The sequence below is a fragment of the Wolffia australiana genome, chromosome 17 (genome assembly GCF_029677425.1).
Source record: "Wolffia australiana isolate 7733 chromosome 17, ASM2967742v1".
NCBI lineage: Eukaryota > Viridiplantae > Streptophyta > Magnoliopsida > Alismatales > Araceae > Wolffia > Wolffia australiana.
Genome location: NC_135851.1, coordinates 11,875,947 through 12,020,125, shown reverse-complemented (window position 1 = coordinate 12,020,125; position 144,179 = coordinate 11,875,947). Strand labels below are relative to the sequence as shown.

The 144,179-nt window shown below is 42.2% G+C and overlaps 8 protein-coding genes, 1 long non-coding RNA gene, 3 other non-coding genes and 1 pseudogene across 17 annotated transcripts; 4 read left to right on the top strand and 9 right to left on the bottom strand.

Moving 5' to 3' along the window:
* Positions 1-31,600: 31,600 nt before the first annotated feature.
* On the bottom strand, positions 31,601-31,671 carry TRNAG-CCC (transfer RNA glycine (anticodon CCC)). Its single transcript has one exon. It is a non-coding gene; the product is annotated as a tRNA-Gly (tRNA).
* Positions 31,672-31,774: 103 nt separating this feature from the next.
* LOC144714574 (uncharacterized) lies at positions 31,775-51,464 on the top strand. Of its 4 annotated transcripts, none has more exons than XM_078589349.1 (10): positions 31,775-32,056; positions 32,579-32,810; positions 32,900-33,115; positions 33,205-36,826; positions 36,904-37,175; positions 37,309-37,508; positions 37,614-37,911; positions 46,145-46,267; positions 46,359-46,398; positions 51,220-51,464. In XM_078589349.1, the coding sequence occupies exons 2-7, from the start codon at positions 32,604-32,606 to the stop codon at positions 37,681-37,683; spliced, it is 4,587 nt and encodes a 1,528-aa protein (XP_078445475.1). In that variant the 5' UTR covers positions 31,775-32,056; positions 32,579-32,603; the 3' UTR covers positions 37,684-37,911; positions 46,145-46,267; positions 46,359-46,398; positions 51,220-51,464. The 4 variants fall into 4 exon arrangements, with proteins under 4 accessions (XP_078445475.1, XP_078445474.1, XP_078445473.1 ...); XM_078589348.1 differs by having other exon boundaries at positions 48,476-51,464; XM_078589347.1 differs by having other exon boundaries at positions 48,467-51,464.
* LOC144714716 (small nucleolar RNA snoR26) lies at positions 50,320-50,408 on the top strand. Its single transcript, XR_013584448.1, has one exon. It is a non-coding gene; the product is annotated as a small nucleolar RNA snoR26 (small nucleolar RNA).
* On the top strand, positions 50,779-50,867 carry LOC144714715 (small nucleolar RNA snoR26). Its single transcript, XR_013584447.1, has one exon. It is a non-coding gene; the product is annotated as a small nucleolar RNA snoR26 (small nucleolar RNA).
* Positions 51,465-57,598: 6,134 nt separating the features above from the next.
* LOC144714583 (uncharacterized) lies at positions 57,599-60,869 on the bottom strand (annotated as a pseudogene). The gene is made up of 3 exons (XR_013584393.1): positions 60,730-60,869; positions 59,325-59,379; positions 57,599-58,280 (listed from the first exon to the last, which is right to left on the bottom strand). The product of XR_013584393.1 is annotated as an uncharacterized LOC144714583 (transcript).
* Positions 60,870-60,879: 10 nt separating this feature from the next.
* LOC144714581 (uncharacterized) lies at positions 60,880-61,603 on the bottom strand. The gene has a single exon (XM_078589356.1). The coding sequence runs from the start codon at positions 61,368-61,370 to the stop codon at positions 61,023-61,025; it is 348 nt and encodes a 115-aa protein (XP_078445482.1). The 5' UTR covers positions 61,371-61,603; the 3' UTR covers positions 60,880-61,022.
* Positions 61,604-61,758: 155 nt separating this feature from the next.
* PHS2 (alpha-glucan phosphorylase 2) lies at positions 61,759-67,761 on the bottom strand. The gene is made up of 15 exons (XM_078589353.1): positions 67,425-67,761; positions 67,054-67,233; positions 65,964-66,140; positions 65,772-65,857; positions 65,163-65,352; positions 64,788-64,880; positions 64,377-64,561; positions 64,131-64,248; positions 63,930-64,061; positions 63,605-63,823; positions 63,280-63,483; positions 63,054-63,212; positions 62,718-62,981; positions 62,158-62,348; positions 61,759-62,052 (listed from the first exon to the last, which is right to left on the bottom strand). Exons 1-15 carry the CDS (start codon positions 67,590-67,592, stop codon positions 61,917-61,919), a joined length of 2,502 nt encoding a protein of 833 aa, XP_078445479.1. The 5' UTR covers positions 67,593-67,761; the 3' UTR covers positions 61,759-61,916.
* A 152-nt stretch (positions 67,762-67,913) lies between these two features.
* LOC144714580 (coronatine-insensitive protein homolog 2-like) lies at positions 67,914-70,823 on the bottom strand. The gene is made up of 3 exons (XM_078589355.1): positions 70,068-70,823; positions 69,303-69,780; positions 67,914-68,813 (listed from the first exon to the last, which is right to left on the bottom strand). Exons 1-3 carry the CDS (start codon positions 70,550-70,552, stop codon positions 67,986-67,988), a joined length of 1,791 nt encoding a protein of 596 aa, XP_078445481.1. The 5' UTR covers positions 70,553-70,823; the 3' UTR covers positions 67,914-67,985.
* Positions 70,804-78,379, bottom strand: LOC144714576 (calmodulin-binding transcription activator 2-like). Of its 2 annotated transcripts, XM_078589352.1 has the most exons (12): positions 78,225-78,379; positions 76,982-77,101; positions 76,616-76,731; positions 75,765-75,853; positions 74,594-74,639; positions 73,730-74,144; positions 73,399-73,550; positions 72,518-72,883; positions 71,880-72,424; positions 71,406-71,814; positions 71,016-71,330; positions 70,804-70,920 (listed from the first exon to the last, which is right to left on the bottom strand). In XM_078589352.1, the coding sequence occupies exons 1-12, from the start codon at positions 78,235-78,237 to the stop codon at positions 70,897-70,899; spliced, it is 2,610 nt and encodes an 869-aa protein (XP_078445478.1). In that variant the 5' UTR covers positions 78,238-78,379; the 3' UTR covers positions 70,804-70,896. The 2 variants fall into 2 exon arrangements, with proteins under 2 accessions (XP_078445478.1, XP_078445477.1); XM_078589351.1 differs by having other exon boundaries at positions 71,016-71,814.
* LOC144714584 (uncharacterized) lies at positions 71,941-73,079 on the top strand. Its single transcript, XR_013584394.1, has 2 exons — positions 71,941-72,081; positions 72,181-73,079. It is a non-coding gene; the product is annotated as an uncharacterized LOC144714584 (long non-coding RNA).
* A 95-nt stretch (positions 78,380-78,474) lies between the features above and the next one.
* Positions 78,475-92,256, bottom strand: LOC144714579 (RNA helicase family protein). The gene is made up of 13 exons (XM_078589354.1): positions 92,105-92,256; positions 91,914-92,029; positions 91,775-91,821; positions 91,357-91,437; positions 87,827-88,043; positions 81,120-81,525; positions 80,741-80,944; positions 80,389-80,549; positions 79,797-79,982; positions 79,419-79,650; positions 79,114-79,319; positions 78,893-79,027; positions 78,475-78,822 (listed from the first exon to the last, which is right to left on the bottom strand). Exons 1-13 carry the CDS (start codon positions 92,117-92,119, stop codon positions 78,627-78,629), a joined length of 2,202 nt encoding a protein of 733 aa, XP_078445480.1. The 5' UTR covers positions 92,120-92,256; the 3' UTR covers positions 78,475-78,626.
* Positions 92,257-107,666: 15,410 nt separating this feature from the next.
* On the bottom strand, positions 107,667-108,346 carry LOC144714151 (17.3 kDa class I heat shock protein-like). The gene has a single exon (XM_078588846.1). The coding sequence runs from the start codon at positions 108,273-108,275 to the stop codon at positions 107,814-107,816; it is 462 nt and encodes a 153-aa protein (XP_078444972.1). The 5' UTR covers positions 108,276-108,346; the 3' UTR covers positions 107,667-107,813.
* Positions 108,347-108,429: 83 nt separating this feature from the next.
* LOC144714150 (mitochondrial uncoupling protein 1-like) lies at positions 108,430-114,188 on the bottom strand. Its single transcript, XM_078588845.1, has 9 exons — positions 113,865-114,188; positions 113,071-113,286; positions 112,887-112,965; positions 112,634-112,767; positions 112,450-112,548; positions 112,201-112,305; positions 108,976-109,050; positions 108,757-108,843; positions 108,430-108,685 (listed from the first exon to the last, which is right to left on the bottom strand). Exons 1-9 carry the CDS (start codon positions 113,949-113,951, stop codon positions 108,650-108,652), a joined length of 918 nt encoding a protein of 305 aa, XP_078444971.1. The 5' UTR covers positions 113,952-114,188; the 3' UTR covers positions 108,430-108,649.
* Between the last annotated feature and the right edge of the window lie 29,991 nt (positions 114,189-144,179).

Sequence of the window (144,179 nt, the reverse complement as noted above, 5' to 3'; positions counted from 1 at the left end):
TCGATATCCACATCGAATTACATTCTTAAGTTAATTCCGTGTATTTTGGATTCGAAAATTTGAATCCAAAATACACGAAAAACGGAAAGAGAGCTGTAGACGGTGGACGGTGGATGGCGGCATCGGCGGACGGCGGAATCGGCGGGCGCGGGTACGTTCGGTCATGTTCGTCTGGGTCATCAGTTTAATTTTTTTATTTTGCCTCTACGCTCTCATTCTATGCCGCTTAGTTCTTCTAAATTTTCTTTTTTTTTTGTTCCTATATCATTCGTTGATTCTCAGTAGTCAGTTCTATAGTTAAATTGACTATAGCATTGCATCCCAATGCTATAGATAAATTAAAAGATGTTCTTTTTTAGAGTTCATAAATAATGTTCTTTGTTTCTTGCATATGGAAATTATAGATGTTCTGAATAACAGAACATCGGTAATAGCCTCCAATGCTGAATTCAGTTGATTGCGAGTAAATGTACATCGGTAAAAGCCTCCAATGCTCAATGATCACTCTTTTTCATTTTTTACCTCTAATTCTCCCTCTCTCCTCTCATTCTCTCTTACTCTCTAATTCTCCCTCTCTCCTCTCATTCTCTCTTACTCTCTAATTCTCCCTCTCTCCTCTCATTCTCTCTTACTCTCTGATTATTTTTCACTTTTTTACCTCTAATTCTACCTCTCTCCTCTCATTCTCTCTTACTGTCTAATTCTCCCTCGCTCCCTCCTCTCTCCTCTCATTCTCTCTTAGTCTCTAATTCTCCCTCGCTCCTCTCCTCTCTCCTCTCACTCTCTCCCACTCTCTAATACTCCATCTCTCTCTCATTCTCTCTTACTCTCTATTTCTCCCTCTCTCCTTTCTCATTCTCTCTCACGCTCTGTAACTTTTTAACTTATATTTCTAACTCTCCCTCTCTCCTCTCCTCTCATTCATTCTCACCCTCTGATTCTATTGTATATTTTTACCTCTAGTTCTCCCTATCTCCTCTCACTCTCTCCCACTCTCTAATACTCCATCTCTCTCTCATTCTCTCTTACTCTCTATTTCTCCCTCTCTCCTTTCTCATTCTCTCTCACGCTCTGTAACTTTTTAACTTATATTTCTAACTCTCCCTCTCTCCTCTCCTCTCATTCATTCTCACCCTCTGATTCTATTGTATATTTTTACCTCTAGTTCTCCCTATCTCCTCTCACTCTCTCCCACTCTCTAATTCTCCATCTCTCTCTCATTCTCTCTTACTCTCTATTTCTCCCTCTCTCCTTTCTCATTCTCTCTCACGCTCTGTAACTTTTTAACTTATATTTCTAACTCTCCCTCTCTCCTCTCCTCTCATTCATTCTCACCCTCTGATTCTATTGTATATTTTTACCTCTAGTTCTCCCTATCTCCTCTCACTCTCTCCCACTCTCTAATACTCCATCTCTCTCTCATTCTCTCTTACTCTCTATTTCTCCCTCTCTCCTTTCTCATTCTCTCTCACGCTCTGTAACTTTTTAACTTATATTTCTAACTCTCCCTCTCTCCTCTCCTCTCATTCATTCTCACCCCCTGATTCTATTGTATATTTTTACCTCTAGTTCTCCCTATCTCCTCTCACTCTCTCCCACTCTCTAATACTCCATCTCTCTCATTCTCTCTTACTCTCTATTTCTCCTCTCTCCTTTCTCATTCTCTCTCACGCTCTGTAACTTTTTAACTTATATTTCTAACTCTCCCTCTCTCCTCTCCTCTCATTCATTCTCACCCTCTGATTCTATTGTATATTTTTACCTCTAGTTCTCCCTATCTCCTCTCATTCTCTCCCACTCTCTAATTCTCCGTCTCTCTCTCATTCACTCTTACTCTCTATTTCTCCCTCTCTCCTTTCTCATTCTCTCTCACGCTCTGTAACTTTTTAACTTATATTTCTAACTCTCCCTCTCTCCTCTCCTCTCATTCATTCTCACCCTCTGATTCTATTGTATATTTTTACCTCTAGTTTTCCCTCTCTCCTCTCATTCTCTCCCACTCTCTAATTCTCCGTCTCTCTCTCATTCACTCTTACTCTCTATTTCTCCCTCTCTCCTTTCTCATTCTCTCTCACGCTCTGTAACTTTTTAACTTATATTTCTTCTGAACTCCCTCTACTCTCTTCTCATTCATTCTCTCCCTCTGATTCTATTGTATATTTTTACCTCTAGTTCTCCCTATCTCCTCTCACTCTCTCCCACTCTCTAATTCTCCATCTCTCTCTCATTCTCTCTTACTCTCTATTTCTCCCTCTCTCCTTTCTCATTCTCTCTCACGCTCTGTAACTTTTTAACTTATATTTCTAACTCTCCCTCTCTCCTCTCCTCTCATTCATTCTCACCCTCTGATTCTTTTGTATATTTTTACCTCTAGTTCTCCCTCTCTCCTCTCTTCTCATTCATTCTCACCCTCTGATTCTTTTGTATATTTTTACCTCTAGTTCTCCTTCTCTCCTCTCATCCTCTCCCACTCTCTATTTCTCTCTCTCCTTTCATTCTCTCTCACGCTTTGTAAATTTTTAACTTATATTTCTAACTCTCCCTCTCCTCTCTCACCCTCTCTTACTCTATAATTCTCCCTCCCCACTCCCCTCTCTTCTTTCATTCTCTCTTACTCTCTTACTCTCCCTCTCTCTTCTCCCCTCTTCTCACACTCTCTCTTCTTTTTTACTTTTTTTACCTCTAATTCTCCCTCTCTCCTCTCATTCTCTCCCACTCTCTAATTCTCCCCTCTTCTCTCATTCTCTCTTACTCTCTAACTCTCCCTCTCTCCTCTCCTCTCATTCATTCTCACACTCTGAATCGTGTTTACTTTTTTACCTCTAATTCTCCTCTTCTCTCGTTCTCCCTTACTCGCTAACTCTCCCTCTCTCCTCTCCTCTCTACTCTCTCTCTCTCTCTCTCCTCTCCTCTCTTCATTCTCACCCACTCTCTCTTCTTTTTTATGTTTTTACCTCTCATTCTCACTCTCCCCTCTCATTCTCTCCCACTCTCTAATTCTCCCCTTTTCTCTCATTCTCTCTTACTCTCTAAATCTCTCTCTTTCCTCCCCTCTCATTCATCCTCACCCACTCTCGAATTCTCTTACTTGCTTTATTGCGTTTGTTTAATTGTATACCTGTTTGTTTATTGCGTTTATTGCATAGTTCAGCATCATGCATTGTCATATTAAACAATAATTGCTTACCGAATTATGCCTTCAGAACCATGAATCCACCCAGAGGCAGTGCCCCAACCCAAGACAGATCTGGGTCAGGAACTATAGGTCCTGAACGTACGAACATGGGAACTTTTCGTGCCGTACGGAGTCACCCTCGTTTGAACCGTTCAATCATCATTGACTACTTCGAACACATTGGTGATGGATACTATGCATGCTTATTGTGCCGGGAGATGAACTTGCACAATAAGAGAAAAACAATAAAGTGGCAGGCTAACAAAAGCACCAACTTATTTTGGCGACATTTCAAAGCTTGCCATCCTGCTCGGCACGCGGAGCTTAAGGGCGAGGTGTTGGAAGACCCTGATTAGCCGCACATATCTAACAAAATACAAAGCAATCAACAAGGAGAGCCAAGCCAACGAGGGCCGATGACAGGACATACGCCAAAGGAAATGAAGAATGTCATTGCACGGTTTATATGCATGACTGATTCACCGTGGAGCATTGTTCAGAATGTCGCGTTCAAGGAGATGTGGCATTATGCAACACTTCTCGACTTGGATCCTCCCAATGCGAAGGTCATTAAGCAGTTGACCATCCAAATGCATGGTCACATGAAACAAGATGTGAAGAAGCTATGGGAAAATGTGGACCGAGTGTTTGTCACCGTAGATGCGTGGACTACTAAGAATGGTACTGAACTACTAGGCATCACCGCCCATTGGGCGGACGATAAATGGGTGTACCGAGAGCGGGCACTTGCCATCCGAGCAATCGTCGGCAAACACGATGGGGACAACATGGCGTCCATCGTTCTCCAGGCCTCAGAAGAATTCTGTCTGCGGCCAAAGGTCAGCATTCAGTGTCAAGCTTATCTCACTAATTAAACTTGTGACTTTACCTGTGGCCGGTATTTATGCAGGTGTACGCCGTGACTACTGACAATGCCACGATAAATAAGAGGATGTTGGCATTGATGGCGAGAAATATAAAGATCATTAACCCGATGATTAGCGCTAGAAGGCACGTCCCATGTGTTGCACACATTCTGAACATTGTCGTGCAAGCGGCAATAAAAAGCTTCGGCATTCCTTCAGTCCAAGCTATAGAGCTCGAAGAAGGCGACGTGACCAGGACAGTAGTCCCCTACGACAGCAACAGGACAATGAACATGGAGATATGTTCTCAGCATCTGACGACAATGACGGAGCACACTAGCCATTATGTTTGGGTGATGCAATTGCCAAGGTACGGACACCAATGCGTAGTATTCGAAGCTCTACGCAGCAGAGATAACATTATGCATGTGAAGATGACCCCAAAGTTGAGGACTCTAACATGGTCATCTTAGACTGTTCGACCCGATGGAGCAGCACTTACGCTATGTTAGCCACCGCCGTGAAGAAGCGTGATGTAATTGATGAAGTGTCGAAGGCTTTTGGCCGGAAGGGGAAGGCGACAAAGATGTCGAAGGACAAGTGGGAGTTGGTGAAAGAGTTCTATTGCATCCTTGGACTTTTCGCCGCATCGACCGATCATGTTTGCAAGATAGTGACGTCGGCGATATATAATGTATTATATCTCACAGACGACCTCAAAAAATACATGGAGGAAGTGGTTCAGCAAATCGAAGATGGCAATTTCTCCACATGCATACGACGATTGCGTGAAGGAGATCGTTTCAACATGGCGTAAGCATGTAAGGCGATGCATTGCAAGCTTGCACAGTATGCAGAGATCTTTTGGGCAAATGAGGCAATCACCGCCGCGACATTGATGGATACATTCCACAAAGGGTTAATGCTCCGTCCGTGCATCCGAGAAGCAACCATCGCTTACGTACGGTCCTTGTTACCATGTGAATCGCCGAGGTGTGGACCGAGAGGGGACGCTGAAGAGGGGCACTCAAGAGGTAAAGAGTTGGACTCTTGGCTACATAACATTATGCAGAAAGTCCAACTGGCACGTGCATCAACGAGGTTGGCGTGGAACGAGTTCAACTAATACCTAACGGAGTTTGTGCCTAATAAGGGAGTGTTCACTCCACTATCTTGGTGGGCCACCACAGGGACGAAGCGTTTCCCCTTACTTGCAGCTGTTACAAGGGAGCTACTGTCCATATGCGCGACAAGCGCTCTTGTCGAGCGCATGTTCTCGGTGGGCAATGCTATTGTCACGTACAAGAGGTCACGTCTATCGCTGGTAAGCATCGAAACACTCATCACTGTGAAGTGTTGGTTCCATGCGGACAACAAACGATGGTACACTGACGTTGAGCTGGATTCGATGGCGATGATGGACAAGATGGGGTAGTCGCATGTGCTCGAGGTACACATCAAGTACATGAACTACATTTTTTCATTTCTTACGTAACCATCGTTATTTATTTCTTATCTTTCGCTATGCAGGTGATGACCAAGTAAGCACAAATCTCTGACAGAGCCGTGGTGAAATTCCTAGGGAAAGGGCGTGTTTTTTATGGTTAGAAATTACAGAAGGCCTCCTCTGTAAATTTAGACTTAACCATTTATATAAAATTATATTTTTATTTATTGAATTTTGCAACATTCTCCTGAAAAATAGTTGAATTTCCCAAAATTAATAATTCACACTTAACGAAACAAGTAAAGTACTTAGTTCAAATCTGCACTTCATTTAATAATATAAATATTGGTTCCACAAACCATGTTGAAACACCAAAAAGTGGGGGATAATTTATTATATACTTTTGCAACATTTTCCTAATTTTTTTTGAATTTTCAAAAATTAATAATTCACACTTTACCAAAACAGTTACAGTACTTACTCGTATTTCTTCTTGCATGCTTCGGATTGATCATGACCACTAACGAGGACGAAAGGATCCCTCATCATACGACGCACAAAGAAGAACAGATGATGGGGTAGTAGGGGTGCATAAAAAATAAGGGAGGTTCATGGATGTGACTTGATCGCATCCATTGGATCCATTACATAGATTTGGTAGAAATTAAGGCAGAAAAAATTTTTGAATATACCTTCATAGATCACCCTCCCAGAGGCATTTCATATGTTGACATTGTATGCATTTGATTTTCTCTTATTTTTTAATTTTATTCATATTTTATATTATTATAAAGATTCAAATTAAAAATTAAATATAAAATTTATATGAAATATAATATATTAATATAATCTATGAATTATACATCAATAATATATATACTTATTTCTTAACTAGCGTCATTCTTCTACATTATCTTCTAGCTCTCTCTATCTGATTTCTTATACTCTTCCAAAAATTCAAATCTCACTCTGTCTCTGTCTCTGTCTCTGTCTCTCTCTCTCTCTCTCTCTCTCTCTCTATCTGGGTGTCTCTCTCTATATGTGTCTCTCTCTATTGCTCTCATTCTCTCTCTCTTATTCTGAAGCTCTTATCCTATATCTATAATCTACATCAACCAAATAATCTTTACAAAATTAGATGATCTCTTCCCTAATCTATCTAACTGTTATCTTGTTTCTTCTCTGTCCTTCCTTTTATCTTATACTAAAGATAAATACACCTTTTTCACTATTTTCTAAATCTTTGTATCCATCATTACTATATTTCTCTATCCTATCCTATATATAATCTTAATATCACTCGAAATAAATAACCAGTATAGTTAAATATCATGCTAAGCTTAGTATCCATACTCTTGTATCTTAATTGTAAATCTAAAATAACCCTTCCACTAATATCTTACACTCTCCCCTTATTATTGAACGATCAGATTTATTATCCCTCTCACTAACTATTTCTAGTATCTATAAAAAATTTAATTCTATTATGCACTTTTCTTTTCGTAAAATTCCATAATATTAATTTCGTTCAAACATTAATTGTGGCCCACAAGTATGTTGCAATTCGACATAATAATTTCAACATTTGACAATAATACGTCACAAGTATGTTGCAATTTCAACTATCAAATTTTTTCAAGACGTAGCATCTGTGGGCGCGCGCAGTGGGATTTACATATATGAGAGCTGAGGCAAATTTAAACCTCAAAAGAATTAATAAATTTCCCATATGGGATAGCGATGGAATGAGAGAAAATATACGGATATCAGTTACTGATATCTGGATATCAAAAACTGACATCCAGATATCGAAAACAAATATCTGGCATCCGGTATCTGTCGCGTCCCTCTAACTATAGTATCCAGCACTGATATACATCTACCCCTCAGAGACAGATATCGTCCGATATCCGATATCCAATATCCAGCGCCATCCCATTTTTTCCCGGATATCGGATATTGGTTGTTCGATTCGGGATGACAGACAGATATCGGTAGGGCGACCACTACACATTTGATATCTCTTCTCTTTTTCTTTCGCTGATAATATTCCATAAGATTCTTATCAGTTACTCGATTTAATTCATTATTTTTTCTGACTCCAGTCTGTCTTATCCGTCCCTTATTTCCTTTCCAAATTTCAAAGATTAATTCAAATCTTACACCTAAACTTCTCAGTTTTTGTTTTGATTTCCGACCTGGTTTTGTACATTTTTTGTGATTCTATTTTCCAATCCACTTTCTTGATCTTTATTTTTTCTATGTCCAGATATTTTCTTACCTGTATTTGACAATCTTCTAATTTCATATTCTACTATTTGACCAGCGCAAGATCTGATTGCCATTCTGAATCTCTAGTATGCAATTTAATCATTTGATCTATATTCTAAAAACCATTGATCTGCATGTTAATGTGTGATTTCAAAATATCAATTTCAAATTGAATATTTGATCTTCGCTCCATAAAATTCCTCTGTAATTTGACTAATTGATCTACGCTCCACAAATTTGCTTTGCGATTAATCTGATTGATCTGCATCTAAATTTTCTCCATAATTCAAGCATGAATTCTAGAATTAGACAATATCTGTATTCTGAACATTGTCTCCGAAAGAGTTTTTTTATCTTGATTCTAAAGGTTGACTCTACAATTCAAAAATCTGAACAGTCATCAAACCATCTGTCATGCAATCTCGATTTTTGATTTATTTAATCAGTTCCCAATCTACATCTTAAGTATTTATGACCTTTAATTATAATCTAATATGTAATATTGATAATTCTAATTTCAATGTCACAGTATCTGAACTTCTAGTGAGGCAATCTATAGTTACTACTATAACTGATTGAGCATTTTCCAATTTCTATAATTCACCATCTAAATTTCACTTATCTGAAAGGTGATTCACTAATCATTTGATTAAAATGATATTTATTTTTATATAATGATGTTTTATATAACGTTTGATTTTTTAATTCTGTTTGCATGTGTGTAAAAGAGAGAATGATTGTATTCCATTACTGATAAGGGAGGATTACATGCCTTTATATAGGCTAATGAGGGTAGGATTATAGGATCAATCCTATGTGGGACAAAAGAAGAAAGAGAGAGAGGGATAGTGGATCAAGTCTAATGGGCCTTGTTTAACACTCCCCCGCAAGCTGGAGAATATAGATCAGTCATGCCCAACTTAGTGCTAATTTCATCATAGGCTATTCCCGGTAGGCACTTGGTGAAGACGTCCGCAAGCTGCTGAGATGATGCAACAAATGGAGTCAAAATGATCCCTGCCATTACTTTGTCACGAATGTAATGGCAGTCCCCTTCAATATGCTTGGTCCGCTCATGGAACACTTCATTTTTTGCGATAAAGATAGTGACTTGATTGTCATAGTGCATAGGCATATGTGTTGGAGACTCTACACTAAGCTCTATAACAAAAGCTAAAGACATACCATCTCTCGAGTTGTGGAAGTCATGGCACAACATTCAGGTTTCGCACTAGAGCATGCAACCACCTTGTGCTTCTGAGAGCGCCATGTGACCAGATTACCGCAAACATACGTACAATAAATAGTAGTGGATTTGTGATTCCCTGGGTCACCGGCATATGACGCATCTAAATTGGCTTCAACTCGAAGATGATGGTGGTGTCGATAAAGAAGTCCTCTCCCAGGCCTGCATTTGATATATGCAAGTACCCATAAAGCTCATGCCCAATGAACTTTACATGGCTCCCGCATGAACTGACTAAGGACACTAAACACATATGCAATGTCAGTGTGTATCACTATGAGACAGATGAGTTTCCCCACCAATCATCGATACTAGTCAGCATGAGCCAGGTTAAGACATGTGTGTTCTGTTCTCTTTGTGCAGTTTTGTGCGAATTGTGCGTTCTGTTCAGTTATATGAACAGAACAAAAACAAATTTGCACAGAACATCGCACAGACCCGTGTTGTGCAAAATTTTTAGACATTTTTAAAAAACTCCACTCCATTTTTTCCCTCTCCATAGTCCCTCTCCATTGTCTCTCTAATTGTGTTACCCAACAAGATGCCATCTGGAACAAATTCAGAGCTGCCAATCTATCGGGGCCAGACCTTGTCGTTCAAGAATCTCATTCCTCTTGGAGCAGTGCTTGCATTCAAAGAAGCCTCTATTAGCAGACAATCCCGACAGAGGAGCCACCTTCAACACATTATGCTTCTTCCCATCGATCAACCTGCTTCAAAAACAAGAATCACCCATGGGTCGTCAGAGATGTGGTTGTAGCGTTCGGCTAGAGCTCTGTAAGCCCACTAGAAGTCTTCCACAAACTTGATGAGTTCTGGGCGCAAAGGAGTCACCGTCTTCCTCGATCAGCTTCGACACGCTCTCCACCTTCACCTCCACGTCTTCCGCGAAACAGGATGAATGAGAAAAGAATCAAATGAGAAGAAATCAAAGAAAGAATATATAAGTTCGTGAGTTTTACGTTAATGTGAAGAGCCTGATGAGAGTCATGAATAATGGAGATAAACGATGTGAGAAATTTGGAAATAATCGGTAAAATGTTTTCTTGATAATGCAATGACTCTGCAGATAACCGCGACCAACAATGAAGAACTGAGCGAGAAATTAATATAGAATTGAGCAAGAAGAATCATGCACGAAAGCGAAGAATCAGACAAGAAATGTTGTAACATCTTGGAACTGTTTATGGTATCTACAACGATGAAATAACCCAAGAGGAAATCATGAGAAATCATCGACAACAACAAACAAAATGTGAAAAAAAATAGTAAGCTATGTGATTTCTGCAATTAATCAGCGACCCAGGATGAACTTATGTATGATAATAAATAACCAAACAAGAACTTAATTAAAAAGTGATTAATTTTAGTGATTTCTACGATCAGATGTGGACTCTTAAGAGAATCATGCAGTACAACGATGAACTGAAGCATAGATTTTCAGCAACGTACAACGAAGAACAAAAAAAATGGTCCAAGAGAACCCAATAACACTAAAAAAAAAAAAAAACTTGGATCGGATAGACTACGAACCTGTCAGAATGGTGTTCAGCAGGAGAACTCCTTGTAAACCCAATTCTAATTAGCGAAAAACCCAAAAAGGGGAAAAACTTGGGTGTAGGACTTTTGGAACTCTAGCTGGAGCACCTCCACCCATGTCTCTTCTACTAGAAGACTGCTCAGGCTGAAGGGGGACTTGTCGACGCGCTCGGTGCAGAGCCGGAGATTGCACTTTGATTTGGCTAGCAGCTTGTTGCGCTTCTAATTGTGCAAAATTTGTTTGGATTGTTTGAATCTGTGCAAATTTTATGATACGTGCAAATTTTGTGCAAATTGTGCAAATTTTGTTTAGATTGTGCGAATTGTTCAAACATATGTTCTAATTTTTGCATTAAAAGAGAACAGAACAACAAATAGGGCCCTATGCAATTCCTTTGAGCGAATTTTTTGTTTGTTTTAAATGAACATAACAGAACAACCAAGTCTAGCCAAGAGTGGCGATGAAGTATCCAAAAATGATGGACGAGCCTCCATAGGAGATGATGTCGGCTTGCATCCCAGAAGCCCCATTTACAGGAGTATATCTAGGGCATACTTTCTTTGGCAGAGAGAGAGAAGATTTTTCACCTTGATAAGCAAACTCAATGTTGAGGAAGTCCCAAGGAGTCCCCAAGTCACGAAGACTAAGATGTTGCATGAGATAGGCCTTGGTGACCTGAATACCCTCGTTGTTGTTGTCGATAATAAGCATATCATCCACATAGACAACGAGTATGATAATACTTGCATTAGTGCTCTTGGTGAGCACTGTAGGATCGGTCGGACACGTGGTGAAGCCAAAATTCTTGAGAAGTCTGCCAAATTTGCAAATCACGTGTGAGGACTCTACTTAAGGCCATAGATAGCCTTTTTTCAGATGACATACCTTGGATGACTCCCCAGAGCAACATACCCCGGACGTTTCTCCATGGAGACTTGCTCCTCCAAATCACCATAAAGAAACACAGTAGATAGATCAAGCTGCTGCATACTTCATGCCTGATTAATCACCAAAGAGAGAATCACTCGGATGGAATTGAGACAAACTACATAAGAGAAAGTCTTCGTGTAGTCAATCCCATATACTTGGGTGAAGCCACGAGCAACCAACCAAGCTTTCTGTATGGCAATTGACCCATTGGGGTTGTGTTTGAATGTGAACATCCATTTGCACATTACGATATTGGCATCCCAAGGATGAGAGACTAATGTCCATGTCCCTCGTGAGACAAGTGCATTTACTTCAAAATCCATGGCGGCTTTCCATGTAGGTACATGTGCTGCCTCATCATACGTCCTGGGTAATGACTCAGAGGTCACGGCCAAGGCAAAGGTGTGGAAGGAAGGAGAGAGGCGATCATAGGAGACAAAGTTAGAGATAGAATGTTGAGTGCACATACATGTACCTTTGCGTAGGGCAATGGGAAAATGAAGATCATCTGTGGAAAGCGGTGAAGAGGCGGGTATCGAGGCATCATCAGGGATCGGCAGATATGCATCTAGCATCATTGAAGGTGAGGAGGCTGGAGAGGCAGGCGTCGAGGCACCGTCGGAGATTGACATATTTGCATTTGGCACCGGTGAAGGAGGTTGAGCCGTGGAGGATCTAGTCGGATCTGATGAATCAGATCCTGGACAAATGAGAAGAGGAGGGGAATCCATAACATCGAGCAGAGGAGAGAAGAAGGGAGACTCCTTGTGGAATGTAACGTCGATTGAGATGACATAAGTCGGGGTATGTGGAAAAATAAACACAATACTCTTTTTTCATCCGAGAGTAGCCAATGAAGACTCCTTTTTGAGCACGAGGGGCTAGTTTAGAAAGACATGGGGAGCGATCTTGGATGAAGGTACTTCAGCCAAACACTTGTGGAGGTAAGGAAAAATGAGTGGCATTCGGATGAAGGCGATGAAGTAGAATGTCGTCGTTGAGGGCCGTGGAGGGGAGGCAATTTTGGAGGTATGTGACGGTGAGAATAGCGTCCGACCAGAGATATTGAGGGACATGCATTTTGATAAGAAGTGTGCGAGCGATGTCAAGTAGGGAGTGGTATTTTCGTTCGAAGATGACATTTTGTTATGAGGTGTGAGGACATGACATTTGGTGAATTATACCACGATCGCTAAAGAAGGTTTGAAGTGAGGTTTGAACTAATTCCAAGGCATTATCGCTATGAAAGACTTTTGGATTAGTGGAGTAGTGAGTTTGTACCTCATTGAAGAACTGAATGATTGTAGATGAAATTTCAGTTCGATCGTGGACAAGATACATCTAGCTAACTCTGGTATGATCATTAATGAAGACAATGTAGTATTGATGGCCAACAATAGAAGGAATGTGTGAAGGACCCCAGACATCGCAATGGACTAGGTCAAATGGAGAAGACGTGGGCGGTCCATCATGGCGTGGATCAGGGGAACGACCATGTTTCCCTAATTGACATGACTTGCATAGTAAAGGAGTGAGAGAAGAAAATACTTTCTTTAATTTTTCAGAAGATGAATGTCTCAAGCGTTGATGCCACAAAAAAGAAGATAATTTTGAAGTCGAAGAAGATAAAAATGCCCGAGGGTTAGACGAGTTTGTAGATCCCTCGCCAATTCTCTTGGCCCAAGCCAATCCTCCGCCTAGTATGCAGATCATGGAAGGTGCAATAAGTAGGAAAAATTGTTACGGAGCACTATAGGGTATGGGTGATGGTGTGACTTAGAGGAGATTGGCTAGAAATCTGAGAACATCGAGGATTTGGGTGAGAGATAGGTGTGATGAGGTAGTGGTGTTGCCAAGGCCTTTGATTGGACATGTACAACCATCAACAATGGTGACGAAAGGAGACATGTAGGTAGGTTTGTATGATGAGAGGATGTAGGATGTGTCGGTCATGTGTTTCGAGGCTTCTGAGTCAATAATCCATGACGTAGATGACAAAGCAAGAAATGTGTGTGTACCTGACGTGGATGGGCCTGATGTGAGTGTCACCTGAAGGGCCGGTAATGGGACACTCAATGGTGAGGGTGGAATTTGATTAGTTGAAGTTTCCACCGTTGGCTGGGCAGATTGCGGTTTCCAAAATTTCTTTGAACATTTCTTAGAAGGGTGATTTTCTTTACCGCAATAAGAACATGGGGGAAAGAAATTTCGTCCCTTCCCGTGAGGTGGCTGACAACTTTCAGTCCTCAGAACAAACAATGTCGATACTGCCATTGCTAACGGAGTAGGAGAGCCCGCTATGAGACGTCTGACACTCCTACGGTCACTTGAAGTGCAGCGGAGAAGATCTAAATGATATCAGGAACATGATCTCTAGAGAGAAGAGGGCCCCTTATCTGCTACGAGATAGTTGGATGTAGTCCTACAAGATAGGCGCTAGCTACCAACTCCTGGTGATAACGCTCCAACCTTTGCAAGTCTATCGTTAGTGGCTGGTAGATGTTCATTTCTTGAATTTTCTCATGCATTCTCCCAAAGTGAGCTTAAAGCGTAGAGTCTCCTTGCTTACATGAGAGGAGTGCTTCGAAGATCTCCACTATGCGACCAATGTTGCTTTGGTCGGCGTACATGTTTTCCAATGTCATATAGGGTCGCTTGGTCGAATACAAACTAGGGGCTTGACGATTGGCTGCTCAATGCTCTTGAGTATCCACGTTAACATGGCCGAATCAAGCTGGTTCTAATCCACGTATGCCAGTGATGTCGTGCTAGGAGGTTCCTCCATCAGATTACTCAGGTTGTGGGATGTCAAGAAATGCTAAAATCCCGATGCCCACGACTTGTAAGTGTGGTGATTGAAGATATACGTCGGGCGAGTGAGTTGCGTCGTGATAGAATGTGACGGAGCAGCTTGTCCCAATGGAGAAAGAACCCGTGTCAATGGGTTTGAATCATTTAGATGATCCATACCTCAAGACTTGGTGAAAGATCACGGTTTGGAGATGATTGTCGGCTGAGGAAGATTGCCACATGTGACAGCGATGGAGCTGGAAGAAGGCCGAGAAAACACTGGGAGAACCGGCTGACTTGGAGCAGAGTGGTGGCAGAGCAAGATGTGGAAACATCGTTGAGACAGAGTTTGGCAAGACGGCAACAAGGCGCGCACTTGCGGGAGTGATGCAAGCGGCTGCGGGCGACCGCTGGGGCGTCCGGGAGGTTGTGGCGGGGCCGCGGCGATGCCCGCGGCGGGTCCACGACCGCGGTTGAAGTTGCGATGAGGCCGCGACTAGGCCACAGGAGATGCGGTGGGCAGCTGAGGTGCGGCCGCAGGGCGACCCTACGATCGACGAGGAGGACGGTGAGGAGACACAGTCACATGATTGGGCTGGCGAGGAGAGGCCAGCGAGAAGGTCAATCGTTGAGGAGGACGGGCGACGGCGGGTAGACAGTCGGTACCTGAGAGAGATGTCGGCACTTGAAGAGAGGAGGAGCCGACACCGGATTTCACTGGAAAAATTTTCATTTCAGGATCAATCAAAACTTGGATACCATGTGTGAAAGAGAGAACGATTGTATTCCATTACTGATAAGGGAGGATTACATGCCTTTATATAGGCCAAATGGTAGGATTATAGGATTAATCCCATGTGGGACAAAAGAAGAAAGAGAGAGAGAGGGATAGTGAATGAGGCCTGATGGGCCTTGTTTAACAGTATGAAAGTGATATTAATTGACCATTGATAAGTCAATGATTGACATATCAAATTGAGTCTACCCACAAGGGAATTATGAGAGAGGGGGTCATTCTATTGTATGTAAATAAATAATATGTTTACATTTGGATCCCTATTTCGCGACATTATATTTAGGATTAGTAACGGGAAACCAGCTATAATATGAGAGGGCCATTGTGTGGCAGAGTAAATTTAAAATTCAACAATTGCCTAGAAATTTTCTAGTGATTGAAAATAGTCAAATAAACCCTTCGTAGTTAGATTATGAGATATCGGAGTCCTCAATTCAGGGTAAAAAACTCACTATCTCAAAAGGAGGTGCCAGGTGAGAAATTAATTCAAGGAATATAAATCTCATTGCAAAAGACAAATTCATTCACTCCTTTGTCGTGAACAACAATGCGAACAAGCAATACAAGTTTGAAAAAGGGAGAGAACTAATGCGAATGGTTTGTTTGCTTGTTTGAATCACGAGGATTTTTTTTACAAATTCTACTGATACATAGGAAACCTTCAAGAAATTTACAGGTCTGAAGGAATAATTGGTTGGACTCACTTTTTAATAAGTTTTACCATTTAAAAATTCTTTTTTTTTTAAGAAAAGAGAGAATATCGCTTATGAACAGTGATCAACCAAGTATATATGTGAAATATACAACAAACTAAATTGTCATGTTTCCATCCTGAAATTCCTCAAAATCAAGTATGCAATAAATCTGTCCACATCATGTTAGATTGTAATTGTCAATACAGCCATTTCCTTAAAACACAACCTCATTTTCCCATGACACCGCGAGGATCCTACACCGTTCCATACATCCCCTGCACCCACCTCCTCAGTTCGAATCCCAAGTGTTGTAGAAAGCCACATACATCCCCCATGAGCATGTTTTAACTCTAGATTGCCTAGGTGAATGACTAATAAAAAAAAGGTGAGAACATTCTTCCACTGCCAATGTAACTAGGAACATGCATTTCTGAAGGACTCATATCATTGCTTGCCTCCATAAGACCAGCCATCTAATAGTGCCCTCTTAATGGAACCTTCAGCATCCATTGAAATCTATAGGTAAGGATGATTTACTCCAGCATGATTCCACCCTCTCAGATCTTCTTGTATGTATCCATAATGAAAAAAGATTTGCCTCTCCCACTTATAACCCGCAAATATAATATGGATTGATGCATGCTCAATAGTTCATCTGCCTTCTCGTTTGAAACAAATTCCTCCAATATTTGGTTCCATGTGTCATCCTCTTATTTTATATGTTGGGAATAATAGGCATGGGAACTCATCGAGTAATATACTCAGGCTGAACAATCATCCATCTAATGTTAGAATAATCAATTTTCCCCTAATTGGCTCCAAATAACCCTTCAACTGGGGGGAAATATATGTCTCATGTCATGTCATATAGGACGTGCACCTCTAATTCAGTCTATGTGTCACACATAGTTCATCTCTATACCATAACTATCTCTCAAGGCTTTCGTGTTCATGTCGCCCTTTGCCTCCATAATCATGTCCCCCAATTTGACAATAATGACATATTCATGGTTTGCATGTCAAGCACCTGCAACCTTAATTGAAGTATATGTGATATAATGTTCATTAATATAATGGAGCATCAAATTGAAGCTACATTTGAAAATCAAAAACACAAAAAAAAATTAAAAACATCGCCTTTGCACGGATCACGTTGATAATTTTTTGGATCAAGTTATTCAAATGTTTGGACTCTAGTATCTACATGATGTTCGAGGCCCTAGATCTCCTTGTTTTCCCACAAACTAGGCTGTTGTTCTGATTTCCTCACCATCTAGTCTCCATGGGAAGCATCACTTAATGAAGATGAAGTGAAGAAAGAGGGGGCACCCAAACTGAAAGCATCTCACGTGGATTATAAATAACACATTGTATCAATGATTATGTAATGATTGGCTTTCAAGAAAAATATTTCTCCAATAGGTGGGCCCGCGATCACACAATTCCCATATCATTTTTGAGTCACACATAAAAAGGTGAGACATTAGTTTCCTAGTGCTCTATCCATCATTAGTGCCCCACAAATTCCTTACTCCCCACTATCATTTTTAGTATTTAGGTTGCTCTCCTCCTTCCATTTGTCGTGGCGTGAAAAAAAATAGCATTGGTATCACCCTCTTTCAACCACATTTTAGGTGATATTTATCTCAATTCAATCTAAATTTTTTAATCCTCCGTTTCCATTCCTCGATAATCTTTTTGTTCCTTCAAATCCACTTTTGATGAGCTTCTTGTGTCTTCTAGATCATTTTACTATTTCAGATATATCAAGGAATTGGTCAATAATCCAATTCTCTCCTCTTAAATGTGGTTTTTACTCAAAGCTTTGTTAGTTTTATAGCAAGGGTGGTCATGGCTGCACCATGTCTGGATTTCCATGACCCCTTCTCCACTTCTACCTTGAACCAAGATTTTCCAGATTTAAGTATGTTTCTCATCCCTATCCCTCTTATGTCAATTGGTTAATTAGGGAGTGTTTTGATAAAAGTCTTGGTTGTGAGCTCACATCTTCCATGTGGAGTAACTCCTCTAGATACATCAAGCACAAAAACATGTGCAAGTGAGACTTCCTGTTGGGCCTCTTATGCTCCTCCATGTGACATCTTTAGGTCCTATTCACATTCCAATAAGATTTTCTGTCCCTAGAAATCATACCTCTTTAGGAATGATCATTCATCACCTTCATGCTTCAGCTTTATCGCATCCACAAATTGCCCTATCTACACACCCTCTTTAGGAAACATCATCTCTTTCCCAGTGTCCATTAAACTCTTTAAGCATCCCCTACATTTACTAGCAAGAAGCAATGAAAAATCTGTTGGGTTCTACAGGCTTTGATATGGATGAAGAAATGAAACAATCCCCATTGGGAGACATAAATAGAAACGAAATGAAATCAACAAAAATAAGAAACAAATAACCTCGCCACAGATTACATATGTGATTCCTTTGATCCTCAAATGATTCATGTAGAGCTGTTCATGTGTGCAGTCTCTAGAAGTCTACACGCGGTCCTCGGCGTGTCGAATCTTTTTCTTCTCTTTGATGAGCTATGTTTTAGCTTCATCATCGTCATTACAACATCCTAATCGCATCGCGAGTGGAGCAAAGGTATAGGGGGAGGGAGAAAGAGTAGAAGGCCCCTGAAAATTTTTGGCCTGGTTACATTTTTTTCATGGCCTTCCCCTAGTTATACTAAAGGGGTAATTTTAATAAAACCCCCAAAACTTAATTATATCTTCGGACGTCCAGAAGACCATTTATGTGTGACTCTCTAGGCCCATGTATCATTTCAGTTAACAACTCCAGTTGCTGAATAATCTGTATTGGCCTTCCAAATTAATTAACTATATCATAAGACAGTTTAAATAATGTTGGATCGATTTAACCCAATTGATAGGTTGAGTCGTCAATGAGTGAAGTGCCAAGCTACACCTCCTGCACTAGAAGATACAACAGAGTGCGTATCGACTCACTCATGGAACATGTTCGTCATTGGTCACCATGTACGTATTTTCCTTCATCCACTTGATGCTCCAATGATGACTTTGGGTATGGTCAATTGTCAAATCCAAATGGGTCATCCGAGTTAGTACTGATGCATTTGGAAATCATCAGAGAACTCTTTTGTGATATTACACTGCCTTAGCCAAGGACTTCATCGCATGGTCTTCCTTGAGCTATCATCTCTTGTACCGAGGGTGGACGATCCCATCTTGATCGCTCAATTGTCTTCATGAACTTCTTGATGTACCCGAACTAAGACCGTTTAGAATCCCATGATTAGAGACTCGTTGGCCATTGTCAAAGTACAAATGTCCATCCACAAGATGTCTTTGGTGTTTCAAGTTTAAGGACCACTTTCACAACCGTGACGTGAGTCAACTTGATTGATAGTTTGGTATAATACCATTCAGAGATTCATACAGATCAATTCAGTGAACTCTTTCCATTTAATAGCACCCACTAACTATCCTTAGTGTCTCCACACTAATGGCTACAGGAATGACCATAGTCAACATACGAGTGAAGCTAAATAGTGTTGTTCTATCTAGATACTTTAGTGTCCTTCTCGCATATCCTTCAAATATAAAATTTTAGAACACATACTTAAAGAATAGTGATATTCTTATTAAAATCTAATTATAATTTTCTAAGTACCATCATGTATTCATTACTTCATTATAAGTATCCCACGTGCACTGTGATGAATATATTCTATTAATAAACATCGAAGGAGATATGGAATGTGTGGTTGGCTTGTCGACCAAATATATTTCCAACAAAATCCTCATCCTATCATAGCACACTCCCTTGCCCCACATAATTAAAGAACAGTGATCTCTGTATTACAATCTCAACGTAATTCACTTATTACGATAATTAATTCATGACTTCTTACATTGTTGCGCCTACCTACGCCATGGTGCCTACCTGCGCCACCGTGCTTATTTGTGCCACCGCGCCTACTAGCCCCATTACGTCTACCCGCGCCGCACACACTACTAGTGTTCTCTATAGTTGCTTCGAGGGGAGTGATCATCGGACGACCGGCCGCCGCCAGTTATTCGTCGCAAAGTACATGCCTTTGCAGGAAGAACAACCACCGCCATTGCTGATGCCTACCTCCGTCCGCCAATAGCTAGCTTTACAGCCGTCGTCGTCATTGTAGCGACGCCTGTCATCATCGTCGCTGAAGCAAATTCCTTGTCTAATGAAAAAGGATATGTAAACTTTTAGGCAAAACTCAAATTGCAACAAGAGGTGGAATATTGAGAGATTTGCCTCAATGGGCCCTCAATAGTAAACCCATAGACTAACCAATTGAGAAAAACGAGAAGAAGCTGATTTAAAATGTCTATAGTTCCAAACCAGCTAGCTCAGGTGAAAACAAAACTTTCTTTGTTAAGGATTTTCGTGCCACTTCTGATGAATAAAAATTCTGATGCCCAAATAAAGTCTCTCCAAGCCCTAATAATGTTAAAGTTCCTACACGTACTTTTGTTGAAAGTACATTGATACCCCAGAATATAATTACCTTGAATGTTTATACGTGAGATGGGTGCTACTTAAGTGAAAAGGTGATGGATTTGTTTCAGAGGATGGCTCATAAAATTGACAAAAGAAGTGAAATTTTTTTTTTGACCAAAGTATGATGTCGAAGAACACATGGAGAAGAAGATGAGCTAAGCCTTTAGTTATCATTATCAGATAACAATTTTTGAACCAATAAAATTTAGACTCCTTTTGTTTGGATGGTCATGATGTTAAAAGCTTCTTTGGTAAGGCATGTCATTTTTGAAATACAGACATCAAAGTCATATGCCATGTCCTTTTTCATGGTGACAGATCCATGATGGATGACGTGACAATGACAGATGATTTTTTTAGCACGATGTACCCATGTCGACCAGAGCGACATTTCTTATAGAAAAATCATCACCTAAAGTCTGGAATACTTCGCTCGGCTATCCTCAATGTCGTGTATTGCAAACAGTAGTTACCAGATTTGGTTTACCTGCTACTCAGCTTAATCGTCAAACATTATGTGAAACTTGCGATATTTCAAAATCTCATTAGCTGTCTTTTTCTCTTTTTTATTTCTTGGCAAAAATATGGTGTTGGGTACGACCAACCCAAGGGTTGTGCTTGTAGGCTAATCCACACCTGAGGGGATTTTATTTATGTGAGGTTTTTATTTATGTAAGGTTGCGTGTTTAGAAGAATTTATTGGCGTCTCATGAAGATAAATATCCCAATTGCATCCAAACTCACTCGCGTATGCCCATGAAACAAAAGAAAAATATACAATCATTATATCGTCAACTGTAATAGTGGAGACCTCAGGCGCCAGGAGCCCGCTCATGTCCCCCAGAGTTCACGATGCATGAGAAGGTATTATATTCGCGCTCATTAGGTATTATCTTATAGCTCCATGAAGGTACAATGTCTAAGCAAAATGTAGTACACTCCCAACTCATGGGGCTGTCGGTAGTACGACATGTGCAAAGAGCTGGGGGTGAATATTGGTAAGACACATTAGACATCGTTTGAGATCCCACCATATACTCTGAGTACGCCGCTAGGAGCATGAGCTTGCATGGAGCATATCAACTAACAACTGTGAGTATGATTTCATGATGATACCAAGAAGGTGATGCTCATAGAGAGACAAGCCATCATGTATCGCCATAGCTTGAATTCCATAGAAATATAAGAAAACAAAAATGATTTTTGTGTGATCTCGAAGGAGACCACCTCCAAAAGCTAGGCAAGGATTCCCATTTACCGCACCATTTATGTTGAGCTTGAGATAACCCATGGACGACGGGTGCCAATAGACAATTTAACATCCACATGGTGCAATCTTGTTGCCACATGGTGCAATCTTGTTTGTCTCACATTAAGAAGAAGATTTGAGGGCTTTTGACCGTCAGATCACAGCCCATCAATGCGCAGAGTGATCTGAGCCGTTGAATGAAGCCCTCTAAATTTGGATTATCCAAATCGATTGTTCTGGTGTTTTCTGTGTGCAGTGCCAAGATAAAAATGCACAGAAATGTGTAAGTCATTCGATCATGATCACTGGTGAACATGTGTCACGCTACTGTTTGTCACTAAAAAAGTAAGTGCAATGTTCACATGGACCACACTTACATGGATTTGTTCCATGCGATCTAACATCCATGATTTGTGCCACACTTCATAATGCCACGTATGTGCGATGTGGCCCTACATCGAAAAGCAAAACATAATCCCACTCATACGTGTGGGAGAAATATTTGGTTATATAATAAATTTGAATTAAGATCTTTGAAAATCATGTGTACACTCATGCAGCCTTTAACCTCTCACTCAGCCACATGTGTGCAACACATGCTTGCGCCCTACACGCCACCTGTGCGCCCTGTGTACTGCTTGCGTGACACGTGTCTGGATGCTACCAAGTGAGCTTGCAACATTACCCTAGTGGTTAATGGTCCAATTTTTGCCTTTTAATTCTAATATATATATAATTGTCAAAAAAAATCCTAAAATTATAATATGAATATATTTAAGCATACTAGTCATTTTAAAATGATTTTTTTGCCAAACTAATTATTATCAATTCTATTTTACACTCAAATCATAATTAAGCTAAAAATTCTCAATTTAGTGGAATTATGTGATATTTTTTAAAATTACATGAAAACACGACCAAATGCAATATAAATCGATGAATAATGTTTTAAAAAACATGTATTATCATGAATTAGCATGCCTAAAGTACATGTTATCAATATGTAATACAATAAGATTGTTTTATGATTGATTCTATGAGTATCTTCTCATTAACATGGTGTAAAAGCTTGCAAAGCTCTTGAGACCCTAAATCGCCAACCTATAAAGATCAGACCCTGTGAGGATCATCATTAGAAGACTTGGCTCAGACAGAATTCAATATGTCCTAAATCGTCGCTTAAAAGCACCATCATCACCTCATGTGTTGCTCTCCAGGTGGCGCCCTAAAATTGCTTCCCCAATTGCTGGTATCGCCTGCCGTTATCACTCGTCGTTGCCAACCAATCACCATCGTAAAGTGCCACCAACAATCACTGTCATCGCCTGAAGCATTGCCTACTAGGCATGGACCTAATATCACAACCACCGAAGTTGATAACTTGATCGACAAGCAGGGCTAGTCACTAAAATGAGTCAGACCCATCATCCTTCATAAAAAAATAGGGCATATCGGTTTTCTTTGCGTGTGCGGGGCGCGTGGTGGGGAGACATCCCCCTAGGAGACTAAGGCATGTGGCACACAGAGAGCGCCAAGATGGCACAGTGGGCGCGCAACGCTCCTACGGGTAGTGCTGGGCGCGCAACGGCCAGCTCGGGGGCGTCGAATGCGGCGGCGTCGCGCAGACTGCGCGCTAGCGTGTAGACATGGGTGCTGGTGGCATGTGTGATCGTCAAGGCAGGGGTGGCGTGTGTGATCGCCACGCCGGCGGGGGCGCGGCGCCCGGCCCGACGCATGTGTGTAGCGGCTGAGTGGGCGCGTGCATGCAGAGCGGCAGCCCATAGTGCCCAGAGGCCCCTAACTAGGCGAATGTGAACGTCGAATGCGCACGTGTTAGGCCCCTAACTAGGCGGTATTCCCTGCCCAGAGGCCTGCGTGCTTATTGGGAGGGCGTGTCCGTTGTATTTGGGCTCACAACATTTTTAAGGACTGAGTCGTAATGGGTAGCGACATTACCATATATTATCTACTATAATCATCTTAATTCTCATATTAATTATCACATTCTCACCGCATTTTCTCGTCACTCGACTTTGTGATTTATATGTATATCATCTCATTACACTCATCACTATATCAAGAATATTAAATCCTTAATCACCATTTTCTGTGGAGTCGATCCATACTCATCACAAGCTAAACTTACTTAAAAGAGTGCAGGTTTATATTTTTATTAATTTATCTCGAAAATACCAATGACTAATTAAAACCCTAAAATTTGAGATTATCAACTGCCACTAAACATCATTCATGACATAAATGTTATTAAAAAATTGTACAAAAATTAGATACTAAATATATTTTTTCATAAATAAAAGTCTTCTTCTGTATAGATGAAATATAGATGAAATAACAATATAAGATGATATTTTCCATAATAAATAATAATTTTGAGATATGAGAAGGGTAGATATGTTGAGATAGGTAGAAAGATAAAGTTATAATACCATGTCGGGGACAACATATAGAGAATATGATAACTTATGTATGAAAATAAAACTACAAAATGAAATCTTTTAAAAAATACTAAATTGACAATGATAATGATAGTTATGCTGAGATAGGTTGAAGGAAATATGAATATGAGTTTTCAAAAATGAAAATATGGATCAAAAGTTTTGAATTGAGTTTTTTTTATATGGTAAATGATCATAAAATATATAGCCAGATAGTTTTTAAAGAGGAAATATGTTATTAATGAAGACATTAATAGAACGACAGTGAGGAATCACTACAAGTCAATAGCGTTATGAGTTAGTCAATCTAATAATTCTTGCCTTCTAAGGCCTTGATATAGATATAAACTAAGAACAGTTCACAACATAATAGTTAAAACACTATCTTAGTGGCGTCAACAAAAAACATAAATCAAATTAGTGGCACTAAACACATCCATGATTTATTAGATTCTCGAGTGGGACACATTGAGTTGCTCATAAATAAAGCCTCTGGAAGTATCCAAATGATCCTCGGCAAATCAAATGTCCTCCACCTTGATGAGTTATGTTCAAACTTTACCATCGTGATTGCATCGTGAATGAAGAGGAGCTACGGAAAGAAGGGAGAAGGACATTTGATAAACCATAAATTGTACAAAAATACCATAGGAAAGGTCCATTAAAAATTCTGTTGATAAACCATAAATTAGGGTTAAATATTTTGTTTAAGCTTCAGGTTTATACAATATTATTTATAATCTTCTTATGAATATAGAGTGAGAAAGGGTCGAATCCATCAGGAGCAAGTATCGAATAAATAAATTTTACTTTTGATTTCTATTTTTTTACAATTTTATATTGATTTTATGAAAAAATCTGATTTAATGAAATAAAACTAGTGAAAATAAATTTAAAATAATTATATGAATGTCATAAAATATTTATAAAATTATGTGGAGAGGAGCCAATGAAAGAGATTTTGTGATGTTTACAACAAAGATGATGGCATATATGCGCCTACGAATGGTGGAGAGGGGATGAGTGATGATAATTTTACCTACACCAGTGTGACATAGATGGAGGTGGATACGTGCTGATGAGTAGCAAAGTTGAAGGTGGTGTGCATGAAGGTGGAAACTTACGCAATCGCCAATGATAACCTAGAAAAAGAACAAAGACACAAGTTGGAAAAAGAAGATCTCACTGACATCACCGTCACGAGCCAACCAGCCAAATGGTGCTTTTTCTTCATGTGTCTTGATCAACATCTATCCTTCAATCCTTCGCTCTTTGAGTACAAGATGGGATCCAAACAAGATTTGAATGATCAAATCACTCTGGTAATTGTAATTAGGAACACAATCAAAGGGTGTTATTTTTACAATGACGAGGGTTTTATTTATACATTCAAATATAGTGTAAGTATAGAGGAGGGAAATGAGGAACTTCCCTCAAAAGTTCATTCCGAAACTTCTTTTGGATAATTAGATATCTTCGTTTCAATTTGGAGCAATTTGAGCCATCAGAATTTCTATCACCTCCAATTTTCTCTCCTCCAAATTGCATGGCAGATTTCTTGAAGAGAATTATATTTTTTTTACTTATAAAATATTTTATTTTTGAATTTAGATTCATAAAAATCCATTAAAATTCTTGAAAATCTAAAAACCCCATTAAAATATTTAATTAAGTATAAATATTTTTTTGAATCGCAAAATTATTTTTTCATTTCATTAATGTCACAAAACTATGTTAAAATACAATACAAATAAGAAATTCATTATAAAGGTGAAAGAAATCATTTTAGGCCTTAACAACATGCATTTATGATCATTCCAATGAAACTAAGCGCACAAAATGCATGATATTATTTCACTCCTTGGAGAACTCTTCTTAGATATTTGACTGCCTTGGCGACGGACTTTATGTCATCATTTTCCTTGAGTTGCCTCCTCTTATACCGAAAGTGGACAATCCTATCTTGACCACTCAATCATCTTTGTGATCTTCTTGATGCACCAAAAATAATATTATTTAGAATTTGGTTGTACTTTGACTATGACCAACGAATCTCTAATCATGGGATCCTAAACGGTCTTAGTTTGTTTAAATCAAGAAGTTCACGAAGACGATTGAGTGGTCAATATGGGATTGTCTACCCTCGGTATAAGAGCTGACAACTCAAGGAAGATGATGCGATGAATTCCTTGGCCAAGGCAGTGAAATATCAAAGAAGTATTCTCCGATGATTTTCGAATGCACTAGTACTAGGATGACCAATTTGGGTTTAACAATTGACCATACCCTAAGTCATCCAAGGAGTGTCAAGTGGATGAGGGATTATAGGTACACAGTAACTGATGATGGACATGTTCCATGAAGTGAGTCGATACACACTCCTTTGTATCTTCTAGAACACGAGGTGTAGCTTGGCACGCCACGTGTTGGAGACTCGACCTATAGATTGAGTTAAATTGATCTGACATTAATTAATCTATATGATGATATAGTTAATTAATTTGGAAGGCCAGTAAAGGTTATTAGGCCACTAGAGTCCTTAACTAGAATGATATATTGGCCTAGAGGGTCACATGCAAATGGTCTTTTGGACATCGGAAGATATACTTAAGTTTTTGGGGTTTTATAAAAAATGCCCAATTAATATAAATAGGGACATGCCCTGAACTAAATTCACCCATGCCAAAATTGTTCAGCGCCTTTGCCCTTCTTCTTCCCTCTCCAACACCCCTCTTAATGCCTGATACGATCGGAACAACGTAACGACGACGGTGGAGGTAGAACGGGGCTCGTCAAGGAGGAGATTCGACGTGCCGAGGATCGCGTGTATACATCTAGAGGCTGCACATGTGAGCATATCGACTCGTCTCACTCTAGGATCAAAGAAATCATGAATGCGATCCGTGAAAAGGTACATCGTTTCACGTTTTTGTTGATGCCATTTGATTCCGTTCAAGTCTTCCGCTGCATGTCGTTTTGATTTGTTCATCTAGATCTAGGCCTCTAGAACCCAACACTCTCTCCCTCTCTCAGTCACCGCCTCTCACTCTCCTCTCTTCCTCTCTCTCTCACTCTCTCATAGTATCCCTATGACTTTCCTTCTCTCATTCTCTCCCCCTCTAGCTCTATTCACTCTCTCCCTCTCTCCTTTTCACACTCTTTCACTCTCTCGTTCTCTTCCTCCCTTAGTCTCCCACTCTCTCCTTCACTCATTCTTATACTCTTTCACTTTCTCCCCGTATCACTTTTTTACTCTCTCATTCTCTTCCTCTCTCAGTGTCCCACTCTCTCCTTCACTCATTCTTATACTCTTTCACTCTCTCCCTGTATCACTCTTTTACTCTCTCGTTCTCTTCCTCTCTCAGTCTTCCACTCTCTCCTTCACTCATTCTTATACTCTTTCACTCTCTCCATGTATCGCTCTTTTACTCTCCTCCTTTCTCAATCTCATTCTCTCCCTATCGCTTTCCTCTCTCCTTTCCCTCTCTCATTATCTTCCCCTCTGGTTATTTTGCTCTCTCATTATATCCCTCTCACTATCACTCTCTTACTCTCCCCCTCTTTCATTCTCACACTTTTTCGCTCTCCCCTTATATCCCTCTCGCTTGAGACTCTCTTATCTCCTCTTTCATTCTCACACTTTTTCACTCTCTCCTTATATCCCTATCACCCTTTCTACATCTCTCATTATTGAATGTTACTTAGGACCCTAGGTGACATTCAAATGAAGTCTAATGAGATGCGGTGAGTTGATCAGGTGGAGCAAAGGAGAACTATGTAATAGAAAGGTAGAACACTTTTAATCGAATACCTGTAAAAATGACCGCCATGTTTTCAAATTTGACTTCAAAATTTTTTCTGAAATTCATTTAAATTATTTCTTAACATTGACATTGACTTTCACATTAATTAGTCAACCTGATGGGACTAAGACTGAAATTGAACCCAGCTTCAGGTCTAGGTTTAGGTTATTGCTAACCATAACCAAGACTGAGTCAAAGAGTAGTCTAAACTTCAGGTCTAAGTTTATTTTTTTGCTAAAACCAGACTCAGACCAGACTGTATCAGTGCTTATGTGTGAATCCCATCGATTGTAAATAGATACTTTAAACCAAAAATTATTCAACGGGCAATATGGAGAGATATAAGTTACATAATGTTACAAAAATAGTGGCTAAAGGATAAGGAATTGAGTATAAAGAAACCTTCTCTCCAATTTCTTCAATAAACTCTTTCAGAATAATAATGGAACAAATTGTACATTATGATACTGAGCTTCATCAAAATTGATGTGAAGATGTTTTTCTTAATGGAAACATCAACTAACAAATGTATATGATGCGAGCCAAAAGCTATATATCAAGAGACTCAAAGAAAATGGTTTACGAATTAAATGAAATCCATATATGGGTGCAAGCAAGCTTCCTATTAATTATATCAAAAGTTTCATAAATTCATGATCTCACATGGTTTTGAGATGAATAATGTTGATGAATACGTGCACCATGAGTTCAATATGAGTAAATATATATTTTGTATTTTGAATGTAGATGAGATTTTGTTCTACTACAATGATATAACACTGTCGTATGAAACCAAATATTTTGAGATTTTTTCGAAATAAGCCTTTTTTGTGACAATTGAATGATATTATGAGTACGGTCACAATGTATATGCATAATTAATACAAAGGAGGTTTCACCAGAATCCTTCATCTCAAAATTCATTTATCATAAAGATTTGGTTTCATACAGCAGTGTTATATCATTGCAGTCGAGCAAAATCTCATCTACATTCAAAATCAAAAATATATATTCACTCATACTGAACTCATGGTGCACGCATTCATCAACATTATTCATCTAAAAACCATGTGAGATCATGACTTTATGAAATTTTTGATATAATTAATAGGAAGCTTGCTTGCACCTATATATGGATTTCATTTAATTCGTAAACCATTTTCTTTGAGTCTCCTGATACATAGCTTTTGGCTCGCATCATATACAATGATATAAAAAGTATCATGCACTACTCACAAAAAATTAAGGACTACATGCTCACACACAATAAGTCATATAACTCGAAAATCATTCGGTATTGTGATTCTGACTTTGCTTGATGCCAATATACCAAAATATCATAGAGGAGTGTAAATAATAACTAATATTATCTTCCACCATGGTGGCATAATACATCGCAATGTTAAGGACTTTCGCCAATTTTAAGGATATAGAGACCAAATACCTAGCTGTTAAGGAAAGACTTCAGAATGGACAGATATTTACAAATCATATTGGGACAAACTCCATGGATGTGAATCCACTTACCAAACGCTTACTACTGGAGTGTTTTAGAGCATGCTGGTCGCATGGATGTTCTCCCTTGAGAAGAACTATGAATTATAGTTTTAATTTTCATTTGATGCTCATGATGTTGGGCATGTAAATATCTATGCATACATAAATGTGGTATTATGTTTATCCAATTTGAATGTTGATCTCCATAAAGTTGGATCAGTTGGAAATGTTCACTTTTACTCACATTTTGTCGACAGTGCCAAATTCAAGTATTTTGTTGACATGTTAGCAATCTGACTCATGGATCAACGAGAAAAATGGAGAAAAATTAGCTACTTAAACTAATCTACGAGTTGGTACTTGGAGGGTATTTTTCTCGCTCTTTTCTATATATATACATACTAATGTATCTATAATAGACTCTGACATCCATGTAAAAATAATATATGAAATAAAAAAATTTGAGATCTGTCAAGTTTGTCAATGCTAGTCATTGATTAAAGTTGAAAAGAAAAGCATAAGCATAAGCAATCACATTAGTGGAATTTAAGAATCTATGATTAGCACCTTTCACTTACATTATTATCTTCTTCTCGACACCTCTCCGTCTACATCCATCCATGTTTAATCCATATTGCCCATCATTATAATCCGCTATGCCCCCTTATTACTCTTATATAAATATTAATGTACATATTAATTATTGACTATATCTCCGCGATGATCATCTTCACATATCATCATATTCGTTATCTTAAAAATATCTGTTCTCATTCCCTAAAATCACCACTCAAAATTCATTGATTGGGCAACCCTCATTTTTCATTTGGAGATGACCGCACTCATCATTATATAGTCGTAGTATTTAGAGTAAATAACCTATAAATTGTATTGATTAACTCAAATATAAACCCTAATTTTTAATTCATCATACAACTTAATTATTAGTCGATAATGTGATAAGTCAACAAGGTCTGTGTGCCACATGCACTCATGGTTGTTGCGCATCTTCGGGTGAGAATGTTTTAAATGTCTATAAAAGGCCTGCATGCTTCCATCCATTGTACACTTGATTATATCTCACGTGCCGCGTGGGAATTTGTTTTGGCTAATTAAAAATGAACAGATGTGGCTATTTACCAACTCAAGAAACATGCAAACATGTAATTACTTAATGTTCCTACTGTTTGTCTCTTTTTTATGACGACCATATGAGTCCCCTCTATCAAAATAATTAATGTATCAAACTATTTATTTTTGCCACCAATACTAGAGTTGGGAAACACTTACTTTACAAAATTCAAGTATTTTGTCAAAACAAATTCCCACGCTACGTACGTTACATTTTTGTGAAATTTCTATGCTACACATCCAAAATTGATCGAAGTCATTTGTCAGATGAATATAGTGAAAGCTGTTACAATCATACATTTGATTGATGATGGATGAGGTTGTGGTAGCATTGTAATAACAATTTTTGTGTTAATAACATTATGATGTTAAGGTTTCCAGATGATGAGGCATGTGTTGCGCAAGTGGGGGATTGTTAGATCTTATGCGGGCTACCACATATCTTACTCTACATTTGAGGTTATTAGTAGCTAAAATGATGTGTTTTATAAGGATTGGGATTTAGGCATTACTCACAATACTATAACATATAAATATAGACACAAGTGTAAACACTGGGTCAGTTGCAGAATATTGATGGGTAATTTTGTAATATGGCATATCCATATGGGTCTAAAAACAGTAGTCGTGGTCCCTGGATAAAGTAGTATGCGAAACCCTTGGTCCCCATCTCCACTGCTGTGATTCAGAAAATCCGTTTTCATCCATCTTGCAAAATATTATATTAGGAGGATCAATTTGCCAAAAGCGACAGAATGAACCGCCAACCATAGACGGCAGTGATTTTTTTGCCGCACTAAAATTTATTTTATGTTGTAGTATTGTGGCGTAACCCATTTGGAGGCCAAAATCAACTCAATAGTCACGAAAGAGTTGCAAAACGTAGAAAAAAAAGCGTTCTGCTGAATTAATACATTTTATACATTACCCGCTAAATATAAGTCAAGATATTAAATAATTTCCATGAAATCTAAGAATTTAAATACCTTTACATGTAGTAATATTTTTGCGTGATCATGGCCTCCCTCAACCAGGGATTCGTTTGATGAATCAAAACTGAGAAAACTGATTCTAATATTTTCGACGTCTGAAGGGATACTAACTGAAAGAAGTTAGCAGGACAGTCTTTCTTTAAATGTGGAATCGACAAAGACTTGCGTATATTTGCAAAAAGAAACTGCGCATCCAGGGAATCGAACCCTGGTCAGTACCGTGGGAGGGTACTATGATACCACTACACCAGATGCGCTTCCATAACGATTAACTAATTTTAACCAATTTAAAATTAATTATATTTCCTAGGGTACACCGCCTCCAAGTCCGAATAAAAACCAGTCGACGAAGGAACTCTCACTGAGATCTCTAAATTATTGGTGGAAGTTCTAGCTGTAACCTCCTGCCGTAAAGATCTTGTTCGTTCGTTGATTTGCGTTTTCTCCTTTGTTCTTGGTTCTGCTCAACTCTTGCTCATGCTTAATCTTTCTATGCACTGGGATGAGGGCTTCTTGATCAATGCTAGGTTTGTAAAGGACGCGCTTCGTTGATGAACTCTCGGCATGCGTGATTAGGTCTTCTGGTGACCTATGCTAAGCTCCATCCAGTACTGTCATCGTTCAGCAACCTACCTTAAACAGGTAACTCTCTGATTTCTGAAAAAAAAAACATTTTAGTGGTCTTGGGGTATGCGCCACCGGCTCTCTTGCGAAACAATCTTCCATAGAGCTGTAGTACTCTCTTTTTTTGGTCGTCGTTTGCTGGGAACATGCTCTCGATCTTAGGCTGAGTTGACGACACGAAGTATTTACTGTTGTTTCGCCCCAATGCTTGCTTCCCGTATGACCTTACACTCCTTCAAATTTTGCGGAATAGTTTCAGATAATTTTCCTGGTGACTAAGCGTAGTCTACTGTGAAACTACTCCCGCAACTAGTGCCGTCTGTCTGACGCAACTAATTCACGTTTAACCGACTAAAGCTTTCGTTCGAAGATCCGACTTCTTTGTATAAGAAATTACCTCTTTCGTCTCTCCGGCGCATGCTCATTTTTCATCGTTGAATCCATGTTTGATCCATATATCTATTTTTCATTCGTGTGATTTCTTCATTTGTGCAGTCTTCCCTTTTAATATGCTCATTTACTTTCCTTTTTCAATCCTAGGCCGTATAGCCATTTCTGCAGCTTCATGGGTTTCGATAATGAGTGCATTCTGAACATTCAATCGCTGCCTGGAGAATATTTTTGCCCCGTGTGCCGCACACTTGTCTATCCAAACGAAGCATTGCAGGCGGCGTGTACTCATCTCTATTGTAAACCATGCTTGGCTTACATCGTTGCAACAACATCAGCTTGCCCGTACGACGGGTATTTGGTTTCAGAGGCAGATGCAAAGGTCTGGCTTATCCGTTTCAGATTTAATTTTCAATGTTTCGCTCTAGATGCAAAGATCTTTTTATTTACATTTCTATTCAACCTATCCAGCCACTCCTCGAATCTGGCAAGCAGACCGCGGAGGCAATTGAAAAAATCGAAGTCCACTGTCTCTATCATCGTAGCGGGTGCCAATGGCAAGGGACTTTATCGGAGTGTGTCACTCATTGCTCGAGTTGTACTTTTGGAAACTCCCCAGTTGTGTGCAACAGATGCGGTGCACAAATTGTCCATCGCCAGGTGCAGGAGCATGCACAGACTTGTCCAGTGAGTACACGCCGTCTCGCTTATACCCCAAATGCTAATTTATATCTTTTAAGTTGAAGTATACTCAAAACATATGCGGCCTGCTGCAGGGAGTGCAGCCTCAGGCGCAGCAACTGGATGATGTGCAGTCACAGAGCTCAGCTTTACAGACCCAGAGTGCTGCTCCGTCTGTGGCTCCTGCTTCTCAGCAATTATCTTCTCAACTTGGAGCGAGTCTTGCTGCTGCTGTTACTTCTGGTGCTCCATCCACAGCAAGCTTGGCTAGCACCGTGTCTTCTACTACAGGGCCTCCAAAGGATTCTTCTGCCACATCCATTACTACTGCTACTCCACAATCGCAAGTCCCAGTTCAAGCTCTCACACAGGAGCAGTGGAGCCAGCAGTACCAACAATATTATCAGCAGTATCCAGGATATGACGCTTACCAGCAGCAACATCAACAACAGTATGGTTATTATCAGCAACAAGCTCCACAGCAATATGCGCAACCATATGTGCAGTCCCATTCAGTCCAGGGTCATCAACACCCTCAGACGTACGTTCATCAACATTCCCAGGTAACGCTACAACTGCCTCAACAACAAAGCCAACCTCAGCATACCCAAGTGCATGGACAAGCCCATCCTGTGCAGGGTCCGCAGCAGGCTCAGATAAACGTTCAATATCATTCTCATCTTCAGCCTCAGCCTCAAGCCCAGGTCCAAATGCAATCCCACTGTCACACTGCTTCAGTAGGTCCTCCGGGTCAACCGCAGGGTCAAGTGCCTGGACAAACAGTACGTCCACAGACTCAGCAGCATCAGATGGCCCAAACAATGCAGGCACAGCTTCTTGGTCAGCCACCTGGCCAGCAACATGGCCAAGTTCCTCAGCCTCATGGGTTTCCCATGCCTCATCCACAGCCTAGTCAGCTTCAAAATCAGCCTTGGCCGCAACAGCCACAACATTTGGCTAGACACAATCATCCTGGCCAGCCCCAACAACAGCCGCCCCATGCTCAATATATATCGCATCCAAATTCCAATTTCCAGATACAGTCACAGCCTCCAGGTCAGAATCTTCAACTACCCGCCCAGTCCCAAGCATATCCGCGACCTCATTCCACTATGCAGCCTCCCTTCCACACACAACAACAGGGCCAGCTCCATTCTCAGCCAGTTCGCCCGTCACATTTGATTAGCCAAAATCTTCCACAACCCCAGCAGCAAGCTCTTTCACAGACTCAGGCGCAGCAGCTTACTTCTCCCGCGAACGCTGTTACTGGTTATCATTCCTTCCCTCAGCCGCATCTTCAAACTCAAATGCTTGGTGCTTCTGTGCACCAGCGTGGAGCGCCAATTTATCCCCAGCATCATGGTACGCCGCAACAGCAGACTCAGCTCCAGTTTCCATCGTCTAATCATTTTGCAGTTCAGCAGCCTCCACAGACACAAATGCGGCCTTCTCTATCCCAATATCCGGTTCATGGTCCCCAGAACCTATCAGCCCCCTTGGTACAAGGATCGCATCAGCATTCTCCTCACGGACAGCAATTCCATCACTCTCACCTGCCACCGCAACAGGTCCAGAACCATGTTCAGCATCCAAAACTAGACCAGGCGCCACAGCATCCTGTCATTTCTGTTCAACAACCGCAGACTTCTTCACATCACAATCAGATAAAACAGCCGGGGTTTCCTTCAACTCAACCTTCCACTCAAGCCCGGCAGAACCTATCGCATGACCAGATGTCCTTGCCACAAGTTCCACTCCCTCCATCGCAGGCAGCAAGTCAACCATCAGTCCCGTCTGCACTGTCTAACCATATAACGTCACAAGATCCAGCAAAACCATTACCTAATGGTATGACTGCTCAGCCACATAATTCTTCAGAATCTGAAGGTCAAGACTCTCAGTTCCCCTCATCACCTGTGTGTAACCTCAACGTTGCTTCGGGGGATTTGAATGTTTCTAATGCAGAAACTAATTCTGATGAGATGAAAGGAAATATATCTGATGGGAAAATTGACTCCGAAATAGCCATAAGTGTTGGCATTGAAAAGGGCGCTGGAACTACACCAACTGATGGAGTTAAAGATTCTGTTGAGGGTGGGGCACGTGTGTTCTCCAACATCTCTGCAGATGAAGTTTCATGTGAGCACAATGGTGGGGGTGATGCTGTGGGAGAAACTGTGAGTACTTCAGACGATGTGAGAGGTCTAAAGGATTCAGAGAAAGTCGAAAGCTGCGATATCAGTGGCAGAATTCCATCTCAGACTGTTGCTGATGTTGTGCCAGGGCAGCTTACAGCCCAAGAATCTAGTAGCACGGATGGACGTCTTACTGTGCAGGCCCTGGCTGAGGAACCAGTCGTTGAGCCATCTCTAGACCAGAGAACTCCAGTAGCTCCAAATCAAGTAGCTTCATCTGGCCGTCTCGGGGACGTGCTCCCTCCAACTCTGAAGCAACCGAGCTCTCAGTTTGTTGCGGTTCCTCGTCATCTTCCCGTGCATAATCTGGAAAGACTTGTCGAGAGAACTCCTGGTTCATCGCATGTGCGTAACACTCCATCCCAGAAGCCCCCAGAGGCTGACAGTGTGCTGCGTGAGCAGGTGGCTCCAATGGTCCCTAACTCTGAAGGAAGATTCAATACAATAATGCCCTTGGCTTCAAAGTCTCATCCTCCTGAGATGCAGATGGCAAATAATCTGCCCAGTGGATTGCCTGGTCCCAATGGGTCATTTGCACGGGGACCGCCTTCATTAGTGTCTCCCATCTATTCTCAATTACGAAGTCATGAGCCCATCCCACCGTCCCATGGTGTTCCTGGTATTCCGAGATCCACCCATCAAGAACATTTTGGCATATCTACTTCTAGACCGCCCACTGTGCCTTATGTTACCGCTAGTTCGCTTGATGGCAGGGGTCCAGTGCAATCTCTGAGTTCGAATCAGCCCAGTCCTTATAATTCAGGGTTGCCTTTTCTTCCTCGCCCAATGGCTTTAGAGGTGTTTCCTCCTGGAAATATGTCAGCTGGACATTCAGAAATGATGACCAATGGTTTCCCCGGGAGAGCAGATTCTTCTGTACCGCATACTTTTGGAGCTGAAAGATTTACAGTGGAAGATCAGCAGAAGATTCCACCTGAGGGATCCAGACCATCCGCAGGACCCCACTTTGGGCCTTATGTGGATCCAGTAAGAAGAGTAATCGATAGAAAAAGGTTTGAGGAAGATCTAAAACAATTCCCTCGGCCGTCTGAATTGGACTCTGAAAGGCCAGCAAAGTTTGGAAACTACGCAACATCTTATGTGAATAATCTTGATTGGAATTCATATCCTATGGGTCCTGACAGTGCATCTCAAGGAATGGGTGGATTTCGCCCAGATGGAATCCCAGGAGGCAAAGGAAGCAGTCCATCAATGCCAATTCAGATGACTGGTACCCACCGTCCCGTGGGTAGCGATGGCTTATCTTTGCGCCCAATTGACAGCATCAACCAACAAAGACTATTTGATCTCAATGATGAGCATTTGAGAAGGAAGACTGATACTGTTTTTCCTGAATTTCGACGACCTGGCCCAGAAATTGGTAGTCATCATGTGGACAGTAAACAACTTTCAAGAAGTCCGAGAGGCGAATTTTCTGGCCCCCCAACAAATAGGTTTGGCGGTGTGGCTTGTGGGTTTGGTGGCCCTGCCATTTCTGAGGGTTTTAGTTTGCAGAGATCAGGTGAGCTCTCTAGCTAGGTTGTCTAATTTTTTGTGCTAGAAATTTGTCATCATTCTTTCTTATTGTTTTCCCCCCAGATTTGTTGCCTGGCCACCTACGTCGAGGTAGTGGGGAAGATATGAGGCTAGGTCATGGCATTGTTCCTGGTTTAAGGGAGATGGACACCGTTAATCGTGATGTGATGCCTAGTTATATACACAACGGTGATTCATTTGGACCTGGTGGCTTTCGTAAACATCCCCCCAGGGTTGGACTACCTGGCCTGGAAAATATGTATTCAAGGGATTTTTCTCGGATGGGTGATCCCCTGCCGGTTGATTTCTCGAATGAACCTCGGATGTTGGATTCCGTGAGTGCCATTTTTTGATTGTGTATAGATTTTTTGCAAGTCAATATCATATGTATTGGAATTATTTTTTCTTTCTTTTGTGACTCTAGTATTGACCACGGGAAATCACCTTCGCCTCTTTTTTGGTGTACAGGGCTCCTTGCAAAGTGGCCAGGATACTCTAAATAATCTTAGAAAGAGACAAGAAGGTTGCACGGGTTGGTGTCTCATTTGCAATGTTTATTGTGAGACAGATGAAGGTCGGAATTTCCATTATCAGACTATGGAACACCAGAAGAGAGTAATGGAAGTCGTAACCACCATCAAACAGAACAATGTCAAGAAACGGAAACTGTAAGTTCTTTTCTGGGTAGATAACATAACATCATCTTTCTTCCCTTATCTCACCTAATACATCTGGAGATGTAGTTTCATGCATGGTCTTTCCTCTCTCTCCAGGTCTTCTGAAGAGCGAAGCGAATCAAAATTTCGGAAAGCTGGACTTGATCAACGTCCTTTTAGAAGCTAGCTATCTTTTGATCTATGCAGATAGCGACATTTTCTTTGCTATTTCTTTCTCGTTAGATATCTTTTGTATCAAGAATAGACTCTGATTTTCTCACAAATTAATTGGGCTGCTTGATCCCTCAGCTTCCTTTTTCAGGCAAACGGTACAGTTTTCTGGTTCCAGTGCGTTGGGGTAACGGTTGTGGCATACTAAAGTTAGTGGATAATTATAAATGTTCTGCTGTTAAAGGTGTTGTTCCTTTCTCATTTAATTGGCAGCTATAACTCTGTAATTGAGTTTTGCAAGTTAAAATTTTCGTGAGATCTTTGTCCTCTTGATGCTTAAAATTCCATACCTTTTTTTTTCCTCCTGTCCTATCAATCGAAGGAGTTGGAATTGGACTTCCATTCTGTTATCTCCGTGACTACTGTTAAATAGAGTGGCATATGACAGCGTTTTATGGGTTTGTGTTAGGTTTTACCTTAGTTTGGTCTTCCTTTATGCGTAGGGTGGCTTTTAAGACAACGCTTTTTGGATTCCCATGACAATCGTTTTGTCTACTTTTCTGAGTAGAGTGGCCATGGCAATCCAGTATGAGAACTTCTCTCTTGTCTTCTGTGTCTGGTTCTTCCCGAAGAAATTTTAGTTTTTAAAGCTCTTGGGTACCCTGTTTTGTTGTCGAGTACTCTACACACCTAAATTCAGCGTTTGGATTCTAGGCATCGCTTTGTCATTCGTTCGTTTAACAACTTCGGAGAATGTTTTTCGTGGTAGGTTTTAAGAATCGATGCGCCATAAGTCGCCAGTTGTCACCATTGAGTAGTTCTCTCCTTACAAATCACAATTAGTCTCTAAGATTGGAACTCCCTATGAAGCAGTATATCATTGTCTTCATAAGGATAGTAGTGATTAACGTGTAGTAGTAAATAGGGAATATAAAAGAGATCTATTCCTGTTAAGGACATTGCTTCTCCTGGAAACCTTAATGTGGAGATGAACGAAATGACACTCTTGCTTTCTCACATATAGGAAAAGGTTACCCTACAGTGTTATGTAGGGTTACCATGTGGGCCATTCTTATTGAATGGTCCTTACTGTGCCTTCGAAGAAGACCTTTACACGTGAGACTCATTAGAGCACACTCACAAATGGAGTAAAATAAAAGATATGGAAATAAGAGACAAAACACTCTTTTGATTACTCCGAATCACTTCATGTATGCATATTGGCTTCGATTTGTCACCAAATTCGTATACCTCATAGAACAAGCTATTGTGGATAAATCTCCAACTTCTTGACAATCTTGGAAGAGTCCTAAGGACGGCTGAGCACAATTCGGGAAAAGCTTTATAAATGGGCCATAAGTTCTGCCATTTCAGTTAGGTCATCCATTTATTGTTAAGACTCAAAACTCGTATTTATCCAAAGTTCTCCTACCGGTTCTCATTTGATACTTATTTTATTTTGACAGAATAGCATTAGAGTATTTATCACCTAGCAGCTCTGTTATTCAATCATTTCCTTCGATCTACAGAAAACATCTATTGTATAATTGAATCTAGGTGATGTTAATCTGTTGGTTGGGGCTATCCCTTGATGTTGTAGCCAAATCTTCACAGTTGGAAGTGTCAGGGTGTCTGCGTGGTGCCAAGATGTCTTCAGCGGCGGCTTCTATTGGTGCATGTCAAGAGAGGAAGAGGGAAGATAATGACATAACCCCAATGGAGTACATGTGTGGGTATATATATACCCTAGGAGAGAGAGAATGATAAGAGGGCTAATGGGCTTATAGAATAGGGCCCATTAGTCCATAAGGCGTAATATCTCACTAACACCCCCCCGCAAGCGAAGTGTGGATGTCATCCATGCCGAGCTTGGACACTGCTCGTTGTAGGAGAGGGCGAGATAGTCCTTTGGTGAGGACATCGGCAGCTTGATCAGCGGATGGAACAAACTCCAAGTCAAAGATGCCCTCGTCCACGCGCTCCTTGAAGAAGTAGCGGTGGAGTTCCATATGCTTGATCCGTCCCTGTTGGCCGGGGTTCTTTGCCAAAGCGATTGCCGACTTGTTGTCGCGGTAGAAGTGGATCGGGCCTGAATACTCCACACGAAGGTCATGGAGGATCCCGTATATCCACTGGCCTTCAGAGGCCCCATCGGCAAGTGCCCGGTATTCCGCTTCAGCACTGGAGCGGGACACTTTGTCCTGCTTGCTGCTCTTCCAACTGACAAGACTGCCGAAGACAAAAGTGCAGTACCCCGTGGTGGAATGACAGTCCACAACTGAGCCGGCAAAGTCCGCATCAGTGTACACCTTCACGGTCCGCTCCATACTCCGAGGAAAGAACAACCCCATCCCGGGGCAGCCCTTTAGGTACGCAAGTACCCGGTTGGCCGCCTGACGATGGATCTCCCGCGGAGAGTGCATGAACTGACTGAGGAGGTTGACGGCGAAACTGATGTCGGGGCGGGTGCAGTACCCCGTGGTGGAACGACAGTCCACAACTGAGCCGGCAAAGTCCGCATCAGTGTACACCTTCATGGTCCGCTCCATACTCCGAGGAAAGAACAAACCCTTCCCGGGGCAGCCCTTTAGGTACTCAAGTACACGGTTGGCCGCCTGACGACGGATCTCCCGCGGAGAGTGCATGAACTGACTGAAGAGGTTGACGGCGAAACTGATGTCGGGGTATGTGTAGGTCAAGTACAGGAGTTTCCCTACCACCTGCTGGTACTGATATGCGTTCACCGGTGCTGAGTCCTCCCCCTTACCCAACTTGACGTTAGGGTCGATGGGAGTACTAACCGGCGTACACTCGGTCATGCCTGTCAAGGCCAGTAGGTCGACGGCATACTTCTGCTGTGACACAAAGATCCCCTAGGGGGAGTAGGCCACCTCAAGGCCGAGGAAGTAGCGAAGAGGCCCGAGGGCCTTGATCTCGAACTCCTTGGCCAACGCAGAGCTGAGGCGGCCGGCCTCTGCAGAATCGGACCCCGTGATGAGGATGTTGTCGACGTACACGGCCAAGATGGAGACACCCGCAGGACTGTGACGGAAGAATAGGGAGGCATCCCCATTGCTCTGAGTGTAACCCTCGGTCTTCATGATTGAAGAGAACCGACCGAACCACATCTGGGCGACTGTTTCAGTCCATAGAGAGACTTCCGCAGCCGGCAGATGGTGCCCGGAAGGCCAAGGGTATACCTGGGAGGTGGCTGCATGTACACCTCCTCCGTCAAGTCACCGTGGAGAAATGCATTCTTCACATCAAACTGTCGTATCTGCCAGTCAGAGTGAGCCGCAAGCGCCATACGACTGAGTAAACCCCCGAGCCACAAGTCGAGACTTGAGGCACTCGAGAGTACCATTGGCATGATGCTTCTTGGCATGAATCCACTTGCAATCCACCCCATCTTGCCAGGAGGAAGTGGAACGTCTTCCCAAGTGTGGTTCTTGAGCAAGGACTGCATCTCCTCATCCATCGCCACTTTCCAATGAGGAGAAGCAAGAGCATCGGATAGGCGACGAGGAAGTGGATGCGACTCGATGTGAGAAAGAAAGGACCGGTAGGAAGGGCTTAGCCGGTCAAAAAAGAGTTAGTGAGATAAGGGGTAGAGAGGGGTGCGAGTGCACTGACGAACCCCTTTTCGAAGGGCGATGGGCCATCCCAACTGAGCGTCATCATCAGTAGGCGAGGGAGACGCATCGTCCGACGGAGGAGCGGAAGCAAAGGGGGGAGAAGAGGCTAGCTCCCCGGGGTTAGAGAGAGGCTCCCCGGGGGAAGGAGGTGCACTAGGAGAAGGATACGGTGCACCGAGAGTAGGAGGTAGCTCCCTGGGGTGAGAGAAGGACTCCCCGGGGGAAGGGGGTGCACTAGGAGGAGAATACGGTGCACCGGGAGATGAGGCGGTAGGGGGCAAGGGAGAAGTGGACGTGGCGGGAGACAGCGACGGTGGAGGAATGGGTCCCACAAATGGAAAGGGTTCCAAGGAAGGAGTCGAAGAAGCCTCATCCAGCGGAAGGCGTGACGAGGTAGAGTCACCAAAATAAGACTCATGCTCGGCAAAGGTGACGTTTGCCAAGATGAAAAACCGCCGAGACGGAGGGTGGTAACAACGGTAACCTTTCTGGAGAGAAGCTTACCCGACGAAGACGCACCGAAGAGCTCTAGCATGGAGCTTCGTGCAAGAGGGAGTCGTGTCGTGGACGTATGCCGTGCACCCAAAGATGCGAGGGAGTAGTCCAGTCCGCAGCAAGAGATGGGGGAAAGCCGTGGTGAGACAAGCCAGTGGGCTGACAAACCCGAGGGGCTGGGAGGGGAGACCGTTTACGAGATGGGTACTCGTTAAGACCGCCTCACCCCAATATGCCCACGGAACAGAATAGTTCAGCAGAAGGGTACGGGCGGTCGACGTGACATACCCGATCCGATGTTCTGCCATACCGTTCTGTTCAGGGGTGGCCACACAGGAGGACTCGTGGAGAATCCCATGGTCAGCAAAGTACGTAGCCAGCTCGGTGTTGACGAAGTCCCACGCGTTATCGGAGCAGAACCGCTGAATACCCCGGCCAAACTGAGTACAAACCATGGTGCAGAAGTGACGGACCGTCGGAGCAACCTCAGATTTGGCGGTCAACAAGTAAACCCATGTGTAGTGGGTGGCCTCGTCAACAAAGATCTGAAAGTATCGGTGGCCCTTGAAGCTGGCCAGTGGGGCGGGTCCCCAAAGCTGCGGGGAGGAGACATAAGGATAGCTCGCAGGGCGGGGACATGAAGAACATTGCTGACCACTCCGAGGCCGTCTACAAAAACTGCCCCAATTCCAGCAACACGCAACCGTCCATCACCGGCTGTAAGAACTGTACGGTCCCCACTATGCCTTTCGTAGGATACAAACCGGTCATTGAACGGGGTCATGTGTTCGGTTGCCCCCGAATCAAGAACCCGGCTCGTATCCGATACGAGAGGCGAGTGGGGAGCCGTGTGACCACAATACCACTGTTCAGACGGAGAGAGAGAGAACGCACCAAATCCACCAAAGTGTGCCGTGGACTGAGTCGGAGTCTGCATGGTAGCCACTTGGTCACGGAGACGGGCCAAGTCAGCTTGGAGCTGCTCGATAGTCGCCGGGCTGGTAGAGGGGGAAGAGGAGGAAGCGACCATAGCTTTCCCGTCAGTAGTCTCCTTTTTCCGGTTGTCGTACTGACGCTTCTTACACCACTTGCGAAGATGTCCAGGCTTGCTGCAGTAGGAGAAAATCAGCACGGAGGGGGCCACCTCCGCGGTGGGAGCAGGAGCGGGCGAGGGAGGCCGGGCGAGGAGGGCAGTCGAGTCACGAGCTGCCTCCGGGGAGAGAGTGCCAAGAACATGGAAATGGCTCTCCTCTTCCTGGAGCTCCTTCACCAAGTCGTCAATGGACGGAAGGCCGTCCTTGCGATGTAGGGCACGGCGCCGAGTGTCGTCATATTCCTTGTTGAGACCATAAAGAAACCCCAAGAAGCGGAGGCGAAGAGTGTTCTGGAATGACTTGCACGTCGGATCATCCGTCGGCAAGTAGTAGTCCACCTCGTCCCACAGCTTCTTGTGTTCCAGCGCATAGTCCGAGATGGACAGTGCGCCCTGGCGAAGGTTGCTGGCTTTGGCCACTAGCATAAAGAGGCGCCAGTTGTCCCCTTCGCGGCTGCAAAAGGTGTTGGCCTGGTCCCAAAAGCCCTTCACGGTGGAGCAGCGAGGGAACCGGTCACGGAACGAGGGTGCCAGGGAGGTCGTGTAGAGCCAACCAAGGACGAAGTGTTCCTCGGCTTCCACGCCGCATAGTGCGGATGGGTCAGTGGAAGAGGGGCTTGGGTACAATGCTCGAACAATTGGCGAGCCTTGAGAGTGGTCTCGACAAAGTGACGCCACTGTAGCAAATTCGGGCCCTGGAGACATGTCGAGTCGGGAACCGCCGGCAGGGAATGAGTAACCTTGTGTGACAAGGGTTCTCGTTGAAAATCTGCATCGGTGAAGCCGCTGGCTGTGATGGCCGGTTGATGAGTCTGACCCGTGGAGTAAAGTTCCTCCGACATCGGAACCGTGGCAGTAACTGAGACTGCTGTTGTAACTGGGGCTGCAGCTCGTGCTGCGGCTGCAAGTTGCGGCTGCGGCTGCGGCTGCAAGTTGCGGCTGCGGCTGCAAGCTGCGGCTGCGGATGCGGCTAGGGTTGCGGCTGCGGCTGCTGGCTGCTGGCTGCTGGCTGCAGCTGCGGCTGCGGCTGCGGCTGCTAGCTGCAGCTGCGGCGGCGGCTGCGGCTGTGCGCGGCGGCGGCTGTGGCTGCGGCTGTGCGCGGCTACGGCTGGCGCGCGACTGCGGCTGCGGCTGTGCGCGGCTGCGCTGGCTGCTGGCTGCTGGCTGCAGCTGCGGCTGCGGCTGCCAGCTGCAGCTGCGGCGGCTGCGCTGGCGCGGCTGTGGCTGCGGCTGTGCGCGCTACGGCTGGCGCGCGCGCGCTGCGGCTGCGCTGCGCGGCTGCTGGCTGCTGGCTGCTGGCTGCAGCTGCGGCTGCGGCTGCAGCTGCAGCTGCGGCGGCGGCTGCGGCGCTGCGGCGGCTGCGGCTGCGGCTGGGGCTGGTTCTCCGGAAGCTCCGCGGGCTGGCTACAGCTCGCGCTGTGGCTGATCCGTCGATCACGCACCGGGTTTGCTAAAAAGCGAGAGGGTGATGTCAAACCCTAGATTGAAGAGCTCTGCAGCTCTGATACCATGTCAAGAGAGGAAGAGGGAAGATAATGACATAACCCCAATGGAGTACATGTGTGGGTATATATATACCCTAGGAGAGAGAGAATGATAAGAGGGCTAATGGGCTTATAGAATAGGGCCCATTAGTCCATAAGGCGTAATATCTCACTAACAGTGCAAACAAAAATTGTTTCTGGGAAGAAACAAAGTCGTAAATGTTTTCGTAGCATTGATTGAAATACGGAAATATGCTGGGATCCAAGCTGAATGAAGGTTCGATATGAGCCCAGTTCAGTTCTTAAATTCATCTCGGCGAAACATAAAATTCATGGGCAGGGTATAATGAGAAAAGTATGAGAAAACACAGCGGAAAAAATAACCATTTGAGGCATTTTCAAGCTGGTGCATGAATAATTCCGTGCCCAGCTCGCGCCGCTGACCAAGAATTGGTGTACCTGAAAGTCCTTCGGGGAGAACGCCTGCAGACTGATATGAAGAACGTTTTTAGTATATACTGTCCAATTCAACATATTTTTGTCATCAGCTCTTCCTATATCAGTTGCTTTCTGCCCTTGCTGCCAGTCGGACAGAGGAGGAAGAAACATCAGTGTTCTATGCCATTGAGGTCCCCTCATTCAATATGAGGTCACTTGGGTTTTGGCATAGGTGGACCTGTTAAGGCTCACAAAGGCTTAAGTCGGATCTTATTTGGGTAAAGATAGTATGTTAAGCATTAGAACTCCGATTAGAACTCCGAAGTTAAGCATGCTTGGGCAAGAGCAGTACCAGGATGGGTGACCGCCTGGGAAGTCCTTGTTGGTGATCACAGCATGGGCATGTGATCACAGTTCAAAAAAAAATAATGAACAAAATATAGAAACAAGAAAAATGTAGATATATAGAAGGAAAAACATAGATGCTTGCTGATGCCCCCTCATCAAGCTGGTAGAAAGACGTTCTTCATGTGTAGCTTGCTGGTCAGTTAATGATTTCCTTTGAAGAGATCAGTGATCCTCCCTATATAATTGATACGCATAAAGACTGATATGCACCCTTGACCCCAGGAGTCCTCACCCTCCGTCCATCTCCCTCTTAACCAAATAGAGACTAAAGTCTCCTCATGATGTACTATGCCAACCAGCGATACCTCTCGGCCTTGTTGAGGTGCAGTCATACTGCCCCAGGTGCAGTAAACATTCATCTATGCTCTTTCCCCCCGGATACCCCATCTCGTGGAATCTTAGAAGGCCGTATCTGAGAAGATGCTGGTCAGCTAATGAAATGCATTTCTGGGATTTCAGAGCCATTTGGACAAGGTGATAACTCTGAGCAACATCTTATCGTTTTAAATGAACTCGATGCCTGCTCCACACCTCATTGTCCAATTTATGAAATTAGAATCAGCCAATAATCCTGGAGGACGGCGTCCAGCAACAGCACCAGATAAGTGCTTTCGCGCTTGTTCATCTGACCATCTCCCACGATGGGAGGTTCATCAGTTAAATGATGGTTCAAACTGTCACCGCCATGAATTAGCTACAGTCCCAGGATTAGTAAAAAACATAATTAGGAAAATAGACGAACTAAGAAATCATTCTAGTTGCAAAAGTTGTGGGCAAGCACTCATTGCGGTAGTTTCCTTTTTCTTATCATATTTTTATATAAGCTCCATTTTTTATGGGCGTGTTATAGAATGGTCTACCGTTGGAGAATCTTATTGGTCCCTCTCTTGTAGATGGTCAAATTTTAGAATTTATCATTTTCAGGCTACATGTGAAGATCCATGAGGCGTGGAAGTTGCTTTGTGAGGCAATTCGCTAATTGACAAGATAACTACCAGTTTCCGTAGGGTTTTTCTGGCATATGGATTACGTAATTACTCTAAAATTGTGAGTAACTTCCTCCATTGGGTTGCTGACCATGCCAGTGTGCGGTTTTGTTCATTCTTACATATTATATTTATTTGTCTCTTCTATACAGATTGAAAATTCAAACTGGGACTACGATTGGGCATTGCTTGGTAACGAAGGCGTTTATCACCATTTTTCCAGCATTTTTTTCTTGATTTCTCTTGATTAGGCTTAGTTTAACATCGGTAGATATAGTACCAGTATAAGTTTAGATAGACGTGCTTTTTTTTAGAATGAAGGCTTAGGGAAGACACCAAGAACTCTTTTTGGTTGGGGGTTTGGGAATCATATTCACACATCCTGGTGTTCTGAGGCTGTGTGGAGATCAATGTTAAAACCTTTTCCCCGTTTGGCGTTTTGGTAGGCGACTGCACACATCAAGACTGCTGTGCTGCGTTTAGGTTCTTAACAAGAATAAGTTTGGTGTATATAAATGCGACTAGATCTTCTTTGCGTTTTGGTGCTTAGTAGATGCCGCCTTTATTAAATTCGCTGATGTTTTGTTATGTATATTAGTTATTAATTTTTGGTTCTTGTGTCTGGCGTCCTTTGTCGCCATATCTCGTACAGCAGGGGGTGCAGGAAAACTAGGCAGTCTTATTCAGTAGAATATTTGCTGGTTGAACTTAGGTCGGGGAGTTTTTTTGCAGAAAGATCTGCAAGTTATTCTGGAAAACTCGCAAAAAAGGGAGTTATGAACTTGACCAACGCTTGAGCAACTTCAGGGAAAAAAGTAACTTGGACCTTTAATTTAGATGTATATGACACATTTTGAAGAACTCTGAAGTTATAAGTTTAAAGATTGTTTGTCGGGTGATCGACGTCAATCATCTTTCAAAAAAATAAATTTAAAGATTCTTAGAACAAACTGTTGTCAATGGAGACAGGTGTTTCCTGATAACTTCTACAGAAATCCTAGACGGGAAAGAAACTCGGGTTTGAACTACACGAGCCTTTCACTACACGAGCCTGGTATTAAATACCAGGTCATGAGATACACATATTGGGCTAATAATTAGGCCCATTAGTCTAAAACGGAAATAGGTAACAAATACGAAACATGAGAAATAGGAAATGATGAAAATAGGAGGAGATCAGAAACGAAGAAGTTCGGCTGACACAAACCAGTGAATCCACATTTACTATTTTTCTCCTAATGTAGGCATTTAGCTTCCATCATTGCGTATGATGTAAGATACAAATATGGGTACCCTGGGAGTCATATGATCTGTGGGACTAGCATCATTTGATATTTTCCATCTCTAATTTGAGTTCTCAGTCTCAATTTTCTTATCGAACTGAGGTAATTCCTCTACTGCTGTATTGGAATCAGTTATCTCCTCGGGATTCACTGCAACATACAGAACCCCATATTGTAGTTATCTGCTTGGAATTTCCTCGGTATACATCCATCTGCCTCTTTAACTTGGGAGTCATCCTTGCTAGTGCGGCCCTGTTTCTAGCCTTACTGACATATGGCAGTTGCCACAGTAGATATTTGTTCTGATGGAACGCCTGTGGACTAAGAATCCTCCTTACTGATGAGTGCAGTAGCCTTCCCCCCTGCATGTGTCATCCTGTGATCATGATCTTGAGGTCGCCCTCTATTTCGCTTTCGTTTTCAGCCAGGAAGTTCCCATCTGGTGTTTAATTGGTGCAAGTTAAATTCCAGCAACCATTGAGTTATTGGTCAGGCAGTTCCTTCTGTAGCCCCAACAAGAGAAACACCTACAGTTGTAGCCGTCTTGTCCTGTGAAAAGAATAAATCCTGCCGGTACAATTTGGAGAATCTGATAATGGATGGATTGGCCGGGTCTTGAAAGCGCAACCTCCAGAAAGTTCAGTTCTAGCAAGTTTTTATGATTGACTACATCATTCTCTCAAAGAAAAATGATGGACTACCTCATTTACACTTTTCTTTTTTATAAGAAGTCAAGTGCAATTCTGCAATTAAAAGTCAATCTGCTTCTACGGCTCAATTAAGCTTATCCTCTCTTTCTCCTACACAATTTGAGTAGCTTCACTCAGGTGGACAACCTTTCCCTATGGGGAATCTGACTTCTGACTTGTTTGTACTTATAATTTCTCTCATACAACTTTTTTCTACGTGCCTTTCAAGCCATACATATGGTCCTCGGAGCCAATAGTTTGGACTGCGAATAATATTCTCCTTTGTAGCATTTGTAGGTACTTGGTGATGGGACCTGATGTAACCTGCATTCACTTTGTTGAGATTTAATGAACTTCAACAAATTTCTTGCAAGTGGAGCAAAAAACTACTCTCTCAATAGTACCCTGGAGTCTTGTGTTAACGAAGGCATATTCTGAGTGCCACATTTAAAAAACCCTTTTGAGACGCGCTCTTTTGAAATGGTTCCTATTTTAGCGCAATTAACTGGTGGCAGTGGGTTAATAACGATAGTTCGTCCGATATGGTTATATATCCATTAAAGATAGCACGGACTTAAAGACAGAGAGGACGTCTCCCTGGATCCATTCTCGAGCTTGTACCTCCATCTGCAGCTCAAAGGAGACAGACCACCTAATACGTGGTTGATGAGTTAAAAGATCTCTCAGACACCCTGAGAAGTGTTAGTTTGGAGTATGTGGGTGCAGCAGTGCAAATGATTGTCCCCTCCTTACGAGGCTTGGGATGAAAAATTATATGTAAAAAGGAATGTTGATAGAATGAGAGGTTTTAACTTGGAGTAGGCCTACCTGTCGAGTTGGTGTTGAGTCTGAAAACTTGTTATTGACGTCCTCTCCACCCTGGCTACGGCTCCCAGATTGAAAAAGCGTGTAAGAGTCTTTTATCATTGCTGGTTCCCTCAATGCTGATCTTATTCTTAAATGTGGACGATTATTTGATGGCTTGGACGTAGTTTCTCTTTCTGACTTCAGCAGGGCCAATACTATTTCATGCAGATTTTTATTCATCAACTTCCTAATTTTTTGAGAAAGTGGAAACTCAGAATATTCGTTGGTTGTATCGTTTTGTTTGCACCATGTTTGGTCGAATGTCTCTTTTGTTAAAGGTGATTTGTTCCCATGTTTTCAGAATTCATTTCTCGTCAAGAATAAAAAAGCTAACTTGTGAGTGTTTGTATAATGAGACGCTCCTTAGATATGAATCAGTTGACGTTGGTTTCTTGCACATTTCCTCCATAAATCCCTTTTGAGGAATATATATATAGATTATTTTCATTTTTATTTAATATGTTTGTTTGCCCTCTACGTAATATTCCACTATTTGTTGTGACGATGTGTCTGACTGATATGGGCATTTATAGGGTTAAATTAGTTGCGTTAGCCCATTATGGGCATTGGTTTATTTCACCCTTTCACATTTTCTTTAGATAAGGCTGCCTCCCTCTTGGAGGGCAAAGAAGAATGAAGTTGAAGTCACTTGTCTCTCCTCTTGATATTTGAGTTCTTGAGATCATCACTACACTCACCGCATCTTCAAGTGTCTTGTCCTTGGTCAATCCCTGCCACCTCCTTTCAACCCTTCAAATCATTCTTGTTCTCCTCTCTGACCCCAATAACATCTACTATTCTCCTTCTATTCCTTCCTCTGATAAAAATTTTCTTCTAGGTCTTTAGACAATCTGCTGTAATACATCGTATGGGTTCTTTCCTCTTTGGGAGAAGAAAGGAGCTTAATTTCATTGAACTTCAACCAGTTTTGTTTTGCCTTCTCGTTTTATACTAACTTTTGGTATCAGGGTTTTGGTACTGCCCTTGACAGTCCCTTTCATTAGAACCGAAAAACTCTGTTCTGGCCAAAGTCTTCCTCATTGATGATGTCCTCTTTGTTAACCTTGCACTTTGAGTTGCCAAATTCCAAAAGAGTGGGGAAAAGGCTACTGAGATATAACATGGGCATTTCTGGTTCAGTGTCCTGTACCTGCATTCTACAGATGCATTTTCTTATGATAAGATGCTGGTCTTGCAATATACGTGATAATCATGGAGTGGCTTTCCTTCTTTTTTCGCGAGACAGAAACATTTGTGGAACTTGTTCCATGTAGAAAGCATCAATGATGTGACCCTGAACGTTATCCTTGCACTATGATTGCGCATGAAGATAAACCATGGGGAAAGATGATCTGAGATGGTCCTAGGATGGTTCAAGAACTCCACTCTTTTTATTCATGTCATTTTTGCCCGGAAGCAGTGCCATGGATTGCCAAGAGTTCTCTAAATGTGGCAGCGACTTCTAGTACTGCCCTGGGGACGTCACTTTGCAATTAAGCGTGTAGTTCAAACTATTTTCTTCGGCCAAAAAAAACTTATTTAGATTACTGCTGAGGAAAGCCCAAAACAAATTGTCCTTGGGCATTTCTGGTACAGTATCCTGTGGCTGCATTCAACAAATGCATTTCCTTCTGATAAGATGCTAGTCTTGAAATATACGTGATAATAATCATGGAGCGGCTTTCCTTCGTTTTCCGCGAGATTTAAACATTTGTGGAACTTGTTCCATGTAGAAGGCATCGATGATGTGACCCTGAACGTTATCCTTGCACTATGATTGCACATGAAGATAAACAATGGGGAAAGATGGTCTGAGGTGCCCTTAGGATGGTTCAAGAAATCCACTTGTTTCCGATCGTTTTCTGTCTTTTTTATATATGTCATTTTTGCCCCGAAGCAGCCAAGAGGTCTTATAATGCAGCAGCAGCTTCTAGTACTTACTGCCTTGCGGACGTCGCTTTGCAATTAAGCATGTTGTTCAAACTATTTTTCTTTATACAAATACTATTTTAGATTATCTCTGAGGAAAGCCCAAAATAAAATTGTCCTTGGAAGAAAATAAGGAAAAATCTGGGGCGCATCAAATCTCAGTGCTTGAATGTGTCAGATATGTTTTTTCCTTATTTTCTTTCGCACTGAACATGAGTGGTTCAGCCGCACGAAATCTTTTGCAGATTGCTACAGTGATGATGAAGAATGTTTGCCTAGGAACGGCGATAACAGAGCCGGCTGCCTCTGGTGTGATGTCGATAAAAACACATCGTGGGAGAGGTGAAAGCTAGGTTTACAGTTATGGGTAGAGTTTACTGAAATCGTTTAACATTCTTTCCTCGACGGTGTATGAAGCAGGAATATGATCCTGTGGTTCGCTGATTTTATGGAACCCTTTGATCGTCATCATTCAACTTATTCTTTTCTTTGTTTTCATGTCGCCACTTTGTCCTCTTCCTTCTGGTTGTTTATCTCTGGATCCCTAGCAAGTATTAGAAATGATCCGTAGCAAAATATCTTGTCTGGGGCTGCCAGTCCCTAGTTTTTTGACTTTGCATTTGGACAGAAAAGATCAGGATTCATGATCTCCACGCATAGCCTGCTTTAGCGTTTACAGAGCAGTTAAACTTTATTAGGTTCTATAAGTCCTACATCTATTTGGTATATCTACTAATAGGGAAGGAAAACAGATTAGTGAAAGATTGAGGTGGACAATAGATTTATTTCAACGCTGTCCCTCTAGTTGTATGTAAATGATCGTTATTGCTAGCTTGACCAGCTTCTGATTAGAGTGTTGGCCTGATAATGAAAGTGAGGTTTAGTTTGAACTGAATGGATGACGGGAGGGAGGGATGGGAGCCCTCTCTCGCCCTATGGTATGAAGAGGAATACGAAAGTAAACCCAGCCCAATGGTTGCCTTTATATGTGTTGTCACTGAACGATCAGAGTTTAGGAGGGGTGAACTATGTGAGCTGAAGGTTAAGAAGTAAAGTGAGTAGTTTGATTTATTTCATTAAATTGGAAACCTCAAAACCCTCTTGGATAATAGTTCTGAAAATCACCTCTTTATCCACATTGCGCCTGGATCTTCAAAAGTCTGACTGCAAAAGTCGCTGGAAGCGGCGTAAGTATTAGCTTGCATGTAAATAACTCTATCTAGCTGATGGAAAGCACTTCAGTGGTTGGTACCCCACTGGCTTGGAGGATTTACAACTGCTCTTCACCGAGCTCCAAATTTCCGCCATGCCATGATGGCGCTGTTGCCCTCACTAGATTGTTGAGCGATTATTAAAATTTCCAATCCTGTTCAAACCTTTGAACCACAATCGACATCCAACCCTTAGTGAAGATCTATGCTATCTATTAATTTTATTTCTCATCATAATTTGAATGTGCTCTCATGCCAACTTTCACCCGATAGTTAGAAATGACATCTGATTAGTTATCTCTATATCTTTGTTCTCTTTAGTTCTGATACTTTTTAATCCTGTTAGATGCCTTTGAGTCTCAGCGGTTCTCTTTTGCTGAAATGCTTTAAATGCACGCCAAATACTGGATCGTTCTAGTACTAGCCGACGCTCTAAATTCAGACCCAATGCTGCGTTATGCAAGTACTCTGACAGATATCACTGTGTTAAACATTTATACATGAAATTACGCTGAATCATAGTGATATCTGAAAAGAGTATTTGTATACTTTTGTGAACTGTTGTATTTCCTCAAGATCTTTGCATGTACTAGCGCCATATGGCAAAGTTTGACTAGTGTATCAATTCCAATAATGAATGTAATATTAGTTCCTGTATGATTTTTATTTCATCTTGCAAATCAGCTTCATGTAAGACTGTTAAATATGACTATCTCCCAATCTTGAAATTTATATCCAACAAAGTGGTTTGCTGGGAGTTTTTGTCTCAACATGTAAGTCCATCATTTACTTGTGTCGACTGTCGAGGGACAAATATACCATCTGTTGAAAAGGATGCGCCACTGTCGAAGAAGTTTTTTTTTAACGATTGAATAATGAACTATTTCAACAGGCTTTTCCATCAATTATATACTAAAGATCATAAACTAAAAATCACTTGTTGACACTGAATTAGTTGTGTGATTCTTGCTTCTAAAATTGTCAATTGATATCTAGTTCCTTTATCTCATCCTTTTTTGGTTTACATCCTGTCTCTCGCTATTATCTTCCCTAATGAAGTCTATATCAGAATCTGAACCCAAAACACTGGGCCAAATAGTGAAGGCATTTTGTGATTTTCACTATGTACATGGGAAGGTCTATGGAAGTAGACCCATTGTCAGCATACTGTAAGAATCTCAGAAGTCAACAACATAATATCACAAAACAGTTAGATCTTCAAGTGAACCTTTCCAACGATTCTTGAAGTGATTTTTGAGAGCATATAATGGCATTTTCAGTAAATAAACCACATGTTTCTTATTTTTTGACTTCACATCTTTGGAGTCATTTATTCGTACTCTTTCCATCTTCATGCAGTTATATATTCTTAACATCTAATTTGATAACCTCCGCATTGAATTTGGCTTTTGAGAGAATCAAGATCCCTGCAGTGATCTGCTTTGTTACTACAACTGTGTGAAAAAATGTTACTACGTCAGCTTTGGCCTTTAGACTTGCATTGTAGCTTTTTGGTGTATTTGCTGCACTATTTAGTGTGTGTACCCATTGACACTTAATCATATTCCGAGAGTTGAAGGGGTGTCCAAGTTCCATTCTCTTTTGGGGCCTTCACACTATGAAAAGTGATATTTTCAATCTTTAAGTGGAAAAAATTATGGTTAGAGTTGTACATGTGCAATGAGGTGGGAACAATAAGAAATCTATTAATGCTTAAGATGTGACATGGCTAGTAGATTCCGCAGAAGTACACAATAGAACCAAGTGAGAGTGCAACATGTCAACTTCAAATGTTGGACAGTACACAACAGAACCCATCTTTATTAAAGAGAATCATGAAAGAGCAATTAAGGTCCCACTAACAATTATTTTATATAATTACTTGTTTTATGTATAACAAATTCATATTGACATACTTGTTATTGATAGTATAACTAATCAAGAGTCATTTTCCTATGAATAATTGTCACGCATCTTGGTTGAGATATGCTGATTAGAACATGTTACTCTGTTATTGAAGGTAAAACTATAAGAACCACATCTTTTATCGCCATTATCTCAACATGTTTACTTAGTAATTAATAAACACAAGTATGTGCCTCAAACATCATCCACTAGCTAATTTTATCTATTTCATACATCTTATTTATGCTAATCTATGTTAATTGGATACACATCTAGTGAGCATTTCAAACACGTGCATACTCAGCTCTCACAACGTGCGGAAAGATTAGGGAGGTGGTCTTCTTACTTAGTAAGAACAAAGCCCCATGGTCTCATGGCTTTTCAGTTGAGTTCTAGTTGGGATATCAAAGTAGGTGGTCTTATCTCTTAGTATAGTCTATCAAAGAGATTCATACATAAAGTTTTTTCTAGAAACTAGAAACTCAGTTTGGCATCCCTTATCCCAAAAGTGGATTGTCAAATTTCTTTTAGAGACTTTTGACCCAGTAGTTTAGTAATGTATGGTACAAGGTTATATCTAAAATCATTAGACATTGACTCATGACCTTCTTTGGTAGACTCATCTCTTCTTTGTATTTTTTTAACAGTCTATAGATCCATGACAACATCATGCTACTTCACGAGTTATACTAATCACTAGACACTCATATTTTTGGTTTGGACGTCATCATTAAACTATATGGGGAAAAGAGTTCAATATATTCAAACAAAATGTCCCTACTAGAGTGTTGTGACGCTTGAGTTTCACAGATGTATTCATTGATCTCGTTGATGCTCGCATTAAAGAGAATTTTTCTTTTGGTGAATGGCAACTCGACATGTCGTCTCATATTTTACCCACCCTTTAGTTGATCACTTACACGAGCGATCACCTAACGCCTAATCGAACCATACTTTTTTAAAAATGAGTTACGCTATCATCTCACATTCTCAATTTTCAGATGACGTGACCCTTTTGCTATGGTTAAAAAAATCTATTGATTGGAAGATAGCCAAGTGTTATACTTGTGTACTAGAGGGCATTGCGCTAACTTGTCAACATTTCGAAGAGTAGCTTTATGGTAGGACCATCTACATCGTAAGATGCTTCCATGTTATCTAACATAACACTTGATAGTCACGAGGATGCGTACCTTTCAATTTTTTCGGTCCTACAGGGCATCATTATTTTGATACCTTATGGGCCAAGCTGAGAAAAAACTAAAATGATGGCAACTTCAATTTGTATCATCTAGAAGGTGCATTCAACTCATACGTCACGTCTTCATGAGCATCCCATTTCATACCCTTATGGTACACTCTGCATTTTTCATTGGTTCTCGATCCATTGATGGCCTATGTGCGCACTTCCATCCATAGGGTCCCTAAAAGGAGGCCAGCAACATTAATAACTCTCTTGGTAGAAAGTATGTCAACCGATGGACGATGGGGGCCTAGGAATCAAGATGTCCAAGACATGCTTGAAAAGAAGTTCATGTGGTGTATGCATACCACAAGCTCTCTGATCGAGTTCACTATATCAGCCAAGTACGTCAAGTGGGCTCACCGTGAGTCTGATATCAAAGGTCTAAAAATGATGGAGTGCTTGATGATGCCACTGTCTAAAGATATCTATAATGCGCCACTAGCACATCAACCATGGAATAATTAGTGCTTCGTAGGATACTTGGCTTGCTGACATAGCCTTCGCTAGATACCCTATATTTTACCCAATCGAGTCGAGTTGGTCATTGCCCAATTGGTGAACGGGACATGCAACTCTTATGGGAGCAACATGGATTTCTGTTTGACTTTTTACTAATGATTATGGCCATTGATATAGAGACCTCCCCTGATTGTCATTTTTAGACAACCACGCTTGATGGGAGTTTTTCTTGTTTTCCTCATCGAATTACATTAGAGATAGATTCCTTATGCATGCTTGGTGTTCACACATTTGGTACCATGTGATTATCAACTCGTATCGTTCTTGTTTTAGAAATTTATACACCGTGATCTACCTACTGTTAATCAGGTGACTCGTATTGGTCACTCTAATAGTCCTCAGATTGAGATTGTGAAACACCTCTAATAGTGATGTCGATACGAGATTTTGGCGCCAATTTACTTACCATTGGAGTCTGATATTCCGTTCTGATATTACACTAACATCGTATGTTTTGACAAGATTGTTGTGACGGTAACTCGGTCTAAGCTTAGCTCTTATCTACACATTTCCATAACATATTTTACTTTGAGAGATATTGAAAGGTGCTCCATATCTCTCATAGTAAGCATGTCATGAGCACACATGATCTCATGAGCCGCGTCTATATGTGGCCACAACGTAGCAATCGCATCATACCATGTATTGCATGACTCTCACTACCTACGTGCGATGCACTCTACTTCTGTGGCATCATAGGCCCTTTGATCATAGCGACATTTAACAACCTAAATTGCATAAAAACTTAACAATTACGAGCAATCAAGAAGCAGAAGTGCACGAAGTTGAAAATGCCATCACTTTCTATTCCCATGATGTTAGGGGCTGAAACTATTGGCCACCTTATGAAGTGGCTCCAAAATTATGGAAAATTATATTCTTTATTCCTCTCTTTTCCTTGAGCGAACCTTGTGAACTAGAACTTGGAGGCTTGAAAATCATTTTCTTCTTCATCAAGAAGTGACTTTTCCCCTCTTCTGATCATTCTTTGTGTTTGTTGCAACACGCTGAGTCCTAGGAAAAATACACGTGCTCACAAAGCAGTGATCGATGTAGGGAGCATCACTCTTCAAGAGCAAATTTCGTGTTTAAAATTCAAGTTTCCATCCATTTTGCACCATTTCTATCTTCCATTCACCATGTCCAAATCCAATTTCGAAGTTCCATCCTATGTTTATTAGTTTTCAGGCCTTCAAAAGAAGATTTAAGAAGTTATAAACATCACAATTTCTTACATCCTTTTTCGTTCTTCCACTTTCATTTAGCTTAACTCCATATTCTCATTCTCACTTCCAAAACTTAGATTAAAAATCATAATCAATAACTATCATTTCTCTCGCTAATATATTTTGTGTTTAAGATGAAATTACAAATATTATTGCATAAATTCTGTTTTGCACAACGTGTGGCAACCAATAAAGATAATAACAGATAACACTATGCAATTGACTTTGGTTATCAATGATAAGAGTTTTTTTGAAAATACTTATTTGACTCGATATTTTATGTTATTTAAGCATTATAACATCTCATATTTGTTTAAATTGTGATTTTTTTTATTTTTAGATACTTTTTAGGGACATATGAATGAAGAAACCAAAATGTGATTTTACTGATTTTCTCGGGGATTTAGAAGAGAATGAGTTCATTGAAATTCGAGGAGAAAGTCATATACTGGATGGAAGGAATGTTGATAAATAATTGGGGTTATTTTAAGCAACATTAATGGTGGAGTTGGAGAACTAGACAAATCAAGATACTCATCCTTTAAAAAAGCCATACCCACCAAACAAGCCGCAGACAAACTGCTGAATATTGGAAGAAAGTAACCAGACCTGTGCTGAAGATTTGGAAGAAACTGCTGAAGTTCGACGAGTATCTTAAAACAAAGACCGGATTAAAGACGCTCTTCCAGTATAATTAGCAGCAGTATTTCTGCAGAAGACCTCTCCTTGGCTCGCGGGAAGAAATTGCTCACGGATGGATAGCGGCATTCTCCCTCACCTCCCTCGGAGAGAGAAGAAGAGTGAAGAGGCAAGGGAGGAGAGTATTCATGGGGATTGGGGAGAATCAAAAGGCCTGGTGGACGGGACGCTTGCCGAGGCGCTTGATTTCCCTGTCCATCTGGCCGGTGAGGACGAGGAAGAACATGCGCAAGTCGCAGAGCATGGACCAGAGCGGATGGCCGAAGGCGGCAGGGACGTTGCCCTCCACGAAGAAGTGGGAGTACCAGGCGAGAGCGTAGCCCGCGACGGGGCCGGCCAGGAGAAGCCACCGGCTGACCAGGGGGGAGAGGAGAAGGCAGAGCAGCGCCGCCATCGTCCCCCACAGTGAATCCACCGGGCGGCCGGCTTGGAGTGCTGCCCCACGTAGAACACCCAGAATTCTTCCGGACTCCGGAAATTCGTGCTCCCCATCGCCACCCCTTCAAGAACAAGTTGTCCAAAGACCAATCAAGAAGGAGCACCAGAGATAAGGACTACAGAACCTTCTTCTTTCCACTGGCCCATCAACCGTCACGGCTGCCCCATATAATTTAGAAAACTGGCTTCTTGGCTGCCCACTTCATATTTATTTCAAATTTAAAAAGCCAAAAATGCCAGCTAGCTTCTCACCCACCCCCCTGACTCGCACGACCACATATAAATGTTTGAAAGGGGCATAGAGAGAGGGAGGGGAAGAGACGATGACGATGATGATGATTATAATTGTGATGATGGAAGGTGAAGAAGAAGATGATGATTATAATTGTGATGATGGAAGGTGAAGAAGAAGATGATGATTATAATTGTGATGATGGAAGGTGAAGAAGAAGAAGAAGAATAAGATGGTGAGCTTCTTCATCTTCCATCTATGCCCCTTTGAAGGGAAAGGAGAAGATGGAGAAGATTAAGAAGAACAAGAAGATGATGAGGATTATCATGTTATATTCCTCGTTCACTGCTCTCAAGCTTCTTGCTACGGTTCGTCCACAATTGTGTCTGATCGGTCTTAGAGTTTCCTTTCATTTACACGGTATCATTGCTACTAATGGAGCAAACATCGTCTCTTTATTTGGTGTTCTTACAACCATCTGCTCAAGAACTGAGAGTTAGAGGATTGGTGTGATGCCAGTGCTTGTTATCAAGCTTAGCAAGGACAACTACTTTCTATGGGAGACACGAATCGCATTTTCCTATGTGGTCAATATCTTCTGCATATCAATCCCACCCTCGGCCACCGCCATCATTGATGAAGGAGATGGTAAATTAAAAAAAGAGAATTTTCTCTGTTATCGTATGTTATTTATCAGAAACAAATTGATACGATTTATTTGGGAAGCCTTGGCAAGATCCTACACTTGAAGCACCAAATCCTTGGTGTTGGAGGTCCAAATATGATTATACTAAGAAAAATGTGCTCCTTTGATTCCTAACTATTTACACAGTATCTGCATATTTATGTTGAGAAAATATCTTGACTAACATACCTCTATCTTTGCTGTCTCTTCATGGGCTTGGTCCTCAATATATTCAATTTGGGTCCTGCGTACATGAAAAGAATGAACCTTAGAATAGAAATTTCACCACGTGGCATATAAAAGCACCAATGAACTTTAGCCAAACTTCTGTGAAAACATACAACATGATCATCGCCTTTAAAGGCACTCGTCTTGATGCACAATTTCCTGACACAGGTACAACTCATCATATAACCACAAATGGAGGCGGCTTGGTCGGGCCCTCAATTTAAAATGGTTAAGGAAGACTATTCATTTACGACTGGTCAAGTGATCAAAATTTCCGATTCATTTACTGGGTTCTACATTATTTTAATGCTCCGTATATTCTCTCTTTAAATTGCATAAAATGTCACTTTGTTTTTCGTCTTCATGCACATTATTAACCTTTGAACTAATTCGTTCTGACTCATATGTACCCATCGTGAAGATGACACTTTTTCTACTACATCGTGCATCCTTACAAAAACACTAATGGGACGTGGTTGTATGTACTTTTGTTTTTCTAATTAACCATATAATTAATTTGCTGTTGAATTATAAGTTTCCAATGAAAGCAGATTTCGACATCCTACAAACTACTCGGTTTTAAAAAGATATTCAGATCCTTATGCTATTCAAAATCTTCACAGAATCCAGCCTAGCTTCAAGCCATGCTTAAGTTTATGATACTTCTTCGCAACTCCACCAGGTATGTTTTTTCCTGTTGATCACATGCATTCATATTATTCTGATTGAAAAACCGAATGCGATCATTCAATTTACTCTCATTTTGGTTTGTCGTCCATAAAATAGAAAATAGAGAAATATGCTCTCTTACTTTGCATTAGAATATTAAAATAGAAAAATATTATGCATGAATTGCGTCCCAAAAACCAATATGGAATGATCCACCCCGAAGCTCTAACCATTTTCGTCTACTGTTTATGCTAAAGATACATGACAAAATTATGCACATTTTCCTATGATTTCTTGATCTGTTGGAAATAAAATAAACAAGCGACGATCTGTTCGACATATTCAATCGATCGTTCGTGCCGAATTTCTTACTTTCTTCTTCCACGTCAATAACAACCTGAATTGGATAGGACGAATGAACAGCCTAGCGGAAAATTTCTATTAAAAAAAGGACATGATGATCTGTTGACCGCACAGGCTATAAGAAGATTTGTTCGGATCAAGAGTCAGCCAGCCACTTATCAGTATTGGTATAGTGTCGAAAAATTGCTTCAAACCGCTTAGAAGGTAGAATTCTCAAAAATCTGCGAGTGGAATTAGCAAACAGTAATTAACCGATATTCCTAATGAGCGGAAGATGACACCTTGTTGCTGTCGGCGAAGAAAGCCAAAATCTCTTCTCTGTTTTTTTACCCACCTTTCCCAAATCTCTTCTCGGCCGGCTGGAGGGCCTCATGGCGTCGTCCCTCTCGGACCTCTTTGAAGATTTTTAGCTACGATTCTTGAAGCAAGCCATGGATGGACACGAGCTGGGGAAACTGCGGCAGCGATATCTTTGCCCTTCAGATTCAACGAGAAGAGATGATTTGCTTTTTCTCTGTGGCGTGTGAGGAAATTATACAGGGAAAACGTCCTTCCCCGGGTCTCCCTCGGAGAAAGCGGAGGAGGAGGAGTAGCCATAGAAGGGGAGAAAGAGGAGATGGGGGAAGATCAAAAGGCCTGGAGGACGGGGCGCTTGCCAAGGCGCTTGATTTCCTTGTCCATCTGGCCGGTGAGCACGAGGAAGAACATGCGCAGGTCGCAGAGCAGGGACCAGAGCGGATGGCCGAAGGTGGCGGGAACGTTGCCCTCCACGAAGAAGTGCGAGTACCAGGCGATGGCGTAACCCGCGACGGGCCCGGCCAGGAGCAGCCACCGGCTGACCAGGGGGAAGAGGAGCAGGCAGAGCAGCGCCACCATCGTCCCCGCGCAGTGAAGCCGCCGGGTGGCCGGCTTGGAGTGCTGCCCCACGTAGAACGCCCAGAATTCGTCCAGGCTCCGGAAATTCATGCTCCCCATTGATGGATATTCCCCCCAAGATTCAAGAACACGTTGGCGAAGACCAATTTCAGATCTCGAACGATCGAAAATAGACAACACGCCGAACCTTGCGTCGATCTCCTCTTTCGGAGCCGCGAGATCGATTGGTAGGATTTGGATCGCAGAGCACCGCCCCTCCCTCTCGCTGCCGACGGACGAGGCGGAGGAGGAGACCTTTACCAAGTGTCTATCCTCCCATCAACCGTCGACTCTGATCGAGATAATATGATTAATGGATATCCATCCCCCCCGATCCTTTGGAATCAAGAAAATACCCAAAATGCCCACTAGTCCGTTGATGACGAAGTGAACGGTTATTTATTCTGGGATGATGACAAAGCCATGCGAATTAAGGAGCCTATGCAAATCCCCACCCAAAAGTGTTTATTTGTATTTGTGGATACTGGATAAGTTCAGGCGCCCCCCCACCCCCATCTACAAAGAAAAAAAAGAAAAAAAAGAAAAAAAAAAGGGGTGGATTATTGTGGTCGCCTGATCGTCCCGTAAAAGAGAAGACGGTGGAGTTCAAGAGTGGGCGGGAACGGGGCAGGGGACGATGGCCCAGACGTCGGCGGCGTACTGTGAGATGGTGCGGTCGCTGCTAAACTTGCCGCTGCCGGCCGTGCTCAGGATAGACATCTTCAGCCACCTCCGCCGCTCCCTGCACGGCTCAGATCAGATCAGATCACATCACATCAGATGACATCACATCAGAGCAGATCACATCAGATCAGATTAGATCAGATCACATCAGATGTTGGCTCACCTGTAGGCCGCGTCGACGGCGGCCTGGGCGTCGAGGTAGGCGGGGAAGTCGTGGCCGACGAGGAAGTAGTCCCCGCGGCCATAGCCTGAGTTGCCCTCCAGAGACTCCAGCAGTGGCCCGTAGTCGTACTCCCCGAACGCCCCCTCCCTCACCATCTTCTTCGCCTCCTCAAACCTCGGGTCCGCCTTGAACTGCCGTAGACGAGACCCTATTCAGGGCAAGTTCTCTAGACATGGTTGTTCTATTCTGTTCGTTTCAGACGAACAAAAAATTCGCACAAAAGAACCGCACAGGGCCTTGTTCTTTGTTCTTTTCATTTTTTTTTTCAAAAACGAACAAAATTCGCACATTCGCACATAACTATAATAAAATTCTCACAAAGCGAACAAAAGAACCGCACATGGGTCTGTGCGATGTTCTGTTCGAATTTGTTTTTGTTCTGTTCGGAAAACTGAACAGAACGAACAATTCGCACAAAAAGAACAGAATGACCATGTCTGAGGGCAATGAAAGCAAAGCAAAGGAAAGGGAATTCTTCGTGCAAGGGCTGGGCGGCGTACCAGGCCTTGTTGCCTCTGCTGGCGGAGGGCGGGGACTTGGTCGGCAGTGGCGCCGAAGAGGAAGAAGTTGTCAGGGCCGATCTCGTCCCTGATCTCGACGTTGGCGCCGTCCAGCGTTCCGATGATCAGGCACCCATTCAGGGCGAACTTCATGTTGCTGGTGCCGCTTGCCTCCATGCCCGCCGTGCTGATGTGCTGCGACAGCTCGCTCCCCGGGATCACCGCTTCCGCCACCGACACGCTGTAGTTCGGGATGAACACCACCTGCCGAAACAAACATTCATTCATTGATGGATTATGGATTGATTGAAATGTGTGAATTGACGGGATCGGTACCTTGAGGAATTCGCTTGTTTCGGCGTCCTTGTTGATCACCGCTCCCACGTCGTTCACCAGCTTGACAATTCTCTTAGCGTTGGTGTACGTGGCGAAGGCTTTGCCCCCCAGCATCACCGTGCGCGGCGTCGTTCTCCTCCTCTCTTCGGCGCTCATTTCCTTCAACGGGTGGGGGAACACGTTCATGGAAAAACCCACGTCGGAACTGCAAGGAAAGAGCGCTCACCTTGAGCTTCTTGTATCTGTAGATAACGCCGAGGATGTTGAGAAGCTGCCTCTTGTACTCGTGAATGCGCTTGATCTGGATGTCGAAGAGACTGTCTGTGTTGATCTCCACGCCGGTCGCTTTGAACACGTACTGAGCCAGTCGGGTTTTGCTGGCCTTCTTCGCTGCCGCCCATTCCACTTGGAGTTCCCCGTCGTCGGCAAACTGATCACTCAAAAAAAAATCCAAGGCGATTAACCTCGAGAAACTATTGGCATAATTAATAATTTGGACACGGGGGTTTATTGAGTAGGATTGATGAGATGATGTGTTGGAGACGCCTTGCCTGGCGCAGGCCGGAGAGAAGGTCCAGATCGGTAATCCAGCGGTCGGTTTTCAGCCACTTGGTAATCACGGCACTGAGTTCTGGGTTGCAGAAACGGAGCCAACGGCGAGAAGTTATCCCGTTAGTCTTGTTCTGAAACTTGCGTGGCCACAAGGTGACGTAATCCGCAAAAAGCTCCGACTTTAATATGTTGCTGTGCAGTTCGGCTACGCCATTCACCTTTCATATTTTAATTAAATCGTTATTACTGATTCATAAAGCAAGTATTTACACAAAGCAAGTCGTTCAATAAGCAATTGATATTCCGCTACCCTTCGATCCTCACCGTATGGGAAGAAACTACGCAGAGATTGGCCATCCTGACGACGGGCTTTTCGGCGTTGGAATAATCCAAGATGCGCATGCTCGAAAGCTTCCCCTCCAAATGTGGCAGGGCAGATCGCACCATAGCCATGAACTACAACGGGTGCATTAATTTATGAGATTTGTTCAAGTGAAAAAGACAGAGCAAAGATTATGCGCCGACCCGCTTATCGATTTCATCTATGATCTCCATGTGACGCGGGAGAAGCTTCGTGATCAGATCTCGTGACCATTTTTCTAGGGCCTCTGGCAGCACAGTGTGATTAGTATACGCCACCGTCCTGATACAAAAATTTAATTAAGATCCGTCACACCGAATCAAGGCTTAAATTATCTATACCATCATTTGAACGCTACCGTTTGAAAAAATAATGGTTTTTGAGCATTTAAAAACTCTCATCAAACGAACCTGCTCGTTATGTCCCAAGCTTCATCCCATCCGAGTCCCTCGTCGTCCATTAATAAGCGCATCAGTTCCGGGATAGCAAGTGTTGGATGCGTGTCGTTTAGTTGGACGGCAACCTTTGAGGGAAACTCGGACCACTGCCTGCGGCCAACCCCGTCTCCTCTCTCCTTAAACCTAAAGATGATGTCCTATCCAAACCGTATGCCAAGAAAATAACACATGATGAGATTTGTTCTATAACGTGGATAAAAACTCGAATATCTGGGAGAATGCGTTCGATTCACGCATTTGAGAAATACTGTTTCATCTTTACTCGTACTTACATTACCATATGTAGGATCCGCGGAGACAAACGTTTAACCAAACATAAAAATAATTTTTTAACGATGCGGGAAGAGAAAATTAAACGTATACCTGCATGGAAGCACTGCAAAGGAAAAACTGTTGCTTTAGACGCAATAGCTTCCCATTCTCTGTGGCGTCACCAGGATACAAGACTGCGCAAATCTATCAACAGGAAAATATGGAGCGCATATTCATTATGATCCATCGTAGAGCAGAGCATCGAATAAAAAGACATGAACATGTGAAATGAGGCAAAACGGCTAAAACCTTAAAATAAGGGCGACGAATGGTGATGGGGAGTTTAAATTGCATTATCTATTCCCACAGGCGGAAACTTCCGAATGTTAAATATCTAGGCGGTACGTGTTTTACAGTAGGTTCAAGAAGTTGGCGAAATGTTAAAAAATGGCATATTTCTGGAAGAACATTAGTTTCAGATCAAACCTCTTGAGATCTGTGATGAAGACGTGCAGCAGAGTCATAATCTCCGTCGTTAAATTGAAATAGGTTAAAGTTCTCGGAACCTGCAGTTGCTTCCCAAAGGCGAAGGCTAATCGTATTCTTTGTTTTGTATCCGGGAATGGGTACATCATAAGCCAATCCTCGGATGACATCACCGCCAACCCACTTCCGGCTGTCCAGAAGAGTCAAATATATTACGAAAAAGCAAATGCAATAGTTTTAATATAAGAGAGTTCATGGCATTATAGTGAATACTCGGCCAAAGTCCAGAAGCTAATAATACGAGTGTTGAGATATGTGATCTTAAAGATCACATAGAACGGCACGTGAAGAGAAAGGATTGAACGAATGGGAAAAATCTGATTCTTCATCATGATAAATTCGTATAAGCAAAAAACTTAGTTTTAAATTCCATCTATTAACTCGGGTTTAGTATGTAAAAGCACCCGTAGGCAACTGCAAAGTGAAATCTATTTACTTTAGATAGATTTAGTCTGAAATCAGATTCACTAGGGCAACAATTATTCCAATTAAAAATACATGGAAGATAGATGTGCCGAAAGTTTAACATATCCAACGGGAAATACATACGATCCACTGGGAGAGACCTCCACATGGCCGAAGAATCTCACAGGAAATACAACGTCGTGCCTGACGATTTCCCACGGGTTGAACCTCTACAGATGAATATGAAGAGAAAATAAAAGTATTTATAGAAACATAATGATAATAAATAAAACGAAACAAGAATGAAATCAAACTGTGTTTTTTATCCGATTTTACCTCAAGCCAGTCTTCGGCAACTTCTTCTTGTCCCTCCTTAGTAATGCGTTGCTTAAAGAGGCCATATCTGTACCGCAGTCCATAGCCCCATGCGGGTAGATTCAAGGTCGCCATTGAATCTAGAAAGCAGGACGCAAGTCTTCCTAATCCACCATTTCCAAGGGCAGCATCTCTCTCCTGGAAAAATAAAAATACATCCATAATTCAAGTTCAACTAAACAACTATCAACCTCTATCAAAGAAAATGGCTAATTTATTAGATATTCATAAGAGGTCGCCCAAAAAATAAAGAATATGATGAAGATATCATTAGAAAATTGATTAGTGACCCGGAGATCTAGGGAAATGTTTTGCAGTCCATAACTGTTGGGAAGCTGGTTTGAAGGACCATAAAACCATCAAGGGCGAAGATGATATTTTTATCTCAATGACTTGTGAAACCCCAAAGTTGCTCTCAAGACGGTGAACTTCCCAAAGAATAAGCAGACATATCGACAATATCCGAAGAAAAGGGATTTGGCACGACTAATCATGCCAAATCACACGCGTAAGCTAAAGTCACAGCGCTGGTCCTTACGCATCTGATACGCGACCGTCTTACCAGTTTCATTGGTTTTTGAGTTTTGTGGATTTGAGATTAAAGTGCGACATGAATGTGCTAACAAAGGGCGAACAAAAGATAAGACAATGAAAACAAAAGATCAAACTTGGACAATGACGGGAATGTGCTAACAAAGGGCAATTCCACAGCGCAGTGAAATTGATGTTTCTCACCTCCAAGCACGCGACAAAGGGTTTTTATACTAAAACATCCATTAAACGCCTTATAAAATTCTTCCACACAACTACCTAAGAAAAATGTCTAGAATTTGTTCGACCCGTAAACGTATAACTGAATAGTGCAGCGACTCTCACAAAACAGAATGAGCCTTCTCTATTTCTCAAGTAATCGGACAAAAAGTAGAAAGTCAAAACAGACGAGTACCTATACCCGACTCAAAATGCAGTAAATCTTCCCTTATGAGATCCAATTGAGATCGAATCTTCACTAAAAAAGATCCCAAGGGCGAAAAAATTAGAAACTACGTACTTGTTCTGCTACATCTTCGAGGTCATAACCCAATTTCTTCAACGCCTCAGCATAAGGACCAAGGAGATCCAGGTTTCCAATTGCATTAGTCAAAGCTCGGCCTTGAAGAAACTCCATGGACAGATAGTAAGTCTGCTTTGGATCAGCTCGATGAAAATGCGCATATGTGGCGTTCCATCGCTGCAAAAAGGTTGGAATTGAGCAAAGACCACGAGGAATCAACCAAAAACGACGTCAGTATCTCGTGGAGGAGCACAAGAATTTGGCAAGAACGACAAGAGAGGAAAAAAAAAGCACGCGACCGCAAAAATTAAAAAAAAAAAAAAAAACAGCAATTAGAACCGTACAGATCAATGATCAGCGGGACGTACTTGGACGAGGAGGTCCCGGACGCTGTCTGCGGTGGCATAGTAGGCTTGCTCGACCTCGAACTTGAGAGGGGAGAAATGCGGAGTGTAGCGCGCATGGTAGCTGATGTTGGACGCAATCTCCTCGGGATCACTAGCCAGAGGATGCGCCGCGGCGGGAACCGGGTTCATCACTGACGAGAATTAACGCAAAATCACAATCTTCTTCCTGCTCTCTCTCTCTCTCGAGCCAACGATCTACAATCTCTCAATTGCAGAAAACGAAATCGTTCGCCACTTGCCAGCTTCTGATCTTTTAAACCTTCACGGGAGGGGCTTCTCGACGGGCACCCGTCCTTGTCGGACGGAGGGCGGGGGCCGTCCGCCACCCGACCTTTTTTCCCCACGAGAAAGGGGCGGCCGCCCCGCCGCTGGCAGGCCGACGCGTGGCGCTCTTAAAAAATGTCGTTGGGCCCCCAACTCTGTGCCGGCCCACACGGCCCACTCGGGAAGTTGTATCGATAAGAACTCGGTCAAAACTCGGTCAGCCAGAGTGAGTTGACTTTGACTCGGTCAGCCAGGGGGTCAGCGCGGAAGAGAGGGCAAGTAGAGAGAAACGGACGGCGGAGGGGGGTAGATGGAGACGACGGGGGCGGGGCAGTCGGGGCGGGCACCGGCCAGGGAGAAGTAGGCGAGGATCTGGGCGGGCTGCTCGAGGGTCGGGCCGTCAGCGGTGATGCGGAAGCGCTGCGGGGGGATGAACTCGATGTTCCAAAAGGGCCGCGCCATGGCCAGCAGGTCCGCACCCCGCGGCGACGCGCGGTACCCTTGCACCCACACGTACCGCAGCGCCTGCAGCTGCAGCACAGCGCGCGCTATGGCCCGCTCGCTGAAGCAGCACCCGCGCAGCTCCAGCTTCTGCAGCACAGGGCACCCCCGCGCGAAGGCCAGCAGCCCCTCGTCCGTCTCCCCCACGTACCCCAGCAGCATGTACCCGATGCGCTGGCTCAGCTCGCCGATGTACTGCAGCCCGGCGTCGGTGAGCCCGCCCTGGCGCAGGTACAGCGCGAAGCGCCGCAGCGAGGTGCACCCGGCCAGCAGCGCGCGCACACCACGGTCCAGCGGCAGCTCCGTGATCCGCTCCTCGCGGTCCAGCAGCACGAGCCTGAAGTCGCGTAGCTTCTTGCTCAGCGCACCCAGCTCCTCCAGGGCCGCGTTCGTGATGTCAGACACGTACACGGCCAGGTACTCCAGCTCCAGGCACCCCCGCGCCACCGCGATCAGCCCCCGGTGGGACACCTTCCCCTGCTCATCCTCGTACTCGTCCTCCCCCCTCTCGATCCGCAGCCGCCGCAGCCTCTTGCACCGCTCCCCCACTGTCTCCAGCCCCCGATCCCCGATCACATTCCGAACCTGCAACCAACCATCCATCCATCCATCAGTCTAACCATCCATCAAGATGGATCATCATAGTCTATAATTCATGTATCACCCATTATCATCCATCTGTTCATCCAGCAGTCCAACCATCCTCCGAAGAATATCATCATAATCTATAATTCTTGCATCACCCATCATCATCCATCCATCCAACAGTCCAACCATCCTCCGAAGAATATCATCATAATCTATAATTCTTGCATCACCCATCATCATCCATCCATCCAGCAGTCCAACCATCCTCCGAAGAATATCATCATAATCTATAATTCTTGCATCACCCAATCATCCATCCAACCATCCTCCGAAGAATATCATTATAATCCATAATTCATGTCTCATCCATCCATCCATCTATCCAACCATGCTTCAAAGAGTATCATCATAATTCATGTACCACCCGTCTCATTCATGAGTCATCCGTCCATTGGTCCATCATGTACGACTCATTCATGGGCATACCTCGAGCACCTCGAGGGCACAGCAGTGGTGGATGAGTTGGCAGTGGTCTTCGGTGCTGAGGAAGGTGAATTGGAGGTCGAGCTTCTTGAGGTTGGCGGCCAAGGGGAAAATGGCGGGCATCTCCTGGGTGCCCATGAAGCTGAGGCTCAGTCGGCACACCCCCGGCGGGAAGCGCACGCGGCGGTAGGCGGCCTCTTCGCCGCTGGAGTCGTTGAAGGAGCCCCCGCCGAACTCCTCCAGCGCCGCCGCTGCGGCGAAGATGGGCCCCAGCTCCAGCACGTCGCAGTCGCTGATCTTCAGGCACCTGAGCCGGCGGCACTTGGTCGCCAGCAGCGCCAGGTCCTCGGGCGACACCCGCAGCTCCGTCATGTAGAAATTGAGGCTCTCCAGCACCGCATTGTTCAATGCCAGCGCTCGCACCCACTCCCCGTCCTTTTCCTTTATCGAGCTCTCCTCCAGGAACAAGGTCTTCAGCCGGCTGCTCCCCCGTAACAACAACAGCAACAAAATGACGATGGTGGTGAGGGTAATGACGAGGAAGATGAATACGCTGAAGATGAGGAAGATGCTGATGTCAAAGAACAACAATAATAATGGATGATGAAAATGATGGTGGTAAAGTGGGAAGAAGAAGAATATGAAGGAGGAAGAGAAGAAGATAATGTTGATGATAGTAATAATAATAAAATGATGATAATGAAATGATGAAGATAAAGATTGTGAAAAAGATTGTGAAATGATGATGATGATAATGAGAAGACTAACCTGCAGGTGCGGCCGAGGAGTTTGAGGGAATCGGTGGAGAAGCCGGAGCACTTGTCGAGGAAGAGGGCCTGGAGCGTGTGGGCGCGGGAGGAGGAGAGGAGCTCCAGGTCGGCGTCCCTGACGATCATGCGGCGAAAGTAGATGGATCGGAGGCAGGGGAAGCCCTGGGCCAGCACGCGGGTCCAGGGGCCCGCGTAGCCGCCCCAGTCATCGGGAATCAGGTTGAACATGGCCGCGCGGGGCTTCCCCTTGAGCTTCAGCGACTCCAGCCAGGGGAACCTCTCCAGCAGCCGCTCCGGCGTCGTCGAGTAGCACAGCGCGATCGTGATGCGCTTCCGCGTAAGCGCGTCGATCCGGTGCCATTTCTTGCACACCCGCGACACCGCGTCCCGGTCCCCGGCGTCGTCCAAATGCCCCATGACGAACTCCAGCGCCACGTCCGAGATGCCCCAGCTCGGGCTCCTGCTCGCGCTTCGCTCGTCCATCCAGCGCGCTGCAACAAGGAAGAAAACCCTGATTTCCCCCCCGACCAAACCCTAGCCGGCCGTTCGATCAAGCAATCGAGGTCAGCTCTACCCGCCCCCGCCATGGAGGGCATCGCCGTCGGGCCATACTCGCCCCGCCATCCTCCGCTCCGGTTGCCCTAAATCTCCGCGACCAAGAACGGGAGAGGTGAATCCCCGGGAAGGAGGTCGCTCTCCTCAAACTCCTCAAACGGCGGCTGTAGCCGAGTCGATAAGAAAAAATCCGCGTATCCGCTCGATTGGATCCCCCTTCGAGTTTTATGCACAGTCAGAAACGAAACTGGTGGGGGAGAGGAAATCTTCGCTTATGCCTGCTGCTGACGTCCTCCCTGACACCACGTACAACAAACAAGGCCCATCATTTACGAGAGAGAGAGAGAGAGAGAGAGAGAGAGAGAGAGAGAGAGCAAGTTTAGGAGATTACGTGGTGGGCGGCGGCTCGGGCGGAAGAGGACGATAGCAACATGCTCGCGTACTGGCGGCGGGATTCGGGGTGGCGGGCCATGGAGAGGACTCTCGCCAGGGCTCTCTCCGCCGCCGCCGCCTTCTCCTCCCGCCCCCGCCGCAGGAATTCGTACGCGTCTTCTTCCTCCTCCGCCGCCGGCTCGCCGTCCATGGCGCGGAACCCCCGCAGCCCGCGGCCGCGCCGCCGCCATCGCAATATCGCCTTCTCCACGATCCCCACCGACCAGACCCACCTCCGGTACTGCCTCCTCGCCTGGTGCCCCCGCACGTGTGCCTGCCGCAGATCCGATTCTCCGTGAATAACTGGGCCCGCTCGCTCGCACGAGCGGAGAGAGAGGGGGGGACTTGCCTGGATTCTCACGACCCTCTCGCGTACCCGCAGAAACTCCCGGCGGCCTCTCCACCCGCGGTACTTGCGCTGGATCCGCGCCGCGGCCGAGGACGGGCTCTTCCTCGCTACGCCCGAGCCGCAGCCCGGGTCCGCGGCCCGGAGGGCGGACTGCACGCGCGCGGCCGCTTGGGCCGCGCGCCTGACGGCCGCGAGACTGGCCTCCTCCGGCGCCGCGGCGGGTTCCTCCAGGTCGAGCCGGGAGAGCTGGCCGGTCAAGTCCGCCTCCGCCAAGTAGCCGGCGATGCCCTTGTGCCCGCGCGAGGACGCCACGTCGGCGGCCGTCCGCCCTTGCGGATACTCCACCGTCGGATCCGCCACCGCGCCGGGAGACGTCCCCAGCGCGACAAGCGTCGCCGCCGTTTCTTCCCTGCGATCAGGCGTCGAGATTAAAAATGTTAATCCAAGTCCGAGAAGCGGGCTGAGAAACTTCACCTGCCAAAGTACGCGGCCCAGTGCAGGGCAGTCCAGCCGCGGCGATCCCTGAAACTGGGGTTAACGCCGGCCGCGACTATCGGCTTCATCGCCCATTCATAACCCAGAGCGGCGGTCAAGTGGATGACACCCAAACCGCCCTCGTCCAGCGCATTTCGCCCCTTGTCATCTTCACCGGCATCATTAGCGTTAAACCACCTCTGTAAGCAAACTCCAATCCCTTCGCTTCCAGCGGATAAGAGTCTCGCCAGGCGCATCCGGAGGTTAATTTCTTCTTCTTCCTTCTCTTCGCCTGCGCAAGATGGCGGAGACGAGGCACCTTCATTGCCCTTGTCGCGGTATTCGAACTCCCTTATCTGGCTGCAAGCTAGGCGATTGCTGCGGCTGACGTAGAAGGGAACTCGCCCCGGAGGAAGGGGAGGAGCGCGGCAGCGAAGGGCGTGGGTGGCGAGAGCTTCGGCGGGAACTTCGACTTGTCCGAACATGCACGACCATCGGAGATTAGCGCGATGTGCCTCTCCCAGAAAGTTGCCATAAATCAAAACCTGGAAAAAATTTTAACGCAGGTCGCAAATGCAAGAATTATGACCGATTTTGGAGAGATGACGAACGCCCGATCAAGGCGAATGACCGCTCACCTTTGTTTCGCAGCCAGCGTAAGCCCAGTCTGGTGAAAAATCGAGGATATTGAATGATTGGTCTTGGGAGACTGAAGGGCCGAGGGAGCCAAAGTCAAGCTGTAGCTCGCGAGATGATATGGAGAGTTCTTTTTCGTCATTCGAAGTGTCCATCGCGTTCCAGCAATCGCTAGAATCTTCGGCTATATATGGTACGTCACAAACTTCCCCCATCTCTTCGCTCATCCATCTGCAGAAACTGTCCAGTCTTTTTAAGCCTCCCGGCTGAGGACCGGAAACATTCCCAGGAATGTACTCGTCTTCACTCGCCTCTATTTCAAGAGGATGAAATTCTTCATTGGCGGAATTTTCATTCGTCTTACAAATCTGGCATGAAAATCAATCGCGCGAATCAGTAGAAAGCAGCGGCTGAACTGGCCAAATGTGGAAGATTATATATCTAAGCAGAAGTTTGATGCCGATGATTTTTTTTGTATTTTTCATGTCTGTATAGCACATATCATTACTGAAGACGAGAAAACAATGCCCGTTGTAGAGAGGGGCCAATATTTTATGCTGAAAATTCAATCATTAGAATTTTTTTTTTCCAACAGCCAAAGCCTAAGTGTTGCAATTTGCTGAATCCTCTAAAATATTTGGCCGTGTTACGAGATTTCTGATGTTGGGAACGCCTAAAATATCTAGCTATTTTCTACCTCAAAAATTACTTAAAAAAACTGTATCAAACTACATTAAGCGCCTAAAAACCGCAAGCCAAAAGAAGCCAAATCTCGTGACTGACGGCGCTAACGAGAAATCACAAAGACGTAAAATAATAAAATTACAAAGACGATAAATCTCCCTCGGCTAAAGGAAAAAACAACTCGTGAATCTAACAATACCTCAAATGTCTTTTCGTGTTGATCAGAAAATTCAAAACTAAGTGTCTCAGGCACCGTCATAAAATCTTTATTTGAACCGTGGTCGCCAACATCGGCGCCCCAGCATACGCCAGGCAGTTCACTGGAGGTACACGCGTCGAGGACAGCAGGACCTACACCACAACATTACAATCTGGTCAACACTGGTTAATCTTACGAATTGGCGTAGGTTAATCTCGTGGTGTTACTATACAATTCGAAATTCAGTTCGTATCGATTAAGAGCTCACAAATCGATGAATGGCGTGAAAGGAATACAATTGTAAGTCAACAATCGTTTTTAAAATGATTACCGAATTCTGGAGAAGATCCAACATCTGTTACTCGACCCTCGATTTCGGCAACATTTATAGGGAAAATGTCATCTGGAGAATTAAAATTCCAGCGTCCAAGATCTACGGGACTCCATCGATATGCGAGAGAGTCAGAATCGCAAAATGATTCGCTTTTACTAAATGTCGCATCTTCACGAACATGACAAATCTGAAGGCCAGAGCCCCTACTTGCCTCAACCAATGGCGACCCACTGAATTCTTTCCCTGAATCCACATCATCTATTTCAGAAGAAGGAGCCTGCTCACTCCAAGCAACCTTGGCATGGCTTGATCCATATGATGACGGAGCAATAATTGTAGGAAGGTCACCGCCACAAAGATTTCGGAATCCGGCGTCGGATGAGACAAAATCTGAAGATTCGAGTTTGCCACCCTGATTTAAACATCATTCAAACAAAATAAACAAAACATATCGTCAAAATCGATAACGAGAGATAGAAAGGCTGCCTCCAGTCAGAAAGGCGGAGGAAGCACAGATGATGACATATCCATAAGGATGCGATTATGTAAGAAAGTGAAAGCCGAGTCGATAGTAGATCGATAAACCTAAGATGCCGGCACGGAAAAAGAAAGCGGCCGACAGCCGACTGGTGGAGCATTTATTGTGAGAAATTATCACGACGTCTACCATTGACTTCGAGGGAGGGTGCAGTAACACTCCGATAGAAGTCGCGCTTGTTTATCTTAATGAAAAGACAAGGACCTTTTTTTCTGTGGTTTACTTGTTTTTAGAAAAAAAAAGTTTAAGCCAGTCTATCACCGTGACCTCTGACAGCATGGTGAAGTAGGTTTTATTACATAATGTTGAAAAGGGAGAATTACCTCATTTACTTCTCGATAGTGCACCAGAACAATATGTTCTAATTGCCTGGAAGAAAAACATGAAAAGGCACGCTTTAGAGAGTTGGTATCTTATCCTTGACTTCAACTTATTGGACCAGTGGAGACTATAACGAATGAAAGGAACTTTGTAACTTTCTATCTGACCGAAACTTATTGGACCAGTGGAAAAAAAAACAAAAACATACACGAGAACATGGTCGGGAAACTCGGTTGATCAGATGGAGCATTTCAAAGGTATTTTATGACTCAACAATTGCAAAGTAAAAACAGAATGGGCGTCGGTATGTCGCCACGAATGATATGTAAAACAACTATAAAACTAGATTACAATTCAATACTTAATAGAAATTGAAGATGATTCGGAAAACTTAACCGGCTTATGGGACTTTATACAAATATCCAATACTAGCCTTTCTACTTATGATTCCGCCCAATAACATGAGAATACCGTCAAGGAGATTCTCTTCGTTTGGAAAAACAATTTTGTAATGGGACCCAGCCGTTGATGCCATTGGTTTCAGAGAGAGAAGAAAAAGCCAAGGGTGGAAGACCAAACCCAGCTTGGCTAAGTGGTCCAATATTGACCGTAGTTGTCTAAGATCTCGACAGGTGGACCAAGGATCAAATATTAAACCCGATCCACGCGTCAGACGTAGACTGGACTCCGGAGCGATTGAATGACCGAGCGATTTGGGACAGGAGACGGGAACCGAACACTAAGGGGGGTAGACTTTTCGCGTATCGGTTGATCAGAGGAGATCCTGTGCGACAGAGGACCACAGGACTGTCGGCACAGAGGAATTTAAGCAATAATTGACTTGAGAGTGGACGTAAGATTGAGGATCTGGAACAACGAGGTATGGATTTTCGCAGCGATGGAACTGATTTATGCTGATTGGGATCTAGGATTCAATCACACTCTTACATGTTTGGGATAATGTTTTCTTAAAATTAGACGATGAGCTCCCATACAAAAAATCGCGAAAAATCTTAAAATACCATACCCTTGGATAGAGTATTGAGTTCACGTACCAGGAATGGACCAACACTCAGAATTAAAAGATGAGATGGAGTTAGGTCGCCACAAATTTGGACAGCCGCATTTCTGAAATGGAACCGTACAATTAAGTGAGAAGAGTACGTGACTCACCCCTCTAGCATCCAGTAACTTCGTCTCTGGAAATTCTCATTATCCTCGCCGTGCGCATAGTAGCAATGAAGAACATCTACGCTCCCAGACTACACCAGAGGAAGTTTATGAAAAGTCACTTAAACAATTCATGGTTCGAATGTAGCAAAGTTTTCTCTTGAAATCCGGGTACATGTACAATTATCGAAACCCATTGACTCGCTTTAGACACCCGATACTTACGCAACTTCACGCCTTTTTTTCTCATTTCATGAAAGACAATGTGCGCATCAAATAAAAGGTATAGAAGAGCCAGAGGTTAGATGAGAGTTTTGATCCAAGATTTACACAGAATCATTAAGTTCCAGGAATATATATGTGCATATATAATGTGCTTGTAATTATATTTTATGCACGCATCCGTTTTAACTATTATTAGAAGATATATTGGCGATAAGAAGGTGAAAAATGGAAGATATGACCCCAGAGAAATTGAACTTTTGAGTAAAAATATCCAGATCAAGCGACACCCATACAATGAGATGCCAAATTGTTCCCTACCAACATGATCAACTTCTATACAATAAAGTAAGTACAAACCACATTTAAGCATGTTAGAAATGGTCAAGTGATAATGTTTTCCGCGTAAGAACGCATATTCCTTGGGTTGAAGATTTTATAGTTTCCTGGGTCATATGAGCAAACTGCAACCACTAAAATGCACAACCACTAAAATGCACAAGAGTATGGACCGGTAACACATAATGGATGATATCTCGTCTTGAAAACGAATGGAAAGGAAAAGCAACAGGCTGAGAGAGAACCTCTCAAGGAAAGGACCGAAATTATTGTTTTAGTCATTAACATTTAACCTTTAACTTTTCATGTGCTTCCCGGACAGACTTCCCATCTTTTTTCTTCCTCCAGCGATGACCATCTTTTCGGAAATATCGAAGAGTCTTCCGGTCGAACAAAAAGAGTGAGCCACCTACAGAAAAATATTTAGGTTGACGAAACAACTACGTCATTCTCATAAATCCAAAAATATTTATACAAAATATATAAGGTAGAAAGTATACAGCATTTCAACATCATTAGCTGAAAAATAAACAAAATAATATTTTCAAATAAATGAATCAAGCCCACGCAGGATAGAATAAAACAGGTTTCAAGGGAAATAATTAAACTACAGAAAAAAGTTGACATAAAGTTTCATCTTCTCAAAAACAACAGTTTACCTGATGGCTTGTAAGGAGGATCGGGTTTGAGATGGAACCGATGATAGTTGCGAATGATTCCACAAACTTCACTGGGACGCAACCAACGGGTCTTCGCCTCTTCCAAGATTTGTGATACGTCTGAATCCAAAGAGAAATTAATTGGAAATACTTATTCAAATTACTTCTTAAATTAATTTAAACTTAAAAATTCTCTACATGTACTTTTACTCCTTCCGATTCAACCAGTTGGAAAAAAAAAGATTGAAGTTGTCCATTCAAGAGGATATATTTCATTCAGAGAAAAATATACGATAGTATGCCAACAATGTTTTTTCCGTGAAAAATATGATGAAACCCAATAGGTGTCACTGTATGAATGATTTCTACATGGGGCGGAACTTGAACGATTCCGACGGGGATGTTGGTTCAATAAGTGGCTATCAGGTTGACATCCGATTTATCATCGCAAGATTGGCTCAGCCTTTTACCGTTGGGATCATCCAACATCCAATTTATAACTTTTAGAGCCGGACAGTACTTCAGATAATACAATGATGGAAACACATAAGTAGACTGAATAACCCTCCGTAGAACATACCGAGATTCAGCCAAAGTCACACTCGAGTAGGGATTCACACTAATTTTTTAGATCTTACCATCAGACTTTGAACTTCCCTTAATAAATCAATTATTAAACATGTTAACGAAATACAAGAGAATAGATGAGGAGACAACAGGACCCCCACTAACAGTCGATTATTTTGATAGAAATATGTTTTACTGGATGAGGTTTAAATATTAGACATGGTATTTTAATAAAGAGCACCACATATGTGTAGAAGATATGTGCTGTCAGGTAACTGATATGTTCCATTCATCATTGGATCCAAATGTCATGTATGTTCCAAAAGCTCTCATCATAAACATTTCCTTAATATCAAATATAAGACTACAGAGGGTCCTCGGATTAATTATTGGCAGTCTTCACATTTTTCTCTCCTCATCAATCTTAGGTGGCAACTGAACCGTCTAAATTCCGATGCTTCTGCCGCAGAATCTGACGGAATAGGATTTTCGAACACAAACCAGGTGTTTGCACAATATCATCGACTCAAAATTAAGATATCGACAAAATATCGAATTCTTTTTGCTGCAATATCCGATGTCGAGCGATCGGTGAAAATACTGCGGCCAGGGAGAACGTCTCGAAAACAAGGAATGCGCAAAAGAGGAAACGAAAACTCGTCGAAAATTCGATTACCTTCGAGAGACATCCCGTTTCAACAGGACACAATGGGAGATGGCGGAATTCTGAACTTGATAGACGACATCCGACGACCATGGAAGGACCGCATTACGTGCGATCAGAGCACGAGAAGTGAGATCTCTGGCGCCAGATATCCGTTCAAAGCGCCACAACGGATCATGCCCCGAACATGAGGCGCGTGATTTGAGAGGAAGACGGAGAGACGATTCCATCGGTCGGTCGACGCTCGACGGCACAGCAAATGAACGACAGCCGTAACCCCTCCTCTTCAAATTTAGACAATTTCAACCGTTTTCCCGCCAAAAAATTCCCGGCAAGCCACCGCCGCCCCTCTTCGGAACGGGAAAACAAACTAGTATTTTAAATCCAAAACTCTCGACTCAAGCGAGAAGAAGATCAATCGGTCTGATGCTGTCGCAGGGAGAAGTAGTGGGGAGCGAGTTCGGGCAGCCAGAGAGGATCGATGCTGGAGACGCTGCGGATGTAGTTCTGGTTCGTGCGCACGAGCTCGTTGAACACGACGCACTCCGCCGTAGAACGGAAGAGCACCGACGCCGGATGAATGCGCACCGTCTGGTTGCTCCCCAGCGCCCTTTTCCCCGATCAAAACCGGTCAGAACACGAAGATAAACTTCTTCTTTGATCAGATCGGCGATCAGTACCTGAAGGTGCCGTCGGGCTGCTTCAAGGCCACGTTGAGGAAGAAAGCGGCCGCGAGGCATCGCCGGAACTGCTGCGGATCGTCTCCGCACGACCTGATCGCGAAGCCCATCTGCTTCACGTACCCCTGGATTTGACTGGGCCGAGAGAAGGGAGAAGAAGGCCGATCACTCATCGAGCGATTGATGCGCGAGAAGCCGCAAGGTGAAGGTAGTCTCTCTACCTGTGGACGTCCCGCGCGTGCTTCAGTGATCGTCTGTTGATGAAGTTCTCCTTGCACCACCGGCCGAGGTGCTTCTCAACTCTCTTCTGATCGCCGCCGGTCGCCGCCTGGCTCTTCTCCAAGGCTTCCTCGGCGGCTCTGTAGACATTGATAAGGGTGGAGTGGTCGCCCTCGGGGCTTGAGAAGCATTTCACGGTTGTTTTGGCCTGAGAAACACACCAGAGAAACAGGTGATTTCCCGATTGGAGGAGAGACGAACAGGTTTGAAAAAATGGCGATCGTGGCAGGGGAAAGGATATGCGCACTTTTTCAATCTTCTCGTGGGGGATGTAGAAGATGGACTCCACGGAGAGCATGGCGACGACGATCAGCATCTCTTCCAGACAATTGAAGTCCTTGGCAAGAATGAGCGCCTTAGAGTACTGGGGATCGAGCGGAATCTGGGCCATCTGATAGCCGACAGGGTCAGTCAGTTCGTAGTCCTTGGACAATGCTCCCAGCAACAGCAGCTGCTCCAACGATTTCACCACCGCCATCCTAAATCACAATCAAATACCGATCAAAGAAAGTATATCTTGTATTCCTTTTCAAGGATCCCAAAAAAGGAATTCTACGAAAGCTCTGCAGCCATCAATCGGACTTTTTTCGGATAAGGTAATGATTGCAAAGGATGCCTTGCCTACCGAGGAGGTTTATCGATGAAATCAAATCCAAGAATGTCTTTAATGCCCAAGGCTCTGAGTTGAAGTACAACGTTGGCGACATTGCATCTCTTGATTTCCGGGACGATGGAGTCTCTAAGCTTCCAGAACTCGCTTTCTGGGTATAACCGGAAACATTTGCCTGGCCCTTCACGCCCAGCACGGCCGCTGCATAAGGTAAAATTGAGCGCATTAGAGTGGGAATTACTCACTGAAAAATGATAAAAGCTATCTAATTTATACAGACTCCGCAGGTGGATGTCATTTCAGACGAGGCCTGCTGGGCCTCTCTCGGGGGTCGAATTTTCAGGAGAAGGCTACTCGCGGTACTATGGGCCATCTGGCTGCATTGACATCTTCGATGGACGGTGTCATTCACAAAGTGGCCGGTTTTGTTTCATACTGGTTTAGAAGGACGTGTATTACGGGAGGTACTATTTTGGTCCTCGTAACTCGTGTTTATGTTTATAATTTATATCGGGTAGATCATTGATTTTGGGTGATCAACATTTTTTTTTCCAAGAAAAATGTAGCCTCTTAAAAGGCTTTAAAACGTAATTAAAAAGTGTTTTACCTCCTTTGAAGAGCCTGAGCTTTTGAGGTAGGGATGACGATCAGCGCTTCTATACCTGTGACGGGATTGTAAGAACGGACTTTCACTAATCCTGGGTCCACCACATATTTGATGCCGGGTATTGTTACGGATGTTTCGGCTACATTCGTGGCCAATATGACCTGTATGATATCAAAATCTCAGAAAGTAATTCGAGAACGATGAGTCTTCACGTCAGCCAGATAGGTTCAAGCAAAATTTGACCGGCTATTGTTTTTTTTTTTTTGAAAACAAAACCGACTATTGTTGCAAAACAAGAACCAATGTTAAATAGGAAATAATTCTGGCCATGGAAAAAAATGGAGTTACTCACCTTACGAAATGCGGGCGGAGCTGGTTTAAAAACCTTCATTTGCTGTTCTGAGGGTAGAGAAGAATAAATAGGAACGACAACAAGGTTTCTCTTCTCCTCTGGTAGCTGGTTTGTGTTCTCTTTTATACGTCGTTCCACGAATTCAATCTCCTCTTGCCCGGTCAGAAAGACGAGAACGTCCCCAAGACTCTCGTTCAAATGAATCTGACAGGAAAGAAATAGTTTCCAAGTAAAAACACTTTGATTAATCTCCTCAGGTGAGTATCAGAGATACAGAAAAATCGAACAAAAAAATGGAAAAACTGAAACCCTTGGGTATATACAACAAAACAGATGCTACGCTTATCTTTGAGGCAATGCTTGGATGATCAATAATTACCTGAAAAATTGTGACTAATGCAGCGTCCACGTAATCTGGTTCAGGGTGATAAGTGTACAGTATTTCGACGGGGTACAATCGGCCTTGAACATGAACAGCTTTTGCGCCATTGAAGTACTTGGAGAAAACTCTGGCATCCAAACTTGCGGACATAATCACCAATTTTAGTGGAGCAAGCTTCTTCTCCTGACGAGGCATCATCTTTGTTCCCCTCTGATCCTTACATCCTCCCTCATAGAGGTAATTCTCTTTGCCATGGCCATGATCTTCAGAAGCGTTTATTGATCTGGCATTTTGTATTCTCTTTAACAGGCCCAATAAGACATCGGTGTGAACTGTTCGTTCGTGAGCTTCATCAATTATTATCACGCAGTATCTTGATAGAAAGGGATCCAACAAAGCTTCCCTGAAAAAGTCAAGTTCGAGTTTGCATTCAAGCTAGAGTTTATCTCAAGAGCGGGTCAATAATGTCAAACACAAAAAAATAAGAAGAATTTTTTGCGCATTAATTAAACTCGTCGACAGTCGACGAGATGTTCCTATAGTTAGATGTAGACAACAGCAAAAAGAGGAAGGATCTGAGTAAGAAAAGAAGGATCTGTTAATCTACTAACCGATTATACTCAGTGTTTTTCTGTTTTATGCCTGTTCTTCAAAAGTGAGTCGCGTGATCCTCACGTGACTTATTATAGAGGGCTAGAACCCATGAACGATGTAAGCTGGTATTTAAAAGCCATCCCCCACACATGATGAGGTGTGTTGTTATTCCTCAATCCTAATTACCAGTGACAAAGGAGGATTGGTAGCGATGCCATCCAAGGAAGTCTTGTGTCTCAGAGTCAATTTGGTGTGTACGAGTTGGAAGTCTCTAATTCCGCCAGTTGCTGCAGGAGTTGTCGCATTCCATTGTTTTAAAAGACAATCAACATATGAATACCTTTTGTCATTCGATATAAAATCTGATATGATCCCACACTGAGCATACGAATTGTTCTTCTTCTAGACAACATCTCTTCACCCTTTCTTCTTTCACTTGCAGAACAAGACTGATTGATGAGGAAGCACGTCATCGAGCTCGCCACCTACTCTTCCCTCTCCCCTTCCTCCTGTTATCCTACCCTCCATGTATCTTTCCCCTACATTGAATGAGAAATATAATGCTATTTTGGGTAAATCGTAGGGATTACGGTAGATCTCCATCAAGGTTCAATCAACATCCTTGTTGACACTTAAGCTCTTTTTTTTGTAACTAATAGTCCCATATGGGACATTCTTAACTAGCCCATTAGGGCTCCCCTATATAAACACTTGTAATCCCCTCTTATCTTTTTAATCAAGTTGGTTTTCTCTTTCTCAAACCTCTTTCTTGGTTCAACATGGTATCAGAGCCGAAACCCTAAATTTCGGACTCATCATCGCTCCGACTCACCGGCTCCTGCCGTCCTCGTGCGTCCTCTGCTCAATCGACCAACCGGCTCTCTCTCTCTCTCTCCGCGCGCGGACCCTCTCCTTCGCGCTGACCCTCTCTTTCTTCGTGCGGAGAAGCCTCTCTGCGCGCGTTCGCGGGTGACCTGCTCCATCCAGGTTCCCTGTGCGCGTCCCGCGGGTGACCTGCTTCATCCAGGTTCTCCTGCGCCTCGATCCGTGCTGTCCGATGTCTGAAGAACAGACCTCTGCCTCTCAGACATCTGGGATGACTCCGGTGCATTCTCCTGTGCCTCCGACAGCGGCTGCATCGACTCGTCTCACCGGTCCAGCACCATTTACTTTGCCCAAGATGCCGCCCGATGAAATTTTCACCGGCTTCAACCTCCTTCAATGGCGACAGTACGTGCAGATCACTCTAAAAGGACGACTAATGCGTCATTTAACGGAAGACGGACCACCGGTAACGGACCCAGCATACTATGATTGGCTCGACGTTGAAGGAGTCCTTCAGCGCTAGCTACTTGGCAGTATCGCCCCTAATATTAAGGGGGAGTTTCTGTCTTTGGCGAGTGCTCGAGCTGTCTGGGAAGCCGCCCTCGACAGCCACTCCAAGAGGAACAACATTGCCATTTTGTACGAATTGGTGCATCGGGCTGCTAATCTTCGTCAAGGGGATCGGACGGTATTGGAGTACAGTAACGAACTCACCTCTTTGTGGAATGAGATCAACTATTACATGCCACCGGAGGTGAATTCAGTGGAGCGGGGGTATGTGCTACAGCTTCGTGTGTTTCAATTCCTGATGGGTCTCAACCCGGAATATGAATCACTACGTGGGCAGCTTATTCATCGGGAGAAGATTCTCACCTACCAAGATGCACTCCGGAGTGTACGGATTGAGGAGTCTCGGTTTCAGCAGGCACCTTCCTCACCTCGGCGCTTGTGGCAACACCGGCCGCGGCTACTCATGCTTCATCGCCGAATTCTTCCGCCCGAGGGACTTCATCTCGCTCGGAGGAGTCTCCCAAGGGCGATCCCACACTCTTCTGCAATTATTGCAAGAAGAGGAGTCACTCAAAGGAAACCTGCTTCAAGCTCCAACGGAAGCGGACTCAACAGAGTCACCTTGCTGCCACCGCCCCTCCTGCCAGCTCACCGAGCGTGCCGAGTCCAGGACAAGTGCCTATGCAGTATACTCTGCTTCCGGCCAATGCCTCCTCATCTCCTAGCTTCACTCCTGAGGAAATGGAGCGTCTTCGACGTCTTCTTGATCCTCCCGTCGTGGGCTCGTGTTCTTTAGCCCATGCAGGTACGTCCACCGCTCTTGCCTCTCCAACCTTGACTTCCGGAAATTTTCCTTCGTCATCTTCTACTTGGCTTCTTGATTCTGGTGCCTCTGCTCATATGACTCCTAATCCTCGAGCTTTTTCAACCTATGAACCCGTTTCTAGTCATTCCAAAGTCAAAACCGCCTCTGGAGATCTTCTCACCGTCGCGGGTGTTGGTCATGTTACTCTTTCCCCTTCTATGAAACTTTCGCACGTTCTTCATGTTCCTCGTCTTGCTCATCATCTCCTATCTCTATCCAGACTTGTTCGTGATTTAAACCATGATCTCACCTTTTCTCCAAATTCCTGTTTTTATCGTGACAAGGTGTCGGGGGAGACAATTTCACTTGCTGAGGAGCGTGAGGGGCTCTATCTTGTTCGACCTTCTTCCTCTTCTCTTGCTGTTGCTGCTGCTGCTGTTTCCCTCTCGGTGTCTCATGACCAATTGCGGCTTCTTCATCGACGCCTCGGACATCCCTCTTTTGTCACCCTTTATCGTCTATTTCCTAAACTTTTCCAGGGTCATGCTGTTGACCGTTTTGTTTGTGACACATGTCGAATTGCTAAACATCATCGCGCTACATATCCTTTATCTTCATCTTGTGCATCCACGCCTTTTTCTCTTGTTCATACTGATGTTTGGGGTCCGGCCCCCCTTCACAGCACTTCTGGCGCTCGATGGTTCGTTATTTTCGTTGACAATGCTACCCATTTCACGTGGGCTTACCTTTTAAAACACAAATCCCAACTTTCCACCATCATTCCCCAGTTTTACTCCCTTATCCAAATCCAATTCTCCACCCCCATCAATTGCTTCCGCTCCGACAACGCCAGAGACTATGTCAATTCTACCCTCACCCATTTCTTCCAACAAAACGGCATTGTTCACGAAACATCTTGTCAATACACGCCTCAGCAGAATGGTGTTGCAGAACGGAAATTTCGCTACATCTTTGATACGACCCGGAGCCTCCTGTTCCCTATGCATGTTCCCAAGTATTTCTAGGATGAAGCCGTTCTCACCGCCATCCATCTTCTCAACCGCCTTCCCTCTCGTGCCCTCAACCATTCCCCTCCTATTGACTGTCTCCAGCGCTTCTTTCCCACCACTTCCCTCAACAAACCTCACTCCACGTGTCTTTGGGTGTGTCTGCTTTGTCCCCAACAATCAGCTCGGTCAGGACAAGCTTGACCCTTGCGCCATTCAGTGCATTTTCATTGGATATTCCGTTACCCAAAAGGGTTATCGGTGCTACCATCCGCCTTCCTGTCGCTTCTTTGTCACCAAAGATGCTACCTTTGATGAGTTTACTCCTTACTATCCCTCTTCCACCGTACCACCTTCTTTACCTCCTCAGCCGGACCCACTCGAGTTCCTTATCCTCACTCCTCTTTCCACCTCAGTCACTTCTACGACAGTCCCGTCATCCTCCCCAGCCCCTTCACCTCCAGCCGCACCATCGTCTCCGCCCTTCCCCGGCACCGCGTCGATTCCCATTGGAGAGCCATCCGAATCTCCTCCGGATTCTCATGCAACACCTGTGGATCTTTCTCCATAACCCTCTTCTCCCCAACCACCTTCTTCTGCTCCTCATCCACTTCCTCCTCTTGTCCCTCCTCCGGGTGTTCCTACGAATCTACCACGCTGCCCTCCGGAAAAATGCTATGGCCTCACCTATATCTCTCGCCGCACCCCCTCCTCTTCTCCTCCTTTGGATGCCTCATCCTCTACCTCCCAAGACACTCCACCAGAATCTTCCTTGGCCCTTGTGCCTCCTTCCCGCTCTCCTCCTTTATATCCTTTAACTAATTACGTTTCCTCCCATCGTCTCTCCAAACCATACCATGCACTGCTTACCTCCATTGACTCCATCTCCCTTCCAAAGACGGTGGGCGTTGCCTTATCGTTGCCTCATTGGCGTCGGGCAATGGAGGAGGAGCTTCAAGCTCTTGCCCTAAATGATACGTGGGATCTTGTTCCTCTCCCACCGGGCAAGCACTTGGTTGATAGCCGTTGGGTCTATGCTGAAAAGCAAAACTCCGATGGCACGATTGAGAGGCATGAGGCACGCGTTGTTGCAAAAGGCTTTATGCAGAAATATGGCATCGATTATCAGGAGACATTTTCTCTAGTGGCCAAGCTGAACACTGTCCGCATTCTCCTGACTCTTGCTGCAGACTGTGGCTGGGTACTGCAGCAATATGACGTCAAGAATGCATTTCTTCATGGCGACTTGACTGAGGAAATTTATATGGCTCTTCCTCCTAGGTATGCCTCCTTGGTCCCCTCTACTCCTTCCTCGGTTGTTTGCCGCTTGAAGAAGGCCCTATATGGCTTGAAACAATCTCCTCGCGCTTGGTTTGGTCGTTTCACTACGGCCATGAAGCGTCTTGGATATCGCCAGTGCAATGGGGACCACACCTTCTACTATCATTCCACGTCAGGGGGAGTTGCTATCCTTCTGGTCTACGTGGATGACATCATTATTACGGGTGATGCTACGGAGGCTATTACATAACTGGCGGCCTATCTATCGTCGGAATTTGCTATTCGCCACCTTGGCCCGTTGAGGTATTTTCTTGGCATTGAAGTTGCATACTCTTCTGTCGGGATTTTCATTTGTCAGCGGAAGTACACGGTGGATCTTCTTCATGAGCTTGGAAAGGAGGATTCCAGGCCCATTACTGCACCTATTGACGCTAATCACCGCCTTGGCTCCGATGAGAATGAAGATCCTGCAGAGCCTGGACAGTACCGACGACTTGTGGGCAAGCTAATCTACCTCACCCACACGCGACCTGATATTGCATATTCCGTGGGGGTTCTCAGTCAGTTCATGCAGACTCCTCGCATGAGTCATCTTCACGCTGCTCATCGACTTCTTCGGTTCTTAAAGGGCACAGTTGGTCGTGGACTTTTGTTCCGCCGCCACTGTGGTCTTCGCCTAGAGGTATATACCGATGCGGATTATGCAGGGTCCATTGTTTATCGTCGGTCTACCTCAGGATATTGCACCTTCTTGGGCGGCAATCTTATTACGTGGAGTAAGAAGCAGAAGGTGGTGTCTCGATCCAGTGCCGAAGCGGAGTTTCGTGCGCTTGCACATGGTCTCTGTGAGGCACTTTGGATCACAAAGATCCTATGTGAGCTACATTGTCCGGTTTCCTCTCCCGTCCAGCTGTACTGCGACAACAAGTCGGCCACCAGCATTGCCCATGATCCAGTCCAGCATGCCCGCACGAAGCACATAGAGATTGATCAACACTTCATTAAAGAGAAACTGGAGTCAGAAAAATTCTGCCTGCCATATGTGCCTTCAGCAGATCAGATCGCAGACATCTTCACCAAAGGGCTCCATGCCCCTAGGTTTGAGGAGCTTTGTGGCAAGCTAGGTGTGGAAAACATCCACGCCCCAGCTTGAGGGGGAGTGTTGACACTTAAGCTCTTTTTTTTGTAACTAATAGTCCCATATGGGACATTCTTAACTAGCCCATTAGGGCTCCCCTATATAAACACTTGTAATCCCCTCTTATCTTTTTAATCAAGTTGGTTTTCTCTTTCTCAAACCTCTTTCTTGGTTCAACAATCCTAGTCCGAAGACGCCCTTTGTCATGATTTGGCGTTGAAACACTATTTCCCACTATCAAGCTCTGAAAAAGTCAAACTTGGGATAAAGAAAAAGGTAATTAGGAGGGAAATAAAAAAGAAGGATATCATTAAACTTCCCGTTGATCCCAGAATTCTATCTCAGTTCCTCTAGACTGTTAATCTGTATCCCCGTAAAGAGGTGGATACCTGCATGTAATTGTGTTGCGAGATGAACCCACAAAGGGTTTGTCAGCGATGAGCTTGAATAAAAAGGGGAAACCCTGCCAGATAACAGATATCCCAAAACAAATAGAAGCAGGGGTATTTTCAACACTGATTTTGACAGACTTCTGAAAAATCACCTTAGAAGAAATCCGTCGGTCATATACTTGATCTTGGTTGAGTTGGAAGTAACATCGTCGAACCGAATAGAATACCCGACCCTTTCACCAAGTTCAACTCCGCTCTCTTCAGCAACACGTTTTGCCACTGAGACGGCAGCAACACGACGGGGTTGCGTGATTCCAATAATTTTTCCGTCACTGCAGAATCCAGCATCAAATAAAAACTGAGGCAATTCTGTGAAATGAAAGGAAATGTCAATGAAATTTGAAAATTAATTTAACATTTTAAATAAAAATGCATAAGCGTAAGTTGGAGGAGCAAATTTCTGAGATGCATGCCAAGAAAAAGAAGAATATCGCAAGTTTTCAGGGATATATTAAAATACAAATAAGGAAATAGCACGCCCAGAGACAACGTACAGATCTAACCTACAGTTTCTCCCCATCGAGACACAACAATGTGACGAACAGTTCCCTGGGTATCAATTTCTCTCAACGTGTTGGAAAATATGGAAACTGGACAAGAGAGAGGGAGAAGATGGTAGGGAGGAGCCCTGGCTTTGAAGCTAAAACAAAAACACAGGAATTGAGCATCTTTTCTTCATACCATTCACCTTAAACAGGTAGTTAAAGAGATACAATTTACAGAAAACTCCAAGTAAAGAAGGGAATGACTACTAAATCCTGCTGTCGGACACAATGTCTCTCCAAAAGAATAATAAAGCACATAACTCTGAGGTTTATTGCCAGAGATTCGAGTCGACATTTTAATAAATAGACCATATGAGCAGAAGGAGATAGTGGATTTGTCTATTACGGGTGAGTCAGATTTTGTCGTTCAATACAGAACTTGGAAAAATCCTAACTCCTATGTGAATTTGCCGACTCAGTCATCTCAAGTGCCACGTCTTCACACTGCGGCTATATCTGGACCACATATACCTAATTTTCAATGATCACATACTCATATAGATAGGGCTGGCAGTTCCTTATGGCCTTACCATCCCTTAACTGTTATATCCAACAATGACAGGAATTTCTGACGCCAAAATTTGAGAATCACTGACGCAGAGTTTCAGCAGAGGAGAGACAGAGGGCTATGTTAGTACTGAAATGATCATTTCACTTCAGGGCACCTAAGTAAGAGGAATTTAAATCTGATTCTAATTTGGGTGGGGGATGAAGCTGAAGCATCACCTGAAGAAGAACTCGACAATCCCATGCAAGCTGATGATGATCCGATTTCTGAAGGAGATTTATTTATGGCACGTGTGAACCTTAGATTAGCACAGAAACCTTATATTAACCTCAGGCTCTTAAAAATGTGGGCAATATTCACAGCCTCCAGGACATGATCCTGAGACAGAAGAGCTACCGACGTTTTGAGTAATCCACATATTTTATCTACATTGTCCATTCCCATGCTAGATGGCCCTAGATTTGATGCGATGCTGGGAGACATTTACCAGAGATCATCGCAGGGAATTTGTTAAAATATTCTGATATCAATCCAAGAATCTGGCGTGAAATACGATCGATATCTGTCTTCTAGAATCTGGAATGTTGCAATATTGTTCACAATCAGAAAAGGAATGGGGATGAATGAGAAGAATACTAGAAGAATGAAGATAGGATTCAGGAGAGCTCCTCGAATTCTCTTTCTGGTTGGCAGTCCCAATCCTGCTTCCCCAGCCTTCTGCCTACTCCAGCAACCGAACTTCTCGAAAAAGTTTGCAGTGGTTCATCTCCCGCTTCCTTTTATTTATTGCAGATCTGGCACGTGCGTGGTCAATGCAGGTCTTCTCACACGTGTCTCCTCTTCTTCCTTTGATAATGCTTGGAGAAGAATCGTTGCATACGTCCATTGTGTGAGGAATGTATCATATTCCTTTATACATCCAGGGGCTAACCATTGAACAGGATTTTCTTCCATTATGCCTTGGAAATTTTGATGCGTTACAGGGCGTTCACTGGCCCATGTCTCAACTGGTAATCAGAGACTGAAAAAGTACAACCTATTGACTCTCAAAAGGTAATCAGAGAATAGACCAGTGGGCAAGTGCAGTATGAATGCAGCTAAATCATCAAATTGTGAATGGTAATCAGAGACTGAACAAGTCTGTCGCAGGCTCATCAATTGTTGGTGACAGCTAAAATATTGTTTCCTTTTATTAAATTTCCTTTTTTGGATACTTTCTTGTACATGTAATGGGCCTTCTATTATTAGCCCTTGTCAATGTACGACTCGGCCTATATAAAAGCCACTGAACCCCGCGCGAAAGGCAATGCAGTTATTTTTTTTCTGGTTAGTTTTGTTATATTTCCTTCTTTTAGGGTGTCCTACAGAATTCTTAGAGACTGGAGAAATCCTGTCACAGTGTTCAACAGTTGGCGAAAGGATTTTCCAGAAAAATCGGATTGGTGTTCAAAGAGCTGCCGAAAAGCTAACCTGAGGTCGAAACCAAAAATTTCTTGCATATATATGAACCATCCTTGTGAAGCTCCCTCCATGCGTGATTAAACCAAATGTAATCATTTTTTATTGAAACCATCCTTGTGCATAAGGGACATCCACCACAGCCCTAACGGCCGTGTAGTTTTTGATGTACTGGAAGGCCTTTCCCTTACTGGTGACACTTGAGAAGCCCTCTCCATTTCTGTGAAGCTTTCCCAGATTTATACCTTTGAGAAGAGGTTCTTGAAGAGGCTGGGGTTAGTGTCAGGACATTTCTTGTTCGCTACTTGCATAAGCAAGCGGAACCCAGCCGATGGGTGCTTAAGAAGGGACAGGTGGAAGAGGAAGAGTCAGGAGAGAAAAGGGACATGGTTTTCCAGCAATGATGAGAGAGCAGCCTTTTGAAGAGCTGCCTTATCCACATTTTTGTTCTCTATCTGCTATCTCTATCTCTGTCGCCACCTATTACTTTGTGTTCTACCTCTCTTGCCGGGGTGATACCTCTCATTTGGAACATGAAAGGGGAAATCCGGAAATTTTGGTATGTTCATCAGAAAGTTCCAGGATCCTCAACTGGTGGTCTCGACGAATTCACTCTTGGATTTCATAATGGAGTGTCTGAAATTAAGAGAGCGCATCAATTGAAACTACAAGAGACATACTATTGCACCATCGGGTTCCAAATGTTAAGCACTTATCCTATACTTACAAATGAATTTTCATCTCACAAATTCACACAAGCTCTTCTTCACAGCTAAACCTCTCTTCAATGCCCATATCTGAAACACCATAGGGTTGACCCTAAAGTTCACAGCCCTACTGATCCAAGTGATACTTCACTAGCCATTGGATTTCCAGCTCCATTAACCCCGAATTTCCAACTGAAGGCTTTTAAAAACATTTGACAACGATGAAGTGCATGGGCTTCTTACTGATTGAGATGGACCCAATGCAATTGAAAGAAACAATTTAAATTAACGTAACAAGAGGAGAAAATAGCGAACAGCATGGACTTTGATTTGAATGGAGAAATGAACCGATGCAAGAATTTGAGATCTAGCTGAAATAGAAGCGAATGATAAGATAAACTTACGCGTAGTCTTCCCACTCCCAGTTTCACCAACAATGATGAGAATATCGTTGTTCTTCACTTCCTCCACGATTTTACTAGAAACTAAAACAAAAAATCCAAAATCCTCATATGAACGACAACATGTTCAAAAAATTTATAGATCCGAGATGACATTTAGAAAGTGATGCATGATCCCCATCAATAAATGGCGCTTTTCCGGACCACATGGAAATAATTAAAGAAAAAAAAACTAAACGGAATGTTCACGCAATCTTTTCACGGTACGACAACGACGATGTCCCCCAGGGCAACTTCGACATACATCCTTCATGCGAGCCCCAAAGCTTGAAGAATTAATTTAAGTAAACTCAGATGGGGAACTTTGGCGACCAGAAAAGGCGTAAAGGAAAGAAAGACCCATGTTGGGCCAGGACTGTACCTGACGCTATAGGCAAGGCCTTCCGCTGCGCCTCAAGCATCTGCCGCCTGAAGAAGAAAAAGGAAACAAATAGGATGAGATGCGAACAATCAAAGAACCGCTTGGGTACAGAAAAAAATCGCTTAGAACTACATATAACCTGCCGTACAACAGGCGGGCATGCCCATCTTTCGCCCTGAAACTACCGTTGCTTCTTCGAATCGGGCCCATCGCGCTCTCCGTCAGAACTCCCCAGACACCCACCAACTCAGTCGGCTGCGGCCATATGAAGCTGAAAGGTTTCACAGAACAAATTCAAACTTGAAAAAGTGTCGCTTGCTTGCCTCCCACCTTCCTCTGCGACATGCGAGGCTCAATGATTTGAGATCGACAGGAACGCCTGGATAAATTTTTGAAGTCTTCCCGCAAGTATTTGCGGAAGAACGGTATGAAGCCAGGCGGCGGACAGCTGAAGCAGAGCAAGCGGGAAACTCCGGAAACTGTACAGGGAAGGGCACCAGTTATAGAACGTTGAAGCAACCGGTGTCGGCCCAATTTCTCTGGGGCCCAAATTCTCTGAGGCCCAAATTATAGGCCTCCATTAAAATGAAAATGGTGCTCACAGCTGATGCCATTTTTTGTGCAGTATCAAATGAGGTATGCAGCAGTGTTGGAATGATATATTTATAATTAAACCTGTTAAATCATTTATTTAGATTACTGGTTTTTGAAATTTGGTGATGTATTAAAATGTTTTTAGAGGAGAGATCACAATAATTTATACATTGCAAAGAAGCCCTTTCGATCAGTAAAGATGACTTCTCGTAACACTACAAAAATAACTTCAATATCTGAACTTTTTATATTTGGATATACTTTATTTTTTTTAACTCATTAAACTCCTCTGACTTAAATAGCATTGAGTAATGAAGTGACGAGTTCAAATTCTTACCAAATTATATAATATATTGAAATCTATAAATCATTAACTTTTAGTCTTGTAATGCATCATAACCAACATTCTTCCTCCACATTGGAATTGATGTTGTGCATGTTTCTCAGCGTCAACATATGGCTTTCTTTTTCTACTACTTTAGAAGTTGTTGGGACAGTGACGCTCTTTAATGTGGCTCGGGCAGCAAGCTTTAAGATGTGTTCAAATTCTGGTATGCGTTTCTTTTCACTAAAGCACATGATGATTCTTGTATTTGATGAAAATCACGAAAATAGTGAATGACTGGCAAAAATTCCCAATGTAGCTAAATCAGTTAAGAAATTATTTCAAAATTGGTATATCTCTCCAAACAACCTAAATTTCTTTTTCTTTAAATACTCATGTTTCCCTTACTTTTTTGTCAAACCACTTAGATTTCCCACTTAAATACAATGTATCATTATTGAGACCCATAAATGTATTAAATACTATTAGATATTTACCAATATCTGATACTATTGATATCAGATAGCAAATATCAGTCCCTTGGATATTGGTATGAAGTTTCAATAATAAATAGTGATATTGGTACGCATTATCATTTTTTATGTAGATGTGATAATCTCACTTTTAGGGGTTTTAATTCATCATTGCTAATTGAGATTATTCAATAAAAATATATTTAATCGTACTTAAGAATACTTAGTTAGTGATGAGTACGTATTGTCTCCACAGGGAACGATGATTAAGGAATTACTTTCTTATTATAGTGATGGTCAACATGAGAAGAGATGAAGACGGGAGTAGAATGCATGAGCTATCAAGTAGAAGGATGTAATAATTATATCTTAATTTAACTTAGTAAAGAGTAGGTGAACCTAGAATTTTGTGTAACGATAATACAGATGAGATAGATAATGTGAAGGGCACGATGGTGGTCGAGTGTGTGGACGATGGTGGTGCTTGAATGTGGAATGGTATGATGGCGAGGGTCGAGAGACGCGATAATAGGATATAAAGAAGTAAAATGGGAGTAAAAATATGATAAAAACCCTAATTCAGCGAACTACGATGTCGGGAGAAGAAACAACACAAGGCGAAGACACTTACCTTAGATCCTTACGTTCTGCCAGGATCGCGGCGATTTGCAAGTATCGGTAAGCTCCCCCACTTCTCTAATGCTTCTCCCCACACACCCAGGACACCAAGAGCACACTTGATGGATCTCAAAACTCACTATCTTTCAATCAGCCCACACAAGTAACAAACACGTTCAAGATGAATTTCACAGTGATCCAGTCTTCTATTTATATGTCAAAGGGTATGTATGGAAAGAGAAGGGGAAGATGAAGCAATGCTGAAAAATTCAGCTAAATCGGAGTTGTAGATCAGAAGTTATGACCGTTTGAAGTTGAGCAAATCTTAGCCCTTGTTTTCCTTCTCTCTCCTCGTCAACGTCGTTGACGCTTCCTCATTTTTCGTTTCTGTTAAAATGTCACATCGCTTTTCGGAGTCCACGTGTACCTATAAAGGACAAAAAGAAAGAAAACAAAGATAAAAAAATGAGAAAGAAAGATTCTTTCTTGAGGCTAACGTGGCGGCGCATCAGCGCGCGCCACATGGCCTCTCTTTTTTTTCCTCTCTCTTTTTATTTCTTCAGCAGAGGATACGAGTGCACCACGTGTACACGTGCGGGCCACGTGTACCCATGGCATCTCGTCGTGCGCCCACATCGCTCTTCATTAGAAACAAAAGAGAAAGGAGAAAAAGAATTTTTTTGTCTTTTTCCACCTCGGTCCATGCGGCATTTGTTGCAAAAAAACTCATCCCTTTTTTTTATTGGCCCACATCGCCCTGCGCCAGAAAATTTGAAAATATGTGTGTTAGTCATAAATGCAATCATGGCTTCAAGAATCGTGAAGTCATGATTATCCGGCTAGATGATTGGTTGTTGCCAATAATTAACTAAGTTAATGATTGGCTGTCGCCAATCATCAGCATAGCTATGATTTGTTGTTGTTCAACGAATCAAATGACGACACGTGGTGGCGTAAAATTTTTTTACAAAAAAGTACTTTAAAAATTCATATTAAATGAAATAAAATCCCAAAAATACATATAAATATATAAAAATCAATCTTTCCAAATTTAATGTCCAAAAATTTCAGAAAAATCATCTTCTGTGTCAAAAAATTATATTCTTTTAGAATCTGTTGTCAGAAAATTCCCCAAAAATGCACAAAATTGCAGAAAATTCAGAAAATCATTCTAAAAATAGATTTAATCATTTTAAGCTTGATAATTTTGTAATAATTTCAATTCATTTTGTATTGCAAACAATCCCAGAATTTCTTAAATTATATAAATTATTAAAGTATATTTAACATAAAGTTATTTTTCACTTATGTTATAAATAGTTTTAACTAGGTTTCATTAATTTTAGTGAATTTGCTTCTTAAAAATACCTAAAAATACAAAGCATTATATAAATTACTAAAATATTTGAAACCTAGTGGAAAATATACATTAATTATTTCCCATAGAGGAGACTCATAGTCGCCATGACAAATATGCAAACAAAATCAAACATTAAGCAAGGACATATGTTTAGGTTCCCTATTATTAAGTACTTTGAGCCAGTGAATGATCACACTTTTTCATGTGTAATTTGGAGAAAAAATTCCTTCAAAACACCTTCAAAAGTTCAATGGATGGAACAAATGTCTTTCTAGACATTACAGACATTTCCACCCAAAGATGCACGATGACCTTGAGGGTATATGTGGCCGCAGACTTTTGCTGACTAATCACGTTATCAAATGATGCTCAAGGCATCTGATGAACTATGATTTTGGGTATTTAATTTATTGTTGATAATTGAGTTAATCAATTCAATTTATACTATAAAAGTATGATTACGTAGTGATGAGTAAGGGTCATTTCCAAACAGAAATGGCGGTTAGATAATTAATTAATTTTGAGAGGTGATTAGGGGATGAGCAGATATATTTTATAAGATCTGAAATATAATGAGATGTGAAGGTGATATTTTGGGTTAATTAATTTATAAATATTTATCTAAGAGTAATAAGGGGGCATTGTGGATAATAATGATGATCTGAATTACACATGGATGGATGGATGTAGATGCATGGGTGTTGAGAAGGAGACAATAATTTAAGTGAAAGGTTCTCTTCATATATAATAGACTCTAATTCTCTTTTTTTTGTTCAACTTCAATCAATGACCAGCAATAGAGAAACTTGAGGGACCTCAAATCACTTTCTTTCATTTGCATACCAATGCAGGATGTTCAGTATGATTTTTATTTGGATATTAGAGTCTATTATATATCTAGTGGTATGGATAGATAGAGAAGGACAAAGATGCCCTCTAAATATCAGCTCACACCTTATTTTGGATTCTTATACATCGTGTTCTGAAGGTGGATTATTCCAAGCTGTTATTTTTCTACTCTCCTCTCATTGACCCACGTGTCAAATTGCTAGTGTGTCAACAAAATACTTGAATTTCCCAAATATTCTGCTCTTATTTCCACATTAATAATGACTCATGAGAAAACATCATCAAATTCCTTGACTTTGAAAAACTCTATCTACACTATTGTGATTCTCGTTTATCATTAAATAACCATAACAAGAATGCATGATGAACTATTGGAGGCTCATATCCTCTCTCCTTTCTTGAGGGAGGAGAAGATGAAAATCAGTGGTGAGGTTGTGATGATGATATGCATGCCACTCTCTTTTGAGAGACATTAGTGATGGGAATCACAGCCTTATTCAACATGACCTGAACTCAATTTTGTGAAAATATTGAATGGAAGATGGATCTGAAATAAAAAAAACATAAATAACAAAAAAAATCACTTTTGCACATATCAAATCAGTGATTTCTTGGTTCTTTGAGTTAGCATCTTCAGCCTATTCAAATGTCCAGACTCTGGACGTATGCATGAGATCTTCATAGCAGTGTACATCATCTTATTTCCCCAAATTCCACAGCTAAACATTTGATTTACTCTTTATCCATTCTCTAACAGAAGCATCACTCATGGAAGAGGAAGAGAAGAAAGAGGGGAGATGCAATCCAACGAATATTTATCACATTAAATTTAATGAGATATAATTAAAAATTATTTTTTAAGAAATGATTTTATAGAAAAAGTATTAAGTTCATACGTAAATTATAAACGTAATCATAATTCATAAAACAAAGATGACTTTTTTATGATGAAAATTTTGAGCCGAAAGTTGAGATAACAAGTGTAGAAAAGAAAATTTTATCTCTTATTTATTATATTTAGCTATTGGTGATCCCATTTTTGTGCCAATCCAAGATGTTAAATGGAATATTCATAAAATTTTTGGAACCCAAAATGTTCCCAAAAGAGGGAATGAGTTGTAAAAATCAAAGGATTTGTGCAAAAAAATACCACAATTGGAACAATTTATGTGAAGATTGTTATTTTTTCTAAGGTTATTTGAATTATCCCCGGATGAAAAGAATTATTAAGCCTGAAAAAAAAAATTTCTCAGTCGCAAACATTTTGAAATTCCTTTGGAGGAAAAATTGGCCCCAAAAAACATCGAAGTTGTTCACAAGAGGGTAATGAAGAAAGTAATAAGGAGCTACTTTAAAACTTAAACTTATGAAAGTATGACAAAACTTAGATTGCCATCTTAATACTACTTTGTTGTAGTTCCTAAAAAGCACCATCTAAATATTATACATAATATTTTATAATATATTAAAATGATCTTCAATAAGGATACATCATGCTTTTTATTGAAAGACATGTCATTCATCAGAATCATGTGGATTCTAATTATCAAAGCCCTATTTTAAAGTTGTGTTATATGTATTATCTGAAACATGAAATCAAAATGAGAATTTTAACTTTCTTTTTCCTCTCAAGAAACATATTCTGGTCTTTATATGTGCATTTTGAAAACAAACAACTGAAGAACAAGGGAGAAGAAATGAAATCCACAAAGAAGATAATTTGAATAAATGAATATAAAAATGTAAAAGTTTATGAATATGATTTTATTCTAAGAAATATTCTTTTAGGACAATGGACAAAAGATAGTGCAATTTGAAACATGATGATGAGAGGCTGAGACCAAGTCAAAAAAGACATGACACTTGATAGAGATAAATTCCATCAACTGTTCCCCCTCCAAAGACCCTGATATTTGGTGTCAGTATGAAAACAGATATTGGTATCATATATCAAAAGGGGTAAAACAGTATTTGTCTTCACCAATATCTCAAAAAGTGGATCACAAGATCAGATATCAGCAATGTATAATCCAATATTCAGTGTCAGCATTCATCCCAATATAGGCATCCACCAATGTCTTGAGATTTGGATTCCGTAATCAGTTGATCTGATTTGGATATCTGCTTTTCCAATAGCCAGCATAAGTCTTCATGAGAGTAAGATATGAAGAAGTAAATATTTATAATGTTTACAATAATGTGGTTTTTTAATGCGATAGTATTTTGATTTGTTAGGATACACATTTATTAGGTTTTTGAACTTACTTGGAAGAAAAAATTAATTTTTAAAAAATCTAAAGTTTTGTGACAAGAATAAGAGGAAAATTGAAACTTTTGACTGGTGAAACTGAGTTGTGATTGGCAAGCAGGCTAAAGGCACAATGTAGTCAGTCAAGGGGTAGGCATAGTGATGGGATAAGACAGAGAGTACATGTATAAATGCAAAGACTTCTTCTCAATATTTTTTTGAAAATTCTAATGTCAATAATGTAAATGTTTGGAAAAACCAGATATAAATCAAGTCTCAACACCATTTGGTATGTTACAAAAATCCTATTTCATTCATACTTGATCTGAAGCGTAGTAATATTAGAGTCTGATCAGCAAGGGTCACCGGGATAGTCACTGAATGGGCCAATCTTTCTTGAGCTTGCTTGATTCACAGATTTGTTTGAATCATAATGTCATTATGACCCCATGTTTCATATACTGAACATAGTGATGTTATTTGTCGTTCCACCCAGAAGTTTGGTCCATCATTATTCCACTTCATAAATGATCAGACAGATAAATTTCAAATTACCATAAAGGGACCATATTTACATGTTTTCATGGTTTCAATACATAGAAATATCCTTCAGCATGATTTTATTATTTTCCATATTTTGGGTATTTTTTAGAGATTATTTTGACTTAGAGTTCATTAAGAAATACAATTAAAAGTCAGGGAATAATTTTTGAATTATGACAAGAATCAAATATATTATTTGATTTTTCCCATCTGTTTTCATAACTTTATTATAACTGATTCATATGGAAAATAACTTTGCTTGTTCAAATATATCTTTTCTAAGATTAAATTCAATTTCATGGATCTAAACAGTTCATGAAAATTTATTATCTTTCTAGACACAGGTCATCTTCTTTTTTGCCACTTCCAGCCAAGGGTTGACTCAACCAATCATTGGAAAATGTATTATGATGGCACTAAAATTTTAAATGCCATTTTCATCTAATCACTGGATATGATTGATTATTTAAAGGGTAAGGGATAGATGGTGGGATGTCAAACTAGTATTTTTTTCATGAAATGTAATTCAAGGACATATTATAACACAACTTTTAATTTTTCAATCTGGCCATAATTACATGTTTGTTGTGTTAAATTGGTCATATATTCATGTTATCAATCTGAAATGATTAAATCAATTTTAGAATAATATTTTGAATTTATGCATTTTAAAATATTTTTAGGGATTTTTCTGACAGAAAAGTCTAAAATAAAAAATTAAAACATATTGATGCCATTGATAAACATATGGTGGGATGTCAAACTAGTATTTTTTTCATGAAATGTGATTTTTTAGGAAATTTTCAACATTATATTCATAAAGATATGAATTTTCTAAGTCAAAATACATATACATCAATATTTTTTGGGCTTAGATTTAATTTAATATTATTTTTTGAATATTGTTAAGCCCTTAATTTCTGCAAAGCCACGTGTCGCCGCTGGATTCATTGAGCAGCGACCAATCAAGATTAAGATTAATGATTGGTGATAACCAATCATTAAACTTTGGTATTGATTGGCTTCAGCCAATCATTAATCACAGACTGATGGCATTTAATGTTTAATGATTTTCTTGTAGCTTTTTTCAGTGCAGGATGGTGTGGCCCATGTTGACAAAGATGCAAACATAGAGTCTAATCAGCAACTCAACGGCCAATCAGAATCTGAATAACCAGACCATCACACTCTTTGTGATACACATCCCACACTCATAACAGTCGGGATCCATCTATCCACATCAAAGAGGATGATTTAGTCTTAACTAGCCATTATACTTTGACCGAATGGTAAGATTAAACCAAGCTTCGAAACGCTGTTGTATACAAGCATAAATAGCCCGAGTGATGTGCACTAACGTGTTGATTTTTCTTCTTCTGTTCGTTCAATAAACATTCTGTGTGCTCACCAATCTTCTACCCTTCTTCTCTTATTCCTTATTATTCTTATCTATTCCTCTTCCTTATTCTCTGCAGAGTACTACTCAGAGAAAATTCAACAGCCCAATAAAAAAAAGAACATTTTTTTATGAGACACATACTTCTTGTCAAAAGTTGCGGCTATCCCTCTTGTCACGAGATACATGGCCCCACATATACACGTGGCACATATTTGTCATTATGTAAGTGACTGTGAATGGAAGTATGCTGACATGGCATGCGCCAACATCAGATCAGGGTTGTTGGATGTAAGTTTACCTTCTTTTCTTTTGTCTTTATCTGCAGGTCAATGTGAGCATTGATCGGACGCTCCACGATTAATCCGATTATAAGGCAATTAGATCGGATGGCCAGAGAAGATTCCGCATTTGCTGAAGATGATCCAGCTGCTCAAATTGATCCTGCTTTTGATGATCAGACAATCAGACGGCTGAGGATCGATCCGATCGTCAAAAATCAAGAAAATGACCATAAAAAAAAAATCGAAATAAAAAATAGGAAATTGAGGCAATTTCAAAGGGCCATAACTTATCATTCAAAAGGAGTTTGTCGCTGAAATTTTTTTGGCAGTTTCCTCTCTTCCCACTCTTCTAATGGACCGGTGACCCCTATAAATAGAGGTGCAGAGGTCCAAAAATTTGTTGTACTCTTTTTGTCTTTCTCCATTTATGAGACCTTGTGAAACAAAGGCTTTGGAGTGCCAATTTAAGGGTTTTCTTCTTTCTAAAGTGAGTTTCTTCCCTCTCTTGATTTATCTTCTTGTCTATTGCAACACGCCAAGGCACCGGGCACAATATATGGGCTCATGAAGGAAGATTAATGCTTGGGAGCATCACCAAAGGAAGAGGTAAGTCCTAAACACTTAATTAAGATGTTTATTCAATTTCCTCCATCTTTCTATCCCTTCCACATTCTCCTATCACTTCACTCTCTTTAACAAGTTATTAAACCCTATGAGTAGGGATTAAAAGCTTATAATATTCATTCCTTATTAGGGTTTTCATAAGAAATCCCTAATTAGGGTTTCTCATGATAACCACTCAATTTAACTCATCCAATCATCATTTGATAATTTATTATAATCATAGGCTATGTTATAAGTTCTTAACACCTATGAGTAGGAATTAAGAACATATAAATATCACTTAGTTACTTTAAAATATTAATATACATTTAGTTATCTTTTCTTTCACACTCCCTCATCTCAACCACTTTCTTAATCATAGAATTGTTTTAAAAATCAATCTTAATGACTAACCTTCTCTATGGGTTGACCCGTTACTCACCAATTACATAAGTAATAAGTGAATTAGGGATTATTATAAATTTATTGCATAAGTCTCAAAATTAAAACATTGACTAGGATAAACCCCTAAATTGGGATAAGGCTATGGGGGCCTGCTGAGGCGTGTTCTTGATTGAAACATGATAGATACATTGGATTTTAATATAATGATCTATGCATAATATTCTTTGTCGATTTCTTCATTTCTTTCTATGCATTTTAATATTATGATCTGAGCATAATTGGAGGCATGAACTTAGTCAATTTCTTCATTCTTCCTATGCATTCTTCTCTTCTGTAATGTTTCTTCTGCATTATGCATTTGGATCATTTTATGAAGAAATTCATAAACGAAGGCCACAAGAGCTTCCCCAGCAGCCATACATAATGTTAGCCTCTGAATATCATGCCTCGAAATTTTTTTTACCCATCTGTAGTTGTTTCTTCCTGATCTAATATATTTACCTATCTTAGGTGTTGCTCAAAGTAACTTTTTTGCATCATTGTTTGTTATTATCCGGTATTAGTTTTCTTCTCTACCACACTCTTGCACATTGATATTACATGCTATAATTTCCTCATCCAGTTCTGATTTAAAAGTATTTTTCTCACATCTATGCTGGTTTTCAATTGGAAAAGAATATTTCAAAATGAGGGATCATCTTATGAACTGGGCTTCCCTTAATTTCTTAAGTTGGACAGTGTTTTCCCTTAATTTTGGCAGGTTTTTCATGCCGAGTAATGCGAGTTGAATATTGTTGTGCGTCCATATTTAATAAAACCTCATGGTATTGAGATCTGAATAATTATGAAGAACTGACATTTTTTTGGATGGTCTATGGTATAAACAAGTTTCTAAAAAATGACTCCTCGCTCAAATATTGTATTTCAACATCTGTATTCGTATTGTACAAATGATGATGGTTAAATAACTAGATGGATGAAGTAATCATTCCTCCTTATTTTGAATGTGATAGAGACCTCAATATTTTTGAATATAACTGTTCCGGGAAAATCTTTCGAGTTGATTCGACAGTATTTTTTTTCTCCCTTTAAATGATCAGCCCATCAAATGTCTTTCATTTGTGAAGGTGGGTGGAATGGTCGGGGACACTATTTTATTGCTAAATATGTGCATGGCTCATCCTTAGTTTGAATATGCAAGAACTTGTTTTCTACCACCTTTGATTAAGTGTATGTGAAGTAGTCATCATGTGAAGCCTTTCAATCAGAAATGCACATGCGTTTGTCTTTCAAGTACTTCAACAATGCTTAAACCTGTTTGATTGCATGCACAGTGATGTGTGTGAACCATGTCCAGTTACAATCTTTCTGATGACCAATCCAATTTTCTAAATTATAATGGAGTCAAAAGCATGAAATATGTGGGTCATCCCCACACCCCCTAACATGGTGAGGGGACTCCATGCAAAGGAGAACATAAGTGGAAAGTCTTCATTTAGTAAGCCTTGGGCGGATCAAGGGAGATCCTATTGATTGGAGTCATTTATTCTATACATTGAATAGAAAATCTATCATGGATCAGAGATGATTTGCTTTCTATTTTATTTTCTCATGATGGATCATGATTTTGATCCATCTTTATTTATCTATGCTTATTAGATGCGATGAATTCCATCGAGACATTTTTTGATAGACATGTGGACTCATCTCTTTTTTGGGCATGGGTATCCGTCTCCAAGCGATGAGGAGACATCTGAAAGCTCGTCTCCTACTGGTTTGCATCGTGATGGTGAACACACGGGTGATCAAACAAATGACGAAGCACTAGCTAGTAGTATGCCAAGCAAGGCAATTGATCTAACAGCCAAGGGATCGACCACTACATGCAGAAACTAATGCACCGATGTCCAAGGTATTCTAGAATTTCAGGAAGACAATACCTTAGAAATATGTGTTCAAGGTATGCATGAAGGTCACCCACCTCAGAAAGACCATCATCAATATGAACAAGCAGGACAGTACAACTGTCTTTTAGGGGCATCTCAAGAAGTTTCATCGTGCTAAACACGATGAGTTGAAGGGGTTATCGAAGAGAAAGAAATCAGTTGCTAACCTATTACATGGTGATGTAACATGGCGTGCCGGGATTGAGCGGCTCGTGTTACACCACAAGGAGAGGGAATATGGTCAAAACACAACGATGTGGTGGCGTGCTTCGAGCCTAGTAAAAGTAATGAAATATACGACAGACGTCGCGGATCTAGGGGTGTAAAACCAGAATAACGACATGAGGGATCTAGGCCAGTGGCAGGCTCCCGATGACCCAAGTAATCAACTCCAAGGCCGACGGGGTGGGGAACAATCGCTGTCCGTGAGTGTCCACGACCGTCACGGAGAGCAATACAAATCTGACACCGAGAATAAAATTCCCTAACACAAGTTTGGTGGCTAACCCTATGACTAAAAAATGTCTGGTAGTGGAGCAGATGAGGACGGCACCGGCGAAGGTAATAACACTGAAAATGAAAGGGAATAGACAATGTGACTTGTGGGCCCGAGGGGCCGTATGTTCTAGGTGGGCCAAAACTGACGTTGGCTAACCAGCCAGGAAGCGACCCTAGGGTCGATCCAAGACTATGCGGGCTGGGGCCGAGGGTCAGCGGCGGTCAACGATGGTTACGGCCGAGGCAATGGCACGTGCGTTGATCGCAGGGCAGTTGCGGGGTCACGGTAGCAACCCCAATCGTCGAGGGTCGATAGCCGAAGGCAGGTAGGGCCCACACATCGGTCGTGGGATGCTTCACGGGGTCGTGATAGCAGCTGCACTCAGCTAGGGCTGATTAGCTGAGGGCGATCATGGGCAGTGGCATCCCAGCGGTGGCGCTTAGGGCTCGCCAGAGGCCGAGGGGTCATGGGTTGGGCCATGAGCCAGCATAGCAGCCTAGGGTGACACATGGGTCGCTGGCGTCAGCTGCCTAGGGTGGCTTGTGGGTCGTTGGCGGTGGCGATCTAGGGGATCGTAGAGCTGCCCTTCGGAAAGCAGCCGTGGGGCAACCCAATGGCCGCAGACGGCGACAGTTTGGGGCGCCGACAGGCTGCCCAATGGGGCGATCGTGGGACAACCAAAATGGCCGATTGCAGTGGTGGTCAAGGGCTCCAACGAGGCTGCCGATGGGGGAGGCCGCGGGGCACCCTAACAGTGGCAGACGACGGCGGATGAAATACCTGCGAGCTGCCCAATGGTGTGGCCACGAGCGACCTTGCGATCACGGACGGCGACAGACTAGGGCGTTGATGAGCTACCCAATGGGTGGCAGCGGGCGACCAAGCATTTGCGGATGGCGGCGGAAGAGCCCGACAACTATTTGCCCGATGCGACGAGGCGGTTGTAGGGCGTGATGCCATGTCGGTGGCATATAGCGACAATGGATGAGCGCGACATCGGTTGGCGTGATGAGATGCTATGGAAGCCCCTACTAGGGGGCGAGGACAGGCAACGGCAGCGACGACGGCTGTTCTTCGGTGGCAGCAGCTTCCGTGGCGGCGGTGAACCTGGCAGCGATGCTAAAGACTTCTACTGACGAATGAGGATACGTGACGCCGGTGAATGTCATCGGCTGTTCTTCTGGCGGTGGTAATGACTTCGCGACGATGAACTTGCGGCGGCGGGTCGTGCGGCGTTGTCATCCATGAGACTACTTTAGAAAGCTCTAAGATAAATATCCATGATGGATAGGGTGGGAACCCCACAGAGACGAGCAACTCAAAAATTTAATTTTTTAAAATGGAATTCCTAGTGCTTCTTTGGGCATACCTTCCCTTATATAGGGTAAGGAAGGTTGCCCTAAGGGGCCCGATCAGGGGAACGTCCAAAGTGGAGGACTTCCCCTAATGGGTCGAACAAAACTGAAAAAAATATGGAAAAAGACATCGAGAGCCGAAAACATGGCAGCCCTCAATAAATTCATAAAGAAAATAAAACGTGCAGAAAATAAACTAACTTTGTAGGCTTGTCGTTAAGCTGTATACTTGAAGCTCGGGTCCTTCATGTTGGCTCAGACTCCACGACGCGGCTACTGAAGAGCTCAGGCTTGTTTTCCAGATGGTCCTCCATCACATTGTGGCCCGCACATCAGGAAGGGCCCCCGATGGATTGGATTACCCCTGAAGTAATTAAAGTAGAGCTTGGGCGGCTCATATTTGTTGAGGACCTACCATAGAGTATAACGGTGGTGGTCTTAGTTCTACACACAGTTTGACATGCATATTCCAAGCTTGAGTGTAGTGAAATTTGGTAACATATCGTGAAATGAGAATCAGTTTGCTCATGAACCCGCAAATGTCGGCCATATCTCCTTAAATGTCGATGTGTGGACATTTGAAAATGATATCGAACAACTTGACATCACTATACATTGGATTGATGTTGAGTGGAAGTTAAGGAACCGGGTGTTGTCTATTCGGGAACTAGCCCACAACCATTTCGGGGAGAAAATGAGTGAAGTCGTCATGCCAGTTCTTGAAGAATTCCAGCTCACATCTAAGGTATATCGTGGACTAATACTTACATGGTTCTATTATGTAATGTAATGGATTTTTTGTGTTACAAGTTTCTGCAATCATGACTGTAATGCTTCGTGCAATGAAGGAATGATCAAGGTATCGCTAAACAAAGTAGTAGATATGAATGCATGCTTCACAAGTGCCTCTCATGTTCCCTCTTTAGCCCACATTAATAACCTAGTCATTCAAGCTGGGCTATAAAAGCTTTGCATTCGAGAACATGCCTTCCTAGAGTAAGACAATACTGACATGACTCAAGAAAATGATCCAATGAGGGAGTCATCTGGTTCAAGTGCTAGCGCGCTCTCTCTTGGGCAGGTTGTGTCACGAGTTAGAGAGTTCAGAACTATGATAAGAGACTCTATGAACATATCTAAAAAATATCAGGAGATGTGCGCAACACTTGGGCTTCCCAATAGCAACAAATTGCCCCTCGACATGCCGGCAAGGTGGAATTCCACCCACAACATGTTGGAAGCAATAGTGGAGAAGAGGCAAGCCTAGTTCAGCATGACCCTCCTTGATCCAAATAACGAAACCTCCACGTTACTGGTGATAAGTGGGACATGCTCATTGAGATCATACAAATTTTAAAGCCAATTGTGGGGTCCACAAACTCATCCACCAAGATGACCGTGTTGAATACACACTTAGAGAGATCACTTCTGTACTTGAAAAACTATAGTTGGAGCTTGACATAAGAGGCACATGTTTTGCTCTTAGCTGCTATCAACCAAATAGCAACAAAGTTGGCCAACGGCGTCGTCGGCATGTGACATCCTCTTACTCTGTTATGTCACGTCATGTCGTCGGCTCATGGCAAGTCGTCGACATATGATGTCTGAGACGTCATCTCACTCAGTCACATCACATCATCTCATCATGTCACGATATTGATGTGGTCTCAAATGGGGATGTCATCCATCCGTGTGGCTGACGGTGTCATTGGCATGTGATGTATGAGACCTCTCACTAAGTCATGTCACATCGTCTCGTTGGTCAACAAGATTGATGTAGTATCTACCGGGGACATCATCCATCGAGGGCTCGATGACGTCGTCGACATGGGACGTCCGAGACATCCTCTCACTTGGCCACGTCCAGTTGTCTCGTCGGTCCACGGTATTGATGTGGTATCAATTGGGGATGTGATATCTGAGACATTCTATCACTCGGCTACGTCGCATCATATCGTCAGGTCACGTAACTGATGTGGTCTCAAATGGGGACGTCGTATGTTGGCATGCATCGACATCCTCTCACTGATGATGACACTTTCATCTTAGTCTGTTAAACAATTTGAACATATTTTCATCTACATAATTATGTGATATTTTTCTACAATACTGATTTATAATTCGTTCCTCTCAAGTCATATTGTCATACCTTAGTACTCCGTAATATTTTTACAATACGTTTATACCTATAATTGTAGATAATTTACATCATAATGGCTAAGTTTGAATTCTTACTTCCAAAATCATGCCTCTGACTATTCCAACATAATTTTATCTACTTCATTATATATGACATACGATTCGTCATCGGTCAACAACCAATAACAACCCATTGGTTTGTAGTAACAGATAACTCGCCTAACATCAGTGAATCGACGGCAATGGCGACGGAGATGACAAACAGTCTACTCTCAAACCAAAAGAAAACAGATTGACAGAGGCATCACGAGACGGCACACTTTTCTGAGATCTGAGCGAAGAAGGTGAGCAGCATGGAGCACAGCCGCGCCGACGCGGACGAAAGCGAAAGAGGAGATGAGCTCAGCCCGAGATCTCGATGGCTTTGACCTTGGATTTCTTCAGATCCACCTTCGGCACGGTCACCGTGAGCACGCCGTTCTCCATTGCAGCGCGCACCTCCTCGACTTTCGCGTTCTCCGGGAGCCGGAACCTCCTCACGAATTTCCCGCTGCTGCGCTCCACGCGATGCCACGTGTCACTCCTCTCTTCCTTCTCCCGCGTGCGCTCCCCGCTGATCTGGAGGATCCGGTCGTCCTCGACCTCCACCCTCACCTCCTCCTTCTTGAGGCCGGGGAGGTCGGCCTTGAACACGTGGGCCTCGGGAGTCTCTTTCCAGTCGACGGACGCGCCGGAGAAGGCGGACGACGAGGCGAGGGACGGCGATTGGAAGGGGAATCCTTCGAGCGGATCCCACAGATCGAGTGCAAAGGGATCGAAGAAGCCACCTCTGCGGTTGCCGAAGAATCCAGGAACGAGCGACATTCTTGCCACGAAACGATCAGATCGAAGCAATCGCGAGAAGACCAACCGATGCAGCCGAAAGCTAGACTTGAAGTTTAAATAGTGAAATTCCGGAGAGGATGATGATCGACGAGGAAGGTTCTAGAGGTAAAGGGAGTAGCGCGCCGCCGTTGGATTGGAAAAAACCAGCCGGATAAAGAAAGGTCCAGATTCTTCCAGACGATTCGGATATTCGACCGAAGGCGCAATTAGAAGAAGCCCGATAGCCCACAACACTTTCATGGACCGATCGGCGCTATAAGTTGTTATTACAAAATAAATTAACTATATAACATGACTCGGGAAGCTCCACTGGAGTGTTTGTTATCCGTGAAGAAAGAATCGTGAAGATTTTGTCACTGAGGAACGTCTCTGACGAACAGCTTCTTGACCTGGCATTATTAGCGATGATAGCAGATTAACGGTTTGAGATTGCGAGGAAAGACGGGAACACCGACGATACCTGCTCCAGCGTCAAGAACATGATCACGTTCCACGATCCCAGCCGGCCGAAATTCGGGATAAATCCCTTGTAGAAGGCAAGAGGCCCCTGCCAATGGCGACAGAAAATGAACTTGAGAATTTTGCCTACAGAGTGGAATTATTGTAACCAGAGAAGCCATGAATAGTTTGAACTGCAGGGTTCAAGTCCGAAAGAGGTAAGAGGAGAGGGGAAGCGTACGTCATTCTTCAACGTCTTGACGAAACAGTCAATTGTGCTCTTGTAAGACGGGTCTCCCATCATTCTCGATTTTACCTGCGGAATGAAGAGTACTAACGACGTTTACACAGTTCAGCTGTCGAATTTTGATCGACCATGTTCTTCACAGAGGAAATCAACCAGAGAACAATGCTGTCGAATTCTTTGTTTATGGCGATTATTGATGAGTTATTCTTCAGGCTTCGTATCTTGAAGAACATAAAAATTTGAAATGAGAAGCAGATCAAGGAAAATTGATCTGCTAGACTGACTACAAGGGAAACCTATTATAGAACAGCTAAAGGTGGGCCAGCCTGATATCACTCTGTCGTCAAAAAGTATCAAATACAATGGTATCAGCTCCCACTTGGCTTCATCGTCTATGGGTTCTCCATCGGTTGTAGGGGTTCTAATCCATCCATCTTCCTCTATCATTTCCCTTCGTTGATGAGCAGAACTTCATTCTCTGGGATCATATAAATTTTAATGCTCTTCCCGAAGTTACGATCAATCCTATATTTGCGATTACAATGCAGTGGTATCAAAACCCTCTAGTTCTATCCTGTAGTTCTGCATCTATCAACCGGACTCGTCTCATCAACTGAGGTAATATCACGAGTGGAGCCTTTTCAGAGTGCGTAAAAAAGGGTCTATGTCTCAATTGATTTAAAATTTTCCTTGATTGTATCGAGGAGGATCATTACACCAAAAGACAACTACATGTGTAGCTTTGCCTTCGCTGCCGTATTACACCAAAAGGGTCCCTGAAACTTATAGGAAAAAACATATTCATACCTTTAATGCGTAGAAAAATAGCCTTCAGTAACTTTTCTCTCAAGGCTTTGTAAAAATGTTACAATGTTTCAAATTAACAGAAAATTTCAGCTACGGTTTGGTCCTGTGCGAGACTGTGCAAATGTCTCAGAAGGTTCCCAGACCGCTTTTCACCAAACGTTTCGTTAAGGTGCCCATCGATGTCCAGCGGACCATGAAAAGGATCTAGGCCAATGATACAATTCCTGTCATAAGTAGGGGCATTCTAGTCTTTTTACATTTTCCTGCCTTTTCCTCATTAAAGGCCTTTAGCCCTCCATTGAGGAGGGAAGTGAAGCAGATACACAAATTGTGTTCTATCTCCTTCTGGCAAAGCCCATCCGTCGGCACATCCTCTTTCCAGGCGACCATTCCCAAGTTACCTATCTCAAGGACATCCATCACACTGTGTATCCTTTCCCTGCTATGTCCATCCTGCCAGTTCCTTCTCCTCCCTCTCTCTTTCATCAATCATGTATAAACACCATCAAGCGCGCTTGGTAGGAGTTTCACCATTGTTGGAACTTTCTCCTTCTCTCAGATGCCTACGATGAAGAAATAGATCTCTAATGCGAAAGGGCACTGCAAGGGGTTCTAGCAATTGATAAAAGAAACTTCAAATTGCAATCGGTGGCCGTCAGAGTTGTCATAAACGATGCAGACCATGGATTGTTCGCTCGTTACATGGATGTCTTCTAACAAATTACCACCAAATTCAAGCCTAACATAGGAGAGTAAATGTGTGTCCATCACCTTCATCATTAGCAGTTCTATCTTCTATGAATATTGGCACATACATAAGATCTCTTCTTCGACAACTTTGAGTCAACCTTCAAGGATCTCGAGAGTCATCTTTCATGTATCATGCGGGATTCTAACATCCCCAATGGGGTAGACTAACAATTGAGATACCCCCTGATATGTTGCTTAGTCAGCAGACTGTGGACCATTTTAACTTGGAGACTGATTCTGGAAACGAAAGGACCCTTCCCAGTGTGCCCAAACATAGTTGTCACAAGCAGTGTCATATGCTCATGAACAGAACAATGTCATTAAGGAATATTTTTTTTCAAAAAAAAGGGTACCCTTCACGGCCATCTATCAGACAGTAGTCAATATTCGATGGAGATCACAACTCCCGGTGCGGGTCCTTGACAAGAGAATCCCACCACTCCTTAGCCTCATTAGCCTTGACCAACTGAAAGCCCTCTTGCCAATCGAGTTCTGACCACCAGAATGCCACCCTTTTCCTCTGTGAGCCCTGTTACTGGATCCCTACCGCTTCCCCCTAGTAACCGTGACATCGCAAACTCCTGTCGCTGTAATTACACTCAGTGTCACATAGTATTGCACATGAATCGTAGCCACTGTGTCTTTTCATTTTTCATAGATAGATGAACATCGGTACCATACCACAGTGTTTATGGAGGTGCCCACAACAGCTTGCTGCAACAGTGCAGGTAACAGAAAGCGTTGGAACCTGTTGAGGTTGCAATGATGATGTGCAGGGTTCTGATAAGAATAGCTTAACTACTACACTTGGTTCTTCCTCGTGCACATCCTTAGGAGGGTAGTAATATTTTATGGAAAATTTACCATAGAGGTATACGGATAAAATACCAAAAGAGACGTGAAATGACAAAGATAACATTGAGGGCATAAGATTCTATTAGATGGGTGATAGGTTCTTTACCATAACCTATCAGAGGAAGATTTGGCATGACAAGTTGAAAGCGGCACATCTGCATAAATTGGCCCATGTTGTGAGCCTATAAATGCAAGTATAGAGGGAATTCCTCGGGCATTCAAGAATTCAAGAAGTCTTTCCGACCCAGAGAGTCGTGATCGTCAGAGTCTAGGATGGCAGAGCCAATCTGCGATGAGAACGAGAGTTCTCCTAATCACTCCAGTCTACTTGCTAGTCTTGAACAAACCCTTCCCCTTGCTTCTTCTCTTGGTTGTAATTTGAATCAAAGACTAGATCAATCAATGCATTTTCGATTGAGAGTCTCAAGTACTGATCGAAGTTGGACCTCTATCAATAGGCCAAAGACCAATTGGAGCATTGAGGAATATCCTTAAAAACCACTTAGCATGTGGGTTCTCTGCCCTCAAAATGTTCAAGATAATGATAAGCTTATTCCAGGATGCCTACACAGGCAGGATTTTCCTAATTTAACACCCCACCATATTATCCTGGGCTGGATAGGACCCAATGAGCTGGTAAAATACAGAGCTGAAATTTTCTTCAAAAAAAAATACAGAGCTAAACCATTGACATAAAAATCACAAGGATTATAGGCACGACAATTAGAAAGTAAAATAAGATTAGGTAATGGTTGGGACATTTATTTTTATTTTAAAGAGAAGAATCATGAGATCAGTAATTCGTACCACGTCCACAGGAGAACCAATACACACCGCAAAAAATCCAGCGCCCAAGCCAGATAGAAGATGTGTAAGAATATTATCGCTAAATCCTGGGATTTTCAAGATAGTCTGCATGTAACAACAATGAAGAGATTATAAAGACAAAAAGACGAGGTGCTCAGCCAAAATTTCCCACCAAGCTTACAGAATAAAATAAAAACATTCCACCAGGTCGTAATCTATATTTCCTATTAGAAGAATAGAAGCATTTACCTGTTTCACCTGATCATAGCTAGCCAATTCAGCCGCATTGATTATCGCATTCCGGGCAACGTTTGGACCAAGACCGGTCCAAAGGGCCCCAACACCTTCCTTGATTGTGGATAAATACAAGTATTTATTTAGCAATGACAATCTGAATAAGAAAAAACTTGAATAATCGGGTTCAGAGTGTCACCTTTTTTACAATAGTAGAATAAGCATTGAATGCTCCTGAATAACGTCGAGGTACTCCATCAGGGAGTTTTCCTTCAGCTTGAAGTCGAACCTTTACAAGATCAGTAGGATTGGCAATTGTAATCGCCAGAGCACCTGACATGTTTCCCAGGTTTCAATTCATTGATGTTTGACCAAATATTTTGAACACAAAAGTTTTAAAAGCTCAAGTTGTGAATTGATCACAACAGCTATTTCAGTGGTCCACCTCTTACCAGTTGTAAGCCCCGCAAGTATCTTCTTGGATAGCGGAATGTCTCCGACAAAGTCTTCACCAACGTAGAGAGTCTTGACCTACAAATCACCAAAGAGGAAAGAGAGGTACAAAAAATGAGACAAAAGAGCGACTGATCCAGAAACATAAATAAAATGATAACAGACACCGGAATTAAAACATACAGGTTCATAAAGACCAATTCTCAAGCCTCCGAAGAGACACTGGCGATGTAGACCTGGCACAATTCCTTTCCAGAGCGCAGACAAACCTTCTTCTCTACCTATAGTTGCAACTGTACCAAGCATGCCCCTGTACTTCGGCAAAGATACCCCATCCGTGAGAGATTTTTTCTGAAGTTGTAGCCTGACTTTTGCTGTGTCCAAGGGAATGGTACAGATCTGCCAGAACGGAGTGGGAGAGGTTACGGCAGAACATTGGCATCATTTCGATGAAAAGACCAATACAGTGCAGGGAGAATGATAAACATATAATGCTTTAAGATCAGGGAGCAACGATTCATGTCATTCTGAAGAAAAACAAGAACTGGTCTTGTACTTCTCTAGGAAATGGCCTTTGTATTAGACGTGCGTTAGGCAGCGAAATGCTGATTGATCGAGAATTGATCTAATTTGTATACAGTTCACACGCTTTCTGTGAATGCTTAGGCTTTCGAAAATACCAGGAATCATCTGTTTACATCGATGTAATATTACACTTCTGGAGCAGAGAACTTCTCAATGAATTACGCGAAAAAACACGGGGCGAGAAAATTAACAAACATTGACCTGGAAAGGCCCAGCCCTAATCCTGAACAGGTGAGTCGGCGAGCAGATGCGTTAAACAACACAACCATTGAGCTATATCAAAAAGATCACGAAGACGAGCAAAGATTTATCACATCAATATCAAATTCGGCAAAGGAATCTCGACGTCACGTAGAGCAGGTGTTATGCAGCGCGAATCGAAAACGGCTCACCTCGGCAAAGCAGGCGGCGAAGGCGCTGCTGGCGAACCTCCCCGCGAAAGTGATCTCCGTCTTCGCCTCTGCCGGACCTCCCCCCATTCACTCCGCCAGCTATGGATCACGGCAACGCGCTCGGAAGAGGGACGATCCAAGGAAATCGGAAGACGAAAGAACTACAGTTGAGCAGCGCCCAAGAGAAGAGAAACTTTGCAATTCAAGCCTGCTGAGTTCAAGAGATCAAGAGAGAGAGATCAAGAGAGAGAGATCAAGAGAGAGAAGGAGAGAGAAGAAGAAGAGAGAGAGTGTGTATCTTTCTTACTCTTCCTGCAGCCGTTCGCTCTTTTGCGCGCTAGAGTCTTAGACTAGCGTGCGGTCGGCCCACTTGCCACGCTGGCGCGAAAGAAGAAAAAAAAACTGAAGCTTCAAATAACCCTTCAATTTTATGTTATTTACGTTTGGGCCCTTAAAAATAACGGACGTGGCAGAGTGCGTCCGACTGCAAGATGACGTGGTGTTCGGTGGGAACCGTCTGGTCTGTCTTGATTTTAGCAAAAACCTTCAAAGATAAATCAAACGCTTAGTTTTGCTCCTAGAAAAGCATACATCCAATTAAATATTGACATGTATTATTCACTATGTTAGATAACGTATTTAAAATTTACTCTGTCAACCTTGGAAAATGAATAACCTTCCCATTGTAAGGGTTCCACTAAACATGGTCTCCCTTAGCTCGCCTTGGCTCCACTAGATCTTCGTACCACATTCAACTAGACATTGCTTGGATGTTGCATGGGATGGGAAGAAGATAGATAGATAGATAGATAGATAGATAGATAGAGAGATAGAGAGAGAGAGAGATAGATAGAGAGAGAGAGAGATAGCAAAAGAGAAGTCGACAGAGGGATAGAGTGCAATCAAAAGAGAGAGAGATAGCAATATGGAGAGAGTGAAAGGGAAATAGAGAGATTGAGAGAGGGAGATAATGAAAGGAAGCCAAAAGAGCTCGAGACAGGGAGAAGGTGGAAGGAAAAGAGATAGAGTTAAAGGGGGAAGAGAGTGAGAGAGAGATAGAGAGAGTTAGACAGAAAAATACAGAACTGGAGCGAGGGAGAGAGTGAGAGGGAAAGAGAGAAAGTAAGACTGAAATATGTAAATAAACAAAGTTAGGGAGGGGTAGAGGTGAGACGGAAAGAGATGGAGCTTAGGAGGGGATAGGGATTGGAAGTTCAGTGTTTGGCCCCAAATGAACTATATTCATAAAAAAAACAAGAGCTTAAAAATGTTTTCCGCATTCATGTTCGTTTCGTTCATTTTTTCTCATGAACAGACATAGACATTCATAACGTGATTTTACTGCATGATAACATGCATTATGTTTGCAAAAAATTGACTTTAGCTGTCCTTTTTATGGGAAAAAATTATTAATGGTCAAATACTTTTTAGATCCTGTTTATAAATATAAATAATGGTAAAACATAAAAGTATTGCTCTAAATTTAATGGTTTAAATCATTAATATCAATAATTTCATCAAGATCATTATATAATTATAAGTGTTGAATCAATTTGTGAAATACTGTTTATATAAAACATGTATTCAATGGATTTATTATGGAAGGTTTCATTGGGCCCCAAAGTAATGAGTTTAAGAATAAGTGAAATATGGGTGGATGATGAATAGAGAAAAAATTAGGTACTAGAATAAAGATAGTCATCTAATCGCTACACATTCAAGGGAGTTTCAGAAACATAAATAAAGTTAGAAACCATGGAAGACCATTGGAAAGTTTTAGTATGACTAAGGTGACATAGTTGTTCATTCAATGAGCCATATGTTGCCACCTCTATGTCCCTTGTTTAGCGGGGCAATTAGTGGGAAGATGACACTACCAACTTGACGTTGGACCGAGGCAACCATTGTCGGTGTGAAGTTGTAACGACTTTAAAATATGTTATCACTCCACCTTATTGTGTACATTTCTCTTCCACGACTAAGTGTGCTTACATGCATAACTGGGAAGGGGGGCTCAGTCATGGAGTCCATTGGCGTTAGGTAAAGGAGGCATGCAAGGATGCGCTTGGTACTTGCCCGTATTAGTGCAATTTGTTATGTACTATATCTATTGTTGCTGTCAGTTTCAGAATCTGATCTGATGATGACCCTAGAGTCTTGGGTTTTCTTTGTCAGTCTCTATTGGAAAAGTCACACTTCAGCATGGTATGCGTCGAGGTTGAGCTCTCGCTTCCTCGAGTGAACACATGATGCCATCAACATTAGGCAAGAAGTCAACACTGACTACATCATACTCCATGCTACCTGCTTTTCCATAATGCATTCACATGTTTAAAAGGCAACTAGTTCCAGAAAAGGGTCTACATATGTCAAATGAAATTTTATAGTTTTAAAAGAAAACATCCAAATGCCATGTACAACAAATGTCATGGAGAATCAGTAGTAAAATAAGATAATATTTTTAGGCACCATATAAGGCTTATGGGAAAAATAAGACATTGATGACTAGCCTTTGCAGTACATGGTAACATAGTGAAAGGAAAAAAATCAATGACTGAAATATTGCACCATAAAGCAATCAAACAAATGCATATTGAATATGAGTAATACTTGGAGATTCTGGTCTATCATCCTTCTTATGGAGAATCAACATCAATGTCTCTTTCCACCAATTTGACCTTCTCAATCTCAAGCAAAGACTCGGCCATGTTGTCTTTTGGATTGTGTTACATTAACCAACATTTTAATGTCGTCAATATAAATATATTATGAGCCAAAAGCCTAACATGTTTGTAAATGAAAATTCCATGACCAATGGAGAAAAATCTTTCGACTGGTGTTGGACGCACAAACCAGAAGGAAGTCTTGGAACAAAATAGAAATATTAGGGAATAGTTTACATCCTTCGCCTTGCCACCACAAGGAAGCATTATTTAACATGTGAGATATTTGTAGGGAGCTTATAGCTCATCTTAACAGATGTGTTGATGCGGTTTTGACAAGGAAACAACCACACAAGCCTTGACCTGATGGAGGGTGTGAAGCTCTTATCCAACCCACCATCCTTGACTAGACTTTTCTGTCCTTCTTCGCCTCCTACATCATCACTCAAATTAACATCATTCAAAAGTCTTCAAACATTTACCCCCAAGGCTTCACAATCTTCGGGTGTGATCGAGTTTCATTCAATATGTCGATCTAAAAATGAAGCCACTAAAAATGCAGTATTTCCCCAAACACAAGCCTCCTAATCATAAATATTTTCTCTCGTGGCTCTGCATGTACTCTAGATGGATGCTCGTTTATCCATTGCGAGAAAAACATTATTGGGGAAAAGGTGTCCTTATCAATGGCATCAATATGTTTGAGATTTTCATTAAAAAACTTGATCAATGATAAAAATTCTTTCATCATCACATATCTAAAGCTAAAAAAAATATCTGAAGTTTCACAGAATGTCGTTAGAATTTGAGAAAAATGTGCTATCGATTGCCCTTCATTTTCGTAGATTACAATTTTTTTTTATCTTGTTGTCCAACTCAAAAAAGGCCATATTGTACAGCACTTTCCTCTTTTGATATGCTTCCTGAAATGTTTTATATGTAGAGTTCCATCTAGTCGTCACATCTAACATTAATTTTCTGCTATTAAGTATCTCTAGTTGTACACACCATTGGGCATAGCTCCTCCCCCCATTGTCCAATGCACAAATTATTACAAGAATTTAATGCACCCTTGACGAGGATTCCATGCAGCGGAAGATGTAACAGAATCAATATCGAGATCATTAAAATCAGGAACAAAGTACCTTTGCACATATCACATCCGTAATTTCTCGGGTCCTAGAGCGAGAGAGACGAGTCGAGCTGCTCAAGTGTGCAGCCTCTAGAAATATCCACGCGGTCCTTGGCACTTCTGATCTCCTCCTTCTTGTTGACGAGCCCCCTTCACACTCCACGTCGTCCTTATGGCATCTTGATCGTATCGGGAGTGGAGGAGTCATGGAGAGAAGGAAGAAGAAGGGAAAGGTCCCTGAACAATTCTGGCCTGGGTAAATTTTATTCAGGGCCTTCTCCTATTTATACTGAGTATTTTTCATAAAACCCCCAAAACTTAAGCATATCTTCCGATGTCCAAAAGACTATTTTCATGTGACCCTCTAGGCCCATGCATCAATCTAGTTAGTGACTCCAACATCCCAATTACCTTTATTGGCTTTCCAAATTAATTAACTATATCATCATTTACAATACTTAATGTTAGATCAATTTAACCCAATTGATAGGTTGAGTCTCCAACAGGTGGGGTGCCAAGCTACACCTCACACTCTATAAGATACAAAGGAGTGTGTATCAACTCACTCATAGAAACTATTGATCATCAATTATCGTGTACGTATAGTCTCTCATCTACTTGATGCTCATAGGATGACTTAGGGTATGGTCAACTGTCAAACCCTACTCAGTCATCTAAGTTAGTACTGATGCATTGAAAAATCATCGGAGAACTCATCTTCGATATTTCACTGCCTTAGCCAAGGACTTCATCACATCGTCTTCCTTGAGCTGTCACCTCCTATAGCTAGAGTGGACGATCCCATCTAGACTACTCAATCACATTCGTGAACTTTTTAATGCATCCAAACTAAGACTATTTAGAATCCCATGACTAGGGACACATTGGTTATAGTCAAAGTACAACTGTCCGTCTACAAGATGTCTTTGGTGTCTCAGGTCTAAGGATCACTTACACAACCGTGACATGAATCAACCTAATTGACAGTTCGGTATAATACCTGATGTAACACGATGGTGGGAATTGACACTTCGTGTTATGTCTGGAGGGTAAACTTTAATTGTGATGTTAATGACATAAGATAATGTATATGATTTGAGAGAATAATAACGAGAAGTATGTCAGACGCAATTCAATAGGACAACACAGATGGATTTTATCACGGTCAAGGTCCCAATGATCCACGAGATTGGATCGAAAGGACTACGTAATGAGGGACATTCTCTGTCCAAGTATGACTACACAATCAAAAGTAAACGACCAGATCCAATACAGACAAAGAAAACTCTCTCTCACGAGTAGGTGGCTAAACTTATACTTACGTTTAAATTCTATCGAGGCAGACGAGCAGTCATAAATCAATACTGAAAGAAGTAATGAACACTGTAAAAAGAAGGGACGGTAGAACCTTTCTGTTCGAGTGCCTTCAAAAGGTTAAGACACCCTCGTCCGTCTGGAATATTCAACAACAATGTTGATCAAGAGAGGACCATGGCAATGAAGTGTGACGGTGATAACTTGCAAATTAATATGATTAATTAATGAATTTTACACTCTATTTATGTGTTTTAATGATTTTATTTGCATGTTATCATGTTAAAATAAAGATAAATCAGTTAACCTCTCATTTTATTATTATTTCAGATTTTTTATTGTTTTTTACATGGAATCTAACATCATTTCAGCGAAGAATTATTTCTTACAGAGCTTTAATTGCTTGGTTTAAGGTCAGTAAGTGATCTCATGATTTTTTAGAATTTTCCATTATTTTTATATATTTTTCTGACCATTATTTAGCCAAGAAATGATTTTTTACATATTTAAATAACATATATATTATTTATTTCGCATTTAAAATCTATTTAAATATTTATTTATGAATATCCACGTCATTCGCCCGAAATTCGGGCGAATGAAGGGATATATTTATTAAATAAGAAATGAGAGAGAGAAAAAGAGAGAATGAGCGGAGGAGAGAGAGAGAAGAAAGGAGGATATTTTATTATTATTATTATAGAAGGAGGAGAGAGAGAAGAATGGTCAAAAATAACGGCTGCGGAATAAGAAGAGAAGAGAGAGAAGAGAATAGCGTCTATGATTTATTATTATATAGAGAGAGGAGAGAGAGAGGAATAGTCAACATTAAAGGCTATGATTAAAATAATATAAAAGATAGAAGAGAGAGAAAAGAATAGCGGCAGAAGAGAGAGAGAAGAACGTGGCATTTAAATACCGAGAACAAAAGTTCTTTTTTTGTCTTTTTGTGTTTTTTTTTAAAAGCAGTTCTGCACGCGATCCGAGGACGGGGAAAACGAGGAATCAACACAGCCAACCAAATAAATCCGATTTTTAAGCAAATTCAAGAGATCCAATGGCTCAAAATTACCCTCACTAAAACCTTAATATCTTGAGATTTACAAGTCCGATTGGGCTGAAATTTGGAGGGTAGGTTCGTCTTTTCCTCCTCTACAATCCAGACGGTTGGATCTTTAAATGGAGGTCTGGAAAAGGGCAAAATTCACTTTTGGATGCTCTCCCCCAAGCAATTGGCCAGGAAGGACACATGAGGGATTCTTGAAGTCGACAGATCTTGCTTCTGCACTCAAAACTGTAAGTTTCTGATTTATATTTCAATCATCTTCTTGAACGATTCTAAAACGCCAAGGCATGGGCGAAATGTACATGCCCTAGAAGTCTGTTTTGAATGAAATTAGCACTTTGTTTTGATTCTGATTCAAGATATGGATTTTTATACTTAATTCTAGATCAATTTAAAACATTTCTGCTTCATTAGATTTTTGATTTAGGGTTGGATTTCATCTTTTCCCCAATTTCTTCACTTTCTCTCTCTAGGTTGATTTGCTTAGGTTCTCTCTCTAGATTTCGATTTTTATTGTTTAGGAATTTACTTTAATATATAAAAAATCTAAAAATAAAATTTGAATCGAAAATTCATCTATCTTGAACTCCAATTTAAAATCCTTTTCTTGATTATTTAATTCCCAATTTTAATTCATAAAATTGTTTTAAAATTTATAATAATTGGGAAGTTAATAATCTGAATCAATCTGAGCTTAAAATTATAATATTCCTATCTTGAATTTTCTGACCAAAATATTAAAAATCAAAATTAAGTTTTACTTAATTTTGATTAATTAAAGAATATTATTAAGGATAATTAAGATTTATTAATTGCAAAATTAATTCATTCTTGAATTAATTTATATAAATTGGATAAAAATTCTCATTTGTTGCCTCCCTGTGGTTCGACCCCTTACTTGCTCTATATGCATATTTAGTGATTAAGGGAAATTATAAATTTTATTGCATAAGTCTAAAACCCCAAACAACGACATATTTTACGTGCATATTTTTAGGCTTATTAGACGGCAAGGCAGATGATTTGGGCTGGATCAACGTGCAAGCACAACGTTGAGCGATGCAAAAAATCCAACTAATCGCAACCAATCGAATTGTGACAAGGTGAGACGTGTTGAGAGTATCCATTACTATGGAGGAGATGGTAGACGCTAGGAGATGCTGTCTCGCTCGTCCAGATGACTAGTTAATTTGGGACGGCCGTAGTCTTCAGAAGACACATCTGAGGTCCATGTTCTTCGTGATGATACAACTAAGAAAGAATCGGTTGATCATGTGGACCGCTCTGGTCAATTGATCATTCGCAACCACCAATAAAGCAACGGGAGAGCGGTCAGGGGAAAATCGACCATTTGGGCGCTTCGTCGTGGTTCTATTTGGAGAATGGTCATCCGGGCAAAGGAGATAGCTGTGATTTGAGTGTCGCTGGAGGAGATCTGTCGAGGCCTTGATGATTTTTACGGGTCGAAAATCGACCACTAGTGGAAAAGATCCAGCGAGAGTAAACCCCCTCCCCCCTGCACATTGTACCACTGCGATCAATCGCTTTGTGATCCAAAATGTTACGGTGGACGTATCATCTGGAGAATTTGGCAGCAATAAGCGGTAGAGAGAAAAGTGAAAATTCTGAGTTTGTCGACAGGAAGAAGGAGATGTTGAACCAGAGTAATCGACCGGGTTGATACAACATTGTCTGGAGTAGCACAACAGCCAATTAATGATCAAGTTCCTCAAGGTGGAGTAATGAATGACAAATCTCTCAAGAGGAAGGGGTTGATGGAGATCAAACTACAAACTAACAAATGAACGATGAACAGTTCTTGGTTCTTCTTCTGCAAAAATCTTCTTCCTCTTCTCTCTATCGAGAAACTCTTCTTTTCTTCTTCAGGAAAACAATTACGATGGAACGAAATAATTGCCAATAGACAGAAAAACGAGATCTGAATTCTTCAACACAATAAGCCTTAAGCCTCCCACGTCCACCCTTCCTCCTTATTATAGAGAGAAAGTGGCAGTTGTGGGAGGCCCAATTGGGCCCCCTTTAAAGGGAAAGGCTATTGGGCTTCCCCTTTAAAGGGATCTTTAGGGGGAGAAGAAGCCCAGTATGGATTTCCTCCCCCTAAAGAAGATAACTAATTCACAATAAAAAATATGAAAACACACACAGGAGGTCGGTACTTGTGCAGGAGGGGCCTTCGACAATTCCAAAAATAATGAAAAAAAAAGAACACAAAGATGTCTTGGCATGCTCCAAGATGACGCGACTGTTGCTTCAAGCTTGATAGTGGAAGTGTTGCTTCTTCATGTCGGCTCTGGCTCCACGTAGGGTCTGGCGATGAGTCTGGACAGGATCAGTTGGGTGCTCCTACATCAATACCATTCAAGGATTCATACATATCAATTTAGTGAACTCTTTCCACTAAAGAGCACCCACTATCTATCCTTAGTGTCTCCACACTAATGGCTATGGGACCAGCCATACTCATCAAATGAGTGAGGCTAGATAGTGTTATTCTATCTGGATACTTCGATGTCCTTCTCGAGTATCCTTTTAATAGGAATATTTTGAATATATGCTTAAAGAGTAGTGATATCATATTACGATCTCATCATAATTCACTAAGTTTGATCATGTTTTCATGGACTTCATTATTAGCATCACACGTTCACTATAATGAACATGTTCTATTAATGACCATGGAACGATATATGAAATGTGCGATTGGCTTGCTGAACACATATATTTCCCTCACTAAGGAGCTAGACTGCCCGAGTCATTGTCTACTTCCATCATCAAACTCCTCATCGACTATCTCTGCTGCCTCGTCAAGGGTAAGAGGTGGTGGAATTCCCAATGCCTTTATACCATCTTTCAGTACAAGATTCATGACATGTGAAACACAAGGCATGTGGTGAGTTCTATCAAATATAAAACTCACTTATTTTATTGCACTTGCCAACATGTAATTATCGTAATAGCAATAACTTTTTAACCCACTTCCAAATCCACTAACACCTCTGTAAGTAATTGTGCAAGATAGCTCCCACTATGTAGTCCATCAATTTTCTTCATTTCCAAGACACATTCTCATAGTTTCCAGCTATGAATGACAAGATACAAAGTGATTCCCAATAAGGGGGTCATATTTTCACTTTTTTGTGCATCAACTATTAGGCAAACGCTTCTAACATTGGATGGTGAGTCTATCAACTTTTCATTCTTTGAGACAAAGAAGACTTTTGCGCAGTCATGAATGGCCTTGAAACATAGTATTGTGATATTATGTTGTGCACAATAAAATATCATCAACGATGGTCCATGCTTTTATCATCAACGATGGTCCATGCTTGCTCAGTAAGACGTGTAAATTTGGTCAACATCTCCTTAGTTTTCTCAAAGTTGATACTGAGAAAGATAGTCTTCACCCTTGTTAAAGAATCTAACATTTCAACAATAGATTGTTGACCATCGAAATTTGGTTTGTCCTCTATCCCTTGGACTTGTTTCCCGTTGAGTTGGTTTTGAAGCTTCTTATGGCTTTTTTGCAAGTGCCTCCAAAACATAGTTGTTGTCCAATCTTTGTTTCTCTCAATAGTAGTAATGATTGGAGGGTTGTTTTCCTTACACACCCTACATTCTTAGTGGTTGGGTTCAAACTCTTCAAAATAATGCATTTCCTCTTATTCCCGCCCACTTTGATTTCTAAGGTGAAACATAGTTGTCAAAACATAGTTTATTTTCTGTTACCGATTCTTAAGTCTCTCACTCTTTCCACAATTTCAACATTTCCCTCAATTGGTTTGAATTGTTGCTGGTTTCACTTTCTTCAGTCGTAATAGGTTTCAGCTAGTTCACCCTTCTTGTTGGGTCTACTGCTCAGATTAGAGAAACCATGCGTAAAGGTGGGCCTACAGCAATACGGATCGAAGATAACAACTCTAGTTCTTTGGACATCTTAGAAAGCCTTTCCAAGACATCTCGAATAACAAAGAGAGAATTGGTTATAATGACAAGTTTGGCACTTCTCATTTAGAAGAATGTGCTTTATTGGATATGAATGATGATCAAGTAAAAAAGGAACTATGTACATATCTATCTATGCATCATTGTACCATATGCAAGATGATGAGATTCCCATTGTCCCTGTCTACTAGGGTTTGCCCAACCGATATCCGTCTGTCATCCGGTATCGGACAACCGATATCCAGGAAAAAATGGGATGGTGCCAGATATCAGATATCAGATATCGAACGGATATCGGATATCTGAGGGGTAGACGGATATAGGTACCAGATACCGTAGGTAGAGGGACACGACGGACACCAGATGCCGGATATCGGTTTTTGATATCTGGATATCGGAACCAGTATCCGGATATTGGAACCAATATCTGGATATCAGTACCGGTATCGACTGAAAAAATTTAAGCTATCTATCTCATTCAATGGTTTATTTAAATCTAACGATTTACGTTTTAATATGTTATCAAACTCGATTAATATATACAATGTAATATTTTTATTTTCTTCCGTATGGGATAACAGGATTCGCAATTTACATTACAATTTGAATCCTGTTATCCCATATGGAAGATATATACAATCGTGTGCTGTATATATTACACAAGGTATATATATTAAATGCAATAATATTATATCGATAGATTTTATTTATATTATAATTGGTTTATCTATAATATATATTTATGATATTAATACTTTGTCTAATAAATACAGGCCAAAATTTCTTTTATTTTCCATATGGGATAAAGTATTCATTGTTAAACTCAAAATCCTACTGTTATTCCATATGGAAGAAAAAAAAGTTGGACTTGTATATATTACAGGTGCCAATAAACAAATTAAAAAGCTCTAAATACCCTCTACCACAAGTTGATTCGCCTAATCGTTCTTTAATAATGAATGAAATCTATTTTTATAAAATATATCGGTGTTGGATATCAAAAACCGATATCCACACCCAATATCCAATAGCGTCCTCCCCCCCCCCCCCCCCGAGACGAAGACGGATCCCAATATCAAGAAGGATATCGGTATCGGATATCGGCACTATAGCAACAGATATCCGATAGCGATATCCGATATCCAGATATCAAAAACAATGGATACCAGAAATTGCCTCTCCGGTATTTGATACAGCATCCGTCCCGATACTGGCATCCGGTACCGGTATCGGGACGAGCGAACACTATTGTCTACTATCTAGCAAAAACACAACCAAGGAAACAGGCTTGGCAGAATTAGCGGGGAAAGAAAACCCTGTTGAGCTTGACTCTAGTCCGACTCTGTGAAATCACTTAAGAGGTGTAGGATAAGTGGGAGCCGTGCCAGATAGTAGATAGAAAAGGAGAGGGAAAGAAAGAGATGAAGATTAAATGTCATTGACCTTAAGTCAATGTATGGATTTTGATGAATTTACCCTATGAAGTCCACATACACCTTGGTAAACCAATGCACTCAGTCAACATGTGTCCTCTCCATGGTAAACATATTCTTAAGCAATGATAAAACAATTGAAATCATGTTTAGTGATTATAGGATGAGTTGGAAACTCACAACCATACATCAATGTATTACCTATATCTATGGAATGTCAGGACATAGTTGAATTGGCGTAAAAAGTCAATGGATCTCCAAGATGCATTTTGACTCAAACTTTGGTTATTCAACCTCAAACATAATGTGACAAAATCCCAAAATTACAGATTTATTCAAACTCTTTTGCTCAATCAAAAAAATTGACCAATGCATAGTTTCTATTTTTGGGTCAACCATAAGTCATTTAGTTAAATATTTTTATATAATATTTTAAGTCAAACGTATCATTTATCCTCAAATGAATGTTTTTCGTATCTTATTTTAAAATATTCAAATTATTTCTGAATTTTGTGAATATCTACTTGATAGGTAGAGTAGCCGCAATCATAACTTGATCTATACATGCTCGTCTCAGGTGAACATTCCAGGAATTAATTGAAAATTTTTAATTGGTTCATACGGATCAAATAAAAGCAATTTATCAAATTAAAGTTTGTGAAAATTTGAATAAACCTTCCATAAATAGTTTTTCCATAATTTTATGATAAGCATTAGAGAATGTAGGTATCTCACATTACACGGTGGTCTTCTAGTTTACTGTGAGACTTGGTTATTATTTTATTATATGTATTCTCTTGCTTAACGGGACAGTACGATGTCACTTCATGGAAGTCAGAGGCTCTCCAAATTCCCCACAAATGGCCCTCCACAAAGGGCACTTGGTAAGATACGTAGAAGGACAATAAAGGTAAGGTATTCTCAACTTAATTTCAAAAACTCACTCATTTTTGGTGCCATTCATCTCCGCCAATCAAATAAAAGCTCTTCTTTCATTTCTGGTAAGTCATGGATTCAAAATCTCTCTCTCTCTCTCTCTTATTTAATGTGTTTTAGACATTTTAATGAGACATTTTCCTGAGACAAAAGGTGAACCATCAGATGCATCCAACGGTTGATGAATGAGCATAAAACTTGCCCCATTCTCCCTCCATTTTAATGTGACTTTAAGGGCAACCTTTCTGGACAAAATAGCTCTTTTTTCTCAGCTCTGTACTATAATTCCTTGAGCAAAAATAGATTTCATCTGCAAGAGAAGAGAACACATGTCCCCGCTCCTGCCATTGAGTTAAGCTTGCAAGGAGAAGGAATAAAAAAAGCTCACATTAGAGGTTGACACTGTGAAGAAAAGAAAAGAATCATTGCATACATTTGAGGTTGAGTTAAAATGAATAGAGTTTATCTTTAGACCTTGTGTGACAAATTTGGTGGATTTGAAAGCTTAGGATATTAAAGGACAGGAACATTGATTGAGTCATGGATAAATATTTTATTTGAATCTCAATATAGAGTACATGGAGAGATAGTGGATTGATGTTAATTATAGAGAGAATATTAGATCGATTAAACATTGAGGATTGTATAGATTAAATCAAGACAGGTTGATTTTTCTACAAAAGTAAAACATCTAGCATGGTTATTTAGTGAATATATCTTTTTTTGGTGAAAATTACTTAAAATTCATGATAACATTCATAAATTAATTCAATTATTCTCTATAATGCATAAATTAAGCATAAATTAACATGCATATTTGCATGTTATCAAACATGCCTCCAAAGGACTCATAGCTTAATCCCAATGCAGAATCCAGATGGAAGAATGCAGAAACTGAAACAACAATTGCCAGGTCGAGGGGAAGAGAACATGAAAATATGTCTTGATTTTTTGTTTTTTTTTAACATTTGATCCGATCAAATCAAATACAATTTTTTAATAAACATTTGGTTGGATTGAATAATCCAATGCAAACCCAATGCGAAGATCGGGTTCAAATCTAATTTAACCCCAGTCTGATCGAGGTCCGGGTTCTATTGTTCGAATGCCCAATCCAATCGAACATTCAAATGATCAGTTCAAATCCCCAATCCCCATTGTCACTGTGAGGATAATGGACAATGACTGTCATTAGCGACAACATTAAATACTATCATTGATGATTATTCTGGATGAGGATAATCATCAGTGATAAATGTCCATTGTTATCGCAGTGACATTCTTCATGCTCTGGCGTGGAACAACCATTGTGCCCGCCTGCGTCCAAGCCTGGTGTCAGTGTCCGTTGACACCAGGTTTGTGCTTCTCATCGACTTTTATTGTGTGTCATCCGCATCTGCATTCTAACCACATCCACTCAGCTAGTGACACCATAATTGGCGCTCGATCCCAGCCCGTCATTCCGCATTAGCGACCTATCACCACACGCTATATTAATACCCTTTTCTTTGGCCTATTTGCACGCTAATAAATGTCATTTTTGTCAAAATAAAATAAAGCATGTAATTATAGCATCATGTGACGATCCAGATTTTTAGCCACACCAAAGTGGATTACGATGACACATGTAGAGACTATGGTTTCTTCCTAAGTATTGCTATTTTAATTTTCCCTTATGTGATTTCCTTTCCATAGATAAAAAGGGCTATAATAATAAGAGATTAGCAAATAAGAATGGATTATGAAATGTTGGCACTTTCACGTCACTCATAAAATTAATAACATATCACAAATATCAATCCATACTTAGACAAATAAATGCATAAGCATTTATCAAGTACTGATTAAAACTCTTAGATGAACATCAATTCAATCAATATTACATCAAAATAACGTGTCAACAAGGATGATGATTTCGCTGACAAGGAGCACGGCTACTGTTGGTGATGATGAAAAGTGTCATTTACGGGGATAACTACCATTGACAACGGCATCGACTTTCGTTGATGATGACTAAAACTGCCATTGTCAAGGGGGACGATGACTGTCATCAACGAACTACACTTTCATGTAGTTTTTTGAACATATGATGGATATTGTTTCTGGATGGACATGACTGGGAAAAAATGGCCACTTTTGGATGATGTCGACACATTACTTTGGCTCTTGATCATGTTGATGATGATGTTAGTGCATATCAACATCAAGATCACATGCTGATGTCCCCTAGAAGTGGCCAGGTTTTCTCATTTGGTGCTTCCAACAAAGTCATCCATCTAAAACCTACTTGTAAGTGTAGTCATTGACATGTCAATGGAGGTCTACAAAGGAGAGAAATCCTATGAGAAGGAATATATTGATTTCTTGAGTATCAGGTCATTTAAAAATAGCTCAACAATGATTTCTTGAGACTAATAGAATACCTGGATCTGAATAAGGACGACCAAAGGGCTACAAGGAGAGGTGCTGGTTGTGGCCAGGCTTCCATCAAGAACTCTGTGAGCCCATTCATCATTCTTTTATCTTGGAAGCAACCCATTGCTACCAATGTGAATATGATTGTGTGGGTTGGTTTGGTCAAATATCTTGAGTATTCTAGAAGTGACTAGACCCATCCGGAAGATCCTATACTCTTCTAGAAGCTTCTGGATGTTCTAGAATGCTAATGACTCTTCTAGAATCTTCTAGAGCTAAATGATATCCTTTTAGAATGTTTTGAAAATTTCTTGAGAAGGGACTCCAAAATTTTTCATTAGGTGCTGAAAGAGGAGCTCATCTCCCACTTGAGGAGTACTGAAGGTTTAAAGTTCAAAGGACTTGAGGATGTGAAGCTAAGGGACGGAAACATAATATCATGGAGAATAATCTTGTTCAAAACATGCCCCCACATATGATTATTCTCTTACATTGTGATCCATTTTGTGATTCTGTTATCATCATTTTTTTCCCTATGTTATTGACCTCTATTGTAAACACTGAACATCCAATTCAATAAGTTTGTTTTCCTCCAATCAGTTCATGGATTGTTTTTTACTCTCCTCCCTGTAATCTTTGTGGGTTCTTGAGCTTGGCGGGATATATATTTTGGGGTCCTTTAAGTCAGGATACTCGACAATGATGATTGTACACAAGTACAATAGGAAATAAATCTGGAAAATACAACACAGAAGATTGATGGGTATATGTATACATCCAAAGAAGAAATAGAGATAGGTAGAGAGAGACTTAGAGTGGGGGGGCAGAGGGAGAGGATAAGGAGAGATTTCATGAGTGAGAGAAAGAATTTTGAGGAGAGGAAATGAGAGAGTGAGTCATGAAATCAGGTGAATACCTAAAGCAGTGGCAATGATTGCAGGAAAGGACAATGGCAGAGAAGGTGAGAGTGAGAGGGGATGACAGAAAGCAAGTTTGAGAGAGGGAGGGAATGCAAGTGAAGTAAAGGGTGGTTAGGTCGATAGGGTGATACCATTCTGAATACAGACGTGAAACTGGATTTTGGATACTGATATATTTAAGGGTTTACTTCCAATTCCATTCATTATCTGAGATTATATAACACATCAGATATCCATTATTGGATATCAGTAGCAATTAGCAGTCAATTTTTCTTACATTATCCAAAAATGGTCTGTCATCAATTTCCATTCTGTAATTTTCTGGAATTTTGATTTTCGATTACTGGAATGGATAACGGAAAACAATAAATATTTTTACTCAAATTTAGAGTGTATTATTTTATGCATATTACAATAATAATAATATATATATGTATGAATATTGGGGCAATACATGTTCTATATGTGTACTGGGCATATACTCATTTGATATTTTTAGTGCTACGCTAAGTCTTAACTAAGACGAGTTTGTTGGTGAGATGGAGGTATGACAGAGGTGCCACAGATGTGGGAGGGAGGTGCAATGGACATTTGACTAAGGTGTGAAAGTGAGACGGAGGTGGACATTGTGAGGATGACGGAGGTGCCACTTTTTGCATTGTAATTTAATTCTCTTAACCTTCAAGATCACTCTAAAATATTGAATTTTTTCATTGTAGAATGCCTAGTAAATAATTTCAATGAAGTTTGACTCTTCCCTAAATCATTATTTGCTAGAGCATTGGGGGAACATACCATCTATAAAATAATACTGTTGTTTTTTAGTTTTGAATAGTATACATTTTTTGGAAACTTTAATTTTATTCACATTAATTTTATGGTTACTTTATCAAATTTGACAAAAAAGAAAAATGGCCCATTTCTATATCTTTTTACTTAGTTTTTAGACGAAAAGCCACGGGTTTCGGTTTGTTTTAATTTTTATGTTGGATGAAAAACAGGATTTCGTCTTTGGCATGACGATCTCTTAAGTCTGATTTATATTTTCTTCTATTATGATAGTACCTACATCATCATTTTTATCGTAACTGTTTATTGTTAAATAAGACACCCATCTATTTGAATGAAATAGCAATTGGCACATCTGATATTTTATCAGAATCACTTATGTTTCTGGAAGCTTGTGTCTATGCATTAATTTTCTCAAGAGACATTCATTAATTCTGCATGTAAAGAATGTAGCATTGTCGTAGTTGTTTTCCATGACATTTGTCTGACTTATGTCACGAGACTGGGTATAAATTTTCCATACATTTCCACTTCCTTATTGTGCATAAATAAATAGTGCATAATTTTATCTCAACCTTACCAATTGCCTTGTCGACAATGGAGAGCATTTTAAACCCAAATAGAGGAATTGGCATACAAGGAATTACCAGGGAAGAATACCTATGACACGTTCAATTTGTGTGAATGAGTCAAAATGATTTATACTTATCGGGGACTTCACATAAGAGTGTGAAATTGGTTACTCAAAAATTGCACCGAAGGACATCCAAATGAAGTGACCAGTAGACGCAGCAATCTTGATTGGAGGGGCTGAGTACCGATGCACTTGTTTGGGTAAAGTGTTGCTGTTGAGAAGAAAATACAAAATGTTATGACGTTTCTCTTGAAGTTGACATCAATGACTAAGTTTGGACATCAGGTATTAGTCATCGTTAACTAACATTTATGTTTATCAAATGGATATTATAATAATTCATATTATTATTTCTATTATTTCATTATAATTTCAGATGTCAAGGCAATTGGGTGTGCAATATGGCTTCCAAGGAAGAATATGCGTTCATCAGTCTGTGAAGCCTCATGTTGGAGATGGCAATATTTACAATTTGTCATTTTATTTACCCCTTGGGAACCTCAAAACATTCTCTTTCATTCATTGCATTGCTCCAGAATATTTTTTACCCTTTAAAGTTGGGATATGTTGGATCTTTTCTGAAAAAATATTATAAGTTTTGACTTTCAGTCAAAATCTTCTATTGAACTTGAAATGTCCAATCTAATAAATGCCATGGAGTGCACTACAGGCATTCTACAAATTCAAGCTTAAAACTGAAGGAGAGCTCCAGCCCAAGATCGCCCCCACGTCTTCATAGCCATCGTCATCGTCTTCATCGATTCCAACCGGCTCGCGTCCTGCCCGACTGGCACGCCAAGGCTAACACCCCCGGTGAGAAGCATGACCGCGCCACCGACTTACTCAAATTTCCCGCCGGCTTGTGCTCATTTCATTTGCCAATTTATTGTGTTTTTGTTTTTGTCGTCCATATCATCGTGTTTGTATTTGTCTGTGTCATTTTATTTTCACATTGTTTGATTTCCCTAGTTTCTTTATTTATGTTGTAAAAGGGGTCCCGTATTGGACCCCCTTATTGGACTCATTGTAAAGGGCCCCATCATGGTCCTATATAAGGCCATGAGGGGCATCACACGTTCATATGTGGAAATTTGTTTGTTGTAGTTACACGTTGTTTTCATATCTCACCCAAGAAAGGTAAGAGGGAAGGAGAAGAGGAAGAGAAGAAGAAGATGAAGAAGGCTGAGGGGAAAGAGGAATGAATTCGGCCTTTCAGGGTTGTCGTGCATCATCCTCCTGTCCCGTGCAGTCCACGCATGCCCTGGGTTCACCGCGCTCGGCCAGTTCACGCCTCTAGCAAAAAAGCACAAATATAGGCAAATGGCGCCTTGCCATCGCATTGGCGTAACCTTCTGGACGACACCTGGTGCAACTCTGGTGCAAGAGGTAGTGGGACCATGCATCATCCCCGTGTCTGGTCAATGGGATTTTCCCGTCGTGCTCACGTGCGGTGAAATGAATTCGTGAGACAATCATGTTGCCGCTGCATTCAGTCGCCGTCGGTTGTGGACTAACGTCTGGGTGATTTTCTCTACCGCCCCTCGAACGCTGCCCTCATTCATGCGTTGCGACCATGCACTATGAGCCTGCATCACCTGACGATCGCTAGTGCACCACGATACGTTGACTAGGCAGTGCCAAGACCCCCCGCACCATGCAAGCCGTTTGGATCTTTCGACAGTGGATCCCCCCTTGAGGCACCAACTCGGGTCTATAAACACCCTACCGGTTGGACGCCGCGCTCCTATAAGATCGAATGGAATTACCAGGCATGACCGTGACAGCCCCCTTCGGTCGTTCGATCCTTTCGGTGGCCCTACACTATCTATGTCAATGTTGTTGTGGCTGCTACTAGTGTCATTGGAACCTTGAACAGTCTTTGACCGCTCTGAAACCACCGGTCACTCGTCTGAGCCGCCAAGCAGTATCACTGACGCGAGAGGGTCATGCACTTGCACCGCTGGTCCATCTTGTGATTATTCACGCGCACCCTTGATCGCCTGATAACATGCATTTTTAGTGCCTTATATTATTACTTTTATGTGTCTTTATGCATAAAATTAATCATATTTGCATGTTATCAAGCTTAAAATGATTAAATCTATTTTTAGAACAAATTTTTGAAATTTCTGCATTTTTTAGGATTTTGCTAACAATATATTCTAAAATAATATAACTTTTGAAACAGAATATGATTTTTCTGGAATTTTTTGATAATAATTTTGAAAATATATGAATTTTCTGAGTCAAAATATATATTTATATGTATTTTTGGGCTTTTATTTTATTTAATATGAAAATTTAAATATTCTGGTTTTTTTATGGCATAGGGTAACGTGGCGTGCCGATGCACCGCCATGTCAGCATTGAGAAAGATATTTTTTTCTTTGTTTTTTGTCCTTTTGTCATGTACATGTGGCATGGAATGCGAAAAGCCATGGAATACAAAAAGCCACGGAATGCGAAAAGCCACGGAATACGAAAAGCCATGGAATATGAAAAGCCACGGAATACAAAAAACCATGGAATATGAAAAGCCACAGAATACCAAGTGCTTTGACTTCTTAACTTCCAAAAGCCATAACTTTTGATATTCCCCTCCTCTTTCTATCCACTCTCATCTATAAATAGAGGCCTGGATCATTGTAAAAATCATCTTGAACTTGCTTCCCACTTTTGTGGGCTGATTGAAAGAGAGTGAGTTTTGAGATCAATCAAGAGCGTTCTTGGCGTCTTGGGTGTGTGGGAAGAGACAAAAGAGAAGAGGGGGAGCTTACCGGCACTTGCAAATCGCCGTGCTCCTGGCGGAACGTAAGGATCTAAGGTAAGTGTCTTCGCCTTACGTTGTTTCTCTCCCAACATCATCGTTATCATAGTTATAGGTTTTCATCAACGTTTCATTATCACTTTACTTACTTACGTCCCCATTCTCTCATCTCTCCATACTTGCCATCGTACCACTCCATATTGAACCACTATCCTCGTTCATACCGTCGTTCATCATCATATCCATCACAATCGCCTCCACATTTCACTCTTCCTCGCTTCCACTCACCGACTATCACTCCTGTACCACGACCCGCCACCAGTCGAGCCAAGCCGTGCCCATCAACGGCACATCTCCGCCGACCTGCCCGCACCGGCCCATGCACCGACAAAGACACCGATGACGAACACCGCAATCGACGAGGTATGACGTTCCCTTTTCTCTTCAGTTATATTACGTCTTCCACTATATCTTTCGACTGCACTCCACCGCGCTCGGGTTATTTAGGGGAGAGAACTTATCGAGAAAGCCTATGAATTGAGTGTTCTCCTAGGTACGGGTCCAGCCCGTCCATATTGTGCAAGTGCCAACGGAAAGTATTCTGTTTGACATCGTAGTCACTGTCGTCACTCCAACGAGGGTCAAAAGGTCACGGTTACCATCATCGATCATCTGCTCAGAGCTTGGAACTCGACAAATTCCCACGAGTCGGCCCTGCACGTACATCCACCTAGGATTCGAGTCATCACGTAGTTACATCTCCCTAGTGAATTACCCGTCGGACGACGCCATCGACACCGTCTGATGTCATCTTGGTATCACAGCATCGTCTTGATACCCCTCCGGAAGATGACACCGTTGACGTCCGACATCAAAAAACCCTCGACCAAAATCATTGAAACAGAACCCTTGACAACAAATCAATCAAAATATGTATCCTAATTTCAAATGAAGCTCTATGTTGATTATTAATTCAATATTTCTTCATGGTACCCATTATCCCTTTCATTACCATAATCAGAATCGTTATTCTCTGAACATTATCCATATCCTATATTGTTATCCACATAATGTTATATGAAATCGTTATTTATCCACCACCAAAAATTGTTATCCGGATCTGATATCATCCCCTTTCTTGATATCTCGGATAACGGATATTGCCGATAGCCATTAACATATATTGGATACAGATAATGATAGTAGCACTGTACAGATGGATACTTAAGGCTGCCGTGGAATGGGGTAAATAATAATTTAAGTTATCTCCATCAATAGATGCAGAGTCTTGCAATAGGTCATAAACACAAGATTATATTTTGTAATGTTTAACCTTGTATAATCTTTTTGGGGGCACATTGAGGTCCTCATGAATGAATAATCCTGTCTTATTCTTTTCCCCTTGGAAACATAGATTAGGCAATAGAAAAAAAAGGTTGGGATGTTCTCTGATGGGCTTTAAGTTGGAGAGTGATTTCTTATGTTCTACATTAGACTGAGTAAGTTCTCTACTTTTTGGTGCTGAGGTAAGTGAACTATCTCTAATATCATTTATAAATTTCCTCATTTATATATTCGATCAAAGTTTTAAGCCATCAAAAGAAAATATTTGTCATTGGCCTCTAGCAGATTAATATAAATATTAATTTATTCAGATTTTGAGACAGAACTGAGCATTCACAATCGTAGTCTAGAAAAATATGTCTGTATCATCTTTAGAATAGAAAAAATATTCCTTGATTCTATTCTGTTTTGTTCATCCTCTCCTTCTCTATAGATGCTTCTCTCTCGCCTTATTCTTAGAGCTCCATCTTCGTACCACAGCATCACCCGGTTACAAGTCTGCCTCAAGAAGAGCAGAGAAGCAATCACGCTGTGACTTTGCCTTTCTCCCGCTCTTGTGGAAGCTCACTGAGAACTGGAAGAATAGAGTAAGAGATTATCTTAGAGAAATAAGGGCACGAGCTACAATATCCGTGCAAGGATGATTAAGGAATCGTTGAACAATTTTTGCTGGGGAGTGCGTAACGACCAACAACCACATGGTCCATAACGTAAAATCGATCAATAAGAAAATATGGACAAATTAACCAATTTAAAACAAATAAATATCCCATGCCCCGTAATCAGAAAACAAAGAAATGATACGGTTGTGATTAACATAACTTAAAGATAAAATTCTAACGAGAGTTTCCTGAGCAAGATTCGCCGAATGAGACTTCAAAATAAACAATAAAGAACACAGATTAGTAAGGCAAATCCAAGAATTCAAGATTGACAACAGTTCAGAATTTCTATATTATCTTCTTCTTCTTCCTCTTGCTCTATCTTCCAGACCTCGAAGGGCCGATTCTCTTATTCATGAGCTGCGATCTTTTCTCCATCCTGGAGAATTGGGAGCAGCTCAAATTGTTATTCTTTATTCCTCACAGTAGGTGGACCAAATCGTTGAGCAGGCCAAAGTTGCTCAGCCTCAGCACTGTATTGGCGGCAAGTCCCTCGTCTTCTCGTCGGCGGATTTGCCCGAAAATGCACCTCTGAAGAGGAGAAAGCCCAGCGCGTGCCCCCGATGGCGACGAGGAGTAGGCTTTGGGGATTTGGACAGATCGTTCGAATGTTCGATTGGATTGGGCATTCAAACGATTGAATGCGAACACCGATCTGCCCCGTTCAAATCCGATCCGAACCTGATCTGAGCATCTATTCGGATCGGATTGTTCGAACAAGGTGGCTGTTCGGATCGAATGTTCGAATAAGATACGATTCGAACACATTGTTTGAATCAGATTGAATCGAATGTCCGAATCATGCGGCGCCAGCGGCGCCCAGCGCCGCCTAGCTACGCCCAACGCCACTTGAAAAGTTCACTCACAGAAGAGGAAGAAGAATGGGGATAGAGAAGAAGGAGAGAAGATGAGAAGATTGGCAACCCCAATGTAGATCGTGATTCTTCTCTATTAAATCAATAATCATAAAGGACAGGTGAGTTAGTATTTATAGGGTAGATCATAACAGGAAATTTAAAGTATTTAGGCAGTTACAGATTTAGATCTATAACTGCTATTCTAGTGATAGCTGTTAGAACTGCTATTCTAACACCAGCCAGCGGCTGCCTAGCACCAGCCAGCGACCATCCAGCGGCCGCCAGTGCTGGCCAGTGGCCGCTAGCGCCAGCCAGCGGCCGCCAGCGCGGACAAGCGGCTGCTAGTGCCGGCCAGCGATTGCCCAGCACCAACCAGCGACCTTCCAGCCGCCGCCAGCCCCGACCAGCGGCCGCCAGCGCTGACAAGCGGCTGCCAACACCGGCCAGTGGTCGCCTAGCACCAGGCAGCAACCATCCAGCCGTCGCCAGCCCCAGCCAGCGGCCGCTAGCGCCGGCAAGCGGCCGCTAGCTCCGGCCAGCAGCCACCAGTGACCGCCAATGGTGCAAGCGGCCGCCAGAGAGAGTCACTGGCAGTCACTGGCGCCACTGGCCATTTGTTCGAAATTGTTCGAACTTGTTCGAATAAGGTCAAACAAATGGCAATCGAACACGGACAAACTCAATTGTTCGTTCAAAATTTTCAATCGAACACGAACAAAGGATCTGTTCGATTGAAAGATTTGAACAAATTGTTCGAATTGGCTTTTGTTCATTCGAATCTGTTGATCAAGATTCAAACAATCCAATCCGATCCCTGATGCCTAACGAGGAGCAAGCCCATGTTGAAGGACATGACGGCGAGCATGAGCAGGTAGGCGAGGCCGACGCGGAGGGTGTGCAGAACGGTCTGGAGGAATCCGGCGGCCAATCGTGGCCACTTATCCTTGATTAGGCAGCCGTGAGAGTGCCACTCGACGAGCACGGCCAACATGAAGACGAAGATCAAGGCGAGGGTGTACATGCCCCCCGCATCCCCGGCCATCCATGGAAGAGGATTTCCGTGTTCTTTCCCCAGAAGAATGTCATGTGGGTGTACGACTTTGTCTGGTTCATCCCCCCCATGCTCAGTGCCGCGCCCATGTCTCCGCCTTGAAAATGCCCACCCATGTCAATCTTCTTCCCGGTCGATTATCTGCGAGTACGCACCACTTCTGTCCTTCCACCGTGTCACGGCATCTCATCTTATGATGTATGCCTTGTCAATGTCCAGTACAGTCTGTATCAGGTCGATTCTCTCACGTGCCTTCCTTGCCCCACAGCACGTTTAGTCGTGTGCTCAACAAGCTCTGCACGTGCACGAGGCATGATGGGCCTTGCAGGCTTAAATCAATGCTTGACGGGTCGTGCAATCTTATGCATGATGCTCGACACGATCGTCAGTCCAAGACGATTTTTTGTTAAAAGAAATGATCCACATGCAGAACGAATGGCCGAAGAGCGACAGGAGGAGCCACACGAGAAATGATCCTTATTCTCTTTTCTCTCTTCTTTCTCTCTCTATCTCTATCTTCTCTCTTTTCTTTCTCTTTTTTCTCTTTCATCTTCGTATTATTTCTCGCTCACTTCTCTCTATTCTTTCACTCATTATTCTCTCTCATCTTTCAGGTCTTTATCTCTCTATTACCTCTCTTCTTTCTGTTCTTTCTGTAAACATTTGTATCTTGATAAGAGAAAGAGAAGAAGCAGATAGAAGAGGAGGAAGAAGGGAGAGAATAACAAGAAAAAAATAGAGAAGAGAAAGGGAAAATGAGCCGCAGGGCAGAACCCCACTTCAGGCTGATGTATTACTCCACGGTTTTGGATTGTTCAAGATGGTCATATAGCCATTGTAATGGCTATATGAAATTCTGACGAAAGAGAATCCTAATCGTAAAACAGAGTAGATTATCAGCGTATGTATACAGCTGGTACTTAGTTGGTGATTACGTCAGAGTTGGCTGGTCGAATAGGTAGCTGACGTGGATGATGACTACAATTACTCCTTTAAACACTTTCTCCCTCTTGTTTCACTATCGTTGTTATTCTCTTGTTGGGAATAAACACTTGTTAAAGCGTATTTGGAAGCAAATGAATGCAGAAAAAAATGAGGATAATCAACAAACTAATGCAAGGAAACTACTAGATTTGTGGTTGTCAGCCTCATCGTCCCCTTGTGGTCACCGTCAAGAGAATATCCTTTGCACAGATGGGGAGACAAACAGAGAGAAAGAGAGACACCCCGAGTTCAAAGAATCTTCAAAGGAAACTCCAATACAGTGGATTAAAAATAAGAGGAAACAAGGCCTTTAAATAGGCACAAACCAAAGCTTTAGTGTCCCCCCAAGAAGATAGGCATTATCCCAGAAAATCAGCACATTCATATTATATAGCATATCCAACATAGCAGTCTCCATCACTTGGTCAACTACTCAATCCTGTAAAACCTGACTCAGGCTTTAACATCTTCCAACATCCCCCATTGTTCTTCTGTTCATGTTATTCTATTTTTTCTCTCCTCTCTCTTTTCTTTCTCTTTTTTGTTCTCTTTCTTCTTCCTATCCTTCAGCAAACTTGACGTATTGCACACGTCCCTTGCCGGGTGGAGTCAAGCCTCCACGTGGGCCCTTACCGGTAGGTAAGAACCCATGACTATTTACTGTTTAAAGCTCTAGTCGCTGTTGTTTTTCTTTAAATAGCCTGTGAAACATGAAGAACAGGAGATAATTTTGGGAACAAGTTGTTTTTTCTCCTCTTCTTGCGATATTCCTCTTCCCGACCTAGTGTTTCTTCTTGCGACATTCCTCGTGTGTCTGTCGAAGTCTCTTGAGAAGTCAGGTAACTCCTCTCTTCCTCCTAGCGTGAGTTTCCTGCGCTGTTATATCTATCCTCAAGCGGGTGTGTCTTGACTGAGCATTGGCTACAACTCCTCTTCCATCATCCATCTGTGCTCAATAATAGATGCGCCAGGCGTGACTTCTAGTTGCATTTATGGATGTCTACCAGAAGCGGGTCAAGCCCATCAACGCCAGGGCTATCAGAAACAAGCTGCCATCAGATTCCATCAAGAGGTATTCCCGTTTCCTCCAAGTCTACGTTAGTTTACATCAAGTGGTATCATAGCTAATGATGTCACAAGGAAAATGTGACAAGACGGGGCGTCAACCCGTACTCGTATTACCGTCTGGTATGCCGTATCAAGCGCTGGAGTCATCAAGTAACCCAGCGCCAGCACCTACCGACGCGGAAGATGTTATACCACCATAGGCCCCCATGTTACAACAAGTCATGACAGAAGGACCATGACATGTGGGTGACCGACATTTTGTATTAGATGAGCATCGACTGACATCATCCTAGCCATCAAAATACGACGAAGATGAAGACCTTCCACACACAAGACCTCGGGTTTTTGCTCAACAAGGTCAACCACCACTGAGACTTGAAGACAGTGGACAAGATTATCAAAGTGTCAAAGTGGAAATTCCGACGTTTGATGGCGAACAAGTCTTAAAGAATATTATGATTGGGAAGATGAAATGGATACTTATTTTGGTTGGGTGGAGTTGTCTGAGGCCCCTAAGCTGAAGCTACTCAATATTAAACTACGAGGACCAGCAAAGGTCTTTTGGAAGAACATATTGGAAGTAATGACTCAACGATGAGATCGACCCATTGTTACGTGGGAAGCTGCCAAGATGAAATTGCGAGAGAAGTATGTTACCAAAGGATATCATTCACGTATTGTGGACAGATGGCAGAAAATTTCACAAGGTAATAGGAGCTCTAGAGATTATATTAAAGAAATTGATGCTTTGATGCTAGTCTGCGGACTTAATGAAGACCCAATGTTGATGAAGTCACGCTTTTGGGCGGGATTAAAAACTCCTATAAGAAGAGAACTGGGACTCAGGCGAGTAAGTACTTTGGAGGAAGTTTACAGCACGGCGTTGGAATATGATGAGTTCTTGCAAGAACAACCGTTTGGACCTACGATGGAGATTCAAGTGATCGACTCGCGACGGCCGCTCCCCAGTATATACAGGACTCCTGATGGTTTGTATCAGTTTGCCAAAGGTGTTCTTGACAGTACTCCCGTAAGTCAAGCCATCAAAGCCCGAGAGAAGGGAGCTGCATCTGGTGCGAGGCCATCAGTCGTAGTCTCTCCGGCCATTCTACCTCGTGAAACCATAGGGTTATTAGATGCGCCACATTGTCGTCGAGTACCCCCTGTGACGTTGAGTCGGCATTGTTTCTCTTGTGAGGGATATGGTCATTTTTCAGGAAGCTGCCTCAACAGAACTTTAGTCATTACCCAAGATGAGGCATGGGAAGCAATACCTAAAGAACAACCCCCAGTAGTGGTAAAAAATATGGAGGAAGAAGAATACGAGTTGGATCCCAGCTTTGTTGCACCTTATGAAGAAGTAGAAGACCTCCATTTATTGCAACCATTATAACATCAAATACAGATTGTTGATCCGGTACGGACCTCTATATTTAGCACTTTCATCTGCATAGGAGATCAACATTACAAGGTGATTATCGATAATAGAAGCAGTGTCAACACTATCTCCCAAGAAACGGTAGAAAAAATGCAAGTGCCCCTTCATAAGCACCCGTCTCCATACCAAGTGGCATGGGTAAACTCTCAATCTATACCCGTGATTCACCGGTGTTTGTTCAACTTACAGATTTGATCCTATCGAGATGATGTGTGGATGGATGTCCTGCCTATGAAAGTCAGCAGCATGCTCCTCGGCCGACTGTGGTTATATGATACGGATGTCATCTTGCATGGGCAAAGTAACAAATGCACATTTTTTCATGGAAGAAAAAAGTGGTTATTAAGCCTTTGTGACCTCTACCCAAAGGAAATGCTACGACCCCCATTGTTGGCCTACAATTTCAATTCATGCCTCTAAAAATTATACTCCGACAAGTTCGTACGGAGTTAGTTCCTCTATATTTAGTGTACCGGCACTGACTACTATGGAAACGAAGTCCTCCCTCTACAGACCACAAGAACAATGTCGTGGTGAGTTCCGTGACATTTTTGCAGAATCAGACATTACAACCCTCCCGCCCCTCAGGGATATGGAACATATTATCGACTTGCACCTAGGAGCCCTGCTACCTAATATGCTCGATTATCGCTTAGCACTGGCTGAACATCAAGAGTTACGTAATCAAGTACAAGACCTTCTTGACTAAGGTTTCATACGAGAAGCCTCAGCCTGTGTGCAGTGCCAACCTTTTGGTTCCGAAGAAGGATGGATCCTAGCAGATGTGTATTAATTGCAGGGCAGTCAACAAAATTACAATAAAATATCGATTCCCTATCCCTCGTTTAGATGACATGATTGATATGATGATTGGGGCCCAGGTTTTTTCAAAAATTGATTTACGGAGTGGATATCATCAAGTGCACATTTGCCGTGGAGACGAGTGGAAGATGGCTTTCAAGACCAAAGATGGGCTCGATGAATGGCTTGTGATGCCCTTTGGCCTCTCGAATGCATCCAACACTTTCATGAGAATTATGACCCATACTTTCCGGGAGCAGTTGAGAAAGTTTATGAGTGTGTATTTTGTAACATCCTCATCTATAGTCCAACTTTCAACGATCATCTAGACCATCTACACATTGTCTGTCATATCTTAAGATCGTACCAATTGATGGCTAATCTTAAAAAGTGGAGCTTCTTTCAAGATTGAGTGCTCTTATTGGGATTCATCATTTTGGCAGAAGGAATCTCTGTCGACCCTAAAGGTATGTGCCATCGTCGATTGGCCCATCCCTATGAATATTTATGATGTCCTTAGCTTTCATGGGTTGGCCACGTTTTACCATCGGTTCATTAAGAATTTCAGCCCTATCATGACACCCATCATCAGTTGTCTCCGCAAAGGAGAATTCTCTTGGAATGCTAGGGCTCAAGGAGCTTTTGAGCAGATTAAAATGATGATGGGCAGTACTCCTATTTTAAGACTCCCAGACTTTGAAGTCCTCTTTGAGGTTGCATGTGATGCTTCAGGCACTGGGCTTGGTGGCGTCCTTAGTCAAGGGGGACATCCTGTCGCCTTCCAAAGTGAAAAGCTTAATGAAGCCAGACAAAAATACTCTACTTACGAGAAGGAGCTCTATGCAATAATGTAAGTCTTGAAACATTGGCGACATTATCTCATCTCGCACGAGTTTGTGCTATTTTCTGACCATGAAGCCTTGAAATATCTCCACACTCAACGCCATCTCCACATGAAGCATGTTAAATGGGTGGAATATCTTCAATCCTTTCAGTTCTTCCTCAAACACAAGACGAGGCTCGACAACCAGGTTGCAGATGCCCTAAGCCACCGTCTGCATCTATTATACGTTGTTTCCACCCAGCTTATGGGATTTGATGGTATTCCTACCATCTATCGCGAATGTCCAGATTTTTCTAAAATTTATGCAGATCTCAGCGCAACACCGGCCCACATCGTTGTCTCATTCTGCGTTACCAATGGTTTCCTCTTCAAAGACCAGAGTTTATGCATTCCACGTATATCAATGAGAGAATGCATTATATGAGAGGTGCATCAGGGGGACTCTCGGGACATGTCGGGAGAACCAAAACTCTCGAACGGTGTTGTACTTGTGTTGAAGGCAAACCAATCAGAACTAATCAAGGTCTGTACAAAACTCTCTCTTTTTTTTGTGCGTATGCAAATGAATTTAAAGTATGCGATGCGTAATGAAAACAGCAAGTAAAGGAGTGCGAAAATAAGAAAGTGATATTCGACCGACCGTGTTAAGTGAATGCTAACACGACCGGCTCTGATACCAATATGATGTAATATGACAACGGCCGGGATCGACGACTCGTATTACGTCACAGCTATGCGCGATGCATGTTCAATTACGATAATGAATGCGCTTTAAAAATTCTCAAGAGCGAGTAGGACGGTCCGACAGTGGGGCGAGGATTCAGTAAATCCTAGAGAAGGCGAACAGGTCCGGGTCGTCTCCAAGTGACCCGCGGAACCTACACGACCTAGCACGACGAGAGGGGCATTTGACAGCCTGGCGGAGTTCACCCCCGATGACAGAAATCGAACGTCAATCTCAAAGAAAACCCTATCGCTCGACAGTGGTGGCTAACCTATCCGTACTTTATCGAAGGGGAAAACGGCAGCGGAATCGATAGAGGACGACGGTACTAAAGAAAATAATAATACTGATAATCGTACGGGGGAATCGAGTAAGAACCTAGGTAAACGCTCTGAATCCTTGAGAAATATCGACGCCGGGGAATCAACGACAGAGGCGATGCTTGACAGATGGTGGTGGCGACCAATAGTGGAAGTGCGGTATCCCACGGAGGAATCGTCAGTTGCGGGC

Coding starts and splice junctions, on each gene's coding strand:
- PHS2 (XM_078589353.1), bottom strand. CDS start 67,592: ATGAACCCGGTTCCCGCCGCGGCGCATCCTCTGGCTAGTGATCCCGAG. Junction 63,824..63,929: donor GCGTAGTTTCTTCCCATACG/GTGAGGATCGAA, acceptor AAAATATGAAAG/GTGAATGGCGTAGCCGAACT. Junction 63,484..63,604: donor TTCTCTCCGGCCTGCGCCAG/GCAAGGCGTCTC, acceptor TTGAGTGATCAG/TTTGCCGACGACGGGGAACT.
- LOC144714576 (XM_078589351.1), bottom strand. Junction 74,145..74,593: donor ACTATCGAGAAGTAAATGAG/GTAATTCTCCCT, acceptor TGTTTAAATCAG/GGTGGCAAACTCGAATCTTC. Junction 70,921..71,015: donor CCCGAGCCGCCGCCCACCAC/GTAATCTCCTAA, acceptor ACGTGGTGTCAG/GGAGGACGTCAGCAGCAGGC.
- LOC144714151 (XM_078588846.1), bottom strand. CDS start 108,275: ATGTCGCTCGTTCCTGGATTCTTCGGCAACCGCAGAGGTGGCTTCTTC.
- LOC144714150 (XM_078588845.1), bottom strand. CDS start 113,951: ATGGGGGGAGGTCCGGCAGAGGCGAAGACGGAGATCACTTTCGCGGGG. Junction 108,844..108,975: donor TCAAGACGTTGAAGAATGAC/GTACGCTTCCCC, acceptor CGCCATTGGCAG/GGGCCTCTTGCCTTCTACAA. Junction 108,686..108,756: donor TGTTCTTGACGCTGGAGCAG/GTATCGTCGGTG, acceptor TAATAATGCCAG/GTCAAGAAGCTGTTCGTCAG.
- LOC144714580 (XM_078589355.1), bottom strand. CDS start 70,552: ATGGACGAGCGAAGCGCGAGCAGGAGCCCGAGCTGGGGCATCTCGGAC. Junction 69,781..70,067: donor CTCCTCGGCCGCACCTGCAG/GTTAGTCTTCTC, acceptor ACGGGGGAGCAG/CCGGCTGAAGACCTTGTTCC. Junction 68,814..69,302: donor GTGCCCTCGAGGTGCTCGAG/GTATGCCCATGA, acceptor GGTTGGTTGCAG/GTTCGGAATGTGATCGGGGA.
- LOC144714579 (XM_078589354.1), bottom strand. Junction 80,945..81,119: donor CATTAGTCACAATTTTTCAG/GTAATTATTGAT, acceptor CTTTCCTGTCAG/ATTCATTTGAACGAGAGTCT. Junction 79,320..79,418: donor CCCACGAGAAGATTGAAAAA/GTGCGCATATCC, acceptor TGTGTTTCTCAG/GCCAAAACAACCGTGAAATG.
- LOC144714574 (XM_078589349.1), top strand. CDS start 32,604: ATGGGTTTCGATAATGAGTGCATTCTGAACATTCAATCGCTGCCTGGA. Junction 32,811..32,899: donor TTTCAGAGGCAGATGCAAAG/GTCTGGCTTATC, acceptor CAACCTATCCAG/CCACTCCTCGAATCTGGCAA. Junction 36,827..36,903: donor TTTTAGTTTGCAGAGATCAG/GTGAGCTCTCTA, acceptor TTTTCCCCCCAG/ATTTGTTGCCTGGCCACCTA.
- LOC144714581 (XM_078589356.1), bottom strand. CDS start 61,370: ATGGGGAGCATGAATTTCCGGAGCCTGGACGAATTCTGGGCGTTCTAC.